The 144,179-nt window shown below is 46.4% G+C and overlaps 1 protein-coding gene and 1 long non-coding RNA gene across 2 annotated transcripts; both read left to right on the top strand.

Moving 5' to 3' along the window:
- Nucleotides 1-40,472: 40,472 nt before the first annotated feature.
- On the top strand, nt 40,473-104,341 carry LOC140389064 (uncharacterized). Its single transcript, XM_072473226.1, has 6 exons — nt 40,473-40,660; nt 60,500-61,831; nt 69,631-69,713; nt 92,093-92,253; nt 95,783-96,850; nt 100,071-104,341. Exons 2-6 carry the CDS (start codon nt 60,983-60,985, stop codon nt 101,138-101,140), a joined length of 3,231 nt encoding a protein of 1,076 aa, XP_072329327.1. The 5' UTR covers nt 40,473-40,660; nt 60,500-60,982; the 3' UTR covers nt 101,141-104,341.
- On the top strand, nt 75,004-83,247 carry LOC140390127 (uncharacterized). Its single transcript, XR_011934564.1, has 2 exons — nt 75,004-75,090; nt 80,671-83,247. It is a non-coding gene; the product is annotated as an uncharacterized lncRNA (long non-coding RNA).
- Nucleotides 104,342-144,179: the final 39,838 nt, after the last annotated feature.

Raw genomic sequence — 144,179 nt, forward strand, 5'->3', positions numbered from 1 at the left:
AGGTTTATACCAACAAAAAGGAAGGACGGTAAAAAGAGGGAAAATCGACCATGGATATCTAAGGAAATAAGGGAGAGTATCAAATTGAAGGAAAAAACATACAAAGTAGCAAAGATCAGTGGGAGTCTAGAGGACTGGGAAATCTTTAGGGGGCAACAGAAAGCTAGTAAAAAAGCTATAAAGAAGAGTAAGATAGATTATGAGAGTAAACTTGCTCAGAATATAAAAACAGATAGTAAAAGTTTCTACAAATACATAAAACAAAAAAGAGTGGCTAAGGTAAATATTGGTCCTTTAGAGGATGAGAAGGGAGATTTAGTAATGGGAGATGAGGAAACGGCTGAGGAACTGAATAGGTTTTTTGGGTCGGTCTTCACAGTGGAAGACACAAATAACATGCCAGTGACTGATGGAAATGAGGCTATGACAGGTGAGGACCTTGAGAGGATTGATATCACCAAGGAAGTAGTGATGGGCAAGTTAATGGGGCTAAAGGTAGACAAGTCTCCTGGCCCTGATGGAATGCATCCCAGAGTGCTAAAAGAGATGGCTAGGGAAATTGCAAATGCACTAGTGATAATTTACCAAAATTCACTAGACTCTGGGGTGGTCCCGGCGGATTGGAAATTAGCAAACGTGACACCACTGTTTAAAAAAGGAGGTAGGCAGAAAGTGGGTAATTATAGGCCAGTGAGGTTAACATCGGTAGTCGGGAAGATGCTGGAATCTATCAAGGAAGAAATAGCGAGGCATCTGGATGGAAATTTTCCCATTGGACAGACGCAGCATGGGTTCATAAAGGGCAGGTCGTGCCTAACTAATTTAATGGAATTTTTTGAGGACATTAACAGTGCGGTAGATAACGGGGAGCCAATGGATGTGGTATATCTGGATTTCCAGAAAGCCTTTGATAAGGTGCCACACAAAAGGTTGTTGCATAAGATAAAGATGCATGGCATTAAGGGGAAAGTAGTAGCATGTATAGAGGATTGGTTAATTAATAGAAGGCAAAGCGTGGGGATTAATGGGTGTTTCTCTGGTTGGCAATCAGTAGCTAGTGGTGTCCCTCAGGGATCAGTGTTGGGCCCACTACTGTTCACAATTTACATAGATGATTTGGAGTTGGGGACCAAGGGCAATGTGTCCAAGTTTGCAGATGACACTAAGATAAGTGGTAAAGCAAAAAGTGCAGAGGATACTGGAAGTCTGCAGAGGGATTTGGACAGGCTAAGTGAATGGGCTAGGGTCTGGCAGATGGAATACAATGTTGACAAATGTGAGGTTATCCATTTTGGTAGGAATAACAGCAAAAGGGATTGTCATTTAAATGATAAAATATTAAAACATGCTGCTGTGCAGAGAGACCTGGGTGTGCTAGTGCATGAGTCGCAGAAAGTTGGTTTTCAGGTGCAACAGGTGGTAAGGCGGCAAATGGAATTTTGTCCTTCATTGCTAGAGGGATGGAGTTTCAGGCTAGGGAGGTTATGCTGCAATTGTATAAGGTGTTAGTGAGGACACACCTGGAAAATTGTGTTCAGTTTTGGTCTCCTTACTTGAGAAAGGACATACTGGCACTGGAGGGTGTGCAGAGGAGATTCACTAGGTTAATCCCAGAGTTGAAGGGGTTGGATTACGAGGAGAGGTTGAGTAGACTGGGACTGTACTCGTTGGAATTTAGAAGGATGAGGGGGGATCTTATAGAAACATATAAGATTATGAAGGGAATAGATAGGATAGATGCGGGCAGGTTGTTTCCACTGGCGGGTGAAAGCAGAACTAGGGGGCATAGCCTCAAAATAAGGGGAAGTAGATTTAGGACTGAGTTTAGGAGGAACTTCTTCACCCAAAGGGTTGTGAATCTATGGAATTCCTTGCCCAGTGAAGCAGTAGAGGCTCCTTCATTAAATGTTTTTAAGATAAAGATAGATAGTTTTTTGAAGAATAAAGGGGTTATGGTGTTCGGGCCGGAAAGTGGAGCTGAGTCCACAAAAGATCAGCCATGATCTCATTGAATGGTGGAGCAGACTCGAGGCGCCAGATGGCCTACTCCTGCTCCTAGTTCTTATGTAAGGCCGCACTTGGAATATCTTCACACTTCTGGTTGCCACACTACTTTGAAGAGGGTGCAGAGAAGGTTTACCAGAACGTTGCCTGGTCTGGAGTGTTAACTATGCGGAGAGGCTGAGTACACTCGGACTGTTTTCATTAGAAAGACGGTTGAGGGGTGACCTGATAGAGGTCTACAAGATTATGAGGCGCATGGAGAGTGGATGGGCAGGGATTCTTTCCCAGGGTGGGGGGGTCAGTCACCAGGGGACATAGGCTTAAGGTCCGTGAGGCAAAGTTTAGAGATGTGTGAGGCAGGTTTATACGCAGAGGTGGTGAGTGCCTGGAACGCGCTGCCAGGGGAGGTTGTGGAAGCAGATACATTAATGGCGTTCAATAGGCACCTTGACAAATACCTGGATAAGATGGGTATAGAGGGATACTGCACAAGGAAGTGCTGAGGGCTTTGGCCAAGGTTGGTATCATGACCGGTACAGGCTTGGCGGGCCGAAGGGCCTGTTCCTGTGCTGTATTGTTCTTTGTCCTTTGAGGAAGAAAGGGCAACTGCAGTGAGAAAGTTTTTGTAGTGCGACACAGGTGAAGATGGTGGAGAGCCAGTGATCAATGGAATTCATGGTGGGATTCCTCAATGGAATATTTCAGCAACAGATGAAGGAGGCCTCAGAGGATTTGGCCAAGGTGGTGGAGCCGCTTAGGGCAGCGATCAAATGGGTGGAGCAGAGGCTCATGGCCTGTCGATCCAGAAGGTGGAGGAGTTGGTGTTAGAGCATGAGGTGCGGTTGACCTTGTTGGAGGCGGAGATGGGGATAATGGTGAGCAGCCAGAAAAGTCTGGGAGAAGTTGGAGGACCTTGAGAACCGCTTCAGGAGGCAGAATCTGAGGATTGTTGGGATGCATGAAAGCATGGAGGACGGCAAATATGTGGTGAGCATATATGTTGGAGAAGCTGATGCGGGCTGGGGCCTTTGGCCAACCCCTCGCGGTGGATTGGGGGCACAGGGCACGGAGGAGGAAGCCACAGGTGGGGGAGCCACCGAGGGCGATGGTGGTGAGACTGCCTCGATTCTTGGATAAGGAGAAGATCCTGAGGTGGGGGAGGAAGACCAAGCAGTGTACCTAGGAGGGGAGTGAGCTGCGGATATACCAGGATGTGGGTTCAGAGCTGGCCAAACAGAGGGACAAATATAATCGGATAAAGAACACCCTCTATAAGAAGGGGGTGAGGTTCAGGGTTTGGTCCCACTCACTTGTGGGTGACGGATCAAAAGCAAGAATTTTAATTTTGACTCACTGGAGGAGGCGATGGACTTAATGAGACTTTGGACTGGGAGGAGTATGAGGACATTGAACTTTGAAGAGGAGTTGTGGGGCACATTGGGTGGTGGATTGAGGCAGGGTACAACGGGGGAGCGGTGATGGTGAGTGTGCCTTTTGTTTTTCTTTGTTTTCTGGTTACTGGGCGGGTTGTTAATGTGAGGGGTAGTCAGAGGCCTCAGGTGGGGGCCACCATGCTAGGTGGGCTAGTTAGCAGGAGTGAAGTGAGGCGTTGTCAGGAGGAAAATGTGGGGGAGGGGGAATGGCTTGGTTCTTTGGGAGTGGGGGAGGGTTGCTGACATGGTTGTGGTTCATGTGGCGCAGTTGAAAAGGGAGAGATGGCAACGGGCATCTTGGGGTGGGCCTGGAGGAATGCATGACGTTTGCCGGTGAGAGGGCCAGCTTAAAAAGGGGTATGGATGATCGGCAGAGGAGTGGGGGAACCCCCCCTCCCCAAGCAGGCTGGTTACGTGGAATGTATGAGGGTTGAATCGGTCGGTTAAGCGGTGAGCACTTGAGTTTGAAAGCGGATGATGTGTTTTTCAAGGAGACGTACCTGATGTCCCCACAAGAAAGTGGCATTTGAGGGGAGCCTTGTGGTTGATCCGGGTCGGGGGTGGGGGGTGCGGTAGGTATGTAATGGACAGTGGAAAGCTGGAGGGAATGCCAGTAGTCCTAGTGAATGTTTATGCCCCAAATTGGGACTACGTGGACTTTATAAGACAGGTGTTAGGGAGGATCCAGGACCTTGACACACCGGCTGATAATGGAGGGCAGTTTTAACACTGTTCTGGATCTGAGATTGGACTGTTTGAGTCCTAAATCATTGAAGGTGTTCACTGTGGCTGTGGAGCTGAGGGGGTGTTTGTGGATCGCATGACAGGGTGGACCCATGAAGGTTTGGTAGGCCATGGGCTTTTTGCATGTACGTTGGGTTTACTTTTTGCGAATGAGGGTATGTGCGAAAAGGTGAGGGCCACCACCTGGGTTATGTGGAGCTGAATACACGGGGGAGGTCACCGACTCCACGCTGTGCAATACACTTACACCGGTAGTTAGGAGTGAATTTATTTTGATAGGGGCACATGAGGAGAGGGTGGAACGAGAGGAGAGAGAGAGAGAGCAGGGCTGGTCAATGAGAATCTGAGGGTGAATTGGAAGGAATGGGTGACGCGAGAGGAAGGGTTGTTAAAAGAGAAGCAGAGACTCCAGATGGAGTTCAGGTTAGTGTCCATGGGGAAAGCAGTGAGGCAGTGTTGGAGGGTCAGAGTTGATAGGGGAGGACCGGATGGGGTTTGTGTAGGGGCGGCAGTTGTCTGCGACAGTGAGTAGTCGGGGCAGGAGGTAGAAGTACAAAGAAAAGTACAGCACAGGAACAGTTCCTTCGGCCCTTCAAGCCTGCTGCGGCCATGCTGCCCATCTAACCTAAAACCTTTTTTACTTCCGGGGTCCGTAGCTCCCTCTTCCTGTCCTATTTATGTATTTGTCAAGATGCCCTTTAAACATCACTATTGTACCTGCTTCCACCACCTCCTCTGGCAGTGAGTTCCAGGCACCCACTACCCTCTGTAAAAAAAATTCCCTCGCAATATCCTCTAAACTTTGCCCTTCACACCTTCAACCTGTGTCCCATAGTAATTGACTTTCCACCCTGGGAAAAAGCTTCTGACTATCCTCTGTCCATCATTTTGTAGACTTCTATCAGGAAGCCTCTCGACCTCCATTGTTCCGGTGAGAGTATCCAATCTCCCCTCATAGCTAATGCCTCCAGTAGTACTGGCAATGGATGCGCAGAACGCCTTCGACTTTTGGGGTATAAAGTGAACATGGGGAAGCGTAAGGTGTTCCGGATTAATGCTAGAGGTCAGGAGAAAAGGTTAAGGGAGTTGTCATTCCGGATGGTAGGGACGAGGTTTCAGTATTTAGGAATCCAGGTAGCGCGGAGCTGGGCACGGGTACATAAATTGAATTTGGTACAGCTGGTGGAGGGAATGAAGGTGAATTTTAAGAGTTGGGATGTGTTGCCGCTGTCACTGGCTGGGCGCTTGCAGACAGTAGAAATGACGGTGCTGTCTAGGTTCTTGTTCATGTTCCAGAACCTCCCCATCTTTGTCCCAAGTCCTTTTTTAGGAAGGTAAACTGAATAATTTTGGGCTTTGTTTTGGCAAGGAAGACCCCCTGTGTAAGGAGTCTGTTTTTGGAAAGGGGGTGAGGGGCTGGCATTGCCGAATTTGATAAATTATTATTGGGAGGTGAACAACGCAAAGGTGAGGAAGTGCGCAGTGGAGGAGTCGGTGTGAGGGCGAATGGAGGCAGCGTCCTGTAGGGGGACGAGTCTGAGAGTACTATTGTTGGTGCCCCTTCCGTTCTTGCTCACCCAGTACTCCGTAAGTCTAGTGGTGGTTTCAGCATTGCGGGCGTGGAGCCAATGCAGGCAACATTTTGGGTTAGAAGGCATGTTGCTGTGGGCGCTGATATGTGGCAATCACAGGATGTGAGGTTCCAGGGCTTGAGGCAGGTGGGGTCTTGTTTATAGGGGGCAAATTTGCAGATCTGGAGGAGTTGAAGGAGACATAGGAGTTGCGCAAAGGGAATGGTTTCAGATACCTGCAGCTGAGGGATTTTGGGAGAAGAGATGCCATCTTCCTGGGCTGCCCATCCGGTGTTGCAAGACAAACTGTTGTCAGAGAATGAGATGAGATGGGGAGAGTGTCGGACATCTATAGTGAGTTGAAGGACAGGGAGAGACCTTCGGTGGAGGAGATCAAGCGCAAGTGGGAGGAAGAGTTGGGTGGGGATCTGCGAGCCAGGAAATGGAAAGAACGTGTCCTCATCACGTGCGAGGTAAAGCCTCTTCCAGTTGGTGCATAGGGCCCACATGACTGTTGCGAGGATGAGCTCGTTCTTGCAGGGGTGGAGAAGAGATGGAGGTGGTGGCAGAAGTCCCGCGAATTATATCCACAGTTCTGGGCGTGTCCGAGGTGAAGGGGGTTCTGGCAGGGGTTCTTGGATGTGATGTCTGGATTCTCACCCTGAGTCCGGGGTGGTGATATTTGGCGTGTTGGAAGATCTGGGAGTCCAGATGATGACACAGGCCAATGTATTGGCTGTGCCTCCCTGATAGCACGAGACAGAACTTGTTGTGCTGGCGGGACTCGGAGCCGTCGAACGCAGGGCTTTGGGTGAGTGAACTGGCAGACTGCCTGCATTTGGAGAAGGTCAAGTTCACCTTGCGGAGGTTGGAGGAGGGGTTCACCAGGAGGTGGAAACTGTTCATTTCTTCAGGGTGAATTGAGGGGTCAGTGGGGTGGGTGGAGGTGTTGAGGGGAGGGGGGATAAGGGGGAAAACTAGGAAGGTGGTGCGTTCGGGTGTTGCTATCAGGAGAGGTTGGGTACTTGTGGTTTCTGTTCATGATGGTGTTTTTCTTCAGATATTTTTATGTATGTATGTAAAATATTTTTAAATATTTGGTGCAAATGCCTCCTCACCCTGGCTGAGAGAGCCATCAATCAGAGAGTTGAGCTGTTTGATTGGCTGTGTGTTGGATATTGAGTGTGTTTATTGGAAGCATTTTCCTTCTGATTTACAGGCTGAGTTTTGTTGATGGTTCATGACTGAATATGAGAAGGTGAGGTGTAATTATCTGGGATATTTATTGAAATGTATTTCGATACCTTCTATAAAAATTTTATCTGCAGGCCTCAGCCTTTTCCACAAGCCTGGGCTTGGATTTCATCATTTTGCCCAGTGCTGTGTCTGAGAGCTGAATTTGGGATGTGCAATCTGAGTGAGTACAGTACAGTTACTTTCCAGGATAAACCTGAACTCTTCAATCAGCTACACTGAAGCAGCTTCTCACACTTCTTGTGTTTTCTTCAAATAATTTGGGAAAACAAGGGAAGAAATTTCAAAATCTCCACTAATTCACAGATTTAACATTCCTCCTGAGTGTTTTTATATTAAACACATACTCGAAGGGTAAAACTGACCCTGCTGGAAACAGAGGGTGTGTGACAATCAATTGAGGAAAAAGAAAGGACTTGCATCTGATCCTCATACAAGCCCAGGCCAGATGGTGGGGGATGAATGTGATGCGACATGAATCCCAGGTCCCGGTTGAGGCCGTACTCGTGTGCGGAACTTGGCTATAAGTTTCTGCTCGGCGATTCTGCGTTGTCGCGCGTCCGGAAGGCCGCCTTGGAGAACGCTTACCTGGAGATCGGAGGCTGAATGCCCATGACTGCTGAAGTGTTCCCCGACTGGAAGGGAACATTCCTGCCTGATGATTGCCATGCAATCTCAATTCTTGAGACAATTCACACCTCTTTAACCTGGCGTTACCCTTATCTCTGGATCTGTAAAGACTTAATTACCTGCAAATGCTCGCATTCTAAGCATTGTCTTGCATCTTTGAATTTGTCTCTCATATATATATATATATATATATATGTATATATATGTGTTTTATGAGGTATTTTGGATCATACCTCTTCATTCACCTGAGGAAGGAGCAGTGCTCCGAAAGCTAGTGTCTGAAACAAACCTGTTGGACTTTAAACTGGTGTTGTAAGACTTCTTACTATTTCTAGAGTCATTTCCTTAAGAACTCTGGGATGTACATTATCAGGCCCTGGAGATTTATTAGCCTTCAGTGCCATTAATTCACACAAGGAGGAAGCTGTTCACATGTGAGGTGTGGGCTAAAGCCTTCACAGCATCATCGAACCTCCAACACAGTCAGACAGTCCACACAGGGGAGAAACCTTTCAAGTGTGATGTGTGCAAATGTCTTCAATATGTCACCAGCACTCATGGAACACCAATCCATTCATACTGGAGAGAAGCAGTTGAAGTTTGTTTGCACTGACTGCTGAATTTGGGTGCATTTGAGTGCTATAGTGAGAGTTTGGTGACTGAGGGAGTTAGGTGAGGAGGGAATAAGGTGCTCCTTTCATTTCAGTTCCTCAAAGAGCGTGAAGGGAGCCGGGAGTTTACAGAGTGTGCAGCTGACTGGGAGCAGAGTTGGAGGGCGGAGTTCCTGTTGGTCCACAGTGTAGCTGTATTCTGTAAGGTAAGAGGGGATGGAGGCTAGGGCAGTTGCATGCTCCTCCTGTAGGATGTGGGTGGTGAGGGATACCACCGGTGTCCCTGCTGACTATACCTGCAGGAAGTGCACCCAACTCCAGCTCCTCAGAGACCGTGTTAGGGAACTGGAGCTGGCGCTGGATGAACTTCGGATCATCCAGGAGGCAGAGGGGGTAATAGACAAGAGTTACAGGGAGGTAACCACACCCAAGGTACAGGACAAGAGTAGCTGGGTTGCAGTCAGGGGAAAGAAAACAAACGGGCAGGTATTGCATGGATTCCTCGAGGCCGTTCCCCTTCAAAACAAGTATACCATTTTGGATGCTGTTGGGGGGGGGGGGGGGGGGGGGGGGGATGCCCTGTCAGACGTTTTAGTTACCGTTGTATGAACAGTCAAAAGTCCTGTTCCTTTTCACCAAACACCATTTATTTCACTTCCACAGCCTCTGCACAAAACTCTAACAACACATCACCTGACCAAAGGGCCACCTGAAGCCCCTTTACATATCAGTGTCAATCATTGGATACTTAACATAAATGAGACAACTAATTGCAATGTCTCTTCACGCATTACCAATAATTAGGTGAAAACAAAATTTCAAGAAACTCAAAAACACACAAGCAATTTTGCCCCTTCTTTTTTTTTCATTTTTGGAAGAAAGAAAAAAGTCACAGAAATAGGCGCTCTTCATTAACAATGTCCAAAAGTTAAATTTCTGTCAATGTCTGACATATATAAAAGGGCATATCCACCGCAAAGCTTAATGTCTCAGGAGCCAAAGTGCTTTTGACCACTTTCCTTATTTTCTTTGTTTCCCACGCAAGAGGGCAACATTTACCATTGTTCCCCAAGAGGAAAATTATAAAACCTCCTATGCTTGAAAGCCCATCACATAAATTTGCATAGGACGCATCACTATAAGCTGTGAGTTTCAAGTGCCTAAGGTCACCTAAAACCGGGAACCTCAAAACACACTTCTGCATTTTTAGTTTGGCCAAATGCTTTATTTGGTCTTATTGTGTCTTCCACTTTGGGAGCATTCATTTTTGTACTCAACTCAAAGACATCAAAACTCACGTCCGGTCTAGTCTGTCTACCTAACCAGTTCAGTTGCCCAATTAAACTGTTGCCTTATCCTGTTCCACATCCAGTTTCATGTGTGCTTTCTTCATCGACGGTCTGCTCAGAAGCAAAGGTATCTCACTTGATACAACATACATGCTAATGAAATGATTCACTCTGGCAATATTGCAAGGGATCACCACTCTTTTCAGCGACATCAGAGTATTATCCCCAAACCTGAAACTTGTGGAACTTTCAAATTCCTTAACCTTGTTACGACTTTCAGCATTCAAGGAGTCCAGGTAACATTTTAACCAGTCAATTCCACACACAGATGTGCAGCCACTGTCCAATACAGCACAATTGAAGGATTCTGCAACCAACACCCTCATTACCGGCATAAAACTGTTTGTTAATAGGACAATGTCTTCTCTCTGAACACTATCTTTTTGCTCTTCTGACTCTTCCGTGTCATGTGTCGCTTCAAACACTCTATCATAACGTTTTGGACAGTTAAAGACATAATGGTATTGAGAGTCACATCGAAAACATCTATTTATCATGCCCCATGCATTTCTGGGGTTCATCTTCCTATTGTAAGTTCTAACTGGGTTTCTGTCTTCATAATTTCCTTGTCTCGATCTCCTGCTATAGTCTTGGGCCCTGTTCATAGCCGTACAATTTCGCCATCCTGTTAGTATGTATCTTCCATATTTTGTTTTATAGCAGGCTGACCTATTTAAGTCATAGAGCCCATCGGAATCGAATGTTTCCCCAGAAACTTCTTTAAAGCTTTTGTCATCTGATCGAATAAGATATCCTCATCCGTAAACTGAACTCATGTCAAAACCAGGAGCCTATCCATGTTGCTCACTCTTGCACAGTCAAGTAATTTAAAGGCCAACACAGACTGTGGAAATTCCAGATTGTGTTTCTGCAGCCTTTCTATATAGTCTGCCAAATTCCATTATATAGTCTATGGAGAATTCCTCTATTTTCCGGAACTTATCAAAATCCGACCATGCTTCATACGCACTTAACAAGTCATCTTTCTTATAAATCTTATCCATATATTGCAATAGAGTCGCCAGACCTTCTTCTGAGTCTAACTCTTCCAATTCCAGCTCAGAAAACACTTTATTTTGGATTTCACTGCCATATGGTAAATACAGAGCCAATGCCATACCTTGTTTTGTCTTTGCCACATTACTGCACTTCTCCATTGGTCGTACGATTCCCTTTCAGAAAATAAGGGGGGATAGTCATATCCAGCCAACTTTATCCTGGGTTCGGCCCTCTATCCCTTTTTTTCTTCCCTTCTTACTCACTCATTGGTTTGATCAGGAAAGGTTGTATCTTTCAAACCTTCACATCTGCACAGCAACCATCCTCTGCTACCATTGTTAGACGTTTTAGTTACCGTTGTATGAAGAGTTAAAAGTCCTGTTCCTTTTCACCAAACACCATTTATTTCACTTCCACAGCCTCTGCACAAAACTCTAACAACACATCACCTGACCAAAGGGCCACCTGAAGCCCCTTTACATATCAGTGTCAATCATTGGATACTTAACATAAATGAGACAACTAATTGCAATGTCTCTTAACGCATTACTTAACTCTTAACCCATTACTTAACATGACCTACCAGAGGAAGGCCCTAGCGGCCAGGTCTCTCGCACTGAGTCTGGCTCTGGGGCTCAGAAGGGAAGGGGGAGATTAAAAAAGCAATAGTGATAGGAGACTCAATGGTTAGGGGAATAGATAGGAGATTCTGTGGTTGCGAGCGATACTCCCGGAAGGTATGTTGCCTCCCGGTTGCCAGGGCCTGGGATGTCTCAGATCGTGTCTTCAGGATCCTTAAGGGGGAGGGGGAGCAGACAGAAGTCGTGGTGCACATTCCTACCAACGACGTAGGTAGGAAAAGGGGTGTGGATGTAATAAATGAGTTTAGGGAGTGAGGCTGGAAGTTAAAAGCCAGGACAGACAGAGTTTTCATCTCTGGTTTGCTGCCGGTGCCACGTGATAGCGAGGCTAGGAATAGGGAGAGAGTGCAGTTGAACACGTGGCTGCAGGAATGGTGTGGAAGGGAGGGCTTCAGGTATTTGGATAATTGGAGCGCATTCTGTGCAAGGTGGGACCTGTACAAGCAGGACGGGTTGCATCCAGAGGGGCTCCAATATCCTGGGAGGGAGGTTTTCTAGTACTCTTCGGGATGGTTTAAACTAATTTGGCAGGGGAATGGGAACCGGACTTGTAGTCCAGCAACTAAGGTAGCCGATCTTCAGGACGTCAAAGCGTATAGTGAGGCAGTGGGGAAGGTAACACTGACAAAGGAGAGTACTTGCAGGCTCGGAGATGGGTTGAAGTGTGTATACTTCAATGCAAGATGCGTCAGGAATAAAGTGGGTGAACTTAAGGCATGGATCGGTACTTGGCACTACGATGTGGTGGCCATCACGGAAACTTGGATAGAAGAGGGGCAGAAATGGTTGTTGGAGGTTCCTGGTTATAGATGTTTCAATAAGATTAGGGAGGGTGATAAAAGAGGTGGGGGGATTGCATTGTTAATTAGAGATAGTATAACATCTGCAGAAAGGCAGTTCAAGGAGCATCTGCCGACTGAGGTTGAAGTCAGAAACAGGAAAGATGCAGTCACCGTGTTGGGAATTTTCTATAGGCCCCCCCAATAGCAGCAGAGATGTGGAGGAACAGATTTTGGAAAGGTGCAGAAGTCACAGGTTTGTAGTCATGGGTGACTTCAATTTCTCAAGTATTGAGTGGAAACTCTTTAGATCAAATAGTTTGAATGGGGTGGTGATTGTGCAGTGTGACCAGGAAGCTTTTCTAACACAGTATGTAGATTGTCCGACCAGAGGGGAGGCCATATTGGATTTGGTACTTGGTAATGAACCAGGGCAAGTGATAGATTTGTTAGTGGGGGAGCATTTTGGAGAAAGTGACCACAATTCTGTGACTTTCACTTTAGTAATGGAGAGGGATAGATGCATGCAACAGGACAAGGTTTACAATTGGGGAAAGGGTAAATACCATGCTGTCAGACAAGAACTGAAGTGCATAATTTGGGAACATAGGCTGTCAGGGAAGGACACAATGAAATGTGGAACTTGTTCAAGGAACAGATACTACGTGTCCTTGATATGTATGTCCCTGTCAGGCAGGGAAGAGATGGTCGAGTGAGGGAACCATGGTTGACAAGAGAGAGGTTGAATGTCTTGTTAAGAGGAAGGAGGATACTTATGTAAGGCTGAGGAAACAAGGTTCAGACAGGGCGCTGGAGGGATACAAGATAGCCAGGAGGGAACTGAAGAGAGGGATTAGGAGAGCTAAGAGAGGGCATGAAAAATCTTTGACGGGTAGGATTAAGGAAAACCCCAAGGCATTTTGCACATATGTGAAAAATATGAGAATGACTAGAGCGAGGGTAGGTCCAATTAAGGACAGTAGCGGGAGATTGTGTATTGAGTCTGAAGAGATAGGAGAGGTCTTGAACAAGCACTTTTCTTCAGAATTGACAAATGAGAGGGGCCATATTGTTGGAGAGGGCAGTGTGAAACAGACTGGTAAGCACGAGGAGATACTTGTTAGGAAGGAAGATGTGTTGGGCATTTTGAAAAACTGGAGGATAGACAAGTCCCCCAGGCCTGAAGGGATATATCCAAGGATTCTATGGGAAGCAAGAGATGAAATTGCAGAGCCGTTGGCAACAATCTTTTCGTCCTCACTGTCAATAGGGGTGGTACCAGGGGATTGGAGAGTGGCGAATGTCGTGCCCCTGTTCAAAAAAGGGAATAGGGATAACCCTGGGAATTATAGGCCAGTTAGTCTTACTTCGGTGGTAGGCAAAGTAATGGAAAGGGTACTGAGGGATAGGATTTCAGAGCATCTGGAAGGACACTGCTTGATTAGGAATAGTCAGCACGGATTTGTGAGGAGTAGGTCTTGCCTCACAAGTCCTATCGAATTCTTTGAGGAGGTCACCAAGCACGGGTTTGAAGGTAAAGCAGTGGATGTAGTGTACATGGATTTTAGTAAGGCATTTGATAAGGTTCCCCATGGTAGGTTTATGCAGAAAGTAAGGAGGCATAGGATAGTGGGAAATTTGGCCAGTTGGATAATGAAGTGGCTAACCGATAGAAGTCAGAGAGTGGTGGTGGATGGCAAATATTCAGCCTGGAGCCCAGTTACCAGTGGCGCGCCGCAGGGGTCAGTTCTGGGTCCTCTGCTGTTTGTGATTTTCATTCATGACTTGGATGAGGGAGTTGAAGGGTGGGTCAGTAAATTTGCAGACGGTACGAAGATTGGTGGAGTTGTGGATAGTGAGGAGGTCTGTTGTCGGCTGCAAAGAGACATAGATAGGATGCAGACCTGGGCTGAGAAGTGGCAGATGGAGTTTAACCCTGAAAAGTGTGAGGTTGTCCATTTTGGAAGGACAAATATGAATGTCGAATACAGGGTTAACATTAGGGTTCTTGGCAATGTGGAGGAGCAGAGAGATCTTGGGGTCTATGTTCATAGATCTTTGAAGTTGCCACTCAAGTGGTTAGAGCTGTGAAGAAGGCCTATGGTGTGCTCGCGTTCCTTAGCAGAGGGATTGAATTTAAGAGCCGTGAGGTGATGATGCAGCTGTACAAAACCTTGGTAAGGCCACATTTGGACTACTGTGTGTAGTTCTGGTTGCCTCATTTTAGGGAGGATGTGGAAGCTTTGGAAAAGGTGCAAAGCAAAGGAGATATACCAGGATGTTGCCTGGAATGGAGAGTACGTCTTACGAGGAAAGGTTGAGGGTGCTCGGCCTTTTCTCATTAGAATGGAGAAGGATGAGGGGAAACTTGATAGAGGTTTATAAGATGATCAGGGGAATAGATAGAGTAGACAGACTTTTCCCCCGGGTGGAGCAAACCATTACAAGAGGACATACATTTAAGGTGAATGGTGGAAGATATAGGGGGATGTCAGAGGTAGGTTCTTTACCCAGAGAGGAGTGGGGGCATGGAATGCACTACCTTTGAAAGTAGTTGAGTCGGAAACATTACTGACTTTCAAACGGCTATTGGATAGGTACATGGATTACAGTAGAATGATGGGTTGTAGATTAATTTGTTCTTAATCTAGGACAAAAGTTCGGCACAACATTGTGGGCCGATGAGCCTGTTCTGTGCTGTATTTTTCTATGTTCTATGTCCTAAGTGTGAGGTGTATAACAGATCATTCTCACAGTCATCAAATTTTCATGACATCACCGTATTCACATGGGAGAAACCGTTCAAATTGGAGCTGTGTGACAAATCATTCTCGGACTCTTCAAATCTCTGCAGACACTTATGTTTTCACACAGGAGAGAAACCATTCCAGTGTGAGATTTGTGACAAGGCTTTCCCCACTCCTCCTATCTCATCAAACACCAGAGGATCCACACTGGGGAGAAACCATTCACTTACATAGAACATAGAACGATACAGCGCAGTACAGGCCCTTCGGCCCACGATGTTGCACCAAAACAAAAGCCATCTAACCTACACTATGCCATTATCATCCATATGTTTATCCAATAAACTTTTAAATGCCCTCAATGTTGGTGAGTTCACTACTGTTGCAGGTAGGGCATTCCACGGCCTCACTACTCTTTGCGTAAAGAACCTACCTCTGACCTCTGTCCTATATCTATTACCCCTCAGTTTAAAGCTATGTCCCCTCGTGCCAGCCATTTCCATCCGCGGGAGAAGGCTCTCACTGTCCACCCTATCTAACCCCCTGATCATTTTGTATGCCTCTATTAAGTCTCCTCTTAACCTTCTTCTCTCCACCGAAAACAACCTCAAGTCCATCAGCCTTTCCTCATAAGATTTTCCCTCCATACCAGGCAACATCCTGGTAAATCTCCTCTGCACCCACTCCAAAGCCTCCACGTCCTTCCTATAATGCGGTGACCAGAACTGTACGCAATACTCCAAATGCGGCCGTCCCAGAGTTTTGTACAGCTGCAACATGACCTCCTGACTCCGGAACTCAATCCCTCTCCCAATAAAGGCCAACACTCCATAGGCCTTCTTCACAACCCTATCAACCTGGGTGGCAACTTTCAGGGATCTATGTACATGGACACCTAGATCCCTCTGCTCATCCACACTTCCAAGAACTTTACCATTAGCCAAATATTCTGCATTCCTGTTATTCCTTCCAAAGTGAATCACCTCACACTTCTCTACATTAAACTCCATTTGCCACTTCTCAGCCCAGCTCTGCAGCTTATCTGTATCCCTCTGTAACCTGCTACATCCTTCCATACTGTCGACAACACCAACGACTTTAGTGTCGTCTGCAAATTTACTCACCCACCCTTCTGCGCCTTCCTCTAGGTCATTGATAAAAATGACAAACCGCAACGGCCCCAGAAGAGATCCTTGTGGTACGCCACTTGTGACTGAACTCCATTCTGAACATTTCCCATCAACCACCACCCTCTGTCTTCTTTCAGCTAGCCAATTCCTGATCCACATCTCTAAATCACCCTCAATCCCCAGCCTCCGTATTTTCTGCAATAGCCTACCGTGGGGAACCTTATCAAACGCTTTACTGAAATCCATATACACCACATCAACTGCTCTACCCTCGTCTACCTGTTCAGTCACCTTCTCAAAGAACTCGATAAGGTTTGTGAGGCATGACCTACCCTTCACAAAGCCATGCTGACTATCCCTGATCATATTATTCCTATCTAGATGATTATAAATCTTGTCTCTTATAATTCCCTCCAAGACTTTACCCACTACAGACGTGAGGCTCACCGGTCTATAGTTGCCGGGGTTGTCTCTGCTCCCCTTTTTGAACAAAGGGACCACATTTGCTATCCTCCAGTCCTCTGGCACTATTCCTGCAGCCAATGATGACATAAAAATCAAAGCCAAAGGTCCAGCAATCTCTTCCCTGGCCTCCCAGAGAATCCTAGGATAAATCCCATCAGGCCCCGGGGACTTATCTATTTTCAGCCTGTCCAGAATTGCCAACACCTCTTCCCTAGGTACCTCAATGCCATCTATTCTAATAGCCTGGGTCTCAGCATTCTCCTCCACAACATTATCTTTTTCCTGAGTGAATACTGACGAAAAATATTCATTTAGTATCTCGCCTATCTCTTCAGACTCCACACACAACTTCCCATCCCTGTCCTTGACTGGTCCTACTCTTTCCCTAGTCATTCGCTTATTCCTGACATACCTATAGAAAGCTTTTGGGTTTTCCTGGATCCTACCTGCCAAATACTTCTCATGTCCCCTCCTTGCTCGTCTTAGCTCTCTCTTTAGATCCTTCCTCGCTACCTTGTAACTATCCATCGCCCCAACTGAAACTTCACACCTCATCTTCACATCGGCCTCCTTCTTCCTCTAAACAAGAGATTCCACTTCTTTGGTAAACCACGGTTCCCTCGCTCTACGCCTTCCTCCCTGCCTGACCGGTACATACTTATCAAGAACACGCAGTAGCTGATCCTTGAACAAGCTCCACTTATCCAGTGTGCCCAACACTTGCAGCCTACTTCTCCACCCTACCCCCCCCCCCCCCCCCCCCCCCAAGTCACGTCCAATGGCATCATAATTGCCCTTCCCCCAGCTATAACTCTTGCCCTGCAGTGTATACTTATCTCTTTCCATCATTAACGTAAACGTCACCGAATTGTGGTCACTGTCCCCAAAGTGCTCTCCTACCTCCAAATCCAACACCTGGCCTGGTTCATTACCCAAAACCAAATCCAACGTGGCCTCGCCTCTTGTTGGCCTGTCAACATATTGTGTCAGGAAACCCTCGTGCACACACTGTACAAAAAAGACCCATCTAATGTCCTCAAACTATATCTCTTCCAGTCAATATTTGGAAAGTTAAAGTCTCCCATAATAACTACTCTGTTTCTTTCGCTCTTATCCAGGATCATCCTCGCCATCCTTTCCTCTACATCCCTAGAACTATTTGGAGGCCTATAAAAAACTCCCAACAGGGTGACCTCTCCTTTCCTGTTTCTCACCTCAGCCCATACTACCTCGGAAGATGAATCCCCATCTAGCATCCACTCCGCCACCGTAATACTGCTCTTGACTAGCAGCGCCACACCTCCCCCTCTTTTGCCTCCTTCTCTGAGCTTACTAAAACACCTAAACCCCGGAACCTGCAACGTCCATTCCTGTCCCTGCTCTATCCATGTCTCCGAAATGGCCACAACATCGAAGTCCCAGGTACCAACCCATGCTGCCAGTTCCCCTACCTTATTTAGTATACTCCTGGCATTGAAGTAGATACACTTCAAACCACCTACCTGAACACTGGCCCCCTCCTGCGACGTCAAATCTGTGCTCCTGACCTCTATACTCTCATTCTCCCTTACCCTAAAACTACAATCCAGGTTCCCATGCCCCTGCTGCATTAGTTTAAACCCCCCCAAAGAGCACTAACAAATCTCCCCCCCAGGATATTTGTGCCCCTCAGGTTCAGATGTAGACCATCCTGTCTGTAGAGGTCCCACCTTCCCCAGAAAGAGCCCCAGTTATCCAGAAATCTGAATCCCTCCCGCCTGCACCATCCCTGTAGCCACGTGTTTAATTGCTCTCTCTCCCTATTCCTCATCTCACTATCACGTGGCACGGGCAACAACCCAGAGATAACAACTCAGTTTGTTCTAGTTCTGAGCTTCCATCCTAGCTCCCTGAAAGCCTGCCTGACATCCTTGTCCCCTTTCCTACCTATGTCGTTAGTGCCAATGTGGACCACGACTTGGGGCTGCTTCCCCTCCCCCTTAAGGACCCGGAAAACACGATCCGAGACATCACGTACCCTTGCACCTGGGAGGCAACATACCAAACGTGAGTCTCTGACGCTCCCACAAAATCTCCTATCTGTGCCCCTGACTATAGAGTCCCCAATTACTAATGCTCTGCTCCTCTCCCCCCTTCCCTTCTGAGCAACAGGGACAGACTCCGTGCCAGAGGCCCGTACCCCATGGCTTACCCCTGGTAAATCGTCCCCCCCACAAGTATCCAAAGCGGTATACTTGTTTCTCTGGGGAACGACCGCAGGGGATCCCTGCACTGACTGCTTCTTCCCAGTCCCTCTTACAGTTACCCATCTCTTTCCAATCTTTGGTGTATCTAATTCCCTAAAGCTGCTATCTATGACCCCCTCTGCCTCCCGAATGATCCGAAGTTCTTCCAACTCCAGCTCCAGTTCCCTAACTCGGTCTTGGAGGAGCTGGAGATGGCAGCACTTCCTGCAGGTAAAATCAGCAGGGACACTAACGGCATCCCTCACCTCAAACATCCTGCAGGAGGAACATTGCACTCCCTTCCCTGCCATCCCTCTAACTTTCTACCAAGATCTGGCTAACAACTAAATTAAATTTTAATAAAAAATAATAATAATAATAATAAAATATGGCACTTGTGTGGTGTGTGAAAAATCATTCACACGATCATGAATCCTCCATTCACTCCCAACAGATTCACATCGGTGAGATGCTATTCTAATGTGAGACGTGCACTAAAGCCTTCAGTGTCATGGAGCATCCTATGCCAGCAGACAGTCCATTCAACCGAGAAATCTTTCATGTGTGAAGTGTGCAACAAAATGTTCAAACTGTCATCAATGCTCATGGAACACCAATACATTCACACTGCAGAGAACTGTTCAGGTGTGAGATGTACGAGAAATCATTCTCGCGGTCATCATAGCTTTGTCTTCACACAGGGGAGAAACCTTTCAAGTGCAACTGGTGTGACAAATTATTCTCCGACTCATTGAATCTCCGTGAACACCAATGATTTCACACAGGAGAAAAACCATTCAAGAGTAAGACATGTGACAAAGCCTTCATTAACTCATCAAATTTGCTGCTCCGTCACAGGATCCACATAGGGAATACAGGGAGATTTACAATGAAGTATTTCTGAAGTCTTTGACCTTCCTGGAGCACCAAGGATTCACACAAGAGAGAAATTATTCAATAGTTGAGAGACAACTTTCACCCAGTACCCACAGTGTGTAAAGTGCCAGCAGATCTAAACTGAGTCAGTGGTTAGAAAGGTTTCAGCTTCTGATCTTCATGAGATATTCTATTCCAAATGTAAACAGTAACAACAAAACCACATTTTTTCTTCTATTAATCCCTTACCTCCTCACTCCCCCATGATGAACAGCTCCCGGTAGCACAATGGTTAGCACTGTTTCTTCACAACTCCAGGGTCCCAGGTTCGATTCCCGGCTTAGGTCACTGTCTGTGCCGAGTCTGCACGTTCTCCCCATGTCTGCCTGGGTTTCCTCCCATTAGTCACGAAATCCGTGCTGTTAGGTAATTTGGACATTCTGAATTCTCCTTCTGTGTACCCAAACAAGTGCTGGAGTGTGGTGACTCGGGGACTTTCACAGTAACTCCATTGCAGTGTTTCTGTAAGCCTACCTGTGACAAGAATAAAGATTATTATTTATAATGTATTATTATAAATATCATCATGAATGACCTCCAGCATACCTCAAAGCCCTCTTCTGACCCCTTAAGGCAAACTTTTTCCAACCAGAGAAACCTGCACATGACTTTCAGCCAAGACGCAACCTCCGGTGTCATATCTAACCACAAATTCAAAAGAGTCCGTCGCCAGGCATCAGAGAGGCAATGGCCGCAACATCGGCCCCCTTCCCCTCCAGCACCTCCAAAACCCCAAAGATTGCCACCATGGGCTCCGGCTTCACCTCTGCCCCCACTATCCTTGATAAGGTACCAAACACCACACCTCAGAAGCTCTCCAACTTATCGCAACACCAAAATATGTGAGCGTGATTTGCCAGTCCCTACCCACACTTCTCACATCCATCCGTTAGCCCTGGGAAGAACCCATTCATTCAAGTCTGAATCATGTGTACCCTGCGCACTACTTTAAACTGAATCAAGATTGTTCTAGCACAGGAAGAAGTTGAGTTCACTCACCGCATTGCCTAATACCAGAGCCTGCATCCTCTCTCCCTCAGCAACTCCCCTCCCACTTCCGTTTAATCCTTTCCACCAGTGCTTTACCCTGCTCTCCCAAATACCCGGAGATGTCCCGGATCCTGCCCTCCAGCACCTCATCTGGGAGCAGCATGTACTCCAATAGTTGGGGGAACTTCAGCAACATATTTCCTGCAAAATCCCGCACCTACCAGTACCTAAACTCACTCCCCCTCGGTAGCTCAAACCTTTCCCACAGCTCATCCAACCCAGTAAATTTCCTCTCCAAGAACATATCCTTGACCTGCTCCAACCCCTCCTTCCTCCACCGCCTAAACAGCCCATTCTTCCCCCACGTTTTAAACCTGTAGTTCCCATACAGGGGCATTAAACACTGGGAACTGGTACAATTTAAAGTGCCTCCTCAGCCGATTCCAAATCTTAATGGTTGAATTCACTTTCAGGCTCCCCATATACCTTCCTTAGGACTTCCGGCAATGGGGCAGACCCCAGGGCCCTAAAAATTGAGCCCCACAGGACTCCTCCTCCAACCTGATCCACTAACCCATCTCCCACCCAACCAACTCCCACCTTCTCCACGTTTGCTGCTCAGTAGTAATGCACCATGTTTGGGAGCGCCAAGGCCCCCTCTCTGCCTCGGACTTTGTAGTAGAGCCCTCTTTCCCCTCGGTACCTTCCCTGCCCACACAAATTCCAAGACCAGCGCCTCCACCTTCTGGGAAAAGGCCTTGGGGATAGAAATCTGCAGCACATTCACCTTTACCACCTGCACCCTCCCTGCCAACGTCAAGTGCAACATATCCCATCTTTTAAAGTCCCTCTTAACCTCTTCCACTAACCCTGTGAAGTTCCACCTATGCATTATTGTTATGGGCCAGGATTTAGAGAACCCCAAAGTGTAGCATGGAGTTCACCTGACCCACAACTTGTAACAATTGTGGTATGGGGAGCACACGGCCCACTCTACAGGTGTGGTACAGCAGAAATGGAGAAGTATTTTTTAAAGCGAAACAATGTTTATTCTATGAACTCAAGTTAACCTTTTTAAAACATAGTGAACATCTCAGCAACCATGAATTCAAATACATCCCCCGAAAGAATACAACACTAAGTAATCCTTTCAGCTTTCCTTTTAACATCCATAAGACTTAAAACACCTTTTACCAGAAGCACATTAGATTTACATTCACTACTGAGAACATTTATAATTCCGAATTCACCAAATGATCAAGAGATAGTCTTTTGATGGCAGACAGAACAACAGTACACCTGCTTGGTCTGGCTTCACTGAAAACGAAACTAAACACACCCTGCAGCAAACAGCCAAAAATGAAAGTTAAAAGCTGACAGACAGCCCAGCTCCACCCACACTCTGACATTACTGCAGTAATATGAGCAGCCAAACATTTCTTAAAGTGACATTCTCATGACACCTCCCCCCCCCTCGCCAAAAAATAAACCATCAACTTCAAGATAGTTTCATTTTTCACTATCCTTTCACAAATGCACATAGTAAATATACTTTTTTGTTTCAAAAAACAACATACGCAAACAGGTATAATAATATAGTCCATTTTATTTTCGTTCTTCTTCCTCCACCTGAAACTGCTTCCGTTCATCACATTCTTGACAGAGCATCGGCTATCACGTTTTCTCGTCCTGCCACATGTACTATTTTTAAATGAAATGGCTGTAATAATAAACTCCAGCGAAACAGCCTTGCATTATTCCGGAATCGCTCCAAAAAAGTCAACGGATTATGATCAGTATATATAATGGTCACATAAATGTGAAAATGTTGCAAAGCCAGCACCAAACTCAGTCTCCTTCTCAATCGTGGAATATTGTTTCTGGTGAGAATTCAATTTCTTTGAAAAATAACCAATGGACCGCTCTAGCCCTTCATCGTCGTCTTGGAGAAGCACCGCACCTACACACATCACTCGCATCAACCGCCACTTTGAATGGTTTTAGAACAAAGAAATGTACAGCACAGGAACAGGCCCTTCGGCCCTCCAAGCCCGTGCAGACCATGCTGCCCGACTAAACTACAATCTTCTACACTTCCTGGGTCCGTATCCCTCTATTCCCATCCTATTCATGTAATAATTTGTATAATTTGGGATGGCTAACAGTGGAGCAGTGGTTAACACAGCCTTCAGGTCGTCAAATGCCCGTTGACACTCCGATGTCCACTGGAATTTGTTACGCTTCTTGAGACGTCCGTCAGTGGAGCGACCACACTGCTAAAATTCGGTACAAATTTCCGGTAAAATCCACTCATATCAAGAAATTGCATTATTTCCCATCGTGTCGAGGGTATTGGAAACTCCCCAATAACTTTTGTTTTAACATCCCGTGGGACCATTCGATCCTGTCCGAATGTATGGCCAAGGAAAGTAACTTGGGCCTTTCCAAATTCACTTTTGGCGAGCTTTATCACCAAACCCGCTTCCTGAAGTCGATCGAGTAACTCCATCAGATGTTTTAAATGTTCTGTCAATGTCTGGCTGAAAATTACCAGATCGTCGATGTATACCGCACAATTGGGTAATCCTGAAACAACTTTGTTAGTTAACCGTTGAAATGTGGCTGGGCTGTTTTTAATGCCAAATGGCATAACTTGGTATATACCATCTGGAGTCACAAAAGCTGAAATCGCTTTCGGATAAAGGTACCTGCGAGTAACCTTTAAGTAAATCCATTTTGGAAATAAAAGCATATTCACATGACACACTCGGTGAGTTTTCCTTCTATCTGGTGTTTTTACCACATAATTCACCTCACTTAATTCCCTTTCAATCTGATACGGTCCACAAAACCTAGCTTTTAACGGCTCACCTACCACTGGTAACAACACTAAAACTTTATCTCCACTGGCAAAACTACGAACTTTGGATTTCTTGTCTGCTGCCCGTTTCATCACATTTTGTGCAACTTTTCAATGTTGTCTCGCCAATTCACCTGCTCTATTTAATCGTTCCCTAAAATTTGACACGTAATCCAATAATGTAATTTCCGATTTCTGACTCACCAATTTTTCCTTAATCAATTTAAGTGGTACTCTTACCTCATGACCAAAAATTAGTTCTAAAGGACTGAATTTGGTTGACTCATTAGGTGCATCCCGAATTGCAAACAGTACGAATGGAATTCCTTTATCCCAATCCTCTGGATAATCGTGACAATAAGTCCTCAACATTGTCTTTAATGTCTGATGCCACCTTTCTAACGCTCCCTGCGTTTCTGGATGGTACGCAGTTGATTCAAATTGTTTCATTCCTAAGCTATCCATAACTTCTTTGAATAACCTGGAGGTAAAATTTGATGCTTGATCCGATTGTATTTCTGTGGCTAGTCCATATCTAGTAAAGAATTTAAGTAACTCCTCCACAATCTTTTTAGCTGCATTATTATGTACTGGAATGGCCTCTGAAAACCTAGTAGACTCATCCATTATGGTCAAAAGGTATTGATTCCCACTTTTCATTTTAGGAAGCAGTCCTACGCAATCAATTAGGACCCTTATAAAAGGTTCCTCAAATGGTTGAATGGATATTAAGGGCGCTGGTTTTATCACTGCTTGAGGTTTCCCTGTCAGTTGACATGTGTGACATGATTGACAAAATTTAACCACATCTTTATGTAGTCCAGGCCAATAAAAATGTTTCTGAATTTTAGCTTGAGTTTTCCTTATTCCCAAATAACCTCCCACTGGTACCTCATGTGCAACTCACAACACCTCCTTTCTATACCCTACCGGCAATACTACTTGATGAACCTCTGCCCACTTTTAATCCGCCTGCATATGTAAAGATCTCTATTTTCTCAGCAAGACATCACTTTTACGGTAATACTCTGGTATACACTCAGATTCATTCGTCCTTCAACACTTCAGTTGTCTGATTTGCCACTGGCTTATCAACCACAGTAGGCATCACTCCCACCTGTGATTCAGCTATATCATTACCCAAGATAAACTGTATTCCTGGACAAGATCTCTATTACTCCTACGACCACTTCACCACTCTTCACTGGACTTTCCAACCTTACCTTATATAATGGAACACTACTCCTCTCAGCCTGAATTCCACATATTACCACCTTTCCTGGCAACATTCTTCCTAAACTACATAACTCCTCATCTGTTACCATATAAAGAATTATAGCTCCCGTATCTCTTAAAATTGTGACTTCTTTACCTGCTCGTCCTAATACGCATGAGTAAACTTTACCCACACAAATCAATTCTTTAAAGAGATCTGGCACCTTCTTATCAATGACCTCTTGATTAGGCTGTACAATATTCTGCTCCTTCTTCGCTTCATTTGGGCTTTCCTTTGCCACTTTAACAAACCCCACTGTCTTATCCTGTTTTACCGCATCAGCCTTCCCAGTGCTTTTCTTCAACCACCAACACTGTGACTTTACATGGCCTAGCTTATTACAGTGAAAACATTTTAAATTTTTCATTTCTTTTCCACCCTCCTGGATTTCTTTTTTAATCTGAGGTACACTCTCCTTATTATCTCCCATCGGATCACCTTTACCTTTACCACTTGAGTATTTCTCATGTCCCCACTTTCTATCCCTCACAGGCTGAAACTGATGACAGAATCCAAGCTTTGATTTCTGAACTAATTCATAATCATCTGCCATTTCTGCTGCTAATCTCACAGTTTTTACCCACTGCTCTTCCACACGAGTTCTCACTGCATCAGGAATTGAATTTTTAAACTCCTCCAAAAGTATAATTTGTCTGAGAGCTTCATTAGTTTGGTCTAATTTCAAAGCCCTTATCCACCAATCAAAATTACTCTGTTTGATCCTTTCAAACACCATTTTTGTTTGACCAGGTTTTTTCCTAAATCTTTGTATGTAGGCTTCAGGCACTCGTTCATATGCAGCTAAGGTGAATTTTTTCAACTCTTCATATGTCCCAGATACCTCCTCCGGTAGTGATGCAAATACTTCACTCGCTCTACCTACCAGCTTTGTTTGAATCAGTAACACCCACATGCCCTGTGGCCATTTCATTTGTTTAGCCACCTTCTCAAATGAAATGAAAAAGGTTTCTACTTCCTTCTCATCAAACCTTGGCAATGCTTGGACATATTTAAATAGATCCCCACCAAGCCTTCGACTTTGACGCTCTTTCTCACTATCCTCATCACTGTCATCCAACTGTACGTTTCCCTTTACGTCTGCCAATTTTAACTGACTGTCATGTTGCATGGTCATTTTCTGAAGTTCAAACTCTGTTTCTTTATCTTTTTTCCTGATCTGTATCTCCTTTTCGCTTTCTTTTTGTTCTGCTTGGGCTATTCTTTCTTCTCTCTCTTTTTCCTCTCTCTCTTTCATATTCAAGTCACTTTAATTCTTTCTCATGGTCCATTTGTTTAAGTTGTAACTGAATTTTTGCCATTTCCAATGAGTCAAACTGTATCTCAGGCAATTTTAAATGCTTAGCCACCGCCATAATTACCTCATCTTTTCGCATTTTGTCAGGTAATGTTAACTGCAATGTTTTTGCCAAATCTAACAGTCTGCTTTTAGTCTTTGTCTGTAAATTACTGCGTGTGACCGTCTCCACTCCCAAAAACTTCTGAAAGAGCCATTGTCCACAACACACTCTCGACTTAAACTAAAATACCACAGCTGAAAAGCAACCACAATATGCTCACGCGTCACTATTTGTAAGTTCACTAAGCCAATCCAATAGATTGACTTTTATCCCCCTCGAGCCCTCAATTTGTTATGGGCCAGGGTTTAGAGAACCCCAAAGTGTAGCATGGAGTTCACCTGACCCACAACTTTTAATAATTGTGGTATGGGAGCACACGGGCCACTCTACAGGCGTGGTACAGCAGAAATGGAGAAGTATTATTTAAAGCAAAACAATGTTTGTTCTATGAACTCGTTAACCTTTTTAAAACATAGTGAACATCTCAGCAACCATCAATTCAAATACAACCCCTAAGTAATCCTTTCAGCTTTCCTTTTAACATCCATAAGACTTAAAACACCTTTTACCAGAAGCACATTAGGCTTACATTCACTACTAAGAACATTTATAATTCTCAATTCACCAAATGATCAAGAGATACCCTTTTGATGGCAGAGAGAACAGCAGTACACCTGCTTGGTCTGGCTTCAGCTCCAACACTGAAAACGAAACTAAAACACACCCTGCCTAAAACGAAAGTAAAAAGCTGACAGGCGGCCCAGCTCCGCCCACACTCTGACATCATTGCAGTAATATGAGCAACCAAACATTTCTTAAAGTGACATTCTCATGACATTATTGCCCACTCATGCATCACCTGAATCCCCAGATACCTAAACCTTCCCCTACCACCTTAAATTGAAGTATCCCCAGGTTTTCCCACACCACATTCTCCAGGAATACCTCACTCTTCCCTACGTTCAAACTTATAGCCTGAAAAAGCCCCTAATCTCTCCAACAAGCACATACTTCTGCCCGTACTTTCCAACGGGTCCAACTCAAACAATAACAGGCGGTCCGCATACAGCGATACTCACGATCCTATCCCCCCTCACAATCCCTCGCCACTCAGCGGACACCCAAAGGGGCATCGCAAAAGGCTTGATCGCCAATGCAAATAACAATGGCGACAGAAGGCCCCCCCTGCCTCATCACCCTATGCAACGCAAATTACCCCCAACTCGACTCATTCATTCGAGCACTAGCCATGGGAGATGCATAAAACAAACAAACCGAAGCCACAAATTTCTGTCCAAACCAAACCCTTCCCAGAACTTCAAACAGGTAGCTCCAGTCTATCCAGTCAAATACCTTCTCCACGTCCCCTCTGGCTCCTGTCCCCCTGACTGAGTCATAATTACATTCAGCAATCTCTTAATGTTACTAGAGAGCTGCCTTCCCTTCACAAAATCCGTTTGGTCCTCAGAGACCATTTCTGGTAAGTACCCCTCCCACCTACACGCCAACACATTCGCCAGGGCTTTCACATCCGTGTTTAGCAATGAAATGGGCCTGTAGGATCCACATTTCAGCGGGTCCTTCCCCTTTTTTTGGAATCAATGAAATTGATGCTTGCACTAACCTTTCCACCGCCTCAGGAAAGGGAAACGGCTTGTAAAACTCGGCTGGAAAGCCGTCTGGCCCCAAGGCTTTCTCCAACTGCATCCTGTTAATATGCTCCATAACCTTCCTTAACCTCAACAGCTCTAATGCCTGCTCTTCCCCCCTCTCCAACTCTGAGAACTTCAACCCATCCAGAAACCACCCATATTCTCACAAACACCTCATTTATCCTCCCTGGCTCTGACCGCACCTCCCCCACTCTGCCCTCACCTGCAAAGGTTTCCTGGAGGCTGCTTGACACTGCAACTGGTGGGCCAACATATGAATCGCCTTCTCCCCATACTCATACTGCATCCCCCTCGCCGTCCTCAGCTGCCCCTTCACCTGACCCATTATCAACCAGTCAAACTGCCCCTGCACCTTCTTCCTCTCTGCCAACAGCTCCTCTGTGGTGGCCGCCGAGTCTCTCCTGTCCACAACTGTCTTGGCCCTCCTCATCCTATCCCTTTGGGCCTTGAACAAAAATTTCCACTTGGACTACCGCCTTCAAGGCCTCCCAAAACATAGCTGCTGACACCTTCCCATTCTGATAAAGCTCCACATAGTTCTTAATCGCCACTCTCACCATCCCATAAAACCCCTTATAAGCCACAAGTCCAGAGTCCAGCTCCCCACCCCCCCGCCCCCGGCTTCTGCACCTGTCCCGAACAAAGCCTCACATCTAACCAGTGCAGCGCATGGTCTGAGATCACAATCCCTGAATATTCTGCCCCGACTGTCCCCATCAGCACTGCCCGGCTCACCATGAAAGAAAAACCCTGGAATACACCCTAAACACATGCGAGAAGGAGGAATATTCCCTTCCTACCGGGCTGCACCATCCCGATCGATTCCGTGAACTCTCCCAGCTCTTTCACCAAGCTCATCCTTCCCTCCGACTTGGGGCTCGACCTATCCAACCTTGGCTCCATTACACAATTCAAATCCCCCCAATGATCAACTGGTGAGAGTCCAGGTCCGGAATCGCTCCCAGTAACCTTTATACAAAACCAATTAGGCGCATACACGTTTACCAACACCACCGGTGTCCCGTCCAACACCCCACTCACTATCACATACCTCCCACCTGGGTCCCGCACCTCCCTGGTCCCCATAAACCCGGTTTACTTGCTTAGAAAATGGCCACCCCCTTGACTTGTAATCAAATCCTGAGTGAAACACTTGTCCCACCCATCCCTTCCACAGCCTCATCTGATCTTTCACCCAGAGATGCGCCTCCTGCAAGAAAATCACCTCTGTTCTCAAGCTCTTTATGTGTGCGAACACCGGGACCTCTTGACCGGCCCATTCAGCCAGTGGACATTCTATGTCACGATTCTCACCGAGGCTTACACCTCCATCCCCTGTAGTGTCTGCCATCACCACCCTTGGGCTCCACTCGCCCATTCCCAGTCTAAACCTGGTCCATCCAAGAGGGTCGCCCAATGTGCCCATGACCACACTCATTCTCCATTCCTGCCACGCCGCATTTCCCACTCCCCCGACCACAAATCAAATCTGTCACCGGTACAACACTGCTTTGGCCTTGGTGAACCCCACTCACATCCTGGCCAGCTCCAATGCCCTTATAAACCTGGATTAAATTTCCCTCCCATTCACAGACCCATTTTGCCCTGGCCCACCTCAGGATCTTTTCTTTGTCCAGAAACTTGTGCATCCACACAATCACGACCAACGGCGGCTCCCCCGCTCTCAGCTTCTGCTTCAAAGACATAGGGACCCGGTGCTCCTCTGGGGCCTTGTCTAACATCTTGTCTTCTAACTTGGCCAACACTCTCGCAACGTAGTTCATTGTGCTCATTTCCTCTTCTGACTCCGGCAGACCCACACACGAAAGGTTTTGTTGCCTGGACCTTTTCTGGTCCTCCCATCTTAGACAGCAGTGACTTGCATAGAATCCACAAGATCGACACCTCTGCCTACAAATACACAATAGGATCTGTCTGGTTGAACACCACCTTCTCCACCTCCTGGAATATCACCCCTTGTGTTTTGAGGCACTTTTTGCACCCGTTCCAGGGACCCATGAAGAGATGCCACTGCTCCCTCAATCACCTTCGAACAGTCACTTTGCATTTTCTCCTTTTCTGCTGTTACACCTCTTGAATGAAGTCCATCAATTGCTCCATCTGCAGCTTTCCCATTGACGAAACCCTTCCCTCTCTGCCATTTTCATAATTGGTCCTGTGTCACAGGTCTTCACCAACTCTTCTGCCAAGTCTTTCACTGTCTTCAGCCAGGACTGATAGTCCATAAACAGGCCCATTCAAGGAAGAACTTCTTCCCCACACACTTCACTCAACTTTTCTGCCGAATCTACACAAAGCACGGGTGAAAAGGGCCAAAACCAACACCTTCAAGCAGGAGCCCTGTGCACAACCACTCACTCCATGGCCACCACTGGAAGTTTAGCTTCTGATCTACCAGCACAAGCACTCCCTCAGTACTGCACTGGAGTATCAGCCTGAGGTCTCAGGAGTGGGAATGGGGTAGATTGGACCCTGCTTTAGTTGCTGATCTGAATTATCGACAGATCCCCTTCAGATGACGTGTGTTTAACTAATACCATGGGTAATGCTTGTACTCTGTCTGGGAGTTCTACTATCCTGAGTATGGTAAGGGAATGGGTGTGACCTAAGTTCCCACAGCCCATCATACCTCAATATAATAATGGTGTGATATGTTCACCGTACACTCTTCCAAGATTAATTTCATGTTCTAGGAAAGATCTTGAATTATTTCAAAATGCTTTGTTATTTTTGTTGATTCAGTGATTCATGTCAGCTTTGTCTGCTGTTTTGTCAATCTTTGGTATAGATTTCTAACTCACAATAGATTCACTTTCTAGCTTAAACCAATCTACCTGTTTTATCAGCATGGTGTGTTCCTATTCATTGAAACACTCAGGAGGCTACAAAGAACAAAGAACAATACAGCACAGGAACACACCCTTCAGCCATCCAAGCCTGTACTGGTCATGATACCAACCTTGGCCAAAATCCTCAGCACTTGTGCTATATCCCTCTCAACCCATCCTATCTATGTATTTGTCAAGATGTCTTTTGAATGTCATTAATGTATCTACTTCCACAACATCCCTTGGCAACCCGTTGAGGCACTCCCACCTCTGCGTAAAAAGCCTGCCTCATACATCTCCTCTAAACTTTGCGCAAAAACCTTAAACATATGCCCCTTGGTGACTGACCCCTCCACCCTGGGAAAGAGTGCCTGCACATCCACTCTATCCATGCCATTCATAATCTTGTAGACCTCTATCAGGTCACCCCTCAACCGCCGTCACTCGAATGAAGAGTCCGAGTCTATTCAGCCTCTCCGCATAGCTAACATCCTTCAGACCAGGCAACATCCTGGTAAACCTCCTCTGCATCCTTTCCAAAGCCTCCAAATCCTTCTGGTAGTGTGGCGACCAGAATTGTGCACAATATTCCAAGAGGGTAGCCAGGGAAAGGGTTGGCCCACTGAAGGATAGGCAAGGGAATCTATGTGTGGAGCCAGAGGAAATGGGCGAGGTACTAAATGAATACTTTGCATCAGTATTCACCAGAGAAGGAATTGGTAGATGTTGAGTCTGGAGAAGGGTGTGTAGATAGCCTGGGTCACATTGAGATCCAAAAAGACGAGGTGTTGGGCGTCTTGAAAAATATTAAGGTAGATAAGTCCCTGGGGCCTGATGGGATCCACCCCAGAATACTGAAGGAGGCTAGCGAGGAAATTGCTGAGGCCTTGACAGAAATCTTTGGATCCTCACTGTCTTCAGGTGATGTCCTGGAGGACTGGAGAATAGCCAATGTTGTTCCTCTGTTTAAGAAGGGTAGCAAGGATAATCCAGGGAACTACAGGCCGGTGAGCCTTACGTCAGTGGTAGGGAAATTACTGGAGAGAATTCTTCGAGACAGGATCTACTCCCATTTGGAAGCAAATGGACATATTAGTGAGAGGCAGCATGGTTTTGTGAAGGGGAGGTTGTGTCTCACTAACTTGATAGAGTTTTTCGAGGAGGTCACAAAGATGATTGATGCAGATAGGGCAGTGGATGTTGTCGATATGAACTTCAGTAAGGCCTTTGACAAGGTCCCTCATGGTAGACTAGTACAAAAGGTGAAGTCACGCGGGATCAGGGGTGAGCTGGCAAGGTGGATACAGAACTGGCTAGGTCATAGAAGGCAGAGAGTAGCAATGGAAGGATGCTTTTCTAATTGGAGGGCTGTGACTAGTGGTGTTCCACAGGGATCAGTGCTGGGACCTTTGCTGTTTGTAGTATATATAAATGATTTGGAGGAAAATGTAACTGGTCTGATGAGTAAGTTTGCAGACGACACAAAGTTTGGTGGAATTGCAGATAGCGATGAGGACTGTCAGAGGATACAGCAGGATTTAGATTGTCTGGAGACTTGGGTGGAGAGATGGCAGATGGAGTTTAATCCGGACAAATGTGAGGTAATGCATTTTGGAAGGTCTAATGCAGGTAGGGAATATACAGTGAATGGTAGAACCCTCAAGAGTATTGAAAGTCAGATAGATCTAGGTGTACAGGTCCACAGGTCACTGAAAGGGGCAACACAGGTGGAGAAGGTAGTCAAGAAGGCATACGGCATGCTTGCCTTCATTGGCCAGGGCATTGAGTATAAGAATTGGCAAGTCACGTTGCAGCTGTATAGAACCTTAGTTAGGCCACACTTGGAGTATAATGTTCAATTCTGGTCGCCACACTACCAGAAGGATGTGGACCATAAGACATAGGAGCGGAAGGAAGGCCATTCAGCCCATCGAGTCCACTCCACCATTCAATCATGGCTGATTTCAAGTCCATTTACCCACTCTCTCTCCATAGCCCTTAATTCCTCGAGAAATCAAGAATTTATCAACTTCTGTCTTAAAGACACTCAACGTCCCGGCCTCCACCTCCCTCTGTGGCAATGAATTCCACAGACCCACCACTCTCTGGCTGAAGAAATTTCTCATCTCTGTTCTAAAGTGACTCCCTTTTATTCTAAGGCTGTGCCCCCGGGTCCTAGCCTCCCCTGCTAATGGTAACAACTTCCCTACATCCACCCTATCTAAGCCATTCATTATCTTGTAAGTGTCTATTAGATCTCCCCTCAACCTCCTAAACTCCAATGAATATAATCCCAGGATCCTCAGACGTTCATCGTATGTTAGGCCTACCATTCCTGGGATCATCCGTGTGAATCTCCGCTGGTCCTGCTCCAGCGCCAGCATGTCCTTCCTGAGGTGTGGGGCCCAAGATTGCACACAGTATTCTAAATGGGGCCTAACTAATGCTTTATAAAGCTTCAGAAGTACATCCCTGCTTTTATATTCCAAGCCTCTTGAGATGAATGACAACATTGCATTTGCTTTCTTAATTACGGACTCAACCTGCAAATTTACCTTTCGAGAATCCTGGACTAGGATTCCCAAGTCCCTTAGCACTTCAGCATTATGAATTTTGTCACTGTTTAGAAAATAGTCCATGCCTCTATTCTTTTTTCCAAAGTGCAAGACCTCGCACTTGCCCACGTTGAATTTCATCAGCCATTTCTTGGACCACTCTCCTAAACTGTCTAAATCTTTCTGCAGCCTCCCCACCTCCTCCATACTACCTGCCCCTCCACCTATCTTTGTATCAATCGGCAAACTTAGCCAGAATGCCCTCAGTCCCGTCATCTAGATCGTTAATATATAAAGAGAACAGCTGTGGCCCCAACACTGAACCCTGCGGGACACCACTCGTCACCGGTTGCCATTCCGAAAAAGAACCTTTTATCCCAACTCTCTGCCTTCTGCCTGACAGCCAATCGTCAATCCATGTTAGTACCTTGCCTCGAATACCATGGGCCCTTATTTTACTCAGCAGTCTCCCGTGAGGCACCTTATCAAAGGCCTTTTGGAAGTCAAGATAGATAACATCCATTGGCTCTCCTTGGTCTAACCTATTTGTTCTCTCTTCAAAGAACTCTGACAGGTTTGTCACGCACGACCTCCCCGTACTAAATCCATGCTGACTTGTCCTAATCCGACCCTGCCCTTCAAAGAATTTAGAAATCTCATCCTTAACAGTGGATTCTAGAATCTTGCCAACAACCGAGGTTAGGCTAATTGGCCTATAATTTTCCATCTTTTTCCTTGTTCCCTTCTTGAACAGGGGGGTTACAACAGCGATTTTCCAATCCTCTGAGACTTTCCCGGACTCCAGTGACTTTTGAAAGATCATAACTAACACCTCCACTATTTCTTCAGCTATCTCCTTTAGAACTCTAGGATGTAGCCCATCTGGGCCCGGAGATTTATCAATTTTTAGTCCTCTTAGTTTCTCTAACACTTTCTCCTTTGTGATAGCTACCATATTCAACTCTGCCCCCTCACTCGCCTGAATTGTTGGATATTACTCGTGTCTTCTACTGTGAAGACTGACGCAAAGTACTTATTTAATTCCTCAGCTATTTCCTTGTCTCCCATCACTAGATTACCAGCGTCATTTTGGAGTCTACTTTTGCCTCCCGTTTGTTTTTAATGTATTTAAAGAAACTTTTACGATCATTCCTAATGTTACTGGCTAGCCTACCTTCATATTTGATCCTCTCTTTCCTTATTTCTCTCTTTGTTATCCTCTGTTTGTTTTTGTAACCTTCCCAATCTTCTGACTTCCCACTACTCTTTGCCACATTATAGGCTTTCTCTTTTGCTTTGATGCATTCCCTAACTTCCTTTGTCAGCCATGGCTGCCTAATCCCCCCTTTGATAACCTTTCTTTTCTTTGGGATGAACCTCTGTACTGTGTCCTCAATTACTCCCAGAAACTCCTGCCATTGCTGTTCTACTGTCTTTCCCACGAGGCTCTGCTCCCAGTCGATTTTCGTCACTTCCTCCCTCATGCCCCTGTAGTTACCTTTATTTAACTGTAACACCTTTACATCTGATTCTACCTTCTTTCTTTCAAATTGGAGATCGACCGTATTATGATCACTGCCTCCTAAAGTAAGGGAGCACTTAAGATCTTTAATCAAGTCCGGCTCATTACATAACACTAAGTCCAGAATGGCCTGTTCCCTCGTGGGCTCCATCACAAGCTGTTCCAAAAAGCCCTCCTGTAAACATTCAATGAATTCCCTTGTCTTGGGTCCACTGGCAGTATTATTTACCCAGTCCACCTGCATATTAAAGTCCCCCATGATCACTGTGACCTTGCCTTTCTGACATGCACTTTCTATTTTGTGGTGCATTTTGTGCCCCTGGTCCTGACCACTGTTAGGAGGCCTGTACATAACTCCCATTATGGTTTTTTTGCCTTTGTGGTTCCTCAACTCTACCCACACAGACTCCACATCATCTGACCCTATGTCGTTTAGTGCTATTGATTTAATTTCATTCCTAATTAACAAGGCAACCCCGCCCCCTCTGCCCACCTCTCTGTCTTTTCGATAGTTTGTGAATCCCTGGATGTTTAAATGCCAGTCCTGAACCCCTGCAACCACGTCTCTGTGATTCCTACCACATCATACCTGCCAGTCACAATCTGGGCCACAAGCTCATCTACCTTGTTCCGTACACTGCGCATTTAAATATAGCACCTTTAATTCTCTATTGACCGTCCCTTTTTGTTTTCTTAGTGTGGTGGACCTTGGTTTACTGAGCCTTTCCATACACTGTGTCATATTTTGTGGGATGGGGACAATCGTAACCACTCTTGAGATTTGTCTGTTCGTGTTTTTTTGTATTCCTCAGCAGCTACGCTCCCCGCTGATTACTTCACCTCTTGGTTCCCTGACTTTCCCTCCCCCCCCAATCTTTAGTTTAAAGTCCTATTGACCACCCTATTTACTCTTTTCGCCAGAACACTGGTCCCAGCTCGGTTCAGGTGGAGACCATCCCAACGGTATAGGTCCCCCCTGTCCCAAAACTGATGCCAGTGTCCCATGAAAAGGAACCCCTCATTCTCACACCACTCTTTCAGCCACGTGTTAACTTCCCTTATTCTTGCCTCCCGATGCCAATTTGCATGTGGCTCGGGCAGTAATCCAGAGATTATGACCCTTGAGAACCTGTTTTTTAATTTGAATCCTAGCTCTTTATAATCTCTAAACAGGTCCTCTTTCCTAGACTTGCCTATGTTGTTGGTACCGACATGGACCACAACAACTGGATCCTCCCCCTCCCTCTCCAGTATCCTTTCAAGCCGGTCAGAGATGTCCCGCACCCTAGCACCGGGCAGGCAACATACCATGCGGGACTCTTTATCCTGCTCACAAAAGATACTATCTATCCCCCTGATAATAGAATCCCCTACAACTACAACTTGCCTATTTACTCCCTCCCCTTGAATGGCCTGCTGAACCATGGTGCCTTGGTCAGCTGACTCATCCTTCCTGCAACCCTGTTCGCCATCCACACAGGGAGCAAGTGCCCCATACCTGTTGGACAGAGTCAAGGGCTGAGGCTCCTGAGTTCCTGACTGCTGGTTCCCTTTACCTGCCTGACTTGCAGTCACACCCTGCTGTCCCTGGCCACTGGCAGGATATAAACTACTTACTCTGACAGGTGTGACTGCCTCCTGAAACACAGTGTCCAGGTAAGTCTCCCCCTCCCGGGTGTGCCTCAGTGTTTGAAGCTCAGACTCCAGCTCATCAACTCTGAGCCGGAGCTCTTCGAGTAGCCAACACTTACTGCAGATGTGGTCGCTGCAGCTCGCAATGGGTTCTGCCAGCTCCCACATCAATCAGCTCAAGCACATCACCTGACCAGCCATCACTAATTAATTAATTAGTTTAATTTAAGTTTATGGTGGGGGCAGCTTCAGCCAATCAGACACTACCCTGCACTTTTAACTGAAAAACAGCACAATTAGATTAACCACTTACCTTTCCTGGTTACCTTACTGCACCAAACTACCAAATTCTCACTGTCTGTATCTCTCTCACTCCGGCCGTGTCTCCTTGACCTGCGCAATGCTAATAATATAATATAATAATGCTAATAATAATATAATATGGCACTTACCTCACACCAATGGATCTTATTATTAGGTTAGAGGAGGAGGGTGGGTGGGAGACACTACACATGTAGTGTCTCGGGTTTCCTCTCCACCAGAATTTATTGGTTGGGGGGGGGGGGGGGGTGGGGGGGGGAGGAGGGGGGCCTTCCCAGAAGTCCGCGGGTCGAAAAAAAACAAAACAGAAAAGAGTTTTTTTTTTAAAAGGAAAAACTTACCTCCCAGAAATGCCTTGCGCACCGCTCCCGCCGAAATCCTACGGCCTGCTCCTGTGAAGGTAAGTGCTCCTGTGAAGGTAAGTGTCTTTTAAAGGAAAAACTTACCTCCCAGAAATGCCTTGCGCACCGCTCACGCCGAAATCCAACGTCCTGCTCCTGTGAAGGTAAGTATCTTTTAAAGGAAAAACTTACCTCCCAGAAATGTGGAGGCTTTAGAGAGGGTGCAGAAAAGAATTACCAGAATGTTGCCTGGTATGGAGGGCATTAGCTATGAGCAGCGGTTGAATAAACTCGGTGTGTTCTCACTGGAACGACGGAGGTTGAGGGGCGACCTGATAGAGGTCTACAAAATGATGAGGGGCATAGACAGAGTGGATAGTCAGAGGCTTTTCCCCAGGGTAGAGGGGTCAATTACTAGGGGGCATAGGTTTAAGGTGCGAGGGGCAAGGTTTTGAGTAGATGTATGAGGCATGTTTTTTACACAGAGGGTAGTGGGTGTCTGGAACTCGCTACTGGAGGAGGTGGTGGAAGCTGGGACGATAGTGACATTTAAGGGGCATCTTGACAAATACATGAATAGGATGGGAATGGAGGGATACGGACCCAGGAAGTGTAGAAGATTGTAGTTTAGTCGGGCAGCATGGTCGGTAAGGGCTTGGAGGGCCGAAGAGCCTGTTCCTGTGCTGTACATTTCTTTGTTTTGCCTTACCAACGTTCTCTTCAACTGTAGCATGATTTACCACTTTTTATACTCGATGCCCCGTCCAATGAAGGCAAATATTCTGTATGCTTTCTGGACTACCTTGTTCACTTGTGTTGCCACTCTCAAAGATCTGGAGACCTGCCCGCCCAGGTCTCTTTGACTTTCTATATTCCTCAGAATTTTGCCATTTACGGTATATTTCCCCTCTATGTTAGCCCTACCAAAATACATTACCTCACATTTGTCTGGATTAAACTCCATTTGCCATTTCTCTGCCTAAGTCTCGAACTTATCTATGTCCTACTGTGTCCTCTGACAATCCTCAACACTATCTGCCACTCCACCAATCTTGGTGTCATCTGCGAACTTACTAATCAGACCAGCTACATTTTCCTCCAAATCGTTTGTGTCTCGTACAAACAACAGAGGCTCCAGCACAGATCCCTGTGGAACACCACTAGTCACAACCTTCCATTCAGAAAAAAAACCTTCCACAGCTACCCTTTGCCTTCTGTGACTGAGCCAGTTTGGTATCCATCTTACCACCTCACCTCTGATCCCGTGTGGCTTCACCTTTTGTACCAGTCTGCTATGAGGCACCTTGTCAAAGGCCTTACTGGAGTACATGTAACATCCACCGCCCTCCCCTCATCAATCACCTTTGTCACCTCCTCAAAAAACTCGATCAGGTTAGTGAGGCACAACCTCCCCTTCACAAAACCATGCTGCCTATCGCGAACGAGTCCATTTGTTTCCAAATGGGTATAAATCCTGTCCCTGAGGATTCTCTCTAATAATTTACCTGCTACCGACATGGGGCTCACCAACCTAGTTTCCAGAATTATCCCTGCTACCTTTCTTAAACAGCGGTGCCACATTAGCTATTTTACACTCCTCTGGGATCTCATCTGTAGCCAATGAGGATACAAAGATGTCAGTAAAGGTCCCAGCAATTTCCTCCCTTGCTTCCCTCAGTATTTTGGGGTAAATCCCATCCGGCCCAGGCGACGTAGCTACCTTAATATCTTTTTAGAAACCCAATACCTCCTCCTTTTCGCTGTCAACATGACCCAGACTGTCCACACACCCTACCCAAGAATCATCTTTCACAAAGTTGTTTTCATTGGTGAACACTGATGTAATGTATTTAACTAATTTAGTAACTCACCCATTTCCTCTGCTTCAACACATAGATTCCCCCCACTGTCCTTAAGTGATCCAATCCTTTCCCTGGCCACCCTCTTGCTTTTTACATATGAATAAAAAGCTTTGGGATACACCTTAATCCTGCTTGCCAAGGATTTTTTATTACCCCCTCTAGCCCTCCTAATTTACTGCATCAGTACTTTCCTACTTTCTTTATACTCCTCAAGGGTTGTGACTGTCCCTACCCTTCTAGACCATACAAAAGCCTCCTTTTTCTTTTTGACGAGGTTCACAATATCCCTCGTTATCAAAGGCTCCCTAAACGTCCCATACTTATCCTTCATTCTTTCAGGAACATGGCTTTCCTGAATCCTCATTAACTGTCGCTTGAAAGACTCCCATATGTCCAATGTTGTTTTACCCTCCAACAGCCACACCCGATCCAAATTCTTTAATTCTTGTCTAATATTATTGTAATTTGCCTTTCCCCAGTTTAGCACCTTAACGCGAGGGTGACCCTCATCCCTATCCAAAAGTACCCTCAAACTTACAGAATTGTGGTCACTACCCCCAAAATGAAACCTCAACCACCTGTCCAGGCTCATTCCCCAATACCAGATACAGTACTGGCCCTTCCCTAGTTGGACTGTCTGCATGGACAGGCTTCCTGGATACACCTTACAAACTCTGCCCCACCCAAACCCCCAAGCACTAAGTGAGTCCCAGTCAATATAGGGGAAATTAAAATCCCCTACCACAACAACCCTATTACTTTTGCACCTATCCAAAATTGCTCTATCAGCTCCTCTATCTCTCGCAGTTGGGGGCCTCTAATAAATGCCCCAGTATGTGTTCTGTACACAATATTTTGGTCAATCTCAGTGTCGGCTGGTGTACTTTCTCCATTAATGGGTTTAGAATTTCTAGTTCAGAGTATTTATATATCATCTAAGAGTGGCACGGTAGCACAGTGATTAGCACAGTTGCTTCACAGCTCCAGGGTCTCAGGTTCAATTCCCGGCTTGGGTCAGTGTTTGTGCGGAGTCTGCACATTTGCCCTGTGTCTGCGTGGGTTTCCTCCGGGTACTCCAGTTTCCTCCCATAGTCCAAATATGTGCAGGTTAGGTGGATTGGCCATGCTAAATTGCCCTTAGTGTCCAAACACGTTAGATGGGGTTACTGGGATAGGGTAAAGGTGTGGGCTTAGGTAGGGTGACCTTTCCATGGGACAGTGCAGACTCCATGGACCAAATGGCCTCTTTTTGCACTGTAAATGCTATGATATCTTTCCCAAGACATTGATTAGAACGTGGAAATTTCTCCACAGGGAATGGTTGAAGCAAATAGTTTTGAAGAGAAGGCAGGTACGTAGATGAGGGGGAATGAAATAGAAGGATAGGTTGTGTTAGGACATTGTTGTAAAACCTTTGTCTGTTCTGTGTCTCCTGTTAATCCTGGGCCTGCTGTCTGCCTTTAATCTACAGTCTGATTGCGAGCTGCTGCAACACAGAGATTTCCGTTTAAACAACAGATTTTGGAAACACTAAAAACACCCCTGTTATAATGGAACAAACCAAGACATCCCCTTTGGGTTCTGTGGCAGAGCCCATGATGCCAGTTTGATAGGCTTCACAAGCAGCCAATCAGTGAATGTAGAATTCTCAGCCATCTCCTTTTTGTTGCCTGGGATTGGTGGAGTTTTTCAGAAGCCAGGGCCATTTTGTCAGTTCTGAGAAGGAGTCAGCCAGATTGCACTTGGAAGGCACTCTGTCTCTGCTGCTCTTCCTCTCTCTCTCCCAGACAATTTCTCAAACCTCAAAGCCAGTTCTATGAAGGCTCTCCTGGTGAAAGGTCACAGGTAGCACTCACGAATGTGGAAGGCTTCTGGAGTAAGAAAACAAGCAGTCACTCACCAGGTCTGTAACCTATTAATCCTGTCTGAGGCACTGGGGAAGAGCTCAAATTGAAGCTTAATCTGAGAGCACTCTTTATAATACAGCCGGTATTTGTGTACAGAAACCATGCAAATGAAAGATTTGAAGCCTTGTAATATCTATGGGAGGCAGAGGCTTCACCTGGTGGTCGGGGAGCGGAAGTGCATCAACCTAAATCCTGTGTAAAGCTCAACCTGGTGGTGGCAGGTGTGCGGAGTCTGCACATCCTCCCCGTGTGCGCGTGGGTTTCCTCCGGGTGCTCCGGTTTCCTCCCACAGTCCAAAGATGTGCAGGTTAGGTGGATTGGCCATGATAAATTGCCCTTCGTGTCCAAAATTGCCCTTAGTGTTGGGTGGGGTTACTGGGCTATGGGGATAGGGTGGAGGTGTTGACCTTGGGTAGGGTGCTCTTTCCAAGAGCCGGTGCAGACTCGATGGGCCGAATGGCCTCCTTCTGCACTGTAAATTCTATGATAATCTATGAATTGCACCGACAGGGAACTCTTGCGTGAAATGCCATCTGATGGTCGAAGGACGGAAATGCGCCGACCTGAAACTCTTGAATGAATCTACTCCCCAGAGGCCACAACTGCAGTCATCTCAAACCTTTCCCTTAATCCCCATTTTTAAAAATCATCTCCAACCCTTACTGTGTGTCTATCTCTGTGTCTGGGTGGTGGGTGGGATGGGGTTTTGGGATTAGGTGGACTAGTAGACCACTGTCCTGTTATTTCTTTATATATTGACTTTTTATCTCATTATAAACAGTTTGTTAATTTTTTACTTATATATCTGGTATCTGTAACTCATTAGAGCAGTTCAGGATTAAAGATCTCAGGAAAACATGAATTATTGATTAATTCACTTATGTTGGGACTCCGGGTCTGGAACCAATTGCGCACTCATCCAGGGTGCCGTTACAGGTAAGATAACATAGGTGGAGGTTGAGTATTATCCTGGAAAATCCTTCCATCACACCAATGACTGACGGTAAGAGAGGGAGAGATTCCTGATCAGACATGCTTAATATGGAGTGGCGCACCCTCAAGCTATAAGTCTCTGGTGACATAGTGACCTACTCCAGGAAAAACCTTGCTTTGGGAACAGATGAAAATCTGCCTTTGGCACCACTAGGTGTGAGAAGGTAAATAACTAAACACCTACAGAGGTGGCAAGTTCCATTTCATAGAAACTGCTTCTAGAAACTGTCCTTTTGCTGCTAGAAGTCAAAACAATATGACAAAAGAAAGTCTTGAAAAGCATCTGGGGTTGATTTGATTGTAAACAATCTGAAGGAAGAAGTGAATATTTTACAGAAGAATGTATTCGGAGTAATCTATGCTGGAACTGCTGGAGGTAGACAAGCTGAGTGGAATGAGAGCTGCTGTACAACACATCAGACTGAAAGAAGCAGCAACGAAAGGTCAATATGTGAATAATTCTGCCATAATTCTGGTCACATTGAAGTTGTAGCCAGGGCACAGGTTAGAAACTAGGGGTTTTAAGAGGCGTTTTCACAGTTCGGAATATTAATCAATATAAATCTCTTGTGCTGAACAATCTCACGTTCACAAAATCCCATCTCTGATAAAAAAATACCTGACTCTCCTTTGAGGCCCTAATCTGACTGTCGTTCCAAACTGGAAAACTGACTCCCTCTCCATCAGTGACAGGTGATCTGGCCAACTTGCTTCAACTGGGAATTAAACACTGTGCCTAAAACACACTGTAATTATTTGACCTGCTCCCTATTTGTTCCTGGCTGCTACCTGATTCTTCACTTACAAATGTGTCAATGGAGTAAAACACGAAAACTGTGTTGGCAAAAATACATATTTTTATCTGACCCCATCAGCACAGAGACAGATCATTCGGTCCATCTGCTTTCTACAGGGCTTATGTTCCACATGAGCTTTCTCCCGATCTATTTTTTTCTCACCCTTTCAGCAGGACCTTCTATTGTTTTCTCCCTCATCTACTTACTTGGCTTCCCATCAAATACATCAAAACAATTTGCATCAACCATTCCCTGTGGGAGCAAGTTCCACATTCTAATCATTCTCTTGGGCAAGAAGTTTCTCTGGAATTCCTCATTGGATTTATTATTGCCTATTTATATTTCGGACTCTAGTTTTGGACTCCCCCATAAAGTGAGAACATTGTCTTTCCATTTACTCCAAAATTATTAATTTTATACTTCATCATTTTAACAATTTCTATGATATTCTCCTCAGTCTAAACTTTTCTGGGGAAAGAGTGCTGACCTCTTCAGTCTTTCCTTATAGTCAATTCTCAATATCATCCTTATAAATTTTTTTATTTTTTTTGCATCTTCTACAGTTCCTTTCTGGCCTTTCAATATGCTGATCTGAACTGTCCCAGCTCTCCCAAGTGTGGTCAAAACAAGATTTGAGACACGTTCAACATCACTTCTCTGCTTTTCAATTCTATTCCTTCAAAAATGGACCCGTGTTAGTGTTGATTTTTTAAATAAAAGATCCTTGTTGAGCTGCCTTGTTACTTTTAAATGATTGATGAATCTATAGTTCTGTCCTTTCGCAAATTGTAAATATGACCTTTGGTCCTCCCTAACCTCTACAATTTAAATAATTTGTCCACATGAAGTCATGATGGCAAACTGTTATTATTTTCAAAGCTCCATCAAATCAGCCTATAGTCTCCACTTCCCTGAAGCAGGCATTTTCAAAGTCAGGGTCGCGACACGCGGGTGGGTCGCGGGCGGGTGTCGGGAGGGTCACAGCCATCCGTCGCAGCCCTCCTGATTGCGCAAATTCGCGCGCAGCAGCCGGCTTTTAACAATGCCAACTGCGAGCGGCCTTCAGAAAGGCCGCAACCATATTTAAAAAATGCAGCTGCACTGCGCATGCGTGCCCGCTCATCGATGCGCATGCAGATGTTTGCGCATGCGCACTGTCATGCAAGAATGCCTTTAAGAAATGGATGTGTAAGCAATGTACCTTTAAGAAAACAGTGATGTCAGAGAGTGGGTGGGGCTGGGCTTTAGGTCAGCCATTTTGCAGGTTTTTAGTTTCAGTTTAAAAGCAGTGTCTGTGTGTTTCCAGAGAGCTGCAAGTTTTGCAGTTTGGTTTTGCTGAGAGCACCTAAAAAGTGCCTGGCTGGTTTTGCTGAGAGCAGTTTAAAAGTAGAAAGCCAGTTTGCGACAGTCTCTGCCATTCTACAGAAAATATATATATCCTTTAACCTGATGTGATACTGTTTAAAGGTGTTAAGTCTCTTGCAAGTTTGAAGGAACACTTTAATGAATTATTTACTGTTGCAATAGTTTCTGACTTATCTTTGGAGTAAGGGGTGTTAAGAGATCCAATGTTTCTTTAAGATGTTAAGTTGAGTTCATGGAATAAACAGTGAATTTAAAATGTGAATAAACCGTTGATTTAAAAATCCACATGTCCATAATTGTAATCCCACACCTAAGGAGAAAGCCGTGTGCTTGGAAAAGCAACAAATCCATTAAAGGGAAAGGTTGGTTGAACTCCATGATACATTTTGGGGTTGTGAAAAGCCTCGCCCTTAACAATTGGGGGCTCGAGGGGGATAATCTATATTGGATTAGCTTTTGTGAACTTAAAGACAGTGAAGGATTGGTGCTTTTCCGGTGTGGTATTTTAGTTTAAGTGGGGAGAGTGTTGTGAACAATGGCTCTTTCAGAGGCTCAGATGTTTTTGGGGGTGGAGAATGTCACACATAGTACTTTACGGGTAGAAACGAAACGCAAACAGCAGATTTGGCAAAAACATTGCAGTTAACCTTTCCTGATAAAATGCGAAAAGATTAGGTAATTATGGCGGTGGTTAAGCATTTAAAGTAACCTGAGATAGAGTTTGACTCATTGGAAATGGCAAAAATTCAGTTGCAAATTAAACAAATGGAACATCAGAAAGAATTAAAGCGGCTGGAATACGAGAGTGAGAGAGAGGAAAAAGAAAGAGAAAGAGTGAGAGAGGAAAAAAAAAGAAAGAGAGGAAAAAGAAAAGGAGAGAGAAGAAAGGAGAAAAGAATAGCCCCAGCAGAACAAAAAGATAAAGAGAGGGAGTTTGAACTTCAGAAAATGGCCAGGAAATATAACAATCAGTTAAAATTGGCAGACGTAAAGGGAAACGTACAGTTGGATGATAGTGATGAGGATAGTGAGAAAGAGCGTCATAGTCGAAAGCTTGGTGGCAATCTATTTAAATATGTCCAAGCATTGCCAAGGTTTGACGAGAAGGAAGTGGAAGCCTTTTTCATTTCATTTGAGAAGGTAGCTAAACAAATGAAATGGCCACAGGACATGTGGGTGTTACTGATTCAAACAAAGCTGGTAGGTAGAGCTAGTGGAGTGTTTGCATCACTACCTGAGGAGGTATCTGGAACATATGAGGAGGTAAAGATATCCATCTTAAGTGCATATGAGCTAGTGCCTGAAGCTTACAGACAAAGGTTTAGAAATTTAAGGAAAGAATTTGGTCAAACATACATGGAGTTTGAAAGGCTCAAACAGAGTCATTTTGATAGGTGGATAAGGGCTTTGAAAATAGACCAAACGTACAAAGCTCTCAGAGAAATTATACTTTTGGAGGAGTTTAAAAATTCAATTCCTGATGTAGTGAGAACTCATGTGGAAGAACAGAGGGTTAAAACTGCGAGATTAGCAGCAGAAATGGCAGATGATTATGAATTTGTTCATAAATCAAAAATTGGTTTCCGACATCAGTTTCAGCCGGTGAGGGATAGAAACTGGGGACATCAGAAATACTCAAGTGGTAAAGGTAGAGGTGATCTGGTGGGAGACAATAAAGAGAGTGTACCTCAGATTAAAAAAGAAATCCAGGAGGGTGGAAAAGAAATGAAAAGTTTCAGATGTTTTCACTGTAATAAACTAGGCCATGTAAAGTCACAGTGTTGGTGGTTGAAGAAAAGCACTGGGAAGGCTGATGTGGTAAAACAGGATAAGACAGTGGGGTTTGTTAGAGTGGTAAAGGAAAGCCCAAGGGAAGCGAAGGAGGTGCAAATGATTGTACAGCCTGTTCAAGAAGTAATTGTTAAGAAGGTGACAGATGTCTAGAAAGAATTTACTTGTGTGGGTAAAGATTACTCATGTGTATCAGGAGGAGCAGGTAAAGAAGTTACAGTTTTAAGAGATACAGGGGCTAGTCAATCTTTAACGGTAAGAGATGAGGAATTATGTAGTTTGGGAAGAATGTTGCCAGAAAAGGTGGTGATATGTGGAATTCAGGGTGAGAGGAGTAGCGTTCCTTTATATAAGGTAAGGTTGGAAAGTCCAGTGAAGAGTGGTGGTAGGAGTAATAGATAAACTATCTTGTCCAGGAATACAGTTCATCTTGGGTTATGATATAGCTGGATCGCAGGTGGGAGTGATGCCTACTATGGTTGATAAGCCAGTGGAAAATCAGTCAACTGAACTGTTGAAGGACGAATATCCTGGGATTTTACCGGATTCTGTAGTAACAAAGTAGCAAAGTCACAGGTTAAGACAAGAGGAGAAATCAAAGAGTGAAGATGAAGTTGAAGTGCAATCATCGGAAACGATTTTTGATCAGATGGTTGAAAAATAACAAGAACAGGTGGAGAATGAGGAGGATATTTTTAGTTCAGGAAAATTGGCAGAGTTTCAACAGAAAGATGTAGAAATAAAATGGATAAATCAGAAAGCATGTACGGAAGAGGAATCTGAGAATATACCAGAGTGTTATTACCGTAAAAATGATGTCTTGGTGAGAAAATGGAGATATGAAGGCGGATGAAAAGTGGGCAGAAGTTCATCAAGTAGTGTTGCCGGTAGGGTATAGAAAGGAGATGTTGCGAGTTGCACATGAGGTACGAGTAGGTCATTTGGGAATAAGGAAAACTCAAGCTAAAATCCAGAAACATTTTTATTGGCCTGGACTACATAAAGATGTAGTTACATTTTGTCAATCATGTCACACATGTCAAGTGATAGGGAAACCTCAAGCAGTGATGAAACCAGCGCCCTAAATACCCATTCCAGCATTTGAGGAACCTTTTACAAGGGTCCTAATCGATTGTGTAGGACCACTTCCTAAAACAAAAAGTGGGAATCAATATATTTTGACTGTAATGGATGTGTCGACAAGGTTTCCAGAGGCCATTCCAGTACATTTACACTATTGGATTACGTGTCAAATTTTAGGGAACGATTAAATAGAGCAGGTGAATTGGCGAGACAACATTTGAAAGTTGCACAAAATGTGATGAAACGGGTAGCGGACAAGAAATCCAAAGTTCGTAGTTTTGCCAGTGGGGATAATGTTTTAGTGTTGTCACCAGTGGTAGGGGAGCCTTTAAAAGCTAGGTTTTGTGGACCGTATCACATTGAAAGGAAATTAAGTGAGGTGAATTATGTGGTAAAAACACCAGATAGAAGGAAGACTCACCGAGTGTGTCATGTGAATCTGCTTAAAAGGTACTTTGAAAGGGAAGGAGAGAAAAAGGAGGTTTTAATGATTCTACCTCAAAAGTGACGAACCAAATCCAGATGACTGTGAATTTGACATCCCTCAAATTAAATTGGAAAATGAGGATGTTCTTAAAAATTGGGACGAATTGTTAAATTACCTTCCAGAGGAAAAACTAACTGACCTGAAAGAATTATTGATATCACATGGGCAAGTCTGCAGAGATAAATTGGGAAGTACTAAAATGGCTATACATGATGTAGATGTGGGAAATGCTGTTCCTATCAAACAACATCCATATAGACTTAATCATTTAAAATTGGTACAGGTTAACATAGAGATTGAGTGTATGCTGAAGAGTGGCATAATTGAAGGGGGTTGCAGCCAATGGAGCTCACCCATAACGATGGTACCTAAACCAGATGGTACCCAAAGATTGTGTGTGGACTATAGAAAGGTGAATGCAGTTACAAGAACGGACTCATATCCTATCCCACGTTTAAAGGATTGCATTGAGAAAGTGGGACAATCTGCTTTTATTTCCAACTTCCAGACATGGAAAGAACATTTAAAACATCATATGGAGTTCTTCGATCGACTTCAGGAGGCAGGTTTGGTGATGAACCTAGCCGAAAGTGAATTTGGAGAAGCCTGAATCACTTTCCTTGCGAAGTTTCCGATATCAAGACGAAGGGAAATAATGCGATCTTCTAGCATGAATGAATTTGATCGAACAGTTGTGCAACGGTTTTGTGGCGTTATTACTCCACTGATGGACTTGCTAAAGAAACGTCAAAAATTTCAATGGACAGCAGATTTTCAGAGACTGAAGGAAGAAGACCAAAGAAAAATGGACTATATTATTATACCTGTTTGCGTGTGTTTTCTTTAAATGAAAATGTATGTTTACTGTGTGCATTTCTTAGTGGATGGTGCAAAAGTGAAAAATGAAACCATCTTTAAGTTGATGGTTTATTTTGTTTTCATGGGGGGGGGGGGGGGGAGAAAGAGGTGTCATGCAAGAGTGCCTTTAAGAAATGGATGTGTAAGCCATGTACCTTTAAGAAAACAGTGATGTCAGAGAGTGGGTGGGGCTGGGCTTTAGGTCAGCCATTTTGCAGGTTTTTAGTTTCAGTTTAAAAGCAGTGTCTGTGTGTTTCCAGAGAGCTGCAAGTTTTGCAGTTTGGTTTTGCTGAGAGCAGCTAAAAAGTGCCTGGCTGGTTTTGCTGAGAGCAGTTTAAAAGTAGAAAGCCAGTTTGCAAGTCTCTGCCATTCTACAGAAAATATATCGATCCTTTAACCTGATGTGATACTGTTTAAAGGTGTTAAGTCTCTTGGAAGTTTGAAGGAATATTTTAAGGAATTATTTACTGTTGCAATATTTTCTGACTTATCTTTGAAGTAAGGGGTGTTAAGAGATCCAATGTTTATTTAAGATGTTAAGTTGAGTTCATGAAATAAACAGTGTTTTGTGTTTAAAAACCCACATGTCCATAATTGTAATCCCACACTTAGGGAGAAAGCCGTGTGCTCGGAAAGGCAACAAATCCATGAAAGGGTTGATTGAACTCCATGATACATTTTGGGGTTTTGAAAAGCCTCGCCCATAACAGCACCAATGAGCGGGCACACATGCGCACTGCGGCTGCATTTTTAAAATATCGTCACGGCTGTTCTGAAGGCTGCTCTCAGCTGGCTTTGTTAAAAGCCGGCTGCTGCGCTCGAATTTGCGCAATTGGGAGTGCCGCGACAGACGGAGACTTAAAGGAAGTGACAGAGAGAGTTAAAGAGGTGTCGTGATATCCACATCAGCATATCATGGTGCAATTACACACACATTGATGGACAGGTAGTTGGACCAACCAGCACACACAGAACATTGCAGCCAATCACCAGTGAGAGCACACGCACTATAAAACAGGGAACACCACAGTTCCCACTCATTCTACCAGGAGATAGCTGAAGGAATCTTTAATTTATAAGGATCTTAACCTGTCGAACTACGCCAAGTTTGGGGGAAACTTAGTTGATGAATCAAGTCCTGGCGCAATACGACAAGTTGTAAGATTTGTAATATTTGTAGACTGTGTTAAGTTGTTCGATTCCTTGTATTATTCGACTGTGTATAGTTGAAGGAATTTATATCATCTCTGCTATTCGGTTATCAGTAGCACTTTGCGAATACTGGAACTCAGCAGAAATTTGCAGTATAAACTCCTCAGGTGCCAAAAAGAATTGTTTTATTTGTAGTCGCTTGATTACAATTTGAAAGTCATTTAAAAGGCAATTCGTAGACAATTCGAAGCTTTCAGAGAATTACAGACATTATCTTTCTTTGCTTAGGCAGACAGCTCGAAAGTAACTTTTAAAAGGTCAAAGTCTGGCAATGAAACATGAAGAGAGAGAGAAAGCTAATCTTCAGCTAAACTCAAACTCAAAGTCAAAAGTGGACTAACATCACTGACACAGACTGTTAGGCTGACAGAACCCCCAAAGACAATTACCTAAAAACTAAACACTAAAACAAAACTGGAGACTAGAATCAAAGGCAAAAACTGACTAAACTAACAGAAAGACAACACAGCACAACACACCTTCAAAGACAATAAAACCACAGACAACACACAAAAAACTAAACGAAAATGGCAGGGGAAACTTTTCAGTTGTACACTTTCATATCTGTCTTAAGTTTTCTAATCACACCCCAATATAATCCTAATTGGTTTGGGTTAGACTCAAACACATTTGATTTGATGGCAAGCCGTCCATCTTCAATGTGCAACATCAGCTTTTCTGACCTAGCTGTTATCTGCATTGTGAACAATGGTGCCTTCATGTTGCCGTGTAGTCAGTCCCTGTCAAAGAACAAAGAACAAAGAAATGTACAGCACAGGAACAGGCCCTTCGGCCCTCCAAGCCCGTGCCGATCATACTGCCTGACTAAACTACAATCTTCTACACTTCCTGGGTCCGTATCCTTCTATTCCCATCCTATTCATATATTTGTCAAGATGCCCCTTAAATGTCCCTATCGTCCCTGCTTCCACTACCTCCTCCGGTAGTGAGTTCCAGGCACCCACTACCCTCTGTGTAAAAAACTTGCCTCGTACATCTACTCTAAACCTTGCCCCTCTCACCTTCAACCTATGCCCCCTAGTAATTGACCCCTCTACCCTGGGGAAAAGCCTCTGACTATCCACTCTGTCTATGCCCCTCATAATTTTGTATACCGCTATCAGGTCGCCCCTCAACCTCCTTCGTTCCAGTGAGAACAAACCGAGTTTATTCAATCGCTCCTCATAGCTTATGCCCTCCATACCAGGCAACATTCTGGTAAATCTCTTCTGCACCCTCTCTAAAGCCTCCACATCCTTCTGGTAGTGTGGCGACCAGAATTGAACACTATACTCCAAGTGTGGCCTAACTAAGGTTCTATACAGCTGCAACATGACTTGCCAATTCTTATACTCAATGCCCCGGCCAATGAAGGCAAGCATGCCGTATGCCTTCTTGACTACCTTCTCCACCTGTGTTGCCCCTTTCAATGACCTGTGGACCTGTACTCCTAGATCTCTTTGACTTTCAATACTCTTGAGGGTTCTACCATTCACTGTATATTCCCTACCTGCATTAGCCCTTCCAAAATGCATTACCTCACATTTGTCCGGATTAAACTCCATCTGCCATCTCTCCGCCCAAGTCTCCAGACAATCTAAATCCTGCTGTATCCTCTGACAGTCCTCATCGCTATCCGCAATTCCACCAACCTTTGTGTCGTCTGCAAACTTACTAATCAGACCAGTTACATTTTCCTCCAAATCATTTATATATACTACAAACAGCAAAGGTCCCAACACTGATCCCTGTGGAACACCACTGGTCACAGCCCTCCAATTAGAAAAGCATCCCTCCATTGCTACCCTCTGCCTTCTATGGCCTAGCCAGTTCTGTATCCACCTTGCCAGTTCACCCCTGATCCCGTGTGACTTCACCTTTTGTACTAGTCTACCATGAGGGACCTTGTCAAAGGCCTTACTGAAGTCCATATAGACAACATCTACTGCCCTACCTGCATCAATCATCTTAGTGACCTCCTCGAAAAACTCTATCAAGTTAGTGAGACACGACCTCCCCTTCACAAAACCGTGCTGCCTCTCACTAATACGTCCATTTGCTTCCAAATTGGAGTAGATCCTGTCTCGAAGAATTCTCTCCAGTAATTTCCCTACCACTGAAGTAAGGCTCACCGGCCGGTAGTTCCCGGGATTATCCTTGCTACCCTTCTTAAACAGAGGAACAACATTGGCTATTCTCCAGTCCTCCGGGACATCCCCTGAAGACAGCGAGGATCCAAAGATTTCTGTCAAGGCCTCAGCAATTTCCTCTCCAGCCTCCTTCAGTATTCTGGGGTAGATCCCATCAGGCCCTGGGGACTTATCTACCTTAATATATTTTAAGACACCCAACACCTCGTCTTTTTGGATCTCAATGTTACCCAGGCTATCTACACCCCCTTCTCCAGACTCAACATCTACCAATTCCTTCTCTTTGGTGAATACTGATGCAAAGTATTCATTTAGTACCTCGCCCATTTCCTCTGGCTCCACACATAGATTCCCTTGCCTATCCTTCAGTGGGCCAACCCTTTCCCTGGCTACCCTCTTGCTTTTCATGTACGTGTAAAAAGCCTTGGATTTTCCTTAACCCTATTTGCCAATGACTTTTCATGACCCCTTCTAGCCCTCCTGACTCCTTGCTTAAGTTCCTTCCTACTTTCCTTATATGCCACACAGGCTTCGTCTGTTTCCAGCCTTTTAGCCCTGACAAATGCCTCCTTTTTCTTTTTGACGAGGCCTACAATATCACTCGTCATCCAAGGTTCCCGAAAATTGCCGTATTTATCTTTCTTCCTCACAGGAACATGCCTGTCCTGTATTCCTTTCAACTGACACTTGAAAGCCTCCCACATGTCAGATGTTGATTTGTCCTCAAACATCCGCCCCCAATCTATGTTCTTCAGTTCCCGCCTAATATTGTTATAATTAGCCTTCCCCCAATTTAGCACATTCATCCTCGGACCACTCTTATCCTTGTCCACCAGTACTTTAAAACTTACTGAATTGTGGTCACTGTTACCGAAATGCTCCCCTACTGAAACATCTACCACCTGGCCCGGCTCATTCCCCAATCCCAGGTCCAATACCGCCCCTTCCCTAGTTGGGCTGTCCACATATTGTTTTAAGAAGCCCTCCTGGATGCTCCTTACAAACTCCGCCTCATCTAAGCCCCTGGCACTCAGTGAGTCCCAGTCAATATTGGGGAAGTTGAAGTCTCCCATCACCACAACCCTGTTGTTTTTACTCTTTTCCAAAATCTGTCTACCTATCTGCTCCTCTATCTCCCGCTGGCTGTTGGGAGGCCTGTAGTATACCCCCAACATTGTGACTGCACCCTTCTTATTCCTGATCTCTACCCATATAGCCTCACTGCCCTCTGAGGTGTCCTCTCGCAGTATAGCTGTGATATTCTCCCGAACAAGTAGCGCAACTCCGCCTCCCCTTTTACATCCCCCTCTATCCCGCCTGAAACATCTAAATCCTGGAACGTTTAGCTGCCAATCCTGCCCTTCCCTCAACCAGGTCTCTGTAATGGCAACAACATCATAGTTCCAAGTAGTAATCCAAGCTCTAAGTTCATCTGCCTTACCCGTAATGCTCCTTGCATTAAAACATATGCACTTCAGGCCACCAGACCCACTGTGTTCAGCAACTTCTCCCCGTCTGCTCTGCCTCAGAGCCACACTGTCCCTATTCCCTAGTTCTCCCTCAATGCTCTCACCTTCTGACCTATTGCTCCCGTGCCCACCCCCCTGCCATACTAGTTTAAACCCTCCCGTGTGACACTAGCAAACCTCGCGGCCAGGATATTTATGCCTCTCCGGTTTAGATGCAACCCGTCCATCTTATACAGGTCACACCTGCCCCGGAAGAGCTCCCAGTGGTCCAGATAACGGAAACCCTCCCTCCTACACCAGCTGTTTAGCCACGTGTTTGTCTGCTCTATCTTCCTATTTCTAGCCTCACTGGCACGTGGCACAGGGAGTAATCCCGAGATTACAACCCTCGAGGTCCTGTCTTTTAACTTTCTGCCTAGCTCCCTGAACTCCTGCTGCAGGACCTCATGCCCCTTCCTGCCTATGTCGTTAGTACCAATATGTACAACGACCTCTGCCTGTTTGCCCTCCCCCTTCAGGATTCCCTCTACCCGTTCGGAGACATCCTGGACCCTGGCACCAGGGAGGCAACATACCATCCTGGAGTCTCTTTCACGTCCACAGAAGCGCCTATCTGTGCCCCTGACTATAGAGTCCCCTATTACTATTACTCTTCTGCGCTTTGACCCTCCCTTCTGAACATCAGAGCCAGCCGTGGTGCCACTGCTCTGGCTGCTGCTGTTTTCCCCTGATAGGCTATCCCCCCCGACAGTATCCAAAGGGGTACATCTGTTCGAGAGGGGGACAACCACAGGGGATTCCTGCACTGACTGCCTGCCCTTTCTGGTGGTCACCCATTTCTCTGCCTGCACCTTGGGTGTGACCACATTTACATAACTGCGATCTATGACGCTTTCCGCCACCTGCATGCTCCTAAGTGCATCCAATTGCTGCTCCAACCGAACCATGCGGTCTGTGAGGAGCTGCAGTTGGGTGCACTTTCTGCAGATGAAGCCATCCGGGACGCTGGAAGCCTCCCGGACCTGCCACATCTCACAGTCAGAGCACAGCACCCCTCTAACTGACATTGCGTCAATTAATTAAAATTAAAATTTGTCTTTTTTTTTTTTAATACTTTTTTTTTTAAATTGCAAAGTTACTGTCAACTATCTGTTTCCTAGCACTAGATTTCTAATAGAAATGCGATAGCTAACTATAATACTCTCCGATCTCTGGCTTAGATATCCTCTAAATTATAATTAAGTTATGATGTTTAATTAGTTCCCAAATACTCAAATTTTTTTTAAAATTTAGGTTAGAATCCCAACCAGCCACTCTGGCCACAGCTTTTCTGTGATGTCACTTCAGTTTCCCCCCGACACACACAATTTGAAAAAAGGTATAAAAGTAAAAATAAGTAAAAATCACTTACTTACCTTCTGAGTGTCTGAGATGTTCTCAGGTTCTCTCGCTGACAGAGACTGCTCCTCCACCTCCGAACCTTGACCTGCACAATGCTAATAATATAATAATAATATAATATGGCACTTACCTTACACCAATGGGTCTTATTATTAGGTTAGAGGAGGAGGGCGGGTGGGAGACACTACACGTGTAGTGTCTCGGGTTTCCTCTCCACCAGAATTTATTGGTTGGGGGGGGGGGGGCGGGGGGGGGGACTTGCCAGAGGTCGAACTTCCGGTTCCCGCCTTATATAAAAACAAATAACACAGAAAAGAAGAACAGACACGGGACCAGGCAAGGCTTTTTAAATACACTACTCACCTCCCAGAAGGCCCCTGCGCACCGCTGCCACCGAAATCCAAAGGGCTGCTCCTGTAAAGGTAAGGTTTTTAAATACACTACTCACCTCCCAGAAGGCCCCTGCGCACCGCTGCCGCCGAAATCCAAAGGGCTGCTCCTGTAAAGGTAAGGTTTTTAAATACACTACTCACCTCCAAGAAGGCCCCTGCGCACCGCTGCCGCCGAAATCCAAAGGGCTGCTCCTGTAAAGGTAAGGTTTTTAAATACCTTGTCCTTGACAATTAGCACAAGCAGTGTCAAATTATCTTCAAAATATGCATTTGCCAGAACAACGGACTTCAGTAAAAGTGAATTATGCTGTATAAATGGGTATTTAAAACTGGGGCTCAACATTTATGCTTAAACAGCTATCTTTTACCTATACTAGTTGTATTTGAAATACTTGGCTTCTACAATAGCTCAGCTCACAGCGTGCCACTCAGACATAGACCATGTAGTGAGGCCGTGGAATGCCCTACCTGCTACAGTAGTGAACTCGCCAACATTGAGGGCATTTAAAAGTTTATTGGATAAACATATGGATGATAATGGTATAGTGTAGGTTAGATGGCTTTTGTTTCGGTGCAACATCGTGGGCCGAAGGGCCTGTACTGCGCTGTATTGTTCTATGTTCTATGTGCTGAATGCCTGACTAAGATAGTGATAGGGCTGGGTCCACAGATTAGCTGGTGAAGCACGTACCCAAGCCAGCAATTAGTAGTTGTCGTTGTTAAGACAATAAAACAGAGTTGTACCATCTACAGCCGTGTTGGATCATTTGTGCATCGGAACACCCAACACGGCAAGAGGCAGAGTGGTTTAAGGAAGATTTTCCAGAGTTTAGGGCAATAGCAGCCAACAGTACAGCTGCCAAATGTGTAGCAAAGGAAATAATGTACAAGAGGCCAGCATTGGGAATACAACAAAAGGTTACAAGACGGCTGTTGTCCGCAAATATGCTCAATCGGAGACGCAGAAGAATTTTTAAAAAATTCTATGTAATCTTTCTGCCTGAAGGGAGGCAGAGAGCAGGTCACGCCCCCCCGAAAGTCAACATCACGTGCTTTGGGCGCGATTGCGATTCCTCCGTTTTGTCAGCAGAAAACAAGGTAAAAGAAAATGGTGAAGGTCGGCTGGTGTGGTTTGCAAAGGTCGGTATGGGTCACAAAGTTCGGCCAGCGTGGATCCCAAAGGTTGGTTAAAAAAAAGTTTGAAAAACACTGACCTAAAGTGCACACTGCCAGCTCTTGGAATCCAATGGGGCAAAATACTTTCAATGCTGGAATTTTGAGATTCAGAAAATGCTGGAAATGCTCAGGTCAGGAAACATTTGTGGAGAGAGAAGCAACCTCTCTGCAGCCTTTGACATGCCCGACCACACTATCCTCCTCCAACCACTGGTCTTCTGTGTTGTCCAGTCAGCTGGACTGCTGTGACTTGTGGTATTTTTTCCTCTTCAGTTGTTGGCAGAGAATCTGCTGCAATGGTGAATCTTCCCACCGCCATCGCTCTGGTTCCTACCAAGGGTCAGTCTCTGCTTTTCAATTCGATTCAGCCGCTCGGGCTCGCGCTTCCTCACATTCCACTCCCGAACGCTGGACGCCAACCGCCGCTGCGCGCGGTAAAACTACACCTCCCATCAAGCACCGCGGGCTGGCTCTCCTGATTAGATCCAGCCGCTCCTCACTGCGCAGGCTCCGGGGCCACGTTCAGCTTGGGTAATGTAGTTCCCACCGGGTAAGAATCTGTCTCGAAAGCGGCTGCGCAGAACTAGGTGGTGCACGGAGTCAGTGGAGTCTCGCCCCTTCCTAGTGATTGGCTACGCAGAGTGATTGTAACGCTTCCCTCTGTCTCTGAATGGCTGTGAGAGTCGTCAATCAGAGAGCTGAGCTGCTTGATTGGCTGTGTGTTGGATAGGCGTTTATTGGAAGCATTTCCCTTCTGATTTACAGGTTGAGTTTTGTTGATGGGTCACTGCTGAATATGAGAAGGTGAGAGACAGATTTATTCAAACGTATTTTAATGTCTTCCTTAAAGATTTTACTTGAAGGCCTCGGCCTTTCCAAAAGCCTGGGCTTTGATAGTTTTGCCCAGTGCTGTGTCTGAGAGCTGAATTTGGGATGTGGAGTCTGAGTAAGTGCAGTGTATCTAATTTCCCAGGATAAACCAGAACCCTGCAATCAACTGCACTGAAACAATATTTTCCTTAGATTCCAGCACTTCCTACCCATTTTTCCCCCCCAGTAAACATAAAACCAGGCAATATCTTACACAGTGGTTAAATAGAGCTCCGCTGAATTTTACCTACGGTCAACTTTATTTATGCTAATCATTGATTGGGGTGCACTACAGCTGAAAGTCCGGGTTCTGTGCAAGGTTTCACTTACTTGTGCCCATTTGCTTCCTGAAGGCCTTGGCCTGTGCTGAAACGGTTGAAGATTGGATTCGATTTGTTTATTGTCACGTGTACTGAGGTACAGTGAAAAGTATTGTTCTGCGTACAGTTCAGACAATCATTCCATACCTGAAAAGAAAATACATTGGGGAAACATAAAATACACAATGTAAATATTTAGACACAGGCATCGGGTGAAACATACAGGAGTGCAGTACTACTCAGTAGAGAAGATGTGAAGAGATCAGATCAGTCCATAAGAGGATCGTTTACGAATCTTGTAACTGTGGGGAAGACGCTATTTTTAAATCTGTTTGGTGGCGTTCTCAGACTTTTGTATCTCCTGCCCAATGGAAGAAGTTGGAAGAGTGACTAAGCCGGGTGGGAGGAGTCTTTGACTATGCTGTCCACTTTCCCAAGGCAGCAGGAGGTGTGGACAGAGTCAATGGATGGGAGGCGGGTTTGCATGATGGACTGGGCAGTGTTCATGACACTCTGTAGTTTCTTCCGGTTTTAGGCTGAGCAGTTGCCATACCAGGCTGTGATGCAGCCAGATAGGATGCTTTCTATGGTGCATGCGTGAATGTTGGTAAGAGTCGATGTGGACATGCCAAATTTCCTTAGCTTCCTGAGGGAGTATAGGTGCTGTTGTGCTTTTGTGGTCATAGCGTTGACGTGGGTGGACTAGAACAAATTGTTGTTGATGTTTGAAGCTGTCAATCATTCCACTTCGGCCCCATTGAAGCAGACGGGTGTGTGCGATACTTTGCTTCCTGAAGTTAATGACTGGGAGTTCCCAATGTTAGTATGGCAGGTTGAAGATGGGTGGGCAGACTGTGGGAATCTGTGAGGAGGATGTGGTTTTTAACACTGCCATGTTGTTCCATTCCAGCTGACACTGGGCCTCTTAATGTTAATCCTTGGCAAAGTGGTCTTAGCTATATTAGCTGGTCTGATGAGACGAGCAGCAGGTGGATTGGTAACGTCCTTGTGTAACGGCAGACTTGGATTGATGTACAGTTTCTCCAGAAGCTTTCTTGTTGCACTCTCCCTCCTTATATCAGGGGGTGGAATGTTGCTTAGCACTGGGAAACAGGGGAGTTGAGTTGTTTGGAGGGTACATGAGATGACATGCATTGTTGTGTTGAGCTGGGAATCTACAAGATTGGTTTGGTATGAGTTGTATCATTCTGGTCCACAGTTCTCTGCAACAAAAGCTGAGGACCTTTAAGGTTTGAGCATCTGCAGCCCATGAAGAGCCAGCAAGTTTACCGAGGTTGTTTCATGTTTTGATCTTTGCTGCCATCTTGTTCAGAGGTTTTTCGGATGTCAGTGTTCGAGCAACGGGAACTCCAAGATAAACCGGATGTTGTTCAGGATTCAGTCTGATGCTATTCAAAGAGATGTTGAGTTGCCTCTTGGCACTGGCATTGTGGAGGTGGCATATACTCGAGACCGTTTTGTTGCTGCTGTTCCTGTCCAGTTTGTTTGCTGCAAATAATGTTGAAAACAAGGGGAGTCATTTCAAAATCCTCATTGGATTAACGTTTCTCCCGAGTGTTTTTGAAATTAAACACTCACTCTAGGGTACAACTGGTCTTTGCCAGCAGAACACGAGCCCATAGTAAATGGGTCGTCTGTTTTGCACTCTGCCCGACTGTTTTTTACATTGCCTTCACGGTACCTGGGAAGATGGGGAAGTGAGGGAACGAAAGTAGCCACGTTGTCTGCTCCTGGTCACTATCCAGTGTCCCTGTTGGAAACAGAGGGTGTGTGACAGTCAAGGGAAGAAAAAGAAAGGACTTGTATCTGATCCCCACACAGGGGAAAGCAGACAGAGACTGTTCCACAGTGAGTGTCTAACAGGAAGATGACTGTTTTTGTCAATTTTCACAAAAAAATCCATCTGGTTCATTAATGTCCTTTAGGAAAGGATATCCGCCGTCCTTACCTGGTCTGATCTACCTGTGATTCCAGATGCACCGCAATGTGTTTGACTCACAGCTGTCCTCGGAAATGGCCAAGCAAGGACAACCAGGGCAAATGTCACAGTGAAATGAAAAAGTAGAACACTTGCAACCTAGGCATTGGAAATGGCAATAACCCACCCAGACCTGTCGACGTTGCAAAGTCCTCCTGAGTAACATCCGGTGGTGGGGGGGGGGGGGGGGGCTACAATTGGGAGAGCTGCCTCACAGACTAGTCAAACAACATCCTGACATTGTTCGTAAGGTGTGATGCTGTGAGTATGACTGTCCCAGACACCACTATCAAATGCCTCGGGTATGTCCTGATTTACCAACAGGACTGAGCCACTAGAGGTGGGACCACAGTTGTATACAGTCAGGCAGGAGTTGGCCTCTGAGTCCTTAACATTAACTATGCACCGATGATATCAGAAATGGGAATGTTCACTGATTGCACAGTGCTCAGCACCATTTGAGACTCCTCAAATCCTGAAGCAGTTTGAGGGCATTTGCCGTAAATCCTGGGCAACACTCAAGTCTTTGGCTGACAAGTAACATTCAGGCTACATAAGTGACAGGCAATGACCATCTCAAGAGAGAATCCAATCATCTCCCCTTGACATTCACTGGCATTACTATCGCTGAATCCTCTCCTATCAACATCCTGGCGATTACAATGGACCAGAATCTGAACTGAATTCGCCATACTATGGCTACAAGAGGTGTTCAGAGGCTAGGAATCCTGTAGCGATCAACATACCTCCTGACTCCCCAAAGCCTGTCCACCATCTACAAGGCATAAGTCAGGAGTATGATGGAATCCTCATCACTGGCCTGAATGAGTTCAGCTCATTTATGTATGTCCTATGTTTTTCATGTATGGTACGATCTGTCTGGACTGTACGCAGAACAATTCTTTTCACTGTACCTCTACATGTGACAATAAATCAAATCCAATCCAATCCAGCTCCAATAATGCTCAACAAGATTGATGCCATACCTTCCACAAACATTCATTCCGTCCACCACTCTCACACAGTTGCAGCCCGTGTGTACCATCTACAGGATGCACTGCAGGAACTCAACAGGTTTCTTTAGGCATCACCTTCCAAACAGCTGACCATTAGTGTATAGAAGGACAAGGGCTGCAGACACATGTGAACACCATCGCCTGGAAGTTCCCCTCCAAGTCACTCACCATCCTGGCTTGGAAATATACCACCGTTCCTTCAGTGTTGCTGGGTCAAAATCGTGGAACTCTCTCCCGAACAGCACTGTGGGTGTACCTACACCACATGAACTGCAGCGGTTCAAGAAGGCAGCTCACCACCACCTTATCAAGGGAAATTGGAGATGAGCAATAAATTTTGGCTCGTCAGCAGTGCCCACATTCCTTGAAAGTATAAATAAAAACTGGAGTCAGACCACTCAGCAAAGGGGAAGTAGGAGCTAAGAGTAAATTATGTTTCCTTTTCCTGTTTTACAGAAGGATTGCACCGTACTACGCCAGAGAATACCGAGAAGATAGACCGCAGATAAATCCTGACCATCACCCAAGAAACAACTGCACAACTGTGGGAAGACATCCAATCCCTTCACAGCATTATTCAACACAGAGGAGTTGGGCAGTGAAACCATCATCTGGAAATCAGTCGGGTCAGGGGAGCTTTGTCATATCATCAGATCTGAAACTGGTCAGTGGTGTGGAACCTTCCATCAGAACCAACCTTTCTAAAGGTTCAGCTGTGGGTGATTGGTCAGGGTGAGGCTGGGAAGAATTGTGAGTGGGCCCCAAATGTGGTGAAAACTTCAATCTTTCTTCGAACCTAATGAACCACTGACTCACTCAAGTGAATCTCACTCTAACAAGTGAGAGGCTGTTCCAAGTGTGAGGAGGGCTGCAGAGATACGCAAGGTCTCCTCACACAAGGTGCATCTGTTGTAGAGCCATTAACACCAGGACAGCCACATGGAAGAGAAACCATTCAAGTGTGAGTTGTGTGACAAGGCTTTTACACAGTCATCGACACTCGTGAATCATCGACGCATTCACACAGGGGAGAAACCGTTCAAATGTGAGGTGTGTAACAAGGGCTTTGCACAGTTGTCAGGTCTGGTGAATCACCAGTCCATTCACACAGGAGAGAAACCATTCACATGTGAGGTGTGCAACAAATCATTTCCGCAGTCCTCGACCCTCCTCGTGCACCAACGCATTCACACAGGCGAGAAACCATTCAGGTGCAAAGTGTGTATCAAATCATTCTCCCGATCATCACACTTGCGCAGACACCAACGCATTCACACAGGGGAGAAACCATTCACGTGCGAGGTATGCAATAAATCATTCTCGTCATCATCAGATCTCCGCAGACATCTGTGTATTCACACAGGGGAGAAACCATATACGTGTGAGGTGTGTGACAAATCATTCTCGTCATCATCAGATCTCCGCACACATCAACGCATTCATACAGGGGAGAAACCATTTACATGCGAGGTGTGTGACAAATCATTCTCTGACTCATCGAATCTCCGGACACACCAACGCACTCACACAGGGAAGAAGCTATTCAAATGTGAGGTGTGCGATAAATCATTCCCTGACTCGTCAAGACTCCTGCTCCATCAGAGAATTCATACAGGGGAGAAACCATTCACTTGTGAGGTGTGTGACAAATCATTCTCTGTGTCATCGAGCCTCCGCATGCATCAACGCATTCACACCGGGGAGAAACCATTCATGTGTGATGTGTGCAATAAACCATTCTCACAGTCATGGAATCTCCATGTCCATCAGAGGACCCACACAGTGATGTAACTATTGAATGAATTGTTAGATTTGTGGTTAATCTTTTATGCCATCTTTGACCCTCCTGGGATACTCGGAGGACTCACACTGGGGAGGAAAACTTCAGAAGCAATGTTTATGCTAGCCGCTCACCTGGTCCTTTGACCTAGTGAAGCAGCAGTGGATCCACACCGATGAGAAATTATTCAGGTCTGAGGTGTGTGACCAGGCTTTCATGCAGTCAGTACATCTCCTGGTCTATCATCACACTTGCACAAGAGCAGAAACCCTTATCGGTGCGAGTTGTGTGGCCCTCAATCCGCAAGTAAAGTGTTACAACGCTTCATGAATGATTTGGAAATTCAGCGCAACCTTTCCACACTATTCCCAGTCAAATGGAAAGGCAAAGTCAATGATAAAAATTGGGAAAGGGATCATCAAAAAATAGACTAGATCCAGGACAGTTCTTTTTTAATTCAGTCACAGAATGTGGGCTCTAACTGCCAAGATAACATTCATCGCCCATTCCTAATTGTACTTGAGAAGGTGGTGGTGAGCTGCCTTCTTAAACTGCTGCAGTTCCTGAGGTGTAGGTATGCCCAGAGTGCTGTTAGGGTGGGAGGTCCAGGATTTTGACCCAGCGACAGTGATGGAAGGGGGGTAGTTCCAAGTCAATATGTGTGGAGGGTAACTTGCAGGTGGTGGTGTTCCCAGTTTGATGAATGGAAGAAACTTATCTGTTATATTTGTGGCAGTAATATTATTAGAAACCGTGGTTTAAAATACATACAGGCAGTGTGTCTACTCAAGCTGTATTTCAGGTGTCATAGAATTTGAGGTAACCATGTAAATGGCTAATGGGTTATTGTTTTGATTGCACAAGATTCCCTGGGGTATAGGTCATTTGAGGGGTTATCTGTAATCGTGGCTAAGCAGGTTGTGGGACATCCTACTGGGTTAAGATGTACTTAATAGGAAGAGCCAGGTCTGACTGTAGTATGCAGCTTTGCCAAATGCTGTTAGGTTGAGCAGGAGGGTCTAACAAGATAGAAAATGAGGATCTGTTCTTGAAAGGGTTTCTCTCCAAAAGGTCCATCCAGAAATAAGAAAGTAACCTGTTTTGTTAACTTTATTTGTAAGTGGCATTTGAATTGTATTCAGTTGCTTGGTTGGAATATTTCTAGAGAAGGTGCAGGACATAAGTTAAAGATTTTCCTCTCAGTTAGGAATTGTTTAACGGATTCATTGCAAGGATATTTTTTGATGTTATTGTAGTTAATTCTGTGCTTAAATTAAAGTTTGTTTTAACATAAAATATACCTATTGGTCAGAGTTATTACTCTTGGGGTGAAGTATCCTTTCCTCACTGTTTTACATATGTAAATTATTTGGGGTTTCTCCTCCGGGTTCCGAAAAAAAAAATTGGGGTCTGGTCAGGTATTCTAACACCAGGGTTTGCTGCCCTTGTTCTTCTATAGGATAGTGGTGCTGTTGTAGGAACCTTGGTGTGTTCCTGAAGCGGAGTACAGGTGTATTTAATTTCTCAAGATAAACTAGAACCCTTCCATCAGCTACGCTGAAGCAATATTTTCCTTAGCTTCTAGCACTCCCTGTCCTGTGCATTTTCTTCAAATAGTTTTGGAAAGCAGGGGGAGAATATTCAAATCTCCACTGAATTAACATTTCTCCTGGATTTCTTTTTTATGAAACTGGTCTTTGCCAACACAACATAGTGAGTTGAAAAGTGGGTCTTCAAAGGTGGTGTCTCAGGATTACCACCAGTGCTACATGCTAGTCAGAGTAGCAATATCAGATGAATATGTGGCTGGAAAGATGATGCATGGGGCAGGGTTTCAAATTCCTGGGACATTGGGGTCGGTTCTGGGGAAGTGACCAGTAAAACTGGACGGGTTGTACCTGGGCAGGATTGGGACTGATGTCCTCAGGCGAGTATCTGCTCGTCTCTTTGGGGAGGGTTTAAACTAGAATGGCAGGGGGATGGGAACCTAAGCAAAGTGACGAGGAAAAGAAAAATGAGGACAGTAATAAAAGAAAGAACAGTAAAATGCAAAAATGGCAGACGAGGACGAGGCAATTAGGGCCACAGTACATAGACAAGTTAGGATATTAAAAATGGCAAACAAGCAAGCCTGAAGGCTTTAGATCTTAATGCACGAAGCATCCAGAATAAGATAGACAAACTGACGGTGCAAATCGAAATAAATTATCTCATAGTCATTACGGAAACATGATTACAAGGAGATCAAAACTGGGAACTTAATATTCAGGGATATTTACCTTTCAAACGACAGGAGGGAAGAAAGAGGGAGTGGGGTAGCACTGTTAATAAGAGATGACCGTTGTGAGAGACGATCTAGACTCGATGATGTAGAGTTCATTTGGGTGGAGGAAAAATACAACAAGAGAAAGAAGACAATGGCACGATTAGTGTATAGACCCCCAAACAGTAGCCACATTGTAGGAAAGGATAAAAATCAATAAATAATAGGAGCCAATAAAAAGAACAATAGTTATGAGTGACAGTAATCTTCATGTTGATGGGGTTAATTAAATTGGTACGCATTACTGGTTATGCCAGTTAACTGGTTAAACCATGGACTGGTTCAGCACACTGCTAAATAGCTGACTTTTAAAGCAGACCAAGGCAGGCCAGCAGCACGGTTCAATTCCCGTACCAGCGTCCCCGAACAGGTGCCGGAATGTGGCAACTAGGGGCTTTTCACAGTAACTTCATTGAAGCCTACTTGTGACAATAAGCCATTTTCATTTTCATTTCATTTCATTTCAACTTTGATTTTTGATTTGATTTATTGTCACATGTACAGAAGTACAGTGATAGTATTTTTCTGAGGCCGAGGGAACGTGCACAATAAGTACATAGTAGACAAAAAGAATAGTCAACAAAGAACATTGACAACAGTGATTGGTTACAGTGCAGAACAAGGGGCCAAACAAAGCAAATACATGAGCAAGAGCAGCATATGGCGTCGTGAATAGTGTTCTTACAGGATCAGTCTGAGGGGAAGTCGTTGAGGAATCTTGTAGCTGTGTGAAACAGATGTTCCTATGTCTGGGTGTGCGGGTCTTCAGACTTCTGTACCTTCTGCCTGATGGAAGGGTCTAGAAGAAGGCACTGCTTGGGTGGGAGGGGTCTCTGAAAATGCTGTCTGCCTTCCTGAGGCAGCGGGAGGTGTAGACAGAGTCAATGTGGGGGTGGCAAGCTTGTGTGATCGTTGGGCTGAGTTCACCACACTCTGCAGTTTCTTGCGATCTTGGACCAAGCAGTTGCCATACCAGGCTGTGATGCAGCCAGATAGGATGCTCTCTATCGCACATCTGTAGAAGTTTGTGAGAGTCGATGCAGACATGCCGAATTTCTTTAGCTTCCGTAGGAAGTAGAGATGTTGTTGGGCTTTCTTGACTGTTGCATCAATGTGAGTGGACCAGGACAGACTGTTGGTGATGGTGACCCCCAGGAACTTAAAGCTCCACTTCGGAGCCATTGATATAGACAGGAGTGTGTGTTGTGCTATGCTTCCTGAAGTCGATGATCAGTTCCTTGGTCTTTCCAACATTTAGAGAGAGGTTGTTTTCGGTGATTTATCTCCCTCCTGTAGTCTGATTCGTCGTTGTTTGAGATACGGCCCACAACAGTCGTATCATCCCCAAACTTATAGATTGACTTGGAGTTTAATCTTGCCACACAGTTATGTGTGTATAGGGAGTACAGTAGAGGACTGAGCACACATGCTTGCGGGGCCACGGTGTTGAGGACTACTGTGAAGGAGGTGCTGTTGCCTATCCTGACAGATTGCGGTCTGTTGGTGAGGAAGTCGAGGATCCAGGTGCACAGGGAGGGGTCAAGTCCAAGATTGTGGAGTTTTGTTATTAACCTTGTCGGGATAGTGGTGTTGAAGGCGGAGCTGTAGTCGATGAACAGCAGTCTTGCATAGGTTGTCAAGGTGTTCAAGTGTTGATTGTAGAGCCAGGGAGATAGCATCTGCTGTGGACCGGTTGTGGTGATAGGCAAACTGCAGCGGATCGAGACCGTCTGGGAGGCTGGCAGTGATCTGTCTCATGACTAGCTGCTCGAAGCATTTCATAATAACAGACATCAGGGCTACCGGCCGGTAGTCATTGAGGCAGGCTACCATGTTCTTTGGTACTGGTATTATGGTGATCTTCTTGAAGGAGGTGGGGACCTCAGAGTGGAGGAGTGAGGTGGTGACGATATCTTCGAGTACACTCGCCAGCTGGTCTGCGCAGGCTCTAAGTGCTCACCCAGGAACTCCGTCGAGGCCCGTTGCTTTCTGCGGATTCACTTTCAAGAAGGCAGCTCTTACCTCTGAGGCTGTAATAGTGGGTATGGATGTGTCCAGGGCTTTTGGAGCGGGTGGCACTGATACATTGGCTGACTGCTCAAAGCAGGCATAGAACCTGTTCAGATCATCGGGTAGGGATGCTCCAGCCCCAGATATTCCGCCTGGCCTTGCTCTTTAGCCTGTGATCTTGTGTAGGCCTGCCATAGTCGTCGTAGGTTAGTATCGTTGCCCTGGGACTCTAGTTTGATGCGGTATTGTCTTTTTGCATCTCTGAATGCTTTCTGTTTGTCGTCCCCGGATTTCTTATATAGGTCAGGGTCATCAGACTTGAACGCCTCCGTCCGGAACTTCAGCAGGGATTGAACCCTTTGGTTGAGCCAGGATTTCCGATTGGGGAATACCCATATTGTCTTCTTTGGTATACAGACCTCGACACACTTACTGATGAAGTGTGTGACGGCGGTTGCGTACTCATCCAGGTTAGTTGCCACGGGCTTGAATATGGACCAGTCCACATTCCAACTCCCGAACGCTGGGTGCCAACCGCCGCTGCGCGCGGCAGAACTACACCTCCCATTACCCCGCGACCGTGCATACAGCATGGGTAACATAGTTCCGATCGGGTGAGAGACAGACTTGAAGGCGGCTGCACAGAACTGGGCGGAGACCCGCCCCTTCATTTGTGATTGGTTGTACTGAGTGATTTGCAGGTTAATTATGGGTGGGCTCTGCTTAAGCTCTCTCTCTGATCAGCTGTGAGAGACATCAATCAGAGAGTTCACTCACCCTGCCCATTGTCTCTTCCTTTCTCAGAACAATTTCATTGTGACCAGGAGCTGGGTCACAGAATCAGAATCAAATAATACAGCGCAGAAGAGGCCCTTCGATCCTTCAAGTGTGCGCTTGAAAAAAAACTTGACCTGTCTTCCTAATCTCATTTGCCAGCCCTTGGCCCATAGCCTTCAATGTTATGACAGGCCAAGTGCTCATCCAGGTATTTTTTAAATGGTGAGGCAACCCGCCACTGTCACTTTCCCTGACAGTGCATTCCAGACCATCACCAACCTCTGTAAAATGGCTGTTCCTCAAATCCATCTAAACCTCCTGCCCCTCACCTTGACCTCTCAACTGCCCCTTCAACTAAGCGGAACAGCTGTTCCCTATCCACTCTGTCCATGTCCCTCATAATCCTGTACACCTTGATGGTCATCCCTCTCTGCTCCAGCAAAAACAACCCAAGCCTATACAACCTATCTTCATAACTTAAATGTTCCACTCCAGGCAACATTCTGGTGAATCACCTCTGCACCCTCTCCAGTGCAGTCACATCCTTCCTAATATGGTGACCAGAATTGCACACAGTACTCCAGCTGTGGCCTCATTAAATTTCTTTTCAACTCCAACATGATCTCCCTGCTTTTGTAATCTCTGCTTTGATTGGTAAAAGCATGTGTCCCAGATGCCTTTTTCACCACCCTATTAACCTGCCCTTCTATCTTCAGACATCTATGGACAAACACATCGGGTCCCTTTGTTCCTCGGGACTTCCCAGTGTCAAGCCATTCATTGAATAGTTACTGTCACATTACTCCTTCCAAAGTGTATTGCCTCACACTTTTCAGGGTTAATTTCCATTAGCCACTTTTCTGTCAAATTGACCATCCCGCCTATATCTTCCTGTAACCCAAGACACACAACCTCACTATTATCCACCCAGAAAATCTTTGTGTCATCCACAAACTTACTGATCCTATTCCCCACATAGTCATCTATGTCCAGCTCGTCTATGTCTCTCTATCTCTTACTCTCGAGCTCTGATGCGAGAAGTGAATCAAGGTTTGATTCATTAGCTCTGCTACTTGGCGGTTTTTAAATGTCATTTTTATTGACTTTTTAAATGATTTATTGCTTTGACATTGATTCTTTTTGCTCGGCAAATTGTTTACTTTTCCTTCATATCTTATTAATCCAAACCAGATCCCAGGCAATTATTGCTGGGGGTCTGGCTGAAGAGGAATGATAGACTCACAGGAAATCTGTTGTTTCTTGGAGAGCTGGTGAATGGGATTAATTTTTCACCAGTAGAAATTGGAGGTGTTTGGAAATATTCAGCGTGTCTGGTGGTATCGGTGCAGAAAGGCAGAGTCAGTGAGTCTTTCACAGAGTGAGTGCAGAACGTGGACCTGAAGTGTTGACTGTTTCTCTCTCCACTGATGCTGTCTGGCTTACTGAGTATTTCCAGTATCTTCTGTTAATGTTGCAGATTTCTAACAGCACTTTGCTCACCCATTACATATTTTCATACTGAGAATTTGAAATGTGGATAGTTTCCATTTAAACTTACAAAACATTTATCACTCAATGCAAAGTGTATTTTTTTCTCTCAGTAAACATTTCATGTGGATAGAGACAGCTCAATGTTACAGATGAATTGTTAATGCTACTTTGATTGGAAGGTTTTGCTATCTTAAACTTAGAAGTGTAACCAGGAATATGTCACTTGGTTTGGATAGTCTCACTTCCACATGGGATTGTTGTTTGTGGTTCTTGAGAGGTTGAAGTCTTTTGGATATTGCATAGAGCCAGACTGAAAGAGCTGATTGTATAATATGAATGAACAGGTTGTCTGACAAAATCGTGATGATAAAGTCTATCATAGTAAAACCTGAGCTTTCGATGGGTTTTGGCTTTTGATGGGTTTTATAAATGGACGTGCAGAGTACAAAAGTGAAGAGGTTTTTCTGAAGCTATTTGAAACAGTTTGGCCCAACTGTGATGATGGTTCACAATTCTGGGTGACTGATGGATGTGTGGGGGAGGGTTAAAGAGGCTGAGGGGGGGGGGGGGGGGGGGTGGGTGGAGATAAGGGGCCTGGAAACAGCACCAGGGCTCATGACACCTCTCCATGGCATTGGGTGTACCTACACCACTCTGATTGCAGTGATTCAAGAAGGCAGCTCACACTTTCTGAAGGGTAAATGGGGATGAATAGCAAATATTTGCATAGTCAGCGACACCCGGATCCTGTGAATGTATAAATTAAAAGAAACCGAGTAATCAGTCCTTTCAGCAAAGGAGGAGAGAGGGGTTGGAGGGAATCTGTTTTTCTTCTCGTATTTTACAGAAGGATTGCACTATACTACTCCAGAGAATACAGAGAAGATAGACACAGCAGATAGATCCTGACCATCACTCAATGAACAACTGTGGGAAGACATCCAGTCCCTTTGCAGCATTGCTCAACACAGAAAAGGTTGGACAGTCTTAACCATCATCGAGAAATAGGTCGCTTCAGGGGAGCTTGGACATATTGTCACAGACTGGTTTGTGGCGTGGAACTTTTCATCAGATCCAACCTTTCTGTAGGTTCGGTTGTGGGTGATTGGTGAGGGTGAGGATGGGAAGAGGTGTGAGTGGGCTCCAGGTGTGGTGAAAGCTTCAATCATTCATTGATCCTCATGATCCACTGACTCATTCCTACAGGTGAGAGGCTGTTCAAGTGTTATCTTGTACCATCTGAGGTTAACCTTTTGCACAACTATTAACATGGAAGAGAAACTATTCCGGTAAGAGGTTTGCAACCAAGGCTTCACACACCCAGCGACATTCAAGAATCACTGACACATTCACACTGGGGAGAAATGACACATTCACAATGGGGAGAACCCATTCATTTGTGAGATGTGAAACAAATAATTTTCACAGTCATCGACCTTCCTCGTGCTCCATCACATTCACACAGATGAAAACCATTCACATGTGAGATGTGTATCAAATCATTTTCCTGATCATCTCATCTCCACACACATAAACACATTCACAAATAGGACAAACCGCTTACATGTGGGCTTCGTGACAAATCATTCTTGGTGTCATCAGATCTTGGCAGTCACCAAATCATCGGGAGAAACAATTCATATGTGAATTGTGTGACAGATCATTCTGAGCATCATCGAGGCTCTGCATACATCAATGCATTCACACCGGTGAGAAACCATTCACGTGCAATTTGTACAAGAAATCATTTGCATGGTCATGTTGTCTCCAGGTCCATCAGAGGAGCTACACAGGGGAGAAACCCTTCAAGTGTGAAATTTGTAATCAAGCTTTTCCAATATCTATGAGGCTGCTGAGACAGCAACATATTCACACAATGGAGAAATTATTGAGATATGTGACAAATCATTCTTATGTTCACCAGGAGAACCGCACAGGGTAATAACCTTTCAAGTGTGAGGCTTGAGATTAAACTTTCATGACTTTGACCCTCCTGCGATGATCTTCAGGTCCAATGTTTATGACAAGATTTTCATCAATCCTCCAAGTCCTTGAAGCACCAGCAGATCCACACAGGAGAAAAACCATTCAGTCTGAGATGTGATAAGAGGCTTTTCCACAGTCAGTGTGTCCCCTGGTCCATCATCGCTCAGGGGATAAACACTATTGGTGTGAGTTGGGTAAAAAAGTCCTCACAGTTTTGGACCTGCTGGAACATCAGCATTGACCGAGCCAAGTTTGAGTCAATCTGTCATCAAAGTATGAACCTCGAGACAAACTCACTGCAGAGGATGTTCACAGAACAAGCAGTTTTCACTCGCATCAAACAGCTAGAGACACCAGTGCAAGATACTGAGATTGAAACATATAAGAACCACAAGGGTATTGACAGGGTGGATGTGAAGAGAATTTCCTTGTGGGAGAATCTAGAACTAGGAGCCACTGTTTTAAAGTAAGGGGTCACTCATTTAAGACCAAGATGAGTTTTTTTTTTTATTAAGAGGACAGTGAGTCTTTGGAATTCTCTTCCTCAGAAGGCACTGGAAGCAGAGTCTTTGATTATTTTTAACACTGAGATTGATTATTGATAAGGATGAAAGGATTTTGGGGTGGACAGGAATGTGGGCTGGAAATGATAATCCAATCAGCCATAGTCTTATTGAATGGCGCAGTCGGCCGAGTGGTCTATTCTCCTAATTTGAATGTTCGTATGAATGTTTATACTATTGTGAGTTGTAGGACAGTTTTTATATTTTACACTTGTTACAATTTTGCTGGTTAAAGGAAGAGATTTGACCCTTTTTTAACTAATTAACGTGAAAAAAAATAGCTCTATTGCAGTACAATTGTTTCTGATATGTGCATTAGTGTCCAAAATTGCCCTTAGCGTTGGGTGAGGTTACTGGGTTATGGGGATAGGGTGGAGATGGGGGCCTGGGTAGGGTGCTCTTTCCAAGAGCCGCTGCAGACTCAATGGGCCTCCTGTACTGTAAATTCTATGATTCTATGGCCTGCATGATTCTCTCCCCTCTGTGGGGCGCGAGGTTGGCTATCAGCTTTGCAATGGCAGTGACATTTGTTTCCTGTAAGCATAGAAAAAGAGAGTTGTATTAAACCACACTCACCAGCCACTTTTGAATCCAATTGGCGCTGAGAGTAGGGTAGGAAGTTGACTGCATTATATTCTTCAGTAAATACATTCAAGACCAGGTGATTATAAAGAGCGTGGAGAGTATCGTGGAGTTTTTGGAAGATTAACCTCCATTCATTGTAATTCAATATGTGAAACCTTATGTTGTTAGGTTTGCTTTGAGACAGTTTTGCCTCACGGCAGAAATCTCATTGCTTTGGAATGCTGTTATTGTGTATGTGATCCTGATTAAATCTTGGGCTACTTTTGCTCTGGAAAGTCCCAGGAAAGAAACGCTGACATTTCCTGAACATCATCTGCAGAAACCGTGACACCGCCTAAACCCAGACTGTCATTAATGGGCAAAATCCTCCTGTTTGCTAACCAGTTCACTGAGGGGCATGTTAAACTGCAGCTGGATGGATGTGTGTCCTGTAGGTGGAAGTGGTGTCCTCAGTATCAGAGGATGTTGGAGGAATTCAAAAGTTTGGATAACATTCTCTGCCTGACAATGAGTGACTCACACTGAGCGCAGCTCCTCATTGGCTGTTACTGGAGTTTAAGTCTGACAGCTGGATGTTATTGTGCTCGTGTTTCTGTTTTCTCATTGCCTCAGACCACCTAAGACAAACACCCAGAATAACCAGAATCCTGCATGATCTGCAGCTTGATCCGAGACGGTTGAGTGAAAATGTGGGTGTCTGATGCAGCACAACATTGAACCATTTCCGTAAATAAAAGCAAAATACTGCGATGCTGGGAATCTGAAATAAAAACTGAAAATGCTGGCAGGATCTGTGGAGAGGAGAACAGAGTTAACGTTTCGAATCCATATGACTCTTCTAGTTCTGTAGTTCATTCAGCATTTTCTGCAGAACCATTTTGGACCAGGTTTCAGACTCAAACGCAATCCCCGTCTATACATAGTGCACAATGAGACAGACTCAAACACGGTCCTGATCCTGAGGGATCACCATTGATAGGGCCTTCCAAAGAGCCCCATCAGTCCTGTGCTGTATTGCTGATAGAGTGCTAATTGCACTGTCCCAGGAGAGTGACATTGGTTCCAAGGAGAGAGGAACGTGCTGCTGTCTTTTAGGAACGCCAGCATATCTGTTACCCACCACACACTCTGCCAGTGCCCTTGTTAGTGCCACTCACATAGCTGCATCAGCTTGCCCGGCCAAGTTCAGCCAAAAGGCCAGCCACTCAAGGTACAGAGCTACTGAAGATCACACACTGCGGTCATCTGCAGTATTTCTAATGGAAATCAAACAACCTCCCAGGGGTGGCATGGTGGTTGGCGTTGCTGCCTCGCGGTGCTGGGGCCCCGGGTTCAATTCCGGCCTTGAGTGACTGTGGAGTTTGAGCTTTCTCCCCATGTCTGTGTGGGTTTCCTCCGGGTGCTCCGGTTTCCTCCCACAGTCTAAAGATGTGTAGGTTAGGTGAATTGGCCAGGCTAAATTGCTCCTTAGGGTCCAGGAATGTGCAGGTTAGGTTATAGGGATAGAGTGGGTTGGACATGGGTAGAGTGCACATTCGACGGGTCGGTGGAGACTTGATGGGCCGAATAGTCTCCTTCTGCACTGATTCTATGATTTACAAGCTCCAGTCACTGGGGGAACACCTCATAGGATCCCAGTGATAAGAAAAGGAGCTATCTGGATATCCACTCAACTGGCGATTCATAATTATTATTAAATGATAGATACAGGTGGAACAAGGTTAATGGATAATGTTTGGTATTCATAGTGGAGTACTAGTAAAGCAGTACTTTAAATCGGTGATGTTAGTGAGGCTGGTGGTGGTATGGATTGAGGAACTGTTGGTGGTTTGGGGATGACACACTGGGTTATATGAAATACTTTTGGATTAGTTCCTCACTGAGGTTTGGCAGTCATTGGCACTGACGGGTGATGTTCCTGTTCATCCTCCTCTGTGCTGTTCATTGTGAAGTAGGCCATTTTCCAAGACCATATTTTTATCTCCACTCATCAAACATTCTTCATTTATGAAACTGTTTTATTGGACTGATTGGCACCGTTTAACATTTATTGGACTTTTATTGGACTGATTGGCACCGTTTATAATATAATGTGCCCACAATGCAGAAGGGGACACCCGGATGGACATTCGTTTAAATTTCCTTCTGCACTGATGGAAGACACTTGTTCTGCCCAGCAATAGCACGAAGCTGCATCTTAAAACAGACCCATGGCCAGGAGATCGGAATATCTGCGAGTCAAGACCCTGGCAGTGGGATATATGGCACAACTGTATTGCAAAGACTTATGAAAGAATGAAATAATATATTAATAAAATGGCCAAGGCAGGCAAAGAAACCAGAATCGGAGGAATAAAAGAAATGTATAGAACTTCTTAGAATTTACAGTGCAGAAGGAGGCATTTTGGCCCATCAAGTCTGCACCGGCTCTTGGAAAGAGCACCCTCCCCAATGTCAACACCTCTACCCTATCCCCATAACTCAGCAACCCCACCCAACACTAAGGGCAATTTTGGACACGAAGGGCAATTTATCATGGCCAATCCACCTAACCTGCACATCTTTGGACTGTGGGAGGAAACCGGAGCACCCGGAGGAAACCCACGCACACACGGGGAGGATGTGCAGACTCCGCACAGACCGCGACCCAAGCCGGAATCGAACCTGGGACCCTGGAGCTGTGAAGCAATTGTGCTATCCACAATGCTACTAGATTAACGTCCCCCACACACACACAGCAGGACAAAGATGACATTAACACCTCATCTAGCAAACACAGAAACAAAAGCATAGCACAGCCACAGACATCGGAGGTCGATTTAGTTAAGGAGACACATCAGGGAGATAATGGGAAACACATTAGAGAAGGGAAGGACACCGGAGCAAGCGCAGATAATCTCATCAACACAGACACACACCATACAGATGCAAATTGACAAAGATGCATATTCTCAGTTTAAACCTGTCTGAGAGATCTAAATCAAAACTACCCTTTAACTATTGTGTATGAGCAAATGTTCCCACTCGAATTTGGATTCCTATAAAAATCCAGAGTGAATGTGTAATTGTTGAGATCAACGTGGACCAAGCAACTGTTTCTGAGCTGGCTGCGTGGGTCTCCCTGAGGGCTTCAGTAATTGTACAATAAAGAACAAAGCTTTGAACGTTGCCTTGAGACTCGGCCTCTTGACTGGACTGGTACAAGGGATTTTTCCCTACAACAAAATGGCGCTGCGAGAGCGGGGTTTGATGTCTGACTTCTGACTGGTGGCCACGGTCTGGAAGCCGGGATCAAATTCAAACAAATCTGATAAAAATCCAGGGCAGTCAACAACGGGTACAAGTCTCCGTTCAAAGTAAGGTACCTTTAAGGGATAGGGTTTGTCCGTTTAAATGTTGTCCTAGAGAATTGTATAATCTTGCATAAGTTTTTTTGAATTAAAACAGAGAATTTTGTTTGGCGAAAAGAGGACGCCGGACAGAGATACCGTGCGTTAAAGAGGTATAGGTCAAAACGACCACGTGGAAGAAGGTAAGTAAGACCTTATGTGAAACTTTTAATAGAAGAAATAGAGGACCAGAGGTAAATATAACAGTTTTGGGGGTATGTTGATAACAGATACACATGTGTAAGTGTTGAGGAAAAGGGGACCCGATCCACCCTGACCAAGAGACACGACGACGGAGAGTCCATTCGGGGCTCGGGCGGAGTTTGATAACCTTGTTCGTCTGTAGGGAACACCACAATCCATAGCAGGGTACCAGGGAGCTGAGGCTCCCTCTTTGGGGTGACGGATCAGCCTTGCTAGTGGAGGTGGTGGCCAAGCAGGAGGCATACTTAAAGGGGCTGGGGATAGGGGCCGACAAACCCACTAAAGACCAGCACACATCCCAATAAGACAACACAAAATAGACCAAGCGTGAGGTGTCGGGAATAGTTGGGGGAGCACAGGAGCCGAGACTCACTGGGGCCCCACTACGAGACCCTACAGCAATATAGACGGTGCTGGAGCAGTATCAGTGATAAGGAGATAAGAGAGAGAGAGTTGGGGCGCTTTTACTGTTAGAACCAGCACACCGGGGTTGCAGGACTGCTAGACAGAAAAATGGCAGACCACGTTACTAAGGGAGAAACTGCAGTAGCTCTCATTTTTAAGTATTTGTTAGCCAGAGAAGCGATAGTTGCAAAGATGAAACGGAAAGGGTGGAACACATCACAACCTTTGGAAGATCAAAGAAAATGGGTGGATGGAGTAAAACGGGACAAAACAAAAGTAATGGGAGTAATGTTGGTGACCCAGTTAGCTGGACTAATTGAGAGGGTAAATGTCTCCATGGAGGAGAGACACAAAGAGACAGAACAAATTAAGGTGTTGCAAGAGAGAGTGAGGGAATTAGAACGCAGAAACCACACTGCGGAGATAGCGCAGAGATCAAAGGAAACGGATCCTCTGCCCTCATACGAGTCAGTGCAGAGTGATGCAACCGCTCCAGTATCAGAGTGGGACATAAAAAATTACAATCTAGCGCCAGTCACCAGAGGAGGGATGGCAGCACAACCGAAAGCAACCTATAAGCCTTTCACCCCAGGGGAAAGGCAGCTGATTATGGGGAAGTTAAAAACCAGAAGTGCAAACCTGGAATTTTGGGGCAAATTAGATACACTCTGGGTAGGGCACCAGTTACATTTAAGAGACATACACCAGCTGGTCAGGGCAGCCTGTCCAGAGGCTAGTGGCAGGAGGTCCAGCGACCCAAGCAGCACAGGACTATAATGGAGGAAGGTGGACGCATGCCGTTCCTGTAACGGCTGAGATAGACGCCCAGCAGGCACCCTTCACGTTATTTAAGACAGAAATCCAACGGGTCTTAGGGAACTCCCCCACTAATTGGAGCAGGATCACAAATACTAAACTAGGACGAGGGGAAAGTGCATCGGAGTTTGGAGAGAGATTATTCCAGGTATATAAGGAGTGTTCAGGACAGGACAATGTGGATAGGGGAGACAGGGCTTTTATCCAGGCATTCAAGGACGGGCTATCAGAGGCACACCAAGAGATCCTTAAGATGGGGGTGATAGCATCCCAGGACTATGACGAGCTAGTCAAGTGGGCTAGCGGGATAAAGGAAGTGAAGGTTGCCCAGACAAAGCCCAGACCAGAGAGGACCGGAACCCCCCTTAACGGAGGTGAGGGAAGAACTGGGCTCAGCGTGTGGCCAGCCAGGGCATATGGCTAGATTCTGCAGGGGAGCACCATTCAGGGGGAGACCAGAGAATGGCGGACCCTGCTGTGACCACTGCCACAGGGCAGGGCACACCGAGGCAACGTGTTGGGGGAAACATGGGAGACCCCAAGACCACTACAGACCAACCCCGGAGGGACCACATCCCCGGAATTCACAAGGGTGACTAGAAGGGACCCCAAACCCAGGAGATGGGTGACAGGGGAGGATTAGTGTAGCCACGCCCATAGAAGACAGTGAATCCCGACAGAAGCCGGTGTCCACACACCCCACGCGTCGACCAACACCGGTCGAAATCTCACAACCCGTAGCTCCCGTTCAAAGTAGTAAAGGGAGATAGGATATATGTGGAAGCCTTGGTGGGAGGTAGGGAATGCCACATGTTAGTAGATACGGGAGCAGCAATATCAATGACAAACCTGTCCTTGCCACTGACCAACAAAAGAATATACATAACCGGGGTAGGGGGAGAGAGAATGCCCGCCTATCTTAGCGAGACCACATTGGTAGAAGTCAACCACAAGTACATTCCAATGCAATTTTACGTATGTCAGAATAATGAGAGCACAATCATGGGGAATGACTTCATGCGGGAATACCAGGTGCTGATAGATTGTGGGAAAGGGAAACTAATTTGGCCACAACCTGACGGTAGGAAGACCGAAATAGGGACATTAGCAAGCCACCTGGGGACGATCGGGGGAGCCCCCATTGTGGCCCAAGTTTGGGATAAGGAAAGGGAAGGGTTCGGAGCCATCTGCGCTTCCATTCCCGAAGCCTGGGCTAGGACGAAATTAGATACCGGGCTAACCGACACAGAACCGATAAAAGTCCCAGGACCGGAACACAAGCACCACCGGCAATACCCTATCAAGCGAGAAGCGCAAGCGGCAGTGGTAGACATAGTCAAGGGTTTGGTAGAAAAGGGAAACCACCAGTACCACCAATTCCCCCACATGGCCAGTCATAAAACCTGATGGGAGCTACCGGCTCACCATCGATTACACAGGTTTGAACAAAGTGACACCTAAATTACACCCCATTGTGGCAAACCCCTCGACTATTTTAAACGGATTGGCACAAGACCACAACATTTTCACGGTATTGGATATAGCAAATGGGTTCTGGTCCCTTCCACTGGACACAGAATCCCAACACAAATTCGCCTTCACTGTGGGAGAAACAGTACACATGGACTCGCCTCCCACAGGAATTTCACAACAGCCCCGCCATATTTCACAGAACAATGAGCAATATCCTGAGTAGAGTGAAATTGCATGAGGACAATACGGTCCTCCAGTATGTGGACGATGTATTAATAGCGTCCAAAACAGAAGAAGGGCACAAAGCAGCCCTGTATTCAGTATTAAAAGGATTGGCGAATGCCAGGCTGAGAGTCAGCCCACATAAGGCACAAATTGCAAAACCTCAGGTCCTGTACTTAGGACACCTAATTTCCCAGGGAATTAAAGAAATGCCTGAAGATCGCAAAACCGCGATTAAAAGGATGCCACGACCAGTTACAGTAAGAGGGGTCCGGAAAGTTTTAGGACTATTCAATTACAGTAGGAGTTTTATCCCTGACTTCACAAGAATCGCAGAGCCAATTCAGAGACTAGTGAAGGGAGGAAAGCCAGCCTTAGAAAGGAGCAAGAGACAGCATATGCAGAGTTGAAAGCTAGGTTAGTTTCAGGCCTAGGGCTGGGACTGCCAGATGGAAGCAAGGAGTTCCACGTATTCTGTGATAACCAGGATGGCTTCTATTCAGTCGTGGTGGCACAGACTCACGGGGATAGGAAGAGACCCGTAGGGTATTATTCAATGGCTGAGGGACCAGTAGTCACCGGGATGCCTAGGTGCATAGCCGCCCTAGATTGTGCAGCATGGGCTGTGAGGATAAGTGAACCCATTGTCATGACAGGCGATATCGTGTTACACACAAGCCATACACTGGTGGAAATGCTAAACACGGGCAAACTCAAAACAGTCTCGAATATAAGAAGGGCAAGGTGGGAGGCCACACTCCTACCACCTAACAAGTCAGTCACCATCATTAGGGACACGGGAGAAAACCCCGCGGAAGGGATTTTAGCTATTGGGGAAGCGCACAGCTGCAGAGAAATTGACAAAGATAGCGAGGAAGAGAAGATTAGGGACGAACCCCTTCCAACAGCAGATCAGACCCTCTATGTGGACGGGTCCCGCAAATACGTATCCGGATTACCAAGGACAGGGTGGGCAGTAGTAGACCAGAACCTGAAAACCCTAGAATCAGGACGGATCGACGGGAGTCAGTCCGCTCAGGTAGCAGAATTAGTTGCCCTCACCCAAGCCTTGAGATTAGCAGCAGGGAAGACTGTAAATGTGTACACGGACAGCCAATACGCGTTCGGCGTGATCCACGACTACATGTCCGCATGGGGGAGAAGGGGGTTCATTACCACAGGAGGTGCCCCCATTAAACATCAGCAGCGGATAAGGGCACTGCTAGCAGCTAGTGAGCAGCCTAAAGAGGCTGCAGTAATTAAAATAAAAGCACACCAGCGGGAACCAGGAGGGAACACCCCGGGGTGCATTCATTTCAAAGGGAATCAAGCCGCAGACACAGCGGCACAGCAAGCCTTAGAAAACAGTGACATTAAAATCCTGCCCCTTGCAGCGATAGTGGTTGAACAGGAAGTAATTGATACACAGAAATTACAGAGAGACATTCCCCAACAAGAACGAGATAGATGGGAGGGGTTGGGCGCAGTTAAAGGGACAGGTGGGGTGTGGAGAAAAGATAACCGGGTATTGGCACCAGGATGCATCCAGACCACATTACTGGAACTGCACCACGGACTCCCCCACACAGGCAGGGATGCAATGATACATAGCCTGGGGAGAGAGTGGTGGTGGAAAGGATTGGGACGGGATGTGGCTACATACTGCCGCAGATGCACTGTATGTGCACAACACAACCCCGGGAAGCCCATAAAGGTAAAGATGGGACACCAACCCAGACCGAAGGGACCCTGGGAACAGATACAAATGGATTTTATAGGACCATTGCCTCCCTCTCACGGGAAAACATACTGCCGGGTAATAGTAGATCAATTCACCAGGTGGGTGGAAGCATTCCCCACAACCAATTGCACAGCCCCATCGGTCGCCAGGATCTTGGCGGCAGAAGTCTTTCCCAGATGGGGGATGCCAATTCAGGTTGATTCGGACCAGGGAACACACTTCACAGGAAAAGTTATGAAAAATATTTGCCAACTATTGGGAATAAAACAGAAATTTCACATCCCCTACCACCCACAAAGTTCCAGGATGGTGGAGAGGATGAATCGGACTCTAAAAATAACCATAGCGAAAGCAATGCAATCCTCAGCTAGGAATTGGACAGAAGTCCTTCCTGCAGTTCTGATGAGGCTTAGGGCGACCACAAATCGAACTACCGGCTTGACTCCATACGAGCTGATGACCAGGCGAGCAATGCACTTACCCGAAAACATTATTACAGGCGGGACAGATGTGGGCCCAATAAAGGATAAGATCCGTCAATACATCCGAGACCTTAGCACCCAATTAAAGGGGATGCGCCGGTCCGTAATTTTAAATCAGGCACAGGTCGACACAAAGGAGGACTCAGAAATATTACCGGAGGTCCCAAAAGCCGGGAGCCGGGTCTTAACAAAAATGCTTCCTGCAAAACCAGGATTTGCCCCGAAATGGCACGAACCTTACGAGGTCATTATTAGCGGAGATACCTGTGCCCGTATAGATATAAGGGGACAGGGGATCTGGAAACACTGGACCCAATTGAAGCTGTATGAAGACAAATGAATTAAAGATACTATTTTTCTTTTATATTTAAATTCCACAGGGACCAGGACCAGATCTACTATCAAGACGTCAAAACAAACAACTTTTAATTTAATTACCGGTTTATTTTCTGTATATACTATAATTCTAAAAAATACTATTGTAAACAAAAACGATATGGGAATAGGGACACATTTGATGATAGCTATGGCCATTGTGGATATACTCCAACACATGAGGGTTAGGGGAGCAGCACCACCAATCGTGGAAGAAAACCTATTCCTGAAAACACACATTCAAATCTATGGGAAGAGGACCACTTGTTACCCTTCAGCGCAATCAGTAAACTCTCTATTCATCGCGACACCAGGGTGGCTCCCACAAGAGTTATTCACTATCGACACATCAGGGGCGCCCTGCAAGGAACATAGTGGGTACTTTAAACAAGGGATACAAGGGAGGTGTGTAGAGCTCACTGAGCCGGGAATTCCAGGGGGGGTGGGACCCCAATGGTTAGACACACATGGGGACTACCCACAATGTTTTAAGGGATGGGGGTGCGTGCATGCCTTTGTCCCTAAAAACGATTTGTGCGCTGAGACACATTGTGCTCTCCAGGAGTGCCGGGTCCGGGAAACACACCTCACCTGTGACTGCAAGCAACAAAAATGCATTGCAGCCACCGTGCGTAGGCAGCTCATGTGTGGCAAGTGCAACGGCACCCACGTAAGCTCAGCCTCGTGGACATACCCATTCCATTCTCACCAAGGGGTACAATCGAGTGGGCGGTCCCGGGGGAGGGAAGGTTCCACAACATGGAACCATGGGGTCAGGCGACCCAGGGGTAATGCATGTTATCGGGTTAAAGAGGGATATGTGTTTTTATTTTAAAATATATACATGACGGCCACAGACAGGCCTCCAAGGTTCTTTGCCGTAGGGACGATCAGACCCCTCACGGTTCCATGCCCAAGCGAAGGGCATGTCCAGAAACGCATAGTGACCAGGGCCATCAGCGCAGAATTCTGCGCCGACTGGCAGGCCCCTGTCACATTAGGATCTTCTTTGGAATATGGATTTCTGGGGACACTATCCCTAGGGGGTGCAGCAGGAGTGGTCAGTGCCAAGAATAGGAATTTCTTCATATGCGGACTGACCATCTTAGGGAACAGCACCCTACAAGCACTAGGGGCAATTGACCAAGAACTCGCAGAGCTCAGACTATACACACAGCAAACGAGATATGCAGTAGACTATCAGTTAGCCAGACAAGGAGAGGTATGCACCATCATCAAAGAAAAATGCATTACATACGTACATGACAAAACATTAAACATAACAGCAGCCATGTCCAGGATACAAAAGCAATTGGATAGCTTTAAACAGGGATTCGCAGGGACTGATGAGTGGTTAGGGTGGTTGTTTAACACAGTTTGGGGAGCATACATCATGAAAGGATTAATTTTAGTAGTAGCCATCCTGTTCACACTCTGCCTGGGCCTAACATGTATTAAAATGATATGTGCGAATATTGTATCGAGAACGCTACCCACTGCCAGTATCCAGATGCAAGAAGTTCACCACACCATAGAGGAAGAGGAACAACAGCAAGGACTACATCTGCACAGGTCTCTATACCTCTGAAGATCGTCCATGGGGGGTCAGCCACGAATGGGATCCCCTGGACGAGAGGAGGGATTGAAGTAGGCCATTTTCCAAGACCATATTTTTATCTCATCTAATCAAACATTCTTCATTTATGAAACGTTTTATTGGACTGATTGGCACCGTTTAACTTTTATTGGACTGATTGGCACCGTTTATAATATAATGTGCCCACAATGCAGAAGGGAACACCCGGATGGACATTAGTTTAAATCCCCTTCTGCACTGATGGAAGACATTTGTTCTGCCCAGCAATAGCACAAAGCTGCATCTTAAAACGGCCCCATGGCCAGGTGATCGGGATATCTGCGAGTCAAGACCCTGGCAGTGGGATATATGGCACAACTGTATTGCAAAGACTTATGAAAGAATGAAATAATATATTAATAAAATGGCCAAGGCAGGCAAAGAAACCAGAATTGGAGGAATAAAAGAAATGTATAGATTAGATTAGCTTCCCCCACACACACAGCAGGACAAAGATGACATGAACACCTCACCTAGCAAACACAGAAACAAGCATTGCACAGCCACAGACATCGGAGGTCGATTTAGTTAAGGAGACACATCAGGGAGATAATAGGAAACACATTAGAGAAGGGAAGGACACCGGAGCAAGCACAGATAATCTCATCAACACGAACACACTCCATACAGATGCAAATTGACAAGGGAGGGACACCGGAGCGAGCACAGATAATCTCATCAACACAGACACACACCATACAGATGCAAATTGACAAAGATGCATATTCTCAGTTTAAACCTGTCTGAGAGATCTAAATCAAAACTACCCTTTAACTATTGTGTCTGAGCAAATGTTCCCACTCGAATTTGGATTCTTATAAAAATCCAGAGCGAATGTGTAATTGTTGAGATCAACGTGGACCAAGCCACTGTTTCTGAGCTGGCTGCGTGGGTCTCCCTGAAGGCTTCAGTAATTGTACAATAAAGAACAAAGCTTTGAACCTTGCCTTGAGACTCGGCCTCTTGACTGGACTGGTACAAGGGATTTTTCCCTACAACAATTGTGACAAAGTTGTGTTGCATACAGAGGATGCAAACAATCTGGATCTCAGCTCAGTGAACTGCAAATTACCTACAGGCAGGAGAAGCATTGCTGTTCTTGTCCATACATTGGATTGGCTGCCCCTTATCCGTCATCCAGCTTCTTCCCAAATTGAAATCCTGGGATTGATGGTTTCATCAGACGCACAGCACTAGCCCAGGCATTGGCAATAAACCATATTTAACATACTTAACAGGGCAGCACGGTATCACAGGGCAGCACGGTATCACAAGTGGCTAGCACACTGTGGCTCCACCACGCCAGGGTCCCAGTTTCGATTCCCTGCTGGGTCACTGTGGAATCTGCATGTTCTTCCCGTGTCTGCGTGGGTTTCCTCAGGGTGCTTCGGTTTCCTCCCACAGTCCAAAGGCATGCAGGTTAGGTGAATTGGCCATGCTAAATTGCCCTTAGTGTCCAAAACGGTTAGAAGGGGTTATTGGGTTCCGGGGATAGGGTGGAAGTGAGGGCTTAAGTGGGTCGGTGCAGACTCAATGGGCCAAATGGTCTCCTTCTGCACTGTATGTTCTATATTATGTAATTGCCCTTTCAGAGCCCAGTTAAGAGTGAACCACAGTGCTGCGGTCTTGAATCACTTGTAGGCCAGGCTAGGCAAGGACAGCAGATTTCCTTTCCTGGGGGACAACGGTGAACCAGATGTTTTTTTTGCAACAATCGATGATAGTTTAACCGTTACTGGGACTATCTTTACATTGCAGATTTATTAACTGAATTCACATTCCACCAGCTGCCATGGTGGGATTTGGATCCATGTTCCCAGAACTTTAGGATGGGTCTCTGCTGGATTACTAGTCCAGTGACATTAATACTACTGCACAGTCTCCCATCATCCGGGAGGGAATCTAGTCCATGATGCATGTGGGTATGGAAATTGTGCCATACTGGCCTGTATCACACCAACACAACTGATTTTGTGATGAGGTGAGAACTTTAACGTGGTTTTCTGATCATGAAATAGACAAAGTACATATTACACAGTCTGAAACTAGATGGGAAATACACAAGGATCATTCTGTACCAACAGCTTAGGCTGACAAGTGGCAAGTTACATTTGTGCCACTTAAGTGCCAGGCAATGACCAACTCCTGAAAGAGAGGATCTAACCACCACCCCTTGACATTCAATGGCATTACCATCGCTGAATCCCCCACAATCAACATCCTGGGTGGACAATGCTCGGCGCAACATCACGGGCCGAAGGGCCTGTTCTGTGCTGTACTGTTCTATGTTCTATTATGCGCCGACTGGCCGCTTTCTAAGTTATTTCAAATGGAGATAATGGCGGTTAGTGATACCCAGAATGCATCGCACGGTGAATACGGCCATTCGTCATCAGAAGAGGTGCAGCGCACTGGCCCCACCTGCCCTCATGTAAGGGCTGAGCATGCGCTCTGTTACAATGCTCCAGGAAACTGGGCGGGGCAGAGCGCTGCCTCAGCAACAGCAAGTGTGGCTCTCAGAGGCTCAGTCAGAGCCACCGAGGGAGCATGCTCATTATCAGCGCCTGAGGACAGTGATAGAGCAGTTTCTGGGGTGAGTGGGATTGTAGGAAGGGCGGTCGCCATTAGTCAACTCCTGTCAGTTAGTATTTTATTGCAGGCTGACGGAAGGTCAGAAACCTTCAATATTACTTTGTTTCTCAATCTCCACAAGCATGATCTGCTTTTATCTTTGTATTGTTCACAGAACCCAATCCAGCAGAGTGGTTAGCACTGTTGCTTCACAACGCCAGTTTCCCAGCTCCCGATTATATGGGGAGCCACTGACACAAGGGGGCATTGATTTATTCCAGTCGAGTATGGTCAGCAATCTGCAAACCTTCCTCTGGTGGTGGTCCATAGCAGCGGTCTGAGTTTGTTGGGGCATGTCTGGTTACACCACCTGCGGTTAGATTGATAGTGGCTGTGCTGCATGTATCCACATGGTCCCAAATGGGTTCTGACATGATTGGGCCGAATAAACATGGACCAGTTGGATCAACCACGCTACTTCTGCGCCCAATCTGCCCTGTATACCTTACGACCCAAGGTGGACGATGAGTTGGACTGGATGGAGAACTTGGGCATCATACACCCAGTGCAATTCTTAGACTGGGCGGCGCCAGTTCTCCCAGTCATGAAACTGGATGGATCAATGCATTTGTGTGGTGACTATAAGACCACGGTCGACCACGTGTCTCAATGAGACAGTTATCCAGTCACGAGGATCAAGGATCTTTCTGCGAAACTCAGCAGAGGTCGCACGTTTCTGAAACTTGACATGAGTCACACTTACCTCCAGTTTGGCCTGGCCCCCGAGTCCAGATGCATCATAACCGTGAATACACATGGTTATATGTATACACCCGCCTGCCCTTTGGGGCTTCGTCTGCGTGCACAATATTCCAGCGAGTAATGGAGAACATGCTGTGAGACCTATCCCTTGTGGCCGTCTACCTATATGGCATCCTGATCATGGGCTCGCCTGATCAGGAACACTGACAAAACCTGGTTGAGGTGCTGAGGCATTTTGAGGAAGCTGGTGTCCGCCTCCGATGAGAGAAATTTGTCTTTAGTATCGCCAAAGTAATGTACCTCGGCTACTGCGTCGACCACCATAGCTTGTACCCAGTGGTAGAAAAGGTACAGGCAATTTGGGTGGCACAGTAGCACAGTGGTTCGCACTGCTGCCTCACAGCTCCAATGACCCAGCTTCAATTCCGGCGTTGGGTGACTGTGTGGGTTTCCACCAAGTGCTCTGGTTTCCCCCACAGTCCAAAGCTGTGCAGGTTAGGTGGATTGGTCATGATCAAATGCCCCTTAGTATCCAAAAGGTTAGGTTATGTGGAGTTGCTGGGTTAAGGTGATAGGGTGGAACCTGGCCCTATGTAGGTTCTAAAGGGTCAGTGCAATCACGATGGGCCGAATGGCCTCCTGCATTGTAATGATTCTATGAATTCCCCAGTACCAGGTGTCCCAATGGAACTCCAGTCATTTCTGAGCCTGGTAAAATACTGTGGCAAGTTTCTCACAAACCTGGCCACCACTTTAGCCCCCCTCCACCATCTGGTAAAGAAGGGGCAACACTGGGAGTGGGCCTGAGAACAGCAGGCGGCTTTCACCAAGGTGAAAAAACAGCTCATCAAGACTGCTAACCCACTTCGACCCATCCCACTCCTGTGACATGCGACGCTTCTCTGTATGGCGTCGGGACCATGCTGGCCCACATGGATGACGGATCTGAACGTCCCATCGTTGACCGACGCGAAGAAACGATTATGCTCATACCGAGAAGTGGTTCGGCCGTTGTGTTCTGGGTCAAGAAAATTCAGCAAGATTTTAGCATTGCTTCACCATTCTCATGGACTGCAAGCCCCTCCTCGGGTGATTATCCCCATTGCTTCTTCCTGCATCCAGCGATGGGCATTGCTGCTCGCAGCACATGACTATATTTTGGAACACCGCTCCTGGGCGAACATTCTCCACGCCGACACGTTAAGCCGTCTGCCCCTGCCGACCAGGCCATCTGCAGCAGCAGAGGCCAACGAGGTCATTGCCGCGCTCCATTTTATGGACTGATCCTCAGCTATCTCGTGCCTGCCACATGGTGCAGCATGGGGCTCAACACAGGGCTTTACCACAGGACCTGAAGGCCTACACCATACATTTGCAGGAGCTTAGCAAAGAAGATGGCATGTTCTCCTGGGGACACATGTTGTCGTCCATGAACATGGATGCGGCCCACACCTGATGGACTCCACAATGGACACCCAGATGAAAATGTTAGATTGCAGCTACTTTTGGTAGCCCGGCATCAACGTGGACATTGAGTGGGTGACCCAGCGCTGGCTCCAGTGTCAGGCACACCAGAAGCTGCCTCCTTCCGCTCCGTTCCACTCGTGGGAAAGGCCAGGTCATCTGTGGTCCCACCTTCATGTAGACTTTGTGGGCCCCTTACAGGGCGCAATGCCCATCGTTCTCGTCAATGCCCAATCCAAGTGGACAGACGTTCTCAGATACAGGCGAAGACGACCTGGGCCACCTGGTGACAAATCATTCTCCAAATCATCTACTCTCCATCAACATGAATGCCTTTAAACGGGAAAAGCTGCTCAAGTGTGATATGGGTGACAACCTTCACACGGTTATCAATACTCCTGGTCCATCAGGCAACCCACACAAGGGAGAAACTGTTTAAGTGTGAGGTTTGTGATAAAGCTTTTGCAATATTTACGAGGCTCCTGAGACACCAGTGAATCCATACAGGGGAGAAACCATTCACATGTGAGACCTGCAACAACTCATTCTCAATACTCTCGGGCTAGGAATTGGGCGGTGGTAGAGTGGTCGGTTTGGGGCAGATGGAGACAGCCTCATGTAAGGAGATGAGATTGTTGTTGGCGCCCCTTCTGTTGTCACCGGTTAAATACTCCACTAGTCTGGTGGTGGTATGAACACAGGGTTTGGAACCAGTGTCAACAGTACTTTGGATTGGACGACGTGTTGCTGTGGGCACCGATTTGTGACAATCACAGGCTTGAGACGGTGGAGTTGGATGCAAGTTTCTGGGGGTGGCGGCAAGAGGGAAAGAATGCTTTAGGCATTTATTCATGGGAGGGATTTTGCAGACCTTGAGGAGCTGGAGAGGACTTACCAGTTACCAAGGATGAATAGGTTCAGGTATCTGCAGGTCACAGATTGTATTAGGAAGGAGGGAGCTTTATTTACGACGCTGCTGACCCCAGTGCTGCAGGATAAGCTTTTGTCTGAGGATGAAATTAGGGAGGGCAGGGTTGCAGACATGTATGGGAAGCTGATGAAGAGGGAGTGTGCTCCCGTGGAGGAGGTCAGGCTCAAGTGGGGAGAAGGAGTTAGGTGTGATGTTGGGGCTGGGGTGTGGAGGGAAACTTTGTGGAGGGTGAATGCACCCTCGTCAAGTGCTAGACTAAATCTTATTCAATTTAAGGGGGTGCATAGAGCCCACATGATGGTGTCTGGGATGAGTTGGCTCTTTCCAGGGTTGGAGCCTGCCCGAAGTTGAGGGGGTTTTGGAAGGAATTTCCAGATGTAATGTCAAAGATTTTGGGAGTAGAGGTGGCTCCGAGTCCGGAGGAAGAGATATTTGGAGTGTCGGAGGATCCGGGAGTGCAGGTGGGGAGACAGCCAACATCTTAGCCTTCACCTCCTTGGTAGCCTGGAGACAGATTTTGTTGTGCTGGCAGGTCTCGGAGCTGCCGAAGGCATGGGTATGGGTGAGTAATTTGGCAGAGTTCCTGCATTTGGAAGAGATCAAGTTGCCATTCGAGGGGTGGAGGAGGGGGTTCACCTTGAGATGGGAGCTGTTTATCGCCTTCTTTAAGGGGTATTGAGTCATCAGCAGTGGGGGGGGGATTGTTGTTTTATTTTTTGTTTGGGTGGGGGAGGAAATAAGATGGAAAAGGAGGCAGGCGCCGGGATGGCTGTGAGCTGTGGGAGATGTTGGTTGGGGAGGGTGCTGGGAGGGTGAGGTTTGTTATCAGTTGTTGCGTATTTTTGTGATTGTGTATTTTTGAAAGGCCTTCAATACAATGTTTTTTTAAAAAAAAAACATCCAGGCTTCACACAGTCAGTGCACCTACTGATCCAACAACTCACTCACACAAGGTAGAAATCCTATCCGTGTGAGTTCTGTATAAAGTCTTCACATGGTTTTCAAACCTCCTTGAACATCAGCAAACTCACAGGGAAGCAAATCCTTCCAGTGTGACGTGGGCCTGTATTGTTTCACCTACTCCTCTCTCACTAAACACCGACCTCTCCATATGGACTTGGAGCCGGTCACCTGCTTCCCTTACACCCAGAGTTGTCTGTGTTGTTTAGCCTCCAGTGCTCACACACGGGAGCTGTCCTTCCAAAGCACTGTCTGTCTCAGCAGTGTCTGTCTCCAACCTCTCCCACCATCATCCAATCATTTCAGAAAAGACAGATCCTCCTTCAGGTGACTGATATTTGACTAATACCATTGGTAATGTTGGTACTCTCCTGTCTGGGAGTACAATTGTCCTCTTTTTAAAAAAAAGAAAATTAAATTAAGGGGAATTTTAGCCAATCCACCTATCCTGCAAGGTGAGGTCCGCACAGACACTGGGAGAATGTGCAAACATCACATGGACAGTGACCCAGGGCTGGGTTTGGACTACTATCCTGACTATGGTGAGAGTTTGGGGTGAATCTGTACAGACCTGAGTTCCCTCAGCTCATCATATCTCGATGTAATAACGGTGTGATAAGTTCACCTGACACTCTTCTAAGATTCATGTTCTGGGAAAGATATGGGGCTGGATTATCCGCTGGCGGGATTCTCCGTTGCGCCGGCAGCACAGCCGCATACGGGGATTTCCTGACTTGTTGGAATTGCGGAAACGGCACAGCCAATTTGTGCACAGCAAGTTCCCACAAACAGCACATGCTAATGATCAGAGCATCTGTTTTGATGACACAGTACTGATTGAAGACAGTCCCATATAATGTCCATTCCAGCTGATATCAGGGACATTGCCACCTTTCACAGCTTTATGAACCTATACACAAAGCCTGACACCTGCAGTTTTTTTCCTGTTGATAGTGTGTTCAATGTTTGCTTAAGCTTCCTGTGCTCTTCTACAACTGGATCTTTTACTTTCACTCATCTGATACCAGGTTGCGATGCTCAGCCCCTTCCAAATCGGTATCATTGCGACGCAAGGCACGCGCAGTTGCAACTGCGTCCACATCTCATTATTGGGCACACCCGTGATGCTCCGCCTCGGATGGGCTGAGTTCCCAACGGTGCGGTCTACATGTGGTTTCAACAGTCGTGAACCTGGCGTGGTGGCTGGGAGAGAGAGTGTCCAGCACTGCCATACTTCGCCGACAGTTGTGCTGCTGGCTGGGGTGGGGGGTGGGGGGAGGGGGGTGGCTTCTGCCAGCGCTGAGGGGAGTAGTGAGGGGTGGCCAGGAGCTGGGCTGAGGGGTCAGGGTGGACGGGGATGTGATCCAGCACAATCGGCACCATCTTTTCGTGTGTGTGGTGTACAGTGTACACGCAGGTGCAGCTTATCAGCCCTGCCCATGTCCATCATGGACCCGGCGATTTCCCCCACATTTTTTGCGTTCTCCGCGGGTGTTTAATGCAGTTGCAGAATTGGTGCGGGTTTGCCACCAATCTTTCCATTGTAGAACTCCATGGATCCTCTGTTGGTGTCAGCACTTAGACGCAGGAATGGAGAATCCAGCCCACAGTCACCCAAGTTGTGCTGTGAAAACTGCAAGTCTTTTCACAGTTTTTGCAACAATAATGAAAAAACTTGACACAAAAACACAAACTATTCTGATACTTTTGTTATCTTACAAAAATAAAGCGGAGCAGCACAGCATTTTACATACCTTCCCTTCAACAACCCCCCCAACCTCCACAACTTAAATCCGAACAACAGCACTAAATGGATTAAAATTACAATTTTTGTTTCACAAGAGCCCACATCAACAATCAGGGCCAAAGTGGAAGGGCTCACATCGGCTCGTGGTACACTATTTTCAAAAAGATAGACCTTGAGACATCTACAGACGTGGGGCCAAGCAATCACTCCTCCCACCCAGGGCTACATCAGCGCAAAGGACACTTGGTGATTCATTAAAAACATTGTGCTGTACACTAGACAAGATAAGAATAATGATTCTTATTAATACATTACCCTCCACTTATCATGGACTTACTAGGTAACCCAACGAGGCAATAGTTACTCCTAAAGAAATTTTCTGTACATAAGCTTTCCCTTCCCATGTCATATCCCCTCGCACATTCTTCCTGGGCTCACGAGTTGGTGATGTGCAGAGCACATTCCGAAATTTGGGAACAGGGCATTTTCCCTCTCTTCAGATGCAGAATAAGGCAAGGATTCCTCATCTTTGTTTACAGCTGGCTGTCCAGCTGAATAAAGGCTTTCCACCCACCTTAATCACTCTTCACAATTCATTAATCTGTTTTCTGCCAAAATGTCTGGTGGTACTTGACAGCTTTAAAAAAAAAAGCGAATAAGAAATTTGAGAAACGGTAGTTTTTGCTCTCCTATAAAGGGGGGCGGGGGGGGGGGGGGGGGGGTGAGAGAGGAGAGGAGTCGGAAATGGCATTGGATGCACTAACGTCACAATAACCTGTCATTACAAATCATGCATGACATCCTGCAGAAATATATTGATAACAATTTCCTTGGAAGATGTTGAATCCGCGGTAGGCAGAACGAATAGACGGAAGTAGAAATTACAGAATAAAGTTTATTTCAATACAATTACAATTGGTCTCCTTCCCGGTCCTGCAGCTCGGCCGGGTTTTTTATACAACTGGGGCTCACCTTGTAAAGGGGAAACGCCATCCCTTTAAAGGGGAAGGACAGCCTGTCTTAAAGCAGAATTTCATATTCTGGGGTGGAAATTGTATAGTCCTTTTCCTGGGACCTCCATTGGGGTTATAACAGAAAACAGATATTTGTTGTCCAGAAGACAACAATCTGTCTTTACAGTCATACAAACTTTGACTCCCCATTATTTTACAACTCTACAATCGTTCAGTTACCAAACCATACCACTATCCGAGTGCTATGGGTTGCATATATGGGAGTGATATCTGGCAAAAAATAAGTTTACCTTAGTTGATATCAAACTTGCAAGAACGTGTTGGCATTCCTCTGCTAATGTTGTGATCTTTAACATTAAACATCTTATTAAACATCATCCAGGAAGCTGGTACCAACCACAGAAATGACCATTGCCCCAGATGAGAATTATGTAAGTGTGAGTTTCAGCCGATTGCGCCTGTTTGAGACGGCTCTTCAAATTACACTCAGGGTTTTTGGGTATTCAGGAACCAACTGCCTCAGGCTGTGCCACCCTGGGAGAGGTTAATGGACGGGAAGATCCCAGGAGAGGTGAATGGACAGGTACATCCCGGGAGAGCTAAATGGATTGGGAGATCCTGAAAGAGGTGAATAGATCAGGACATCCCAGGAAAGTAACCGGAAGGGCTGAATGCGTCTCAGAAATTGGAACATAGAACATTACAGCGCAGTACAGGCCCTTCAGCCCTCGATGTTGCGCTGACCTATGAAACCACTCTAAAGCCCATTTACACTATTCCCTTTTCGTCCATATGTCTATCCAATGACCATTTGAATACCCTTAGTGTTGGTGAGTCCACTACTGTTGCAGGCAGGGTATTCCACACCCTTACTACTCTCGGAGTAAAGAACCTACCTCTGACGTCTGTCTTATATCTATCTCCCCTCAATTTCAAGCTATGTCCCCTCGTGCTAGACATCACCATCCGAGGAAAAAGGCTCTCAATGTCCACCCTATCCAATCCTCTGACCATCTTGCATGCCTCAATTAAGTCACCTCTTAACCTTCTTCGCTCCAATGAAAACAGCCTCAAGTCCCTCAGCCTTTCCTCATAAGATCTTCCCTCCATACCAGGCAACATTCTGGTAAATCTCCTCTGCACCCTTTCCAATACTTCCACATCCTTCCTATAATGCGGTGACCAGAATTGCACGCAATACTCTAAATGCGGCCGCACCAGAGTTTTGTACAGCTGCAACATGACCTCATGGCTCTGAAACTCAATCCCTCTACCAATAAAAGCTAACACACCGTATGCCTTCTTAACAACCCTCTCAACCTGAGTGGCAACTTTCAGGGATCTATGTACATGGACACCGAGATCTCTCTGCTCATCCACACTGCCAAGAATCTTACCATTAGACCAGTACTCTGTCTTCCTGGTATTCCTTCCAAAATGAATCACCTCACACTTTTGTGCATTAAACTCCATTTACCACCTCTCAGCCCAGTGCTGCAGCTTATCTATGTCCCTCTGTAACTTGTAACATCCTTCCACACTGTCCACAACTCCACCGAGCTAAAGAAAGCTAAACCTCCAAAGCAGGTGAGCCTTGAACAGGATAGGGTTGGAAGATATCAAACCCTGGGCCATCTGCTAACACAATGAGCCCCAGCACACTCCCTGAGTTCCAAGTCACCCTCCCAGGATTAGAAAGAACACCGATAATTCTGGGTCAATCTCCCCTCTCCGGACCTCTCGCTCTTGTGCCCCGTCTCATATGTCTCTCTCGTTAATGTGCTGATGTCACCACTGCCCGTCATCGCTGCCTCAGATACTCTTCCGATCTGCTGCCAAACACAATCGAGGCTACACATCCCACACTGATGTCAGTTTGAAAGCCCCTGAGGAGGAAGGATGCTGTTCCCACACAAGAAATCTCTGTCACACATTTACCAGGGGAACTGAGTACGAAGTCTTACAACACCAGGTTAAAGTCCAACAGGTTTGTGTTGGATATTGTGTGTGTTTATTGGCTCGAAACAAACCTGTTGGACTTTAACCTGGTGTTGTAAGACTTCGTACTGTGCTCACCCCAGTCCAACGCCGGCATCTCCACATCAGGGGAACTGAGACAGCAGCTGCAATAAGTGAGGTTTTATTCAGAAGGGACAATGACAAGTTTAAATCCCCACCTGAGCTGCTGCTCAAAGTCGCCTCCGTTTCCCCGGTCAGTTTCCCAAACTTCAGGAAACTCCTGTTACTGCAGAAATATTTGGATTGTCTGTGAGAGACGTCAATCAGAGAGCCCACCCACTCTGCCCATTCTCTCCTCTTCCTCTACCACAGCTGCTTCACTTCCTGTAGGGACTCCAAACCAAGTCAGGAGATGGTGAGTGAAGGAGCAGAATTTAGAAGAATTACATTGCACAATATCCACACTAATGTTCAGGCAGTCTGACTATCCTGTGGGCAATCAGGTGTGCAAATGCCCCTTATGCTGTGTGAGAAGATCCAGCTCAGAGACCTGTTTACTCGGTGCTTTGTGCTGAGCTGTTTGATTGGCTGTGTGTTGGATATTGTGTGTGTTTATTGGAAGCATTTCCTTTCTGATTTACAGACTGAGTTTTATTGATGGGTCACTGCTGAATATGAGAAGGTGAGGTGTAATTATCTGGGAGGGGCAACATTTATTAATTTAATGCCTTCTTTAAAGATTTTAAGAACTAGAAGCAGGAGTAAGCCATCTGGCCCCTCGAGCCTGCTCCACCATTCAATGAGATCATGGCTGATCTTTTGTGGACTCAGCTCCACTTTCCGGCCCGAACACCATAACCCTTAATCCCTTTATTCTTGAGAAACTGACTTTGAGCAGCAGATCAGGTGGGGATTTAAACTTGTCATTGTCCCATCTGAATAAAACCTCACTTATTTCAGCTGCTGTCTCAGTTCCCCTGGTAAATGTGTGATAGAGATTTCTAGTGTGGAAACAGCATCTTTCATCCTTAGGGGCTTTCAAATTGCCAATATCAGTGTGGGATGTGTAGCCTCGGTTGTGTTTTGCCTGAAAGCCTCGCCCTTTCCCAGAAGCCTGGGCTTGGATTTGATAGTTTTGCCCAGTATTGAGTGAGTGCAGTGTATCTAATATCCCAGGATAAACCCGAACCCTTCAATCAGCTACACGGAAGCAATATTTTCCTGTACTTCAATCACTTCCTGCCCAGTAATTTTCTTCAAATAATTTGAGAAAAGTGGAGAAATTTCAAAATATCCATTGAAAAAACATTTCTCCTGAGTATTTTTATATCAAACTTATACTTCAAGGGTAAAACTCTTTGACAGTACAAAATGAGCTCATGGTGAATTGATAGCCCGTTTTACTCTGCTTGCCCATCTTTTCATTTGCCCTCATTGTGGCTGGGAAGATGGAGATCTGGGTGGAGGAAAGAAAGTAGCCATGTTCTCCTCCCTGGTCACCATCCAGTGTCCCGGCTGGAAACAGGGTGTGTGACAGCCAAGTGAGGAAGAAGAAATGACTTGTATCTCATCACTCACACGGGGGAATAGCAGACTGGCACTCACTGGAACAGTCTCTAACTGACGAGTCAGCCCCTTCAGCAAAGGAGGAGAGGGAGTTGAAGGAAATTATGGTTTCATTTCCTGTTTTACAGAAGGACTGCACCGCACTACACCAGAGAATACAGAGAGGATAGACACCACAGATAGATCCTGACCATCACCCAAGGGACAATTGCAGAACTATGAGAACACGACCAGTCACTTCACAGCATTGCTCAACACAGAGAAGGTTGGGAATTTAAACCATCACCTGGATAGCGGTCAGGTTAGGGGAGCTTTGACATACCATCAGATCTGAAACTGGTCAGTGGTATGGAACCTTCCATCAGAACCAGCTTTTCTGAAGATTCTGCTGTGGGTGATCAGTGATGCTGGGAATAAGTGTGAGTGGGCTCCAAGTGCGATGAGATCTTCAGTCATTCATTGAGCCTCATGAACCACTGACTCACTCCTCCAGGTGAGAGGCTGTTTCAGTGTGAGGTATGTGTCGGGGACTCCACAGGTTCCTAAGATCCTCTAAGGTGCATTTGTTACATTTACTGTGAGCGCAAGGGCAGCCACATGGAAGGGAAACGATTCAGTTGTGATATTTGTGATAAAGGTTTTGTGACGTCTACAAAGCTCCTGAGGCACCAGATGATTCACACAGGGGAGAAAACCTTCAGGTGCAGGATGTGCAAAAATTCATTCTCGGGGTTGTCGATCCTCCGTAAACACCAACGCACTCACAAAGGGAAAAAACCCTTTAACTGTGAGGTGTGTGACAAGTCCTTTACTGCATCAGCGACCCTCCGTCAACACCAGCATGTTCACACAGGTGAGAAACCCTTCACGTGTGAGGTGTGTGACAAATCATTCACACGGTCATCAAGTCTCAGCGAACATCAACGTCTTCACACAGGGGAGCAAGAGAAATCCTTCAGGTGCAATGTTTGTGAGATGACTTTCAATCGGAATTCCCATCTTCTATCACACCAGAGGATTCACACCGGTGAGAAACCCTTCACGTGTGAGGTGTGTGACAAAGCGTTCTCGTTGTTATCGACCCTTCGTAAACACCAGCGTGTTCACACAGGTGAGAAACCCTTCACGTGCGAGATGTGTGACAAATCATTCTCGCAGTTATCAAGCCTCATTGAACACAAACGTCTCCACACCGGGGAGAAACCCTTCAGGTGTGATGTTTGTGAGATGACGTTCAACCGAAATTACAACCTTCTATCACACCAGAGGATTCACACAGGGGAGAAACCCTTCACATGCAAAGTGTGTGACAAATCATTCTCGAAGTCATCGAACCTCCGTCAGCATCAACGTGTTCACACAGGGGAGAAACCCTTCAAATGTGAATTTTGTAAGAAAACTTTCAACCAATCCTCCCGTCTTCTATCACACCAGAGGAATCACACAGGAGAGAAACCCTTCGCGTGTGAGGTGTGTAACAAATCATTCTCTGAGTCATCGACCCTTCTTAAGCACCAACATATTCACACAGGAGAAAAACCATTCACATGTGAGGTGTGTGACAAATCATTCTCGCAGTTATCGAACCTGCACAGACACCAACGCGTTCACACATGAGAGAACCTCTTTTCAGGAAAGGTACTTGACAAATTTTTATCAGGCTCATGGGCTTCTTGTACACTGACATATTCACATGTACAGGCAGCAAGGTAGCACAGTGGGTTAGCACAGTTGCTTCACAGCTCCAGGGTCCCAGGTTCGATTCCCGGCTTGGGTCACTGTCTGTGCGGAGTCTGCACGTTCTCCCCGTGTCTGTGTGAGTTTCCTCTGGGTGCTCCGGTTTCCTCCCACAGTCCAAAGATGTGCAGGTTAGGTGGATTGGCCATGCTAAATTGCCCTTAGTGTCCAAAAAGGTTGGGTGCGGTTACTGGGTTACGGGGACAGTGTCCAAAAAGGTTGGGTGGGGTTACTGGGTTACGGGGACAGAGCAGAGGTGTGGGCTTAGGTAGGGTGCTCTTTCCAAGGGCCGGTGCAGGCCTGATGGGCCGAATGCCCTCCTGTACTGTAAATTTTGTGATTCTATGATTTATGTATGGTATGTGACAAATCATTCCCTCTGCAAACAGTATCACATACAGGAGACAAACCATTCACATGCACAGTATATAACAGATCATTCTTGGACTAATCACCCCTCTGCATCACTGGTGAGAAACCATTCATGTCGTGTGTGTGATTTATCATTTTCATGGTCATCAGATCTCCACAGATACCAGCACATTCACACTCTCGCTCACCTGCTTCCCTTAAACTGAGAGTTGTCTGAGTTGTTTACCATAAGATCATAAGATATAGGAGAAGAATTATGCCATTCGGCCCATTGAGTCTGCTCCGCCACTCCATCATGACTGATGAGTTCCTTGATCCCCATTCTTCTGCCTTCTCCACATAACCCCTGATCGCCTTATTAAACTTATTAGGTGAATTGGACATTCTGAATTCTCCCTTTGTCTACTCAAACAGCTGCTGGAATGTGGCAACCAGGGAATTTTCACAGTAACTTAATTGCAGTGTTAATGTAGCCTATTTGTGACACTAATAAAGATTATCATTAATTGAGAAATCCCCTCATTAATCAAGAACACTAGATTTGTGCTTGAGGTGCTGTTCCCTCCAGGCTACAGACCAAGAGCTAAAGGTGGAAGTAGACAGAATGGTTCTTTCTTAGAACTTAAGAACGAGGAGCAGGAGTAGGCAATTTAGCTCTCGAGCTGCTCCACTGTTCAATACGATCATGGCTGAATTCATCATGGCCTCAACTCCACCATCCTGACCATTCTCCGTAACCCCTGAACACATTACTAATTAAAAATCTGTCTAACTCCTCCTTAAATGTACTCTCTGTCCCAGCACCACCGCACCCTGGGGTAGTAAATTCCACAGATTCACGACCTTCTGGGAGAAGTAGTTTCTTGTCATCTCTGTTTTAAATTAAACCCTTATCCTGAGACTATGGTCTCTCTTTCTAGAATGCCCCACAAGAGGAAACACCCACTCCACATCTACTTTAATCTTTACCATTTATCATCTTCTACCCCTCAATTTGATCTCCCCTCATTCTTCCAAATTCTAGAGTATAGACGTAAACTGCTCAATCCCATTTCATAAGACAAACGCTTCATCTCTGGAATTAATCTCGTGAACCTCCTCTGAACTGCCTCCACTGCCACTGCATCTTTCCTCAAATAAGGGGACCACGTCTGTGCACAATACTCCAGGTGCAGTCTCACCAATGCCTTGTATAGTTGTAACAAGACTTCCTTACTTTTATACTCTATTCCTTTAGCATTCAATTTCATATTACCTGCTGTACCTGCATGCTAGTTTTTCTATGACTCATGCATGAGGACACCCAGATCCCTCTACACCAGGGCACTCAGAAGTCTCTCCCCATTTAGATAATTTGCTTTTCCATTTTTCTGACAAAATTGATGACCTTCACACTTATCTACGTTGCAACTTACCCTTCATTACTCACACAGGGGAGCTGTCCTTCCAATGCACTGTCTATCTCAGCAGCATCTATCTCCAACCTCTCCCACCATGAGTTCAAGAGTTTCAAGAAGGCTAATTTAACCTTTGACCAGATCGCCAAACAAAAAGACATCAATCATTATAGTAGCTGCTGTCTCAGTTCCCCTGGTAAATGTGTGATAGAGATTTCTAGTGTGGAAACAGCATCTTTCATCCTTAGGGGCTTTCAAATTGCCAATATCAGTGTGGGATGTGTAGCCTCGGTTGTGTTTTGCCTGAAAGCCTCGCCCTTTCCCAGAAGCCTGGGCTTGGATTTGATAGTTTTGCCCAGTATTGAGTGAGTGCAGTGTATCTAATATCCCAGGATAAACCCGAACCCTTCAATCAGCTACACGGAAGCAATATTTTCCTGTACTTCAATCACTTCCTGCCCAGTAATTTTCTTCAAATAATTTGAGAAAAGTGGAGAAATTTCAAAATATCCATTGAAAAAACATTTCTCCTGAGTATTTTTATATCAAACTTATACTTCAAGGGTAAAACTCTTTGACAGTACAAAATGAGCTCATGGTGAATTGATAGCCCGTTTTACTCTGCTTGCCCATCTTTTCATTTGCCCTCATTGTGGCTGGGAAGATGGAGATCTGGGTGGAGGAAAGAAAGTAGCCATGTTCTCCTCCCTGGTCACCATCCAGTGTCCCGGCTGGAAACAGGGTGTGTGACAGCCAAGTGAGGAAGAAGAAATGACTTGTATCTCATCACTCACACGGGGGAATAGCAGACTGGCACTCACTGGAACAGTCTCTAACTGACGAGTCAGCCCCTTCAGCAAAGGAGGAGAGGGAGTTGAAGGAAATTATGGTTTCATTTCCTGTTTTACAGAAGGACTGCACCGCACTACACCAGAGAATACAGAGAGGATAGACACCACAGATAGATCCTGACCATCACCCAAGGGACAATTGCAGAACTATGAGAACACGACCAGTCACTTCACAGCATTGCTCAACACAGAGAAGGTTGGGAATTTAAACCATCACCTGGATAGCGGTCAGGTTAGGGGAGCTTTGACATACCATCAGATCTGAAACTGGTCAGTGGTATGGAACCTTCCATCAGAACCAGCTTTTCTGAAGATTCTGCTGTGGGTGATCAGTGATGCTGGGAATAAGTGTGAGTGGGCTCCAAGTGCGATGAGATCTTCAGTCATTCATTGAGCCTCATGAACCACTGACTCACTCCTCCAGGTGAGAGGCTGTTTCAGTGTGAGGTATGTGTCGGGGACTCCACAGGTTCCTAAGATCCTCTAAGGTGCATTTGTTACATTTACTGTGAGCGCAAGGGCAGCCACATGGAAGGGAAACGATTCAGTTGTGATATTTGTGATAAAGGTTTTGTGACGTCTACAAAGCTCCTGAGGCACCAGATGATTCACACAGGGGAGAAAACCTTCAGGTGCAGGATGTGCAAAAATTCATTCTCGGGGTTGTCGATCCTCCGTAAACACCAACGCACTCACAAAGGGAAAAAACCCTTTAACTGTGAGGTGTGTGACAAGTCCTTTACTGCATCAGCGACCCTCCGTCAACACCAGCATGTTCACACAGGTGAGAAACCCTTCACGTGTGAGGTGTGTGACAAATCATTCACACGGTCATCAAGTCTCAGCGAACATCAACGTCTTCACACAGGGGAGCAAGAGAAATCCTTCAGGTGCAATGTTTGTGAGATGACTTTCAATCGGAATTCCCATCTTCTATCACACCAGAGGATTCACACCGGTGAGAAACCCTTCACGTGTGAGGTGTGTGACAAAGCGTTCTCGTTGTTATCGACCCTTCGTAAACACCAGCGTGTTCACACAGGTGAGAAACCCTTCACGTGCGAGATGTGTGACAAATCATTCTCGCAGTTATCAAGCCTCATTGAACACAAACGTCTCCACACCGGGGAGAAACCCTTCAGGTGTGATGTTTGTGAGATGACGTTCAACCGAAATTACAACCTTCTATCACACCAGAGGATTCACACAGGGGAGAAACCCTTCACATGCAAAGTGTGTGACAAATCATTCTCGAAGTCATCGAACCTCCGTCAGCATCAACGTGTTCACACAGGGGAGAAACCCTTCAAATGTGAATTTTGTAAGAAAACTTTCAACCAATCCTCCCGTCTTCTATCACACCAGAGGAATCACACAGGAGAGAAACCCTTCGCGTGTGAGGTGTGTAACAAATCATTCTCTGAGTCATCGACCCTTCTTAAGCACCAACATATTCACACAGGAGAAAAACCATTCACATGTGAGGTGTGTGACAAATCATTCTCGCAGTTATCGAACCTGCACAGACACCAACGCGTTCACACATGAGAGAACCTCTTTTCAGGAAAGGTACTTGACAAATTTTTATCAGGCTCATGGGCTTCTTGTACACTGACATATTCACATGTACAGGCAGCAAGGTAGCACAGTGGGTTAGCACAGTTGCTTCACAGCTCCAGGGTCCCAGGTTCGATTCCCGGCTTGGGTCACTGTCTGTGCGGAGTCTGCACGTTCTCCCCGTGTCTGTGTGAGTTTCCTCTGGGTGCTCCGGTTTCCTCCCACAGTCCAAAGATGTGCAGGTTAGGTGGATTGGCCATGCTAAATTGCCCTTAGTGTCCAAAAAGGTTGGGTGCGGTTACTGGGTTACGGGGACAGTGTCCAAAAAGGTTGGGTGGGGTTACTGGGTTACGGGGACAGAGCAGAGGTGTGGGCTTAGGTAGGGTGCTCTTTCCAAGGGCCGGTGCAGGCCTGATGGGCCGAATGCCCTCCTGTACTGTAAATTTTGTGATTCTATGATTTATGTATGGTATGTGACCAATCATTCCCTCTGCAAACAGTATCACATACAGGAGACAAACCATTCACATGCACAGTATATAACAGATCATTCTTGGACTAATCACCCCTCTGCATCACTGGTGAGAAACCATTCATGTCGTGTGTGTGATTTATCATTTTCATGGTCATCAGATCTCCACAGATACCAGCACATTCACACTCTCGCTCACCTGCTTCCCTTAAACTGAGAGTTGTCTGAGTTGTTTACCATAAGATCATAAGATATAGGAGAAGAATTATGCCATTCGGCCCATTGAGTCTGCTCCGCCACTCCATCATGACTGATGAGTTCCTTGATCCCCATTCTTCTGCCTTCTCCACATAACCCCTGATCGCCTTATTAAACTTATTAGGTGAATTGGACATTCTGAATTCTCCCTTTGTCTACTCAAACAGCTGCTGGAATGTGGCAACCAGGGAATTTTCATAGTAACTTAATTGCAGTGTTAATGTAGCCTATTTGTGACACTAATAAAGATTATCATTAATTGAGAAATCCCCTCATTAATCAAGAACACTAGATTTGTGCTTGAGGTGCTGTTCCCTCCAGGCTACAGACCAAGAGCTAAAGGTGGAAGTAGACAGAATGGTTCTTTCTTAGAACTTAAGAACGAGGAGCAGGAGTAGGCAATTTAGCTCTCGAGCTGCTCCACTGTTCAATACGATCATGGCTGAATTCATCATGGCCTCAACTCCACCATCCTGACCATTCTCCGTAACCCCTGAACACATTACTAATTAAAAATCTGTCTAACTCCTCCTTAAATGTACTCTCTGTCCCAGCACCACCGCACCCTGGGGTAGTAAATTCCACAGATTCACGACCTTCTGGGAGAAGTAGTTTCTTGTCATCTCTGTTTTAAATTAAACCCTTATCCTGAGACTATGGTCTCTCTTTCTAGAATGCCCCACAAGAGGAAACACCCACTCCACATCTACTTTAATCTTTACCATTTATCATCTTCTACCCCTCAATTTGATCTCCCCTCATTCTTCCAAATTCTAGAGTATAGACGTAAACTGCTCAATCCCATTTCATAAGACAAACGCTTCATCTCTGGAATTAATCTCGTGAACCTCCTCTGAACTGCCTCCACTGCCACTGCATCTTTCCTCAAATAAGGGGACCAAGTCTGTGCACAATACTCCAGGTGCAGTCTCACCAATGCCTTGTATAGTTGTAACAAGACTTCCTTACTTTTATACTCTATTCCTTTAGCATTCAATTTCATATTACCTGCTGTACCTGCATGCTAGTTTTTCTATGACTCATGCATGAGGACACCCAGATCCCTCTACACCAGGGCACTCCGAAGTCTCTCCCCATTTAGATAATTTGCTTTTCCATTTTTCTGACAAAATTGATGACCTTCACACTTATCTACGTTGCAACTTACCCTTCATTACTCACACAGGGGAGCTGTCCTTCCAATGCACTGTCTATCTCAGCAGCATCTATCTCCAACCTCTCCCACCATGAGTTCAAGAGTTTCAAGAAGGCTAATTTAACCTTTGACCAGATCGCCAAACAAAAAGACATCAATCATTATAGTAGCTGCTGCTTATGCAAAGTTTCCTTATGATGTACAAGAGGGCAATATCTGAATATTAGATGTGGATGTTAATTTTTGAAACTTTAAATCCTAATTTTTGAGTTGAAAATACAGAAAGATCTCCAGACTTTAAAAAATATGTTTAGTTGAAAAAATGTAATTATGAACAAAATAATATAAAACAATTTATTAAAGGTACAGTGCTAAAGAGTACGACAAACAATCAAAAACAAAAATGAACTTAACCTCCAACATTCAACTAAACCCCTTAACAACTGATGGTGACTAGCTCTTTAAAAAAGGAAATGAATGGCTGCCATCTTATGTAGAACCGTTCCAACGATCCCCTGATGGTGTACTTCACGTTCTCCAGGGCACTGAGAAGAACACACTCTTGGCTCCAAGTTGTACAATATCACGATTAACTATTAATATGACATGAGTCACCCAACCAAGCTGAGGCCCTTGGGAGAGTAGGAGACCTCCACCCAAACAGGACCGTCTCCAGACTACCAACATGGCAAAGGCAAGGACATCAGCTGTTACTCCCATCTGGAGCACCGGCGAGTCTGATACCCTGGAAATGCCATCGGCAGACATTGCTCCAAATCAACATTGAGTATCTCTGACATAGTGTTCAAGAAAGAGGTCCAAAAGCTGACTAACTTGGAACAAGGCCAGAACATGTCGGCCCACAAGAACAACGCTCAAACATGTCTTCCACCCCAGAGAAAAATCATAGAATATATCATAGAATCCCTACACTGCAGAAGGAGGCCATTTGGCACCAACCCTCAGAGTACTCAACTAAAGCCCATTCCCCCCACCCCACCCGATCCCAATAACCCCTTAACCTAACCTACAACGTTTTGGACACGAAAGGGCAATGTAGCATGGTCAATCCACCTAACCTGTACATCTTTGGACTGTGGGAAGAAACCAGAGCACCCAGAGGAAACCCATGCAAATATGGGGAGAACGTGCAAACTCCACAAAGTTACCCAAGCCCGGAATTGGCCAGCCGTGCTAATCACTGTGCCACCAAAATGAACGCTACGTATAAAGCCTGGAGAAGGGAAAAAGGGGAAATTGAGGATCAGAGAATTATCCATAATAAAAATCTTTATTAGTGTCACAATTAGGCTTACGTTAACAGTACAATTAAGTTATTGTGAAAATCCCCTCGTCGCCACACGTTGGCACCTGTTTGGGTACACTAAGGGAGAATCCAGAATGTCCAGCTCACCTAGCAAGCATGTCTTTTGGGACTTTGTGGGAGGAAACCGGAGCACCTGAAGTAAACCCACGTAGACAAGAGGCGTACGTGCAAACTCCGCACAGACAGTGACCCAAGCTAGGAATCCTGGTGCTGAGAAGCAACAGTCCTAACCACTATGCTATTATGTAATGATGGAGTGGCAACCTTGGTAGAACTAACAGTGAAGCTCCAGCTTCCATAGGGAACAAGCTCCGATATCTTTAAATACCGGATTCCCTCTGCAAGTGGGCCCCGTCATTCCCTCAGTTAGCCAGCCACTGGGCAGATTGTTAGCACAAGACGAATTGGGCGGGAGGGGGGCAGGGGGGAGGGGGCGCCCAGGGAGGGGGAAGGGGGCGTCCGGGGAGGGTGAGGGGGACGGCCGGAAAGGGGGGGGGGGGCGGCGGTGCCCGGACATATATTAACAACTACTAGAGGAGGTAAGGGCCCACTGGACGAAACGAGAGGTGGGAGAAAGAACTTGGCATCTTGATAGGGGGAGAACTCTGGAGCTCGATGAACTCCACCTCCTCATGCGCGATGCTGACCCTGACATAGCTGAAGCTGGTGCACAGGTGTGGGACTCTTATTTTACCTTTTAATAAGAATCAGTAATCCGGTTGGTGGGAGGTGTCAAAAATACGACTTTATTGCTAAATACTCACTTCAATACACTTGAATAAGAACTGAATAAAAACAAAATATCAAACAAATATCAAAATACATAAAAAAAGTTAAGCACATAGCAAAAAAACATATACACAAAGAAATCACTTTAAACACAAACGAACAGATAGATGGTTGAAGAATACAGATACAAAGACCTCGACCACGCAGTCCTACTTAAAGGGAAATCTTATCTCTGGTTTAACCTCTTATTTACTTTCATTGGCTTTTAATTCTCAGCTGAGACCTCCTGGTTTCTTCAAATGAAATTCTGTTACTTAGAAGATGATTTGTTAATCAAACATTGGACATTACTTAAGATTGACTTGTGCCTATCAAAACTAGCTTAGCATCTGTTTGCACAGTCTTAGGAAAAGTACTGCATACTTTTTCCCACATTTTGCTCCGTCTCATAGCTTGGCAGAGACCTTAAGAATTGATTAGTTGATTAGACAGAGAACAATACGTTCTCAATGCTGAATACACTGCAATACAATGGTTAATTCATTATTTGAGACACTGACTGAGTTCTCACAGTCAAGACACTTTTAATATTTAGCATTTTTTAGCTATATGCATTAAACTAGCCCCTATATGAATAAAACTAGACTCTATTCTTCTAATAGAATGAATCATATTTAAAGTAAAGCAAAAAGGAAAAATATATATATATTAAAGCTAAAAGGAACACATTAACAGTTGCCTTTGATGGTCTCTTTGTTTAGGAAAAGCCTTCAACATTGGAATGGGCAAGCCTTGAAAGAGTTCCAAGCACTTTGGGCTAAATGTAAGAACCGCTTATACCCTGTGGAGGCACCATTTTAGGACTTGTTGCCATTCTTTTGCAGATACATTTGTCCATCAGAAACAAAACATACATAACAAAAATGACTATAATGAAATGACTAAGCCTTGCACCATTGAGACTCCCAGTAGCCCAACCCCAAAGGGTGCTGGACTCGGGTTGCTTGACTTTTTCAACCTCCTTCTGGATGTGTTTTGCCAAATCAGTGATCTCTTTGGAGCTGTCTGGAATGTAAGTACAACACTCTGACCCAATCAGGGCACATGTCCCACCTCTCTCGGCGAGAATGTAATCAAGAGCCATTTGATTTTGCAATTCCACAGTTTGGATCGCTAGCATTTCGGCGGAAACCTTGAAAGGGGCTGCGGAGGTGTCATTAGCTACCTCTTCTATGATGACTGCCATTTTATTAAACTCTTCGGCTTCCTTGGCATCACCATAAAAAGGAACAAAGTGAACAACCTGCAGTAATGGCCCTTTTACGTCTTCCCCCTGCTACCTCTAATAGAGAAGGGGAATGACGGATAGCGGGTATCACATACCCCAGATTACATGATCCTGACCAAAAACGTGGACACCAAGGATAGGCTCTGTGATCACAAACAAAATAAGTACCATTGTAGGAAGTAAAGTGAGCAACATCTTCTGGGTACTAGCGGTCTGCGAAATTCCCCAGCCTGTCAGTGGGGAAGAACCAGAAGTGGCCTCTATTAACGTTGGAGTACATTTTTAAGCCCTACTTACATTAAAATAGTGAGTGCAATTACTATATCCTGTCAAACATACGGAACCCTTCTGACTGAAGGTAGTTTGGTGGTTTACATAGGGAGGATTCTGGTCCTTGTTGTAGCTGAGCTGGTACCAACCTGAAAAGCTTGTCAGCAGGTAACCCGCAGACCTCCACAACTGAGCCCTCTCTCTCAGGAAGACCGACAATTTGGTTCCCCTTCATGTGGCAGCTCCCTCATTGGGAAGAACGGGCGGTGCTTTGAAAAATGTATCATTCTGCTGTTTTGGAAATATTAAAAGGAATAGACAAAAAGGGAATGCTTGTGGGTGGGAGTAGCAATGCATACACAACAACTGGGCACACCTGACAAGGACACGCAAGAATGGATTCTACCCATGGTTGGAAGACAGTTGCGAGCGGTGTTAGGGGGTCCGGCTAACTACTCCCACATGTTCTGGTCCTGATCGGATTCTGGACCTCCTTCTTTGAGGCCATGTCGGAGGTCGCGGGTGTTAGGGTGGAGGTATGCCCATTTAGTGGTTGTCTTTGGGGTGTCAGAACTCTTGAGGGAAGGTGGCCGGGAGGGGGGTGGGGGGGCGACACTCTGGACTTTGCCTCTCTGACTCCTGCTCGCATTGAGATTGGCAGCACCACCGAAGGCTTCAGACTGGTTGGCCAACCTGGTGGAATTCCTGAGGCTTGAGAAAATAAAATTTGCTGTCAGGAGATCGGATGACGGTTCCACTTCATGTGGGAGCAGTTCACAACATCTTCAAAGACCTGTTAAGAACATAGAACATTACAGCGCAGTACAGGCCCTTCGGCCGTCGATGTTGCGCCGACCTGTGAAACTACTCTAAAGCCCATCTACACTATTCACTTATCGTCCATATGTCTATCCAATGACCATTTGAATGCCCTTAGTTGGCGAGTCCACTACTGTTGCAGGCAGGGCATTCCATGCCCTTACTACTCTCAGTAAAGAACCTACCTCTGACATCTGTCTTATATCTATCTCCCCTCAATTTAAAGCTATGTCCCCTCGTGCTAGACATCACCATCAGAGGAAGAAGGCGCTCACTGTCCACCCTATCCAATCCTCTGATCATCTTGTATGCCTCAATTAAGTTTGTGACCAACAGCTGAGGGGAAGGGGGAAGCTCAGGGTATGGGTGAGGGGAAGGGGAAGTGAGGTGCGGGGGGGGGGGGGGGAGGGGGGATGATTGGGGACATTGTATCCATGCCACTGCGAAGAAAAACAATGTCCACTGCACCCATGGGCAGGTGCTTCCAAGCAATACTGCTGGAACATTGCCCTCCAAATCGTTGAACTTTCACTTTTTTGTATTTGTCTCTGATACTGTACCTTGCACATATCCATTTCTTCATATTACTATTATGGGATTATATTTTATTTTGTTTGTTTATTATAAACAAAACTCTTCAATAAAAATACTTTTAACAGAAGTGTTGAGCACCAAATGCTGGGCTTTTCAGCAAAAATTACATTCCTTGATAGAATGGAAAAGGCAAAGGGTTCAGTTCAACAAACTTCTTTGTGTACAGTCAAGACCTTTGAACTTCTATCAGAGCTGGAGAAATTCCATTGGCAATGTCTCTGCTGGATTCTCCACATTACGTCGCAGGATTTCCGAAAAAACACCCCTGTCCTCTTGAATCCAGGTCCACAACTATTCAGAGAAAACTCCGATAAATCAACTTTAGAATGACCGCTATGTCTGGATGACCGAAAGCTGTCTATCCCACTCGGTTCTGTACTCAAATGCTACATTCATGAACAAACTGGCCCCATAATTTAACCCTTTTAACCGAGGAACATTCTGGTGAATCTACAATACACATCCTCCCTTCCTGAAGTGCAGTGACCAGAACTGAACACAGATCTCCAGATAGGGTTTAAACAGAGCTCCGTACAGCTGGAACAGAACTTCCACAACGACATAGGGTGTGATCCAATGGCCACACTGCACTGGAAAAGCAGCTTGCCACAGCACAGCATGGCTGATAAAAGACCTCACTCCCGGGATCTACCGGCTCAGAACTACTCGCCAGATCCAATGCAATCTCGCGAGACGTTGCAACGTAAATGAAATGAAATGAAAATCGCTTATTGTCACGAGTAGACTTCAATGAAGTTACTGTGAAAAGCCCCTAGTCGCCACATTCCGGCGCCTGTTCGGGGAGGCTGGTGCATGAATTGAACCGTGCTGCTGGCCTGCTTTAAAAGCCAGCAATTTAGCTCAGTGAGCTAAACCAGCCCCTTCCTGCCCATAGTGAGAGGGATCACTTTTTTTGGCGAATCTGCATATTCGGGCGAGACAGTCAGTCTCACTCTAATGTGCAGATTCCCGAGGTACCTGAGGCTTTGGGATTCATCCCTTTTGCCTTGGAGACCTCGGGCTCGTGTCATTCAGCATTGGTCCCCACAAACACGCCAAGTCGCAATGGGGAAAGACCACTGTGTCAGGTCTGAGCAGCAAATGTACACCGATAAACCCCCCTCGGTCTGGGTCATTAACACTCCAATGTATAAAAGAAACATGACAATGTAAATATTTAAGAAGGAATTGTAACGTAAAGAGCGATATGTGTGTAATGTTATCAAAATTGCATGGAAGAAAGCCAAGGGAATGTCCAGTCTGATGGAAATGTACAGTCAAGACAATTCGAAATGTTCTGTTATGTTTATGATAGATTCTATGAATAAAGTATATTTTTTGAAAAAGAAAATAAATTGGTCCCCACAAACGGGGACCAGAGGGTTTGCTTTGGAGATCGGGACGGCATTTAAAAATGGTGTCCCAATCCCTCCCTACACTACAAATTGGGGCTATATGTGGCCTTGGCCATGCGTTCTGCATTGAGGCCCCCAATAAACACGTTGAATAGCCATGAATTTCTCGGCACTGCGAGTGCTGCGAAGCAAGTGGCTAAACGCTCTCCCTATGGGACTTTGTTCCCATTTGGTTGAATCGAGCCCACAGTTGGTTTTGGGGGGAAGTTCTGGGTTATCTTTTCTCTTCAGGGTGGAGTAATCAGCAGTTTTGACAGTGGAATGCAGGACCACTAGTGCTTGTGTTCCAGTCAGATCTGCCAACGGATGGCTAAACCTGTGGTGTACCAGATGCGCTCAAATCTTCACTCCTTTGGACTTCAAAAACCGGGAGATCAATCAGGAAAGAAGAGAGTAAAGGTAATTTTGGGAACAAGGGTGTAGAAGGTGGATACGAGGGAGAATGACGGTTGCAGAAGCATTTTGGTGAGTGGAGGGTCAAAGGGCAGAGAGTTAGGAATTAGAAAGCGCCAGAACTCACCTGGGGGAAGAGTGTCTTCCAGGAATGAAAACTGATTGGTCCATGGATCCACATGACCGCTGGATCTCTGTAATCATTGGTGGGTTCATATGATGAAAATGAGCTCCATCCTGTGTCACTAAAGTTCAGTGCCTCTGGGAGCCAGACGAAAGCACAGGGATTTTAAAGAAACTTCTGTCTGTAGTATTCTCAGAGCTTTCTCTTACATGTGTGTTTGTTGATAAAGTGAGCCAGCTCTCAGGAGTTGGTATGGAGTAGAATGAGACCCTGGCAATGTGAATTATAGACAGATCCTCTTCAGGTGACAGGGGTTTGTCGAATACCATGGATAATGTCTGTACTCCTATTTGGGAGGACTACTATCCTGAGTATGGTGAGTCTCTACAGACCTGAGTTCCCATCCGCCCAGCATACTTCGATGTAAGGTAAAGTCGCCATAGTCCCGGATGACCATAGGCTACTTTCCCCTTTGAGGGGGAGAGCTGACTGGTGGTGATTTAACCTGAGGATCACCACATCTCAGGCAAGGGGAAGGTTCAGAATGCAAGCATTCATGAATAACCTCAGCCAATTGAACCCGCGCTGCTGGCCTTCGTAGAGTTCATAGAATTTACAGCGCAGAAGGAGGCCATTAGGCCCATCGAGTCTGCACCAGCTCTTGGAAAGAGCATCCTACCCAAGGTCAACACCTCCACCCTATCCCCATAACCCAGTAGCCCCACCCAACACTGAGGGCAATTTTGGACACTAAGGGCAATTTATCATGGCCAATCCACCTAACCTGCACATCTTTGGACTGTGGGAGGAAACCGGAGCACCCGGAGGAAACCCACGCACACACGGGGAGGATGTGCAGACTCGACACAGACAGTGACCCAAGCCGGAATCGAACCTTGTTCTGCATCACAAACCAGCTGCTAGCCCACTGAGCTAAACCGGTTATGTTCACTTTCCACACTTCCAAGATTCATTTCATGTTCTGGGAAAAATCTTGAGGCATTTTCAAATCTTTGCTATTTTAGTTGATTCAAAGTTTGGTCTCAGGCTGAATATTGTGTTGTTTGTCTGCTGTTTTACGTATCTTCTGTATATATTTATAACTGACAATAAATAATTTTTTTTAGCTTAACCCAATCTACATAATTTGTCAGCACGATGTGTTCCTGTTCACTGAACCACTCTTGAGCCTACAGTCAGAATCCTGTGCACAATACATTGGTCAATGTGGCTGGTAAAGTTTCTCCATCAATGGGTTTAGAATTTCCAGTTCACAGGAAGCAGTTTTTCATCAGAAAGAAAGACTTTAATTATCAACTTTCACAAGCACAAAATCATTTCACAGACAATTAAGTCTTTTGAGATTCGGTCACTGTTGGAATGTGGGAAACATGGCAGACGATTAGTGCACAGCAAGATCCCACAAACAGCAATGTGATAATGACCAGATAATCTGGGCGGGTTTCTCTGTCCCACGGAGAAATCTGGTGCGGCATGCCATCAGGATTCTCCTTTTCGCCGGCTGGTCAATGGGATTTCCCATTGTGGTGTGGCCCCATGCCATCGGGAATGCCCCAGATGCTGGCAAAATGGAGAATCCCGATGGCAGAGAATTCAGCCCTCTGTTTTTGTGATGTTGATTGTAGCATCCATATTGACCAGAACATCAGGGATAACTCCCTTGCTCTTATAAAATGTAGTGTAATGGAATATTTTATATACACCTGAGAGGGCAGATCAGTTTAACTGATCTGAAAGATGGTACCTCTAACAATGCAGCGCTCCCTCAGTACTGTACTGTCGTGTCAGCATTGGTGCTCAAGTCTCTGGAGTGCGACTTGAACCCACAACCTCTAACTCAGCAACACGAGTTAACTGATAATAATGTATAATATTTCTGTTGTATTTGATTCAGTTTCTGAGGGGATAAGTTCCAAGGGACTGCATAGCATGCTTTCCACTGTAAACTGGCAGATTGAAAGTTTGAATTGAAGCTGTGAAAGGTGGTAAAGTCCCTGGTGTCAGGAGAAGTGAAACTGATGGAGAAAAGTGGATAGATTCCAGGGGTGAGGCACAACCTGCACACTCGGTACTGATAGAGGATGTCCACATCGAGCAAAAAAACCAAACATCCTAAATTCCATTGACTCAAATCGAGTCACACTCCAGAACTACCATCTTCTTCATGCGTTCTCTGCCCAAAGATAGGTATGCCCTCATTGCCACAAGCTCCACCACAGGAATGGCAAGGAGGGAGATCCGAAATCCACCCCAGCCAAAATAAGGATTGAACCCGGTGCTGTTGACACCAATCTGATCCACGTCCAGCCAACTGAGCTAACAGGCCTCCCAGGGAGTCTGAGTTTCTGTGCCAACATCCTCTTTCTAGCATGTTGTAGCCTGGAGCTATGGATAGTGAAGGTGGAGGCTTAATTTCTTTCTATCGCATGGCTGACCAGTCATCTCTCCACTATTACCACCTGTCATTGATGTGTGCTGGAAGGAATTACAAGTTTATTTCCATGTTATGAACATACCTTCCTTTTTGTGAACCTTGTCCAAGAGTGGGACCTGAACCACAGCCTCTGGCTCAAAGGCAGGGACACCACTCACTGCACCTCAAGTTCTCCATACAATAACTATCTACTCTCTGAAAATCCCCAGTATTCCTCAGTAATATTGTTCTGCAGTGCACCCTCCCACCACTGGATGTGCTGTGTTATAAAGCTGGAAAGATACATCGAGTCAAATGAAGGGTGAGAGGCAGAGCGAGCTGTCTGGCAAGGAATGCAGCATCAGGTGAGGGGCAAGACACTGGCAGAGAGGTCTGGCAAGTAGTGAGTATCGTTCCCCATTTACAGAGTCAATCTCCCCATCACAGTCACTCCCCTGGACACAGAGTCAATCTCCCCATCACAGAGTCAATCTCCTGGACACAGAGTCAATCTCCCCATCACAGTCACTCTTCCAGTCACAGAGGCAATCTCCCAGCCAGTCATTCCCCCAGTAACAGTCAATCTGCGAATCCCTCCCCCAGTCACAGTAAATCTCCGGTCATAGTCCCTCCTCCTGTCAAAGTCAATATCCGAGTCACAGTAACGCCCCCAGTCACAGAGTCAATCTCTGAGTCACAGTCACTCCCAAAGAAAAGAACATTGCCCAAGTCAGTACATCTTAAGGCAGCATGGTAGCACAAGTGGATAGCACTGTGGCTTCACAGCGCCAGGGTCCCAGGTTCGACTCCCTGCTGGGTCACTGTCTGTGTGGAGTTTACACGTTTTCCCCGTGTCTGCGTGGGTTTCCTCCGGGTGCTCCGGTTTCCTCTCACAGTCCAAAGACATGCAGGTTAGGTGGATTGGCCATGATAAATTGTCCTTAGTGACCAAAAAAGGTTGGGAGGGGTTATTGGGTTACAGGGATGGGGTGGAGTGGAAGTGAGGGCTAAATGGGTTGGTGCAGACTCAGTGGGCCGAATGGCCTCCTTCTGCACTGTATGTTCTATCTCCTTTGTCCTCTCTCCTGTGCACCTCGTGCAGCTGTACCAGTTTCCTTACCATGAAGGGCAATATTTAGGGTTTTATGAAAGTTTTCATGTTTTTATTTTGACTCAATTCAGCAAATTTAATTTGTCAAATTAATTTTGCTTCATGTAGTGTTTGAGGTGAATAACATGAATGTATGGAAAATAGAAAACCTCATGAGGCAGAAAGGAACAGAAGGATATGCTGATAGGGTGAGATGAAGAGGGGGGAGATGAGGCTTGTGAAGCGTCAACACCAGAATGAGCAATAGGCCGAATAGCCTGTTTCTGCTCTGTAATTCTATGTACGTAACTTTCCGTGGTTAGATTTGAACTCTCAATATCTGGATTGTTAATCCAACATCCTGGCAATTCGGCTCCTTTACCTGGAGACACATTTATTGAAATGTCTTTTTGTGCCTGCTAAAGCCCTTCTCTTGCAGCTCTTTAGATTTTGCCAGATTGCATATTTCTATTATTTTCTGATTTCCACCCCTGTGACTGTCAGGCCACAACTCACCAGTTTTAATTACACCTTCCAGTTGATGACACCCAGTTCAAAAGGACAGCAATGTACCTCCCATAAACAACAAGAGCTTCTTTACCAGGTTTATTCTGGAACAAAGCCATTCTCACGTTGACTCGTGGCTCAGTGTTCCTGTCTCAATATCCTCACACTTTAATTGAAAGCTACTTGTTTGTTGATAAATAACTTATTATTTTTGTAATTCAATCAAGCCTTATTCAAACTTTGAGTCAATTTTTGGAGTGATACAACAATGGAGGATTCAAAATGGCTGAAGAAGCCACACGGGTTAGTCTCAAAGTAGCTTTCTTGACCATGTTTCGAGGCGTCTTGCCTGTCTATCATTTACCTTAAGAAAAACAAACCATTTAGTTAAAATATAATTCTAACCACACCCAAAACTGGCAACAGAAAGGGGAAGAGAGCTAGGGGAAAAATACCTCCTTTCTCCTGTGTGTGTCTCTCTCTCTCCTGTACCTGTGCTGATCCCACCACTGGATGTCATCACTGCCTTTGTTGCTGTGGGTCTTCCTCTTCCGATCTGGTGTCAAACACATCCGAGATTACACATCCCACACTGTTGTTGTCAGTTTGAAAGTCTCTGAGGATGAAGAATGTTATTCGCACACTGGAAACTTTTTTGAAACTGAGTGGAAACTGTAATATTTAGATTGGACAATGATAAGTAGTGAAGCCACAGTGTACAAAGAAATGTATCCAAACATCTCCCTTTTTGTTTTAAAGTTCCTCCACGAACTGACCCCCTCCCTCCTTCCTGGACTGACTCCCTCCCGCCCCCCTTCCTAGGTTGAACCCTCCACCTCCCGGACTGACCCCCCATACCTCTCCTGGGTATGGCAAACGCCTCTCCAGTTCTGACTTCCAGAAGTTAAAGGGACAGTATTTTCCTGGAAAGTGGAGGTGGCATTGTTTCCTGAGTGTTGGGATGGTTCACAGCTTGGGAGAAACATGATGAGCTTGATTCTCCACCGGCAGGATCCTCCGTTTCGCCAGCAGTGGGTTTCCCGATGGTGTGGGGGTGCCCACAATGGGAAACCCCTTTGACCAGCTACCGGTATGGAGAGTCCCGCTGCCGGCGGGGCAAGCCGCACCAGAAAACGGGTGCAGCGGGATGGAGAATCCCACCCATTGTATTTTTAAAATTAAGTTATGGGACGTAGGCTTTGCAGCTCAGCCACCATTTATTGTCTTATCCTTAACTTCCCTTGAGCAGGTGGTGATGAGCTGCCTTCTTGAAACGCTGCAGTCGATGTGGTGTAGGTACATCCATAGTGCTGTTGGGAAGGAAGTTCCAGGATATTGCCCAGTGACAGATAAGGAACGGTGATATTTTTTCAAGTCAGGATGGTGTGAAATTCGAGGGAACCCTCAACATGCTGGTGTTCCCAGGTATCAGGGACTCTTGTCCTTCTCGATAATAGAGGTCATAGGTTTGGAGGGTTCTGCCTCAAGAGCTCTGGTGAATCCCAGCAATGTATTTTGTGGATGGTACACACTGCTGCTACTGTTTGTCGATGGTGGAGGGAGGGAATGTTTGTGGAAGGGGTGCCAATCAAACGGGTTACTTTGTCCTGGATGGTATCAAGCTTGAGTACATGTGGAGCTGCACTCATCCAGGTAAGTGGAGAGTATTCCATCACACTTCCTTGATTTTTGCCTCGTAGATTGTGGACAGGTTTTGGAGAGTCAGCAGGTGAATTACTCATCACAGGATTCCAAGCCACTGACCTTTTCTTGTAGCCACAGCATTTATTTGGCTATATGTTACATATACACTCATGTGTAATTGCTACTGTTATCAAGTATTCTCCAAAAAAATGTCAAGTTTAAAGTTATTCACCTCTGCAGGGCCCACCTATCTTTGTGAAGGTAATGGTGAGCTAGATTCTCCTCAGCTCCACCTATTCTCAGAGGCATACCTTTAATTTCCCCTCTTTGACTGTGGAAGGCTCAATCGCTTGTTACTTTTACAAGATTTCCAAATTAATCTGCTGTTTACTTCCTTTCGCACTATGGGGTCCACTGTAGATTATCCCACTATTTTGAACTGGAAACATAGAATCCCTACATTCGGTCCATCGAGTCTGCACCGACCCTACGAAAGAGCAGCCTACATAGGCCCACACCCCCACTCTATTCCCGCAAAGCAGAAAAAACATAACCTACACATCTTTGGACACTAAGGAGCAACATAGTATGGCCAAAGCACCTAACCTGGACAGTGGGAGGAAACTGGAGCACCCAGAGGAAACCCATGCAGACATGGGAAGAACATGCAAACTCAACACACACAGTTACTCAAGGTTGGGATTGAGCTCGGTGTCCCTGGTGTTGTGAGGCAGCAGTGCTAACCACTGTGTCACCTTGCCAAAGATGAAGATTGTTAACTTTCTTTTTTATTGATGGTGATTGAACCAAGGTGGGTAGAGATCAGAGCAGATGTTTGATAGTGGACCATGCATGATGGGCTGAATCATCTCCCCTTGTTTCTGGCAATTAGGCAAGCTTCCCACTTCTCTTAATTAAAAAATTCAAACTGAGATTAGAACATAGAAAAATACAGCACAGAACAGGCCCTTCGGCCCACGATGTTGTGCCGAACCTTTGTCTTGCCGACCTTCCATGTGGTCAATGACAAAGTTAGTGTTTACTCCGCTTCCAGTGTAGGTCTTCCTAATAGTCATTTATTTGGGCTTACATTTCTCAGTGAACTTCAACCCACATGGGATTGAAACTGCAACTAAAACCTCTCGCAGCAAACAGCCAAATAAATTGAAACCTGAGTACCATCCTAACCTCCAATCATATTCACGATCAGCAGCCTGCTCTGGGCTATTTCCAAAGTGACTTATGTACAAGTTTCTCTTTGCCCTGATGAAATAAATGGACTTTTCAGTCTTTCATTCACTGAATGCTTTTAAAATTATTTCATCCTGACTGCCAAACAATCTCTCTGGACTGTCATTACTGAAGGGCATGCTGGTACCACGGGCTGCATTCTCCATTCCTGAGGCTAAGTGCTGATGTCAGTGGAGAATCCATGGTGTTTCACAACGGGAAAATCGGCGTAAATCCCTCACCAATTCCGGTACCGGTGAGGGGCCAGCACCGGTGCCACGTGAAACACCTGCGCATCATGTGGAAAATGGCTAGAGAATCGCCGGGTCCCAGGCCGTGCTTGCACAGGGCTGACAAGCTGCAGATGCACATGCCTACAACTCCAGTGGTTGCACCGGAAAATATGGCGCCGGCTGTGCCGGACTCCATACCCGCCCACCTCACAGCTCACCTTATGGCCACCCCCGCCACTCCCCCCAGTTCTTGTAGAAGCCCCCTGTCCAGTGGCACGGATCGCGTCCGAGTGTGGACGCGCTGGACACTGTCCACAGCCATAATGCCAGGCTCCCAACCATTGGGAGCACATGTGGCCCGCGTCGCCGGGAACCCGGCCCATCGGGGGTTCAGCATCACGCACCAGGATGACGCACCAACGGGGTTGCGACTGCATGTGGTGCGCATCCAGATGACACCGATATTGAGGTGGCGGAGCATCACGGAACCGGCGCCAAACCGGCAGCTGCCCCGCTTCTTATCGAGAGCCATTCTCTGCCCGATCACCGTTTTCGATTTCACCATCGGGATACAAAGAATTCCGCCCCACATCTCCAACTAAGTAAACCCACCTGCTGTTTTATTGCTCTTTCTATTCTGACCTTTTTAACCTACAATCTAAAAGTTATACCCCTAAAACTAAAAATAATATTCCAAAACACATGGATCATTTATGACATCTTGCACCAGCACAAAATAGAATTGTCACCAAATCGTGTTTTCATTTAAACTGTGTGAAATATAACAATTTACAATATATTCTGTATCTTAACAATGATCTTACCACATGCAATACATATAATAATCATCCTCCCATTGTCCAAACAACTTCACAAGCTCATCAGTACTATGCTGAATTCCTTGTCCTGCTAAAGATGTTGAATATTACTGTCTCCGATGTTTTCTTCTTAGAATATTTATCGTGCAAAGTTCTGTCCATAAAATAAGGTTCTGCATTCTTTAAAACAGTCACTGCTGATTTCAACGTTTGAACTTCATTGGTCTCATGCCTGTATCTTTCTCATCTTTAAACTCTACAAAAAAATTCTAGTTAAATCCAGAGTTAAATTTGTCTTCTTCTTCTTTAACTGTCGGCACAGCCTCATTTCTGAGCTCATTTTCCAGACTCAAACGGGCAGCACGGTAGCATGGTGGTTATCACAATTGCTTCATAGCTCCAGGGTCCGAGGTTCGATTCCCGCTTGGTTCACTGTCTGTGCGGAGTCTGCACGTACTCCCCGTGTGTGCGTGGGTTTCCTCCGGGTGCTCCGGTTTCCTCCCACAGTCCAAAGATGTGCAGGTTAGGTGGATTGGTCATGCTAAAATTGCCCTTAGTGTCCAAATTTGTCCTTAGTGTTGGGTCGGGTTATTGGGTTATGGGGATAGAGTGGAGGTGTAAGATCGGGGAGGGTGCTCTTTCAAAAGAGCCGGTGAAGACTCGATGGGCCAAATGGCCTCCTTCTGCACTGTAAATTCTATGATTCAAACATTATAAATTCTCTTTGTGAGATAACAACTTCAAAATGGCTTATTTTTGTACCAACAGCTCATTCCTTCTTTGATTAAAATCCTTTCTGGCTGTCAAAGAATGTCATTTACAATTTCTTCTTTGGTTTGATGAAGTATGTGTGTGCAAAGAGTTTCAGCTTCTCGCAGTTAGAGCACTGCTTTTCCCACCCTAAACTCACAATTGAAGACTCACTCCCTTGTGTGAATCCTCTGATGGAACAGGAGGTTTGAGGACCTCGAGAATGAGATGTCACACACCTCGTCTGGGAATGGTTTCCCCGCTGTGTGAATGTGTTGATGTTCCAGATCCTCACCAGCCCCACGGGTCATGTGCACCACCTTGAACTGAAGAATCATGCTCATCCTCACACATGAGGAGGTTGAGTTCACCTGGCGCATTACCTCACTCCTCCTCCCACTTACACATAACTCTCACCACCTATGCTTTGCCCTGCTCCCCCAACCACCCACATATATCCTCAATCTACCCTTCCCCAAATCGACAGGGAGCAGCAGTTGCTCCAACAACATGTAACCCGGTATCTGGGGAAACATCTGTCACTCCTGTCGTGCAAAGTCCCGCACCTGCATAAACCCAGACCTCTCTGCAGCTCAAACCTCTACCACAGCATGTCCAGCCCCACAAACTTCCCCTCCGAGAAAATATTAATAACCCGCTCCAGCCCCGCCTCCCTCTACTTCCAAGACATCCTGTCCATACCCTCCACCCCCCCCCCCCCCCCACCCCCCAGCTTAAACCTGTGGCTCCCACACAGTGGGACTGACATTTTATCCAACTTAAAATGCCTCCTCAACTGGTTCCATATCCTGATAGTCGCCTGCACCACCAGACTCCCTGGCTAACAGCAATGCCCCCCCCCCCTCCCCCTCCCCCTCCCCACCAACGCCTCACCTTCTCCACATTCACAGCCCAGTAATAATACATCAGGTTCGGGAGCACCAACTGTCATTTCAGTCTCTGCCTCTGCCAAGGAGCCCTCTTCACCTTTGGTACCTTCCCTGCCCATATAAACTTCGAGATCAGTGCCCCACTCTCCAGAAGAAGGCCTTAGGGAGAAAGATCGGCAGTGTCTGATAGATAAACAGGAACCGTGGCAGCACAGTGGTTAGCACTGCTGCCTCATAGCGCTAGAAATCCGTGTTCAATTCCCATCTTGGGTGACAGTCTGTGTGGAGGTTTGCACGTTCTCCCTGTATCTGCATGGGTTTCCTCCGGGTGCTCCAGTTTCCTCCCACAGTTCAAAGATGTGCAGGTTAGGTGGATTGGCCATGATAAATTGCCCTGAGTTCCAAAAAGGTTAGGAGGGGTTATTGGGTTACGGGGATAGGGTGGAAGTGAGGGCTTAAGTGGGTCGGTGTAGATTCGATGGGCCGAATGGCCTCCTTTTGCACTGTATGTTCTATGTTCATCGAGTTTCGGATTGTGAAGAGCAGCCTGTTATCCGCAGAGTCACCGGACTCGAAACGTTGGCTCTTTTCGCTCCCTACAGATGCTGCCAGACTTGCTGAGATTTTTCAGCATTTTCTTTTTCATCCCGTCGATCACTTACTGGACCAAGGGCATCCCGTCGATGATGCGAACCACGCTGCCCAGGCATCCTGGTGGGCTCGGTCCACAAAGAAAAGGATGTATTAAGACACCTGGGCATATAGGGCATCTGTGATGGTGCGGATATACCTGTGCACCAAGGTCTGTGAGATCCCCACTAGGCGCCTGGAAGGACCCCATGGATTGGCCTACTAATTTGCTCCTTAGTGTCCAAAATGTTAGGTGGCATTACTGGGTTATGGGGGTGGGGTGAGAGCGTGAACCTAGGTAGGGTGCTCTTTCCAGGGGTTGGTGCAGACGCCGTGGGCTGAATGGCCTCCTTCTGCACTACAGGGATACTGTGATAGGGATCCTATGATTCCCACCTGCACCCTCCGTGCCAACGTCACGTACAAAATATCCTACCTCTCGAGATCTTTCTTAACCTCCTCCACTAACGCTGTCCAGGTCCACCTATGCATTGTGTCCCACTCATGCCATACCTGAATCCCCAGATACCTAAACCCCTCTCTTGCCACTTTTATCGGTAACGCCCCCAAATTGGCCCCCCACCCCACCGCATTCACCGTAAACACCTCGCTCTTCCCTACATTCAACTTATATCCGGAGAAGCCCCAAACCTCTCCAGCAGGCCCATAATTCTGCCCATATTCTCCAGCGGGTCTGACACAAACAACAGCAGGTCGTCTGTGCATAACGACACCCGGTGTTCCCTGCGCCCGCCTCATAATCCCTCGCCACTCGGCCGACCCCCGGAGGGCCATCATGACAGGCTCAATTGTCAGCGCAAATAACAATAGCGACAGCGGGCACCCTTCCTTGTTGCCCTGTGCAGCCCAAAATGCCCTGAACCCGTCTGATCTGTATGCACGCTTGTCACCGGGGAAGCATACAAGACGCACCCACGCCAGAAACCTCAGCCCAAACCAAAACCTACACAGAATTTCGAACAGGTACCTCCACTCTACCCGGTCAGAGGCCTTCTCTGAGTCCATGGATACAATAATCTCTGATGCCAGTCCCACTAAAGGAGTCATAACTACATTCAACAGACTCTTAATGTTACTGGAGAGTCGCCTACCCGTCACAAAACCTATTTGATCCTCGGAGTCCACCTCTGGCATACACCCTTCCAATGACATGCCAACACCTTCACCAGTATTTTCACATCAGTGTTCAACAAAGAAATGGGCCTGTAGGACCCACATTCTATTAGGTCCTTCCCCTTCTTCGGGATTAGCGAAATCAACGCCTGTGATAACATTGCTGTCAACTCCCCCTCTCCACCGCCTCCCTAAACATCCCCAACAGGTGTGGGGCCAACTCTGTCACAGGCTGTTTATAAAGCTCCGCTGGAAAGCTATCCGGCCCGGGCCTTCCCCGACGGCATTCAACTGATGCTATCCATCACCATCCTAAGCCCCAACTGCTCCTCCACTGTGTGCCTCTTCCCCTCCTCGAGCTCTGGGAACTCAAACCCATCCAGAAACTGCTCTATCTCCCCAATTCTCCACCTGGCTTGGCCTTGTACAACTTCTCGTAAAACCCCCTGAACACCTCATTTATCTTTTCCGGTTCCGACAACACTTCTCCCTTCTCCGCCATTATGTTTAAAATCTCTCTAGATGCTGCATGACACCACAATTGGTGGGCGAACATATGACTCACCTTCTCTTCATAGTCGTGCTGCACCCCCTCACACTCTGCAGCTGCCCCACCCCCTTGCCTGTCGTAAACTGTCAAACTGCCCCGCAACCTCTTCCTCTCTACCAACAACTTCTTTGTGGGGCCGCCGAGTATCTCCTGTCGACCTCAACTATCACATCTAACAGCCGCCTGGGCTCCTCCCTCCTCCTCTTTCTCTATGAGCCTTAAACAAAATAATCTCACCTCGGACCACTGCCTTTAAATGTTTTCAAAATGTGTCTGCCGACACCTCCCCATTTTGATTAAGCTCCACATAATTCTTAATCGCCACTCTCACCTTCTCACAAAACGCCTTGTTCGTCAGAAGTCCCGAATCCAACCTACACCCAGGCTCACCACAGAAAAATCTATTCTTGAGTACACCTTGTACACGTGCGACGAGAAGGAGTGCTCCCTCCCACCTGGGTTCCTGAACTTCCACGGATCCACCATTCCCATTCTGTACATAAACCTCTCCTCTCTCGCCATCCTTGACCTTCCCATTGACTTGGGGCTCGAACTGTCTACCTTTGGCTCCATTGCACAGTTAAAAGAGTTAAAATCCCCTTCCATGATCAGCTGGTGTGTAACTCAGTCCGTAATCGCCCCCTCTTTACAACCTCTTTACAAACCCCGCATCATCCCAATTAGGCGCATACATGTTGAATCACACTACCGGCGTCCCCTCGAACACCACATTCACTATCACAAACCTCCCGCCCCCCTCCTCCCGGGTCTCACACCTCCCTGGCACCCAATGTTGAGCATTGTCTTGCTCAACAAAATGGCCACCTCTTTCGACTTCGAGTCAAACCCTGAGTGAAATACTTGTCCCACTCATCCCTTCCTCAGCCTAACCTGATCCTTCACCCAGAAATATGCCTTCTGCAAAAAAATGACCTCCGCTCTCAACTCCCCAGGTGTGCAAAAACCCGGGACCTCTTGACCGGTCCGTTGAGCCCGCTGAGATTCCATGTCACAGCTCTTACCAGAGGCTTGTGGCTCCAGCCCCCTTCTATTTTTTGCCATTGTATCCCTTCGGTTCTGCCTCGCTCAAACTCTCTCTGAACTGGGCCCACCCAAGTTGGCCCCCCCCACTCCTCCCATGACCATGCTCATCCTCCAAACCTGCCACGTCGCACTCCCGCCTCCCACCCTCCACCTCATGCCCCCTTCACCCCCAACCTGGCCATCCCTCATGCCATCCTCGCCACCACAATTCTGTTCACTAGCATTACTTGCTAGCGTGGCAACCCCTGCACAAAGTCCCCCTTATATCCCCTACCCCCACCTTAGCCTGGACAACATGCCCCAACCCCTAAATAACAACAAAACTATCAACACCACCCAGAGGGCCCATCAAACGCACCTCACTTTCTGTGTGGTGTCTATGGTGAGATAGTAACTGCATTTTAACAAACATTTTCTTGAGTTATCAAATATAAACTGTAATATACATTGAGCCAAAAATATACATACAAACAACCAAATACAAACCAACTACCCTCTACTTTCCCCTCCACCAGCCCTCAAACCGGTCCTTAAAGAAAAAAATGAACGGCCGCCATCGCTAGTACAACCTCCCCACCGAGCTTCTGATGGTATGCTTGACTTTTCCAGATGTAAGACTGACATGAGGGGCGACATTCTCCGACCCCCCGCCGGGTCGGAGAATCGCCGGGGGCTGGCGTGAATCCCGCCCCCGCCGGTTGCCGAAGTCTCCGGCACCGGATATTCGGCGGGGGCGGGAATCGTGCCGCGCCGGTTGGCGGGCCCCCCCGTTCGATTCTCCGGCCCGGATGGGCCGAAGTCCCGCCGATAAATTGCCTGTTCCGCCGGCGTAAATTAAATCACCTACCTTACCAGTGGGACAAGGCGGCGCGTGTGGACTCTGGGGTCCGGGGGGTGCATGGGGCGATCTGACCCCGGGGGGTGCCCCCACGGTGGCCTGGCCCGCGATCGGGCCCACCGATCCGCGGGCGGGCCTGTGCCGCGGGGTCACTCTTTCCCTTCCGCCTCCGCCACGGTCTCCACCATGGCGAAAGTGGAAGAGACTCCCTCCACTGTGCATGCGTGGGAAGCTGACGCTCCCGCGCATGCACCGCCCGGAGATGTCATTTCCGCACCAGCTGGCGTGGCAACAAAGGTCGTTTCCGCCAGCTGGCGGGGCGGAAATTCCTCTGCCGTCGGCCTAGCCCCTCAATGTTGGGGCTCGGGCCCCAAAGATGCGGAGCATTCCGCACCTTTGGGGCGGCGCGATGCCCGTCTGATTGGTGCCGTTTTGGGTGCCAGTCGGCGGACATCGCGCCGTTTCTGGAGAATTTCACTCCAGGGGCTGGATTCTCCTTGCGGTGACGCCAAAATTGCGAAACACGATCGGGCGGAGAATCGGCTCCAACGCCGAAATCGGACTTGACGCCGGTTTTGCGCCGATTCGGGATTCTCTGGACCCCCCAACTCGACAAAATCGTGGCGCCCGTCGCGCGGCCCAGGAGTACATTACGTATTTCATTATCTGCCCTGACGACTGATTCTCCGGGGCCTCAGCGATTCTGCGCCCCGGTTAGGCCGATTTCCGGACGGCATGTTTCTAACCACCTTTAAAAAATCATGGAGCCGGCGTGCTGGCTTAGGCGGCTGCGAGAGGAGGTAGGAGGTGGCGTGGGGGGACTGCGGGTGTTCGCATCAGATACTGGCCTTGCTTTCTGCAGGGGTGGGGGAGGCTGCAATGGCCGGGAGAAGGGAGGGGAATTGGCAGCGGGGAGAGGTCGAGCAGCCGGGGAACCCCTGACAGGACAGGGCCCACGCACCGAGCACCATTATGGTGGCCATCCTGCTGGCTACCCACCCCAGCCCCTGGGTGTACACCGAGAAAACGGCCAAATAGGTGGGTGCCGCCCAGCCCCTCCCTTCCACTGCCACCCACTCAACCGGCAACACCCACCCAGAGACACACTGACGGCAGCCCCCAATGAGGGCAGTGCCATCAAACGGTGGCCCTGGCAGCAGGGACAAGCGCCAGGACCGGCGACCTAAACAGTGCCTGGGGGCGGGGATGGGGGTACATGCGTGGCTGGGTCACGCGGTGATAACTGGGGCCACCATGTAGCCCATGGTACCTGGTTGTGCTCGGGTGTATGCGCAGTGATGACATGTTTTCCCCTCACACCCTGCAGATATTTATGTTCGGTCATCAACCGGCGATGTTGGCCGCTGTGGCGGCCGCCGCTACCCTGCAGGCAGCCCTGTGGCAGCATGAGCGGGGGCGGCTCAGAGAGGTTGCAGCAGAGGAGCAGGCTGCAGAGGAGCAGATTGCAGCCACTCAGGCTGGTGAGCCAGCTGCCCAATAGGACGAGGAGTAGGATGTGGAGATGGTGCCAAGGAGGCACTGGATGAGGCCACGCGTATACCGCGACCGGATGTTCTTTGAGGACCTCCCAGACCGGGCATGCAGAAGGAGACTGCGGATGAGTAGGGAGACTGCCCGACACATATGCCACATTATGGCACACCTGGCACCACATGGGAATGGGGGAGGACACCCGCTCCCAGTGGCTGTCAAGGTGACGGTGGTCCTCAAATTCTACGCGACGTGTTCGATGGACACCCCTCCCTCCCCCTCCCCACTGGCACGGGCCCAGCACCTCCTCCTCCCTCAGGGCGCCCGATGGTCCCCGGGCTTCTCCATGGGACTGGTGTGTGAGCGGAGCCAACCCCTGAGGCCCCCACGATACAAGGCACTGCCAGTCCTGGATGCCCATTCTGGTAGCAACGGCCTGAATGTTAGCGGCCATGGAGCACAGGGAGTGAGCCATCTCCCTTTGTGCTTGTGCGATGCCGGCCAGCACCTGGGCAATGCCACCGATGCTCTCAGTAATGGCCTGCTGAGACTGCGCCACGCTAGGCTGAGGAGCGCCGCTGCAATCTCCAGGTGGCTCTGGCACATGGTTGGCTGTGACTGGGCAGCCCTGTCCTGAGCCAAGGCCTCTGCCTGCACAGAATGCCCCAGGCCTTGCACACGCTGACCCATGCAAGTTCTGGAATCCAGCCATCATCTCCTCCCTGAGTCCTGGGGTCTCTGCATGCACCTGCACGATGGGTGGGTACTGGATGTTCCAGGAGCCTGAGGCCTGTCTGGGCGGCAGCTGGTTCCTGGGGCCGGACTGCTCTCTGACTGTCCAGCCCCTCAGCTGCTCCTAACTTCACCTGCTGTAACGGAACAACTGTGTGGTCCGCACCAGTGAGTGTCCCAGAAGCCTCTTCACTAATCTGCCCAAGTGCGGTGATCGTCTCTGAAATTGTGGAGGGTGTTGGAGACAGCTGTGATGGAAAGTCTGTGCCATCCTCTGACCCGAGCTCCGGGGTCTCCTGAGTCGTGTTGTCCTGGGTCATGGTGTCCTGGGTTGTGGTGTCCTGGGTTGTGGTGTCCTTGGCTGTCTCGGATAGGGGGCTGGTGGTCAGGCTGCTCTCCCCATCAGTGCTCGGCTGTCTGGGGGCACCGGCTCTGGCTGGGGGCCCCAGATGGCCCGGGACCATATCCGGCTGGTTCTGTAAGACACAGGACGGCACGTATGATTAGACAGCCGAATGGGGTGAGGCATGAGGTGGTGAGGGCTGGGGTGAGGGGGTGACGGGGGTTGTAGTGGTGGGGTGAGGGGGGTTGGGGCGTAGGGTAAGGGGGGGTTGTGGCGTGGGGTGAGGGGGGTTGGGGCGTGGGTTGAGGGGGTTGTGGCATGGGGTGAGGGGGTTGTGACGTGGGGTGAGGGGGGTTGGGGTATGGGGTATGGTGTTGGGATGTGGGGTGAGGGGGGTTGAGGCATGGGATGAGAGGGTTGGGGTGTGGGATGAGGAGGGTTGGGGTGTGGGTTAAAGGAGGTTGGGGTGTGGGTTGAAGGAGGTTGGAGTGTGGGTTGGGGTGTGGGGTGAGTGGGGGGTGGGGTTTGCGGTGAGTGGGGGTTGGGGTGAGGTGTTGGGGTGGGTTGAGGGCGGCTGGGGTGTGGGGTGAGTGGCATTGGGGTGTGGTATGAGTGGGGGTTGGGGTGTGGGTTGAATGAGGTTAGAGTGTGGGTTGGGGTGTGGGTTGAGGGGGGGGGGTTGGGGTGTGGGGTGAGTGGGGGTTGGGATGTGGGGTGAGTGGGGGGTTGGGATGTGAGGTGAGTGAGGGTTGGAGTGTGGGGTGAGGGGGTTTGGGGTGTGGGTTGAGTGGGGGTTGGGGTGTGGGGTGAGTGGGGGTTGGGATGTGGGGTGAGTGGGGGTTGGAGTGTGGGTTGAAGAGGGTTGGAATGTGTGTTGGGGTGTGGGTTGGTGTGGGTTGAGGGAGGTTGTGGTGTGGGGTGAGGGGGTTTGGGGTCTGGAGTGAGGGGGGTTGTGGTGTGCGGTGAGTGGAGGTTGTGGTTTGGGGTGAGGGGGGTTGTGTTGTGGGGTGAGGGGGGGTGGTGAGGGGGGTGGGTTGTGGGGTGAGTGGAATTGGGGTGTGGGATGAGTGGGGTTGGGGTGTAGGGTGGGCACACATTTGTCGTAGGGACCCGCAACCAGGCAGGGGAGTCTCAATTCGCGACACACCGCCGACCTCTGCGTCGGCGACCTCCCTCTCGTGCCTAGTGCCCTCTGCTCGGGCACAGTGAGGGGACGCAGGTCTGATGTTGCCCCTCTGGTCACCTCCCACTCCCGGCAGTTATATGCAGACGTGTCCTGAGGGGGCAAATACAAACAGCAAAGGTATTAGATGGCCCGGCGCTTGCAGCCCTGGGGTTGGGTCTCTGTTGGCATCAGTGGCAGAGCATCCGGCCATTGCGGCTGGCATGGGTGCAGCCATGTGGGTCAGGGTGGGGGTCCAGCCGTGCCCCTGGGGGGGGGGGGGGGGGTCTGGGTCACATGGGTGTGGGGGAGGTAGGGGTGTTAGTGCCAGAGTACAGTGCTGGCCGCCCTGAGGAGGTTGTGCAGTTTTTTCTGCAGTGTCTGTTTTCCCAACTTCTTGTTGTGTTTTTTCTGTGTTTGTTATAAATTAAAACTCTCTAAATAAAATATTTTATTAAAAGAAATTTAAAAAAAGAATACTGTTCTCCATTTAATTTAGTGCAAATCCAGTCGATTAAGAGAACAGCCTGTTCCCCCATCGTACTGAAGTGCCATAAACCTGGAGAGTCACTTCAATAATGCTTTTGAGGTACATGGACAGTGCTTTCACTTACATTGAACAGCTTTGTTGAGAGATTGTGTGTTCTGGTTTGGCACGCTGCACCAAAGCTGGGCTGGGAGGGAAGATTAGTGAGCTGTAGGAAGATAGAGGCAGGACTGGATTGGGTGGCGATACTCGGGGGGGGGGGGGGGGGGGGGCGGGGGGGAGGTGTTGAGATGTAGACAGGACTGGGTTTGGGGCTGGAGTCGTCAAAGGCTGTTCTAGGATAATAGTTCAAAGACTGTCCTGGGGCTGAGGTCACGCTGTCAGGGTCATATTGAACAGACTGCCCTGGGGTTGAGGTTAATTGTCTGGACATATTGAACAGACTGTATTAGAACTCAGGCTACGCTGTTGGGGGCAGATTGAGCAAACTGCCCTGTGGCTGTGCGAGCCATGTTACAGAGCTCTGCGTGAAGCATATGTCATGGTTCCAGCCCTTGGTGGGGGAAGATCTCTTGGCAGTGACAATCTATCTACACCCCAGCTGCCTTGGGAAAGCGGGCAGCATAATCAAAGCCCCCTCCCACCCGGCTTACTCACTCTTCCAACTTCTTCCATCGGGCAGGATATACAAAAGTCTGAGAACACGCACGAACAGATTCAAAAACAGCCGCGGTTACCAGACTCCTGAATGACCCTCTTATGGACTGACCTGATCCTGTATGCTTCACCCAATGCCGGTGTCTATGTATTTACATTGTGTACTTTCTGTTGCCCTATTATGTGTTTTCTTTTCTTTTCATGTATTAAATGATCTGTTGGAGCTGCTAGTAGAAAAGTACTTTTCACTGTACCTTGGTACACGTGACAATAAAAAATCCAATCCAATCCTGTACAATATAGTGTGCAAGGCCTAGTCAGTTAAGTAAAGAATTTGGTCCTGGGGTGGTTGAAGCATGGTTCTGTGAGGCAGAGGGCACTGTTAAGCTCAGGGGAGGTATGTGCATACTGTAATTCGGGATCTGAAAACTCATGCCTTCCTCATATTATTTAGTCTCATGTTTTTGGCAAGATGGGTGGGGATGCAGGAAAACCACGGTGTATGAGAAGCATAGGGGTCAACTGCACAAAGGGCATGGCTACACCAACATTAAAGAGTCCATGGGGAGAGCAGGAATATCAACAAGGATAATGAAGGGGCTATAGGTAATGAGGAGACTGGATAGTAACTGAAGGAATGCAACCTAGGAGATGGTGCCTATGGAGCAAGATGGGGAGGGACCTGTTGAGTGATCGGGTGAGCTTAGAAGCTCACAAATGCAATGAACGCCAAATTTGCATCAGTGATCAATGACACTATTGTTAAAACAAGCTTGAAAAAAGTCCAATATGCGAGGGGTCTTGAGGCATGCAGGAGAAGTTGTGTAGAACTATTTAGGGCTGATTAAGAGGCACCCTGTATCTGTCCTGCACAAACCATGGAGAACATGGCTCAGCTGAGTGCTGGACCCAAAGGTCTCATGCACACTGAGCTTGGCTCCATTTACAATGGTGCACATTGAGGTGACAATCCATAACGTTTCTGTGCTGCGCAGATGTAATTGGCATCTGTCCTCACAGAAGCTTGCAGAATGGATGCAGGCCCCAAGAATTAATGGCAGTATGAGGTCTGCAAGCCTCCATGTTCCCAATGCATTGGTCATGGCATTAAAGCCAGTCAGGACAGAAGTGCAAGGACTGGACATCCATAGTTGTTGTAAAGGCCCCTGGACAACAACCAACACAAGGCTGACTATGGCCCCACGTAGCTGGGTGCTCTAACCGGAATGAATACCCTCATGTGAACGTACATTCACGTCTGAGGAGGAATATCAATCACTGTCACCCTCATGGATGATATCATCCTACAATGGGTTTCCTTGGTACACAATGTGCAAACTGAGGGAACATAACTGGCTGTAGAATGCTTTGCTGTCTCGCACGGGGGAAGAAAAATCAGTGGGGATTATCATTGATTACTCAATTGGTACTCAATTGTACCCGTTTACAGAAACAAGAAGGAGTTCAGAATGCAAGCTATAGGCAATGCTGTCTTCTTGCTAGCTTTGATGCAAAAGAGGAGAAGAAGGGCCCATTGCCAATTGGCACAACTCAGGGGAGACCATTACCCTGAGGAACAAAAGCAAGTAGGACCCCAGGAAGTCCCAAATGCTGACAAGGGGGGACAAAATCCACAAAGGCATTTGATGCAATCAAAGGTCTATAGAAGGCATGTACAGCTTGAATGTAGAAATTAATGAAAGGCAGTGCTGTAATGATATGGCAGCTCAGATTTGCTACATCCTCCCAAGAGGAACTCATGCTGCACACGCTAGGAGGGTATTTAATGGCACTTACGGTTACCACCGCACTCAACTTGTTTGCCAGTGGATCCTTGTAGGGTTACAGAGTTCTTCTGCGAATCTTACTATCTCGGAAAAATACAGGAGGCAGGTGACCGATGTACTTTGCAATAAAGGACGCCATTACGATCAGCCCTGCCTGGATGTAGGTTGCCAAAGCTTTGGGATTTGCAGCAATTTCAAGATCTCTGCAAGTGCACGGCACCATTGACTGCACACGTGGCCTACAAAGATTCCTGGCAGGAGCCTTTGAGATTCATTAATTGGAAGGATTCCATTCTCTAAGCGTTGAGCTAACATGTGATCACAGAAAGTAGATCATGTCTGTTTGTACTAGGTACCAAGGGAGCTCTCATGCCTCTCTCGTTTTGAGCCACTCAGTAGTGCCACAGATTTTGAAGGTCCTCCACGCTCCTCTGTGATAAGAGCTAACCCCTAAAGAGGTGGCTAATGGTGCCTGTTTGTCTTCCACAGAGTATTTCTGAGGAGAGATACAGTGCAGTGGTGTAGTGGTATTGTCAGTGGGCTCGTAATCCACAGTCAGGGCAAGATTTAGGGAACCAGGTTCAACTCCCACCACGGAAAATTGAGTCCAATAAAAAATATGGAATATAGAAATCTCATGACCAGCAAACCATTGTTGATTATTGTAAAAATCCATCTGGTTTACAAATGTCTATGAGGTAAGGGAATCTGCCAATTACCCTGTCTGGCCTACATGTAAATCCAGCCCCACAGCAATCTGGTTGACTCTCTGAAATGCTCTCTGAATTGGATGGCAGTTTGGACTGAGCAGTAAATGCTGGCCCAGCCAGGAATGTTTACATCCCATAAAAAATTAATGAAAAAAAAAATCAGCCACAAGGCCCTCAACAGAGTGGATGATTAACCTCTTAGAGATATGTTTCAGATGTCTGGACCGATCAGGTGGGGCTTTGTGATACCCTCCATAAAGATGCAATTGTTGTTTGCTGCTCCCTGCCACAGCCTGGCACTGCAAAGGAGGATGTCTAGCTAACTCGTTAATGTGAACCCTATAGTCAATCTCACAGATATGTCACCCCATTGCTTCCCTCCAGCCATTATCTTAGTTCTATTGTTCGATCACATTTTAGGGTGGTTACCAGATTCAGCAATTGGTTAAATGTTGGTACAATTTCAGCAAGACATGTAGCACAGTTCGTTGTGTAGCTCAGTTGACTGGACAACTGGACTGTGATGCAGAGCAAGGCCAACAACGTGGATTTAATTCCCACACCAGCTAAGGTTATTCATGATAACCACCCAGTTTGTTCTGGTCTCACCTTCCCCAGATCGGTTCCCAATCACACAGGACTCTGAAAACCTTCCATGGCATAATTTTTCTTGGCACATATTCATCCGAAATATCTTGATATTTGCACTTCAACTACGGGGCAGCACGGTGGCAAAGTGGGTTAGCCCTGCTTTCTCATGGCGCTGAGGTCCCAGGTTCGATCCCGGTTCTGGGTCACTGTCCGTGTGGGGTTTGCACATTCTCCCCGTGTTTGCATGGGTTACGCCCCCACAACCCTAAAATGTAAAGGGTAGGTGAATTGGCCACACTAAATTGCCCCTTGGAAAAAAAAATGAATTGGGGACTCTAAATTTATTTTTAAATTTTTTTATTAATTCTACTCTAACTAGCACTTGTCAATGCTCGTAATTCTGGGATCACTACCTTTGACGTCCGACTTTTCAACTTTCTTTCTAACTCCCTATATTCTGCTTTTCGGACCTCATCCCTTATTTTACCGACGTCGTTTGTCATAATGTGAACCACGACTACCTGGGCGCGATTCTCCACTCCCACGCCGAAGTGGCCGCGCCGTCGTGAACGCCGTCGAGGTTCACGACGGCGCGGAACGGCCCCGGTCCCAACCGATTCAGGCCCTGATAATGGGCCAGTATCGGGGCCACGTCATCTACCTGCGCCAGGCCTTGTCGCCCGCATAAAGGCAGTGCCGCATAGATGACGCGGCGGCTGCCGCATAACGGACGTCATCCGCGCATGCGTGGTTGCCGTCCTGTCCAAATCCGCCCGCAAGAAGATGGGGGACGGATCTTGCGGGGCCGCGGAAGGAAGGAGGTCCTCCTTCAGAGAGGACGGCCCGACGATCGGTGGGCACTGATCGCGGGCCACCCCACATTGCAGGTGAAGCCTGGTGCAGGATCCCCCCTCAGGCCGCCCCCACAGCGTTCACGCACCGCCCACGACTGCAGCGACCAGGTGTGGATGGCGCCGGGGGGAACCCGCCATTTTGGCCTGGCCGCTCGGCCCATCCGGGCCTCAGAATCGCGGGGGTGCCGAAGAATCACCATTTTGGGTGTCTCCGGCGATTCTCCGGCCTGCGGCCCGTGAAACTCGACCGGGCCATTCCCGCCGCTTGGGCGAATCGCGGGAGGGCGTCGGACCGGCGTCCCCAGAAATTTTGGCGGCCCAGGCGATTCTCCCAACCGGCGTGGGAGTGGAGAATCGCACCCCCGGTTTTTCACATTGCCTCTCGAGAATTTCCTTAAACTGCTCTGAAACAACATTGACCCGAATGCCAGGGAGGCAACATACCATACTGGAGTATTGTTTACGATCACAGTAACGTCTATCTGTTCCTCTTACAATTGCACCTCCTGCAACTATTGCATTCCCACACCTTTTACTCCTCCCCTGTGAAGAAGAACCAAACATGGTACAACTAATTTGGCTGTTGCTGTTTTCCCATGAAAGGTAATTCCCCATAATAGTATACAAAATAGGATATATGTTCTGTAGGGGAATGGCCACAAGCGAACTCCTTCATTATCTGCACAGAATCTCATTCTCTCGCTGGTGGTCACCCATTGCCTTTCTTCGTTGGAGTCTGAGCCTGCAATGTTACCACCATTTTACATGTGCTATCCATAATACGCTCCATTTCGCGGATGCTCCATAGTGTACTCAGACACTACTTCAGCTTCGAAACCGGGATTCTAGAAGCTAAATTAGGAGAGAGTTCCTGCTCAAATGCTGGCTCCAGCAATTAGAAATGTTCCTGGCTTCCCATATAGAGCACGAAGAGTAATCGATGGCCATGGCATACATTAATCCTTTGAATTTATCTTGTGGACGTTGCTTGATATCAGAGTATTTTCAATTCTCAGGGGATATTCTTTCCTTTTCCTTATTTCCACCGAATTTAGTTCTTACAAGCTATAAATCACAAAACACCTCTCAAACTCGCAGCGATAAAAGGTGTAAACACGTATCCACTACTTACCAATCTCTCCCTTGTGTCCTCTTTTGCGACAGCAGGTCAAGACCACTATCTGAAGAATTAAAAGTTAGAAAGCAAGTGGACAAAGCAAAACACATCTATTTCCGTTCTGCAGCGATGTCCTACTCTGCTATAAATTCCTGATACCCACACTATGCTGGGCTAGCTCCTTATTAGCCTTCTAACTAGACAACTGAATTGACAAAAATAAAAGAGAAAGACTTGACAATTTAATTTCCACTGTGCTCCAAATTCCCGATTCCCAAACTCACTCTGACTGTCTCTCACTGAGCGTGTGCTCTCTCCCACTGCTCGTGCGAAAAGCTCACAGTGAGCTCTCTTCCAAGCCCATTTCTCAAATAGTGCTGAGGGGAGCTGAGAGGACTCACACACCAGTTAAAGTTCAAAAGGAATCAGCACCTACTGAGGCACTAATCAAGCTTCAGGTGATTGACAGTTCACGGCCGATCAGCCAACAGGATCTTATCAGCCTTTTAACTGAACAACTGAACTGACAAAAAATGTAAGAGAACGAATTAACAATTCAAATTCCACTCTGCTCCAAATTTCCGATACCCACACTCACCCTGGCTTTATGTATCTCCAGATGTATTCTCTCCCACTGACTTTGCGCAAAGCTCAGTGTAATTTGCGGAACCGTGGACCATAGCTCATTATCGATTGGCCCATACACAATGGGCCGAATAACTTCCTTCTTTGTTGTAGACTTCCTGTGATTTGATGAATCTATACAAGTCTCCCTATCAAGCACCACAATTTTTTTCTGATGCAATCCCTTTTCCTTCATTCCCTCCCTATCTTCACTGCACATTTTCTATTCATGAGCATTTATTTACCGACTCCTTCTCTTTTTAGAACAGATCTCTGTTATTCCCACATCATGTTGCATAAGTCAACTTATAAGAGCTATGGGTGAAATCAGGGACCAGTTCCACATGCACAGCGAGGCAGATGTTGGGAATTTTCTTCCACAAGGGGCTGCTGATGTTAGATCATTTGGTAATGTTACATTGAGATTCGGAGATTTCGGAGTTGATTGATAATAAAGACCTTGAACAATCTGTTTGTTTAATGACTGTGAACAATTTGAGTCTCCAGGGGACCAATAATTCTCAGCAGGGATTTCACTTCGTAAGAAATAAGGACACCATTCGATAATATCTCAGTGAACAAGGAGAATTGTGGCCTGAACCAGAGAATAACACGCGATGAAAATGCACGAAAACTCACAAGCACTGCGAAAACCCACAGTTCCATTGGACGTTCAGATATTGCGGGCGGTCTTGAAGATAGAGAAAGTATATTATCCACTCCTCGCTGCTATCGGGGTTTCCTCTAAGTCTCTGCATATAGTTATTAATTCTGTAAACTCGAATTACATCTCCTTGCCGTTGATGTATCAGGAAAGACTTCTTATCGAGCTTATATTCGCAAACTACACTCACCTTTAGCACTGTTGTTTTGATCCACTATCACCTGCATTTACAGCCAGTAGCCCATGTTGCACAAGATTGTTTTTTGGTTTATAATCTGCTCGTCGCTTTTGTCTTTTCCCTCTTGCATCACTATGTGTACAAAACAGAAATAACGGTTCCTTCGTTCACTGCAGCTTCTTTAGCTCGTGTTGAATACATATATTTATATGACACACGAACAGAAACCAGTTCAACCGCAAGTATTACTGCAAGTGTAACACCAAAGTCAGTCCACTTGCTTTCTATCTCATTCTCTGTATTCGCATCTGTGTTTCTGGGTAATTGGCTATAATTACACAAGCTATTGTTTTAGTCTAAATGCACCTTTATTGATTCATATGTTAATGGATGCGTGTCTGATCAAGTCTGAAATATTACATTACCAGTTATGTTATTGTACTACTTGAGGTCTGTCCAATTTGACTATTCTTGTTACAGATTTGGTTAAAAGATTACATGTCAAAGATGTGCAGGTTAGGTAGATTGTCCATGCCAAAATGCCCTGAGTGTACAAAAAGGGTTAGGTGGGGTTACTGAAATTAGGGTGATAGGGTGGAGGTGTGGGCTTAATGTGGGGAGCTCATTCCAAGGGCCAGTGCAGACTCGATGGGCCGAATATCCTTCTTCTGCACTGTAAATTCTACGATTCTATGATTCATTGCGAGGACCGTTTCTTATCGTTTGGCCAATCATTGATATGGTGTCATCAATAATGACTGATACATCTATTGGTTTATTTTTCTGATTTTTTTTAAATGCACGGTTTGCACTCTGACTTTGAATAACAGCATAGAGACCAGAAGCAGGAAAATTAGCTGATTCTTCTCTTTATTCCACGAAAATTGTACACAGATCACAAGCAGGAGCCTGAGCCGATTCTGTTTTCTAAACCAGGACACGCATAGAGATCAGTGAACTGCTGCTTTCTCTCTGTAACCCAGGGTAACAGTATACTGAGGCGAAGCATGAACATGTGCTGATTTCTTTCTAGCCGAGGTTAATTATCTGGAGATCAGGAGTAGGAACCTGTGATAATTCCTCACGAAAACCTTGATAACTGTATAGATATCAATAGCAATAACTGCTTCCTCTATCGAGAACTGCCATCATAAATGCACCATCTTAACTATTTATTACGGACGGCTTGCACATTTGCTTGGTAATTCTGTACATTAATTTCTGTTTATTCACTTTCCTCTTCTGGAAATAAATTTCAAAAGTTGGAATTAATGCTTCATTATTCATCAGTTAATGACTGGTTATTTCTCATATAGATTGTGACTCTCCTATATGTCGCAGTTTGTTCCTGCCATTCATCTGTTATCTTGTGCAATTTATTACTAATTGTTTTGTAGTAAAATTGGACTTGAGCAGAAAGAGCTGCCACGTGAATATTTATCAGGTCCATCATTGAATTATGTCCCACAATTTCACATTTCATTCTGAACACCATCAAACTAGTACTTTGCTCTCATATTTTCTGTATAATTGCCCTGTTTATTCCCTGTACATACAGTCAATTTAGTGGCGATTGTGATCCTATCTCAGGGTAAGTGCGGACTCTCCAAATGTGCAACTCACTATCTGGTGGCCATGGCAGCATCGGATCTTCTCGTTATCATCGATCTGATATTGAGACAAATTCCTGCTCTTTATTACGTTGAGTTTATTTTGTGATGTCTATTCCATTGTGCAAAATCCATGCAGTCATACTTTATGCTGTTACAGACTGTTCAGTTTGGTTCACCGCCCTATTTAACTTTGATCGATTTGTAGCCATTTGTCGCCAGAAGCTGAAAGCTAAATACTGCAAAGAGAAAACAGTAGCTATCGTAATAGTAGTGACTGTGCTGAGCTGTTTCAAGAAAAGTTTCCGGTACTTTATGAACACTATCGACTCACCAATGACCCCTGGTTTTGTTATGTAACAGACAGTGTTCGTTATTCGCTTCTCTGGAGAATAATTGAACTTATTCAGTATGTTTCCACCCCCCTGAATCCCATTTGCCCTGATCTTACTGTTCAATATTGTAACCGTTAGACACATCGTATTTGCCAATATAGTCCGTCAGAGATTCCGGGGCCAGCGCATTGGAGAGATTCAAAATGATCCAGAGATGAAGAACCGTAAAAAATCCATCATTATAATGTTTGCTATATACGGGAATTTGTTATTGTTGTGGGTTGTTTTTCTGATGTATTCTCTCGGTTACGAAATTAGATGGTTGGGATATAGTTCTGTCAGGCTACATTTCATTGTTGGGGAAATAAGGGTTTATATTTCAGCTTCTAAGTTGCTGCACCAACACCTGTGTTTATGCAATGACACAAACTAAGTTCAGAGTGGAGTTGAAGAAGATTATGAAATACCGTTTGGTTCTATTTGTAAACTTACTTATTAAAATAGTGATTTAGGAAGAATAATTACACCTTCCTTTGAAACAAAAATCGTATATCCTATATTTTATTTTATTTATTTATTGTCATGTGTACTGAGGTACAGTGAAAAGTATTGTTCTTCTTACAGTCCAGGAAGTACGTTCCATACATGAATACATGGAACATACTATAATAGCCGTTAGGAAAGATATAGGAAGAGAATCTGCAGGGGACAGATGGCGGAGAGTCGCCACGCTCTAGCGCCATCTTGGAATTTAAAAAAATACAGCTACAGTCTGTTGGTTTTTTGCGCCTGATGTCAGCCAGGAAGAGGAAGAGCTGGTCGGAATCCCGAGTAGTTGACCCCTTGGCTCGATACTGTGTTTGGAGAAATGCTCGATTTCGCTTTATAAAATCTATACTGTAACAAACTCACTCACGGGTCTTCAAGGCAGCCTGCCTGACCCAGGCTGAGTCTTCTTCCTGGCCGCTGCCACTCTCCCTCGCCTCTGGATATCATTTCTAGGCCGTTGCTGGCTCTCATACCGGTACAACACTCAAAAAGAAACCACATCAGATATGAATGTCTTTAATTGCAAAACGGCCAGATGTATTTCGAGAGAGTGACAAATAAACGAATGAATCGATACGTGAAAATGATTGGTGAAATTATCGTGGAAGTAACACCTGAATTTTAGGTTAGGGTGGTTGGGATTGTTACGAACGGAGTTGAACTACTTAGGTTTTAAAGATGCTTCAAAATCTAGCAATAGAAGTTGGAAGGTGGAGTTTTAATTTAGAACATTTTAGTGAAGGCAACCCCTCCCGGATTGGGAGATCCAAAAAGTGTGTCAAGGGACATAACGCTTGAGATGTTGCAGGATACGGTAATGCCTGGGAATCTAATGGGGGTGGATGTTAAAAAGGTCCAAAGAGACGGCCAATCAGAATCCAGGCCGGGCAAGGAGCGGGCCGGCGGCTCAGCTTTGAAACTATTGGTGGTGATGCAGAGAGGAAAATGTGAGGTCTGAAATATGTCATTGGAACAGAATGCAGAAGTCATGGCTGCCAAATATGTAAAGGAGAAAAATGGTTTAGAGAAAGAGCGATCAATGAATTGGAAAACATGAGTGTTTTTCGGGAGACTGCAATGGTGGTTTTTCTGAAGACTGTGATAACCGTTCAATAATCGGCTGGAATAGGAAAAAGAGAGTATTTGGAATAGTTAGAAGTTGTGTAGGAGGGGTGGGGTTGGAGAGACAAAGGAATTCGTCTGAAGGAAAAAAATAACATGGGTTAAATAGAGGAATATAGCATAACAAACTAAACCTTGGTGGGTAGGTGTACAGCGTTTGTGGGAGGATGAGGTTGACTATGGAAGGATGATGCAAGACCGTGTTCAGATACTTGGGCAAATGCCTGAGGACGCGGAGGTTAATGGAAATGTTGTTGCTCCTGAAACTGTCAGAGGAACAGAATTAAACCCAGAACCGCTGGTCAATTGACAGGAGGCCGATTAGCAAAATCAAAGGAAACTTATTCGGCGAATGGACAAGGAAATTATTTTGAATCCTGCAGCGAAGTGGGGAAGAAGCCTTTATTCCTGAATTTAACAGAGAAATACAGAGGGAGAATCAGATTCCTGGATTCAAGTCAACTACAACAATAACTGGTGTTTATATCGCGCCTTTCACATACATAAGCGTCACACGCCGCTGCAGCAGCACACAGCAAAGGAAGAAAATGACACCGAGAGATAAGACAACATTACAGCCGATAGATAAAAAATTCATTAAAGGAACAGGTTTTGGACGAAGCGAGATAGACAAGGGCCATTGTAGGGCGTTAATTCTCGAGCTCAACCTGGAGCGTGACAACTTTAAGCACGACCACCAACCATGGAATAATTAATTAACGCTGGTCAAGACTGCAGAATTAGGTGAGCACAGATATTCCTGAATATTGAGAGGATGGTGGGGATTGCAGAGATAAGGAGGGGCGAGGCCAGGGAGGAATTTAAAACTAGGATTAAAATCTTAAAATACAGACGCTGATTTGCCGAGGGACACTGCAGACCAGGGGGCACAGGGTAATGGATTGGATGCAAATGAGGACAAGGGCTTTTGGGCTTTATGCTTATCACAGGCAACCTGTAAATGCCAGTCAGCAATGTGTTCCCAGTTGTAAACTTACCTACTGTTTGCAATGAATCATTTACAGTCATCCTGAAGTTAAAATACAGCAATACAAACACCAGTCTTTCTCAGTTCTCCGAGCAACTCTGATTTATTCTTGTAAACCAATTAAATGCCTTCGAAGTGCTGTTACTCCAGACAATCTGTCTCCCATTTTATGCAAATCAAATTCTCACATTCTGCTTATTTTTTTGTATTTTTTGAACTTACAAATATTTTGTAACTTTTCGGTCTGTTAATTATTCTCACATTTTTACAGCTTTTGATACAGTTTTCATATACTTGCCTTTTAATTTTCTCATATTCTTCCCATGTTTCAATTTTTGTATTTTACAGAATTTTGGCACGTTTTTACTGATTTGATCAAAACGTTTTCGCATGTTCTCTCTAAATTATTCCCATGTTTCCTGACGTCTTAAAACTTTGAATTGTTGTCTCATTTTTCTCAAAGATATTTGATCTGGTAATATTCATTTGCCTGACGTCTTTGAAATGTAGAACCTTTTCTCTGGCAATTTTTTGGAAAATGTTTTAAATCGGTTTTTAACATTTTAATATTTTAAGACAACACACAGCAAAAAGAATAGTAGAAGAATCCCCCCACCAGTCTACCAACCAGTCCTAAAATCCCACTGGGAACCCAGCATTCCTGGTGCTTTACCCGTTTGTATTTTCCTTGTTGGCGCGTGAAACACCTCAATCCCCACTTGCTCTTGCAACCCTGCCCCATCTCCTCTTCCACTGTATGACACACCAGCCCCTCCATAAACCTCCTCATATCTGACGCGTCCACAGGGAGCTCCCTCCTATACAGGTAAGGTAAAGGTAAAGCCACCATAGTCCTAAATGACCACAGGCTGGTTCCATTTTTGAAGGGGTCAGCTGACTGGTGGTGGTGTAATCTGAGGATCACCACACTTAAGGGGAGGGGCAATTTCGAGAAGGCAGGACTTCATGAGTAACCTCAGCCAATACAGGAATTGAATCCACGTATCTGGCTTCACCCTGCATCATGAACCAGCAGTCTAGCCAATAGATCTCGACCCAAACAACCTCTTATAAAACTCCGCAAATGCCAAATTGACCTGCTCTGGCACAGTCACCAGCCCCGTCATCCCATTCTGGACCTGAACAATCTCCCGGAAGACCGCCTACTAGCGGAGCATTCCCGCCGTCAAATGATTGGCCTTCTCCCCGTACTCGTACACCACGCCATTTCCCTGGCCCAACTGGCATATCACTTTCCCCGTGGACGAAAGATCAAAACATTCCTGAGTGCTATCATCTGCATACTGCCCATCAACTTGCAAAATGTTGTCTACCAGATGCTGTTGCTCCTGTCTTGCCTCAATATCCACCTCTGCCTTATACAAGATTATCTCGCACCTTAACTGCACCTTCAACACCTCCCATACCACCGATACCACAATTTGTGGGCAGCACGGTAACATTGTGGATAGCACAATTGCTTCACAGCTCCAGGGCCCCAGGTTCGATTCCGGCTTGGGTCACTGTCTGTGCGGAGTCTGTACATCCTCCCTGTGTGTGCGTGGGTTTCCTCCGGGTGCTCCGGTTTCCTCCCACAGTTCAAAGATGTGCAGGTGAGGTGGATTGGCCATGATAAATTGCCCTTCGTGTCCAAAATTGCCCTTAGTGTTGGCTGGGGATGCTGGGTTATGGGGATAGGGTGGAGGTGTTGACCTTGGGTAGGGTGCTCTTTCCAAGAGCCGGTGCAGACTCGATGGACCGAATGGCCTCCTTCTGCACTGTAAATTCTATGATAATCTATGATACGAGACTTCTCCATTTTTATCGAACCCCACATAATCGGCAATCACCTTTGCCATCATTACACAAAACCCCGGGTCCGCAAGGAGTCCCATTCCATCCTTCCTGCCGGCCGCCGTGCAGGACCCTTTTCCAAGGCCACATCCATCTAGTGCGGAACATGACCTGAAATTTTGATTGCCGAGTGTTGTGCTTTGCTCACCACCGACAACAATGACATCTCCAGAATAAAACAATCAATCGTCAAGTTTAGTTTAAACAGAGGCGTAAAGAAGGAATACTCTCAGCTTTACTGGGTAGACCATGGTGAACTGTACACCAGTCTAGTTAAGTGCTGCCTTCACCCTGTTAATGGCTGGCCACTTGCCAGCTCCGCCGTGTCATCCTCATAGGCCTTCCCATCTCACCTCACGATTCTGCTTGGCACATTTGATGGCCTTTTCCTTCAAATAATAGCTGTGAAAACAGACTATCAGAGTTCTTTGCTGATCATTTGCCTTTGACTTCGATGAGAGAGACCAACGCGCTCTATTTAGCTTAAAGAGAGAGGTTTTGTCCTCTCTCAACAATTTGGAGAACATCCCCGAAATGTACTCCGCCGGCCTGGGGCCCTCGAGCCTCTCAGGCCGCCCCAAGGTGCCGTCTCGACCTGCTCCAGGTCCTCCACTTTGGCTCTCAATCCTTTGTAACTTTCCTCCACATTCCGCAGCTCCTCTCCTATCGAGGCGAAGTGGTCGCTGTGCCGCACCAATGCCACCCACCCCCTTCAACAATTCACCATGCCCCGCACCGTCTCCGACGTCTTTCCAAGATCCTCCTTTATCGAGGCCAGCGTATTTTCCACCGATCATTTGAGCGTTTGCATTATCTCCTTCCCATGCCGCTCAAAATGCTTAGAAAACTGTCTTACAAACTCCACCGTCATCACCTCGGCCGCGTGTCCACGGTAATGGGCGGAGCTCCGCCCAGCCAGCTTGCTCCCACAGAACTCTGCACCCGGCTCGGGCTGTACTGGCTGTCTAGCGGGCGTTCCATTTCGTGCTGTACACTTTGGTTGGCTTATAGACATCTTCTAATGCACACGACTTTATTGAGGATTGTTCACACAAACGTTTCCTTCAAAACTGGGTCAAAAAGGCCTAAAACCGTGAACTCTGGCAGGAGTCACCCAGTGTACGACCTCCAACTTTCTGTCGCCACCGGAACATAGAACATTACAGGGCAGTACAGGCCCTTCGGCCCTCGAACCTACCTCTGACATCTGTCCTATATCTATCTCCCCTCAATTTAAAGCTATGTCCCCTCGTGCTAGACATCACCATCCGAGGAAAAAGGCTCTCACTGTCCACCCTATCTAATTCTCTGATCATCTTGTATGCCTCAATTAAGTCACCTCTTAACCTTCTTCTCTCTCATGAAAACAGCCTCAAGTCCCTCAGCCTTCCCTCATAAGATCTTCCCTCCATACCAGGCAACATTCTGGTAAATCTCCTCTGCACCCTTTCCAATGCTTCCACATCCTTCCTATAATGTGGCGACCAGTATTGCACGCAATACTCCAAATGCGGCCGCATCAGAGTTTTGTACAGCTGTAACATGACCTCATGGCTCCGAAACTCAATACCTCTACCAATAAAAGCTAACACACCGTACACCTTCTTAACAACCATCTCAACCTGGGTGGCAATTTTCAGGGATCTATGTACATGAACACCGATATCTCTCTGCTCATCCACACTACCAAGAATCTTACCATTAGCCCAGTACTCTGTCTTCCTGTTATTCCTTCCAAAATGAATCACCTCACACTTTTGTGCATTAAACTCCATTTGCCACCTCTCAGCCCAGCGCTGCAGCTTATGTATGTCCCTCTGTAACTTGTAACATCCTTCCGCACTGTCCATAACTCCAGCGACTGTAGTGTCATCTGCAAATTTACTCACCCATCCTTCTACGCCCTCCTCCAGGTCATTTACAAAAATGACAAACAGTAGTGGCCCCAAAACAGATCCTTGTGGTACACCGCGAATAACTGGACTCCAGTCTGGACATTTCCCATCAACCACCACCCTTTGTCTTCTTCCAGGTAGCCAATTTCTGATCCAAACAGCTAAATCACCCTGAATCCCATGCCTCCATATTTTCTGCAGTAGCCTACCGTGGGGAACCTTATCAAACGCTTTACTGAAATTCATATACACCACATCAACAGCTTTACCCTCAGCCACCTGTTTGGTCACCTTCTCAAAGAACTCAATAAGGTTCGTGAGGCACGACCTACCCTTCACAAAACCGTGTTGACTATCTCTAATCAAATTATTCCTTTCAAGATGATTATACATCCTATCTTTTATAAACCTTTCCAATACTTTGCCCACAACAGAAGTAAGGCTCACTGGTCTATAGTTACCGGTGTTGTCTCTACTCCCCTTCTTGAACAAGGGGACAACATTTGCTATCCTCCTTCATGCACTATTCCTGTAGACAAAGATGCCTTAAAGATCAAAGCTAAAGGCTCAGCAATCTTCTCCCTAGCTTCCCAGAGAATCCTTGGATAAATCCCATCCAGGCCAGGGGACTTATCTATTTTCA

Source organism: Scyliorhinus torazame, chromosome 14 (genome assembly GCF_047496885.1).
Source record: "Scyliorhinus torazame isolate Kashiwa2021f chromosome 14, sScyTor2.1, whole genome shotgun sequence".
NCBI lineage: Eukaryota > Metazoa > Chordata > Chondrichthyes > Carcharhiniformes > Scyliorhinidae > Scyliorhinus > Scyliorhinus torazame.

Coding starts and splice junctions, on each gene's coding strand:
- LOC140389064 (XM_072473226.1), top strand. CDS start 60,983: ATGGAAGAGAAACCATTCAAGTGTGAGTTGTGTGACAAGGCTTTTACA. Junction 69,714..92,092: donor ATGGAAGAGAAACTATTCCG/GTAAGAGGTTTG, acceptor AACATCATCCAG/GAAGCTGGTACCAACCACAG. Junction 96,851..100,070: donor ACACCAACGCGTTCACACAT/GAGAGAACCTCT, acceptor CAGGTTCCTAAG/ATCCTCTAAGGTGCATTTGT.